Below are 144179 nucleotides of genomic sequence, written 5' to 3'. Positions count from 1 at the left end.
CAAATGCAGCACCAGGGGTATCTTCTGTATGTTGTTAAAGGATATAAACCGCTTTTTCACATGCATGGAGTTTCCTTCCACATAATGATTATAAATTCACACACATGGTCCCTCCTCTACATGCCCTTCATATCTCCTTCCAGGATTGCTCCAGTGATACTTCTTTTGAGAGGTTGGCCCAGGCCTCTAGGTGGAATAGACAGGCCCTCCTCTCTGCTCCCAAGTATCTTATCTAAACCTTATCTATCAGGACCATCTAGCCCATTATGTGTGATTTCGTTGGTACATGTCTCTCTCTTTTTCTCTTTCTTTCTCTCTCTATCTTCTTCTTCTTCTTCTTTCTCTCTCTCTCTCCTTAAATTGTGTTTTTAAGGCTCAGAAGTGAGATCTTTAAATTCCAGGCCGCTCTTGGTCCACTGGGAGGACAGACTCTGTTCAAAACCCAAGGCCAGACTTGCTTACCTTGTTCTGATTAACTTGCCTTCCTCTCTTCTCCCAGCTGAAAACGCTTTCTTCAAGCCTCTGATGCAACTCATTTCACTGGGTCCCTGAGAAACACAGAATGCGGAAGGTTGACTGGCAAAAAATGTAATCAAATTTAACTAAGATGAATGATTTGGGGATGAAGGGAGAATCAACACTTAAATATATAACAAATTGTTGCCCACAATTAAAAATTAATATAGCAATTGTCCATTCTTCAGAAGTCACAAAAGATGTCTCTTGAAATTGGGCAGAAACGTTTAATTATTTGTTTCAAATGAGTCTTTCTAGGCGCAACTATACCCCAATAGTATACAATGAAACATAACTGTCCACATAGAAAATATGTGTGGGTAACATGCCAGGAAATCCTGAAGTTCTGACAAAAGGAGTTTTTGTTGAGTCAGAAATCCAATTAAACAACAAGGGTTTAATGTGTCTTCTTGGCATCGTGGAGGGATGCATCAAGTACTTTTAAAATCCAGTTACAGGCCCTTCATGGAGTGTGTTGTGTGGCATCCTCTCCCCAGCAAAGGCCTAGCCTTTAAAAACCACCCTCATGCAGCGTTGCAGAAAAACCATCCTCTACTGTTCTAGTGCGGTTCTGCAATATTATTGTGTATGGATTTCAATATCTGAAGACGGTAATTGAAGGAGAATTCACCAAAGTTTCCAAAACAGTAAAACTGCATATTAAACAATTGTTTGGGAGAAAGTGTAGCATAGACTTCAGAGCACAAGTTCAAGATAGGTCAGTAACTTAGCTGTGTGACGAGGAACAAAGAACAAAAGAGTTAAAATTCAGAAGTCCCAGTGTTCTCAGCTGTAAAACAGAGGCAGTAAGAGAAACTATCCTTAGAGTGCCATGAGAATTTCATGAGATAATTCATATACAGATTGGGCAGAGGGCACAGGGCACAGGCATATGGTAAGAGCCTGTTGGCTGGACTGTTGTCATCATTAAAATGCAGGATGGCAATGTCTGCTGCAGTGCCAAAACAATGCAGTCCAATGTTCAGGCTGGAGAAATTAGTACCAAGACACATCTCACCAAAACTGAGTCATGACGTTGAAGATCAGGGAAGGGACTGGAGCCATAGGAGGTCAGAAGACAGGCTCAGAGGAGCCTTCAACACAACTGCTGCCACAGTGCTGTCCCTACATCTCACCTACCCCTCCCCAGCCACACTACTGTTCACGTCCCAAGAGTCCTGTTTATACCATCTGCTCACCAAAAGGCATCTCCAGAGCCCATCCCTGAGCCCAGGAATCTGTCTGTCCACTTGCAGCCACATAAGTGCACAGGTTGACTGAGGGAGATTTCCAGCCAACAGGCAGCAATACACACAAGTGTACATGTACACACAGCCCTGAGCAGTACACGCATACAGTCGCTGGCATGAGAGAGTCTACAAGCCACATACACATTCATGCATGAATGTGCACACACACACACACAGGCACATACATACATACACATGCACATGCCTGTGTAACTCCCTAAGTCACCAGCCATATCTGCTCTCCCTTACCCCAGCTTTGATGTCCCTTGTCCCAGCTGAGTTCTATCTCTCTTCTCAGATCATTGCAGCCCTGGTCTAGAATGGCTTAAGGGGCAAAACTGAGCCAAGAAGGTTTGCCAGATTCCTAGTGGAAGTAACCTGTAGACTGAGGTCTGCAAACAGCATCAAGGGGCTGCAGGGTGGAGCACAGAATTCAAAGGTAGAAGAACTCATGCTGAAAGCCCACTTCACCTCATTATGTCTAATCTTGAACAGTTCCTTAGTCTTTCTGAACCTGTTTCCTCATCCTCAAGATGGCAAACATCCTGCCCTATGGGATGTGATGATGATCCAGTTGATGTAAGTAAAAGTATTCTGTAATCCATAAGGAGCTTTGTAACCATTAGCTTTTCTGGTAAACACCAAGAACCCTGAACTACTGGTATAAATTCTATTCTGTGATTTATGACTGCAGGTTCATTCTGGAAACAAGAAAGCTAGATAACATTGGCATCCAACGTGAGGACTAGATGAACTCTAGAGAGAGCAGGGTGTCACATGGTTCAGAGAGTGACAGAGACCACAGGGAAGGGAAAGCCACTGTGGACGCTGTCTTGGGTTCATGTGTTTTCCTTGGAGCAGAGCTGGGATGGGATAGGGGAGTGGAGGGTAAATGTAACTCTCCATAGTTTAGAAACTCGTGATTATTTGCCCCCGAGAAGCCTCTAGCTGCTATGCCAACAGAGCTATCTACCTCTCAGGAGGAGGAGGGGTGAACATGGAAATCATTTTCCTCTGCCCCTCGCAACTCATATCTTAACAGAACTGCAAGGGCAACAGAGACTGTGGGTTGAACAGCAATTGGGCCCATAAGGCCTGTCCTAGGCAGGCTGTAAGCTACCTCCCAATAATCTCACATCTTGGTATTCACATCCTTGTGAAATCTCCTTCTCTGAGTATGAACTGCATCTAATGACTCACTTCCAATAAACAGAATATGGTCAAAGTAATAGAATGTCATTTCTGAGATTAAGTCATAAAAAAGTTGGCTTCCATCTTGAGTACTCTCTTTCTCATTCCTCTTGAGGGAAGCCAGCTCCCATATAACAAGCTGCTCTATGGAGAAGCCCATGTGGCAAGGAATTAAGAGGGGTTTCCAGGCAAGAGGCAGCAAGAAACTGGGGCTTTTAGTTCAACAATGTGTGAGGAGCTTAATCTTGCCAATATCCATGTGAGTGAATTTGAAAATGGATTCTCCTCCTGTTGAGCCTTCAGATGAGACCTCATCCTCAGCCGAAACCATGACTGCAGCCTCATGGAGAGACTCTGAGACAGAGACAGGCAGCTAAGACACACCCAGATTCGTGGCCCACAGAAGCTGTGAGATAACAAATATTTGTTTAAGGCAACTAAGTTTTGGGGTGCTTTGTTACCTACCAAGAGATAACCAATACAAAGCCCCTACCAGACATCCCAAGGAAAAATCCCATTCACAAAACTGAAACAGAGAAGGGCTTCTACTCTGGCAGCAGTGGGAGAAATTTCACTGCATAATTCCTTCTTCCTCATTCCGTCTCTAGGGGACGCCATTTCTACTAAAGTGAGGGAACCTATATGTAAGTAAAGAATTTAGGTCTATAACATACTACAGAAACGAAGCTGCCCTTCTAACAAAGCAGACTTTGACAAGTCCATTTTGACACAGTGGATATTCTAATGTGGCCAGATTGATTCCAGGTGGGGTACGGATGGGGGGCAAGGTACAGGGGGAAGGCTCAGAGATGGAGTTAGGGTGCTTGCCTTGCACATTACTTGAGAGTTATAGAAAGCTGCTGTTTTCATGGTTTCTTTTGAAGGCTAAGTAAAAATGTTCTTGGCACCAAAATGGCTTTGTGCAAGTCACCAGATCAAAATGTCAGGTTCTATCATGGGACTATTTTATCCAAACCTACTGCATAAACACTGTTTGGGCCCCACCTAGGCCCTGGAGCCAGGAAGATTGCCACTAATCTTCCTTTCCTTACACACACACACACACACACGCGCACACAGGCACACACGCACACACAGGCACACGGGGCTCAAGAGTAGGTTTCCAGAATCCAACAGCACAGGGTCTAGAATGGAGTAAGTTTTAAGGCCATCATCCCTCCCATGCCTGTCTTGGATTTGGGCTGTTCTGATCCAGAGGCCGACAGCCGCCTGCCTAGAGGCTGGCACCTCACCAAAGACTCTGTGGAGCCCCAGTGACCATGGGGTCCTCTGGGAGTTTTCCCTGAATTCCTCACCAGCGCAGAACACAAGAATGCAGAAACTATTGTGCATGGTGGACCCAAAGAGCGCCTTTAATTTGGAATTGATCCTGTTTGTTTTCTGAAGCTTTCTGTATCGTTAAAGCCACTGATTTACCAACACTTAATAAAGGGGAGAGTGTTTCCTAGAGCCCTGCATGGTTGTGTGGTCAGAGATGGCAATAGTTACAGTTACCATCATCAGGTTACTCACTGCACAGCACTGAGAGATCGAACCAGGTGCACGGGGGACGGGCCCTTCCAGTCCAGCCTCTCAGCCCGCGCTACTTTGCCTCTCTGTACGTCGGTTTTCTCCTGAGTAAGAACGAGGGTTGAGGTCTGCTTCACCCTGTCTCCCTTCCAGCTCGAACCTCCCGCATGTCTGTGAAACCTCTTGGCACAGCAGTCCCCAGGAAATGGAATGCACTGAAGTTTCCTAACACATCCCACCGAATGAATTCCTTATGAGCCTAACTTCTGGGTTTGTACTCACCGGGAAAAGACTGCAAGCCCTGACCTTCCAAAAACTCGGCTTGTTCTCGTTCCCGGATGCGTTTTCAAAAGAGAAAAGCTAACTTTTGCCCTCTAGGGTGGGAAATGTGAAAGGCACAGGAGCAGAGCTCTGTGAACTGAGACCACAACAAACCCTGCCTGGGCGTGGGGCCCACAGAGCAGGCGCTAACAGCCTTTCCAACCACAGGGTGGAAATTCTACACGCAGAAGGTGCCCAGATGCACCCAGCTTTCGTTCCCTCGCCAAATGCCGTAAACCTGTTTCTGTCCCGTTGGAGCTGCAACGTGGAGCCGGAAATCTGGAAGAATTTAACACCCAGTAGATTCAGACACAGGAAAACATTGTTCAAAGTAAACACTGGAATCCCTCCCTCATCATCCAGGAATGTGGAGCCAGCAGGGTCTGAGCTCAGCGGCTTGTCAGAAAAGCCCCCACTAAGCTGCTCTGCTTTTGGGGCCACAGACTAGGAGGGCCAGGAGGGGCTCCACACGCTGTTTTCTGGCCAAGTCGGGGACGGGGCTAGGAGGTCAGTGTACGGGGCTTCTCTCCCGTGGAAACGAGCAGTGCTGCCCACAGCCTCCAGCTAAAGAACTCTCTGTTCCCCTACAGGACCCGGCCTGTGTGCAAAAGCCCCTGAATTTGTGAAAGCCCGAAGGAAACAGAGAGGGGCTCAGGATGCTGTGAGACTTTTCCATTTCCTTTGCCTCCCAGCAGGCTGTGAAAGAGTCACTTTTCCTCGAGGAAGAAAGAAGGCTCTGTGTGCAGGGCGAGGGTGCAGCCCTTCTAACCAAAAGATGTGTGAGCTGCATGGGATGTGGCCACCAACATTCATTTCGCTTTTGCTGGGACTTAACGAATTCCATCTTTCAGCAGCCATATGCCAGGGTCCACCCTGTTTCCTCTGGCTCTGGAGAGTAGAGAGGAAGGACTTGCTTTACCCAGGGGTCTATAAGGAATCTCGGAAAGACACTTCACCTTAAATCGCCTCTGTGTCACTGCATCACCTTTGTGACACCTTTGTGTCACTGTGTCCCTCTGCCTAAAATTTCACCTAAATTCCATTCGCGAAGATGCAGGCCTGAACCGAATTGTCGGAAGGTTTCTCACAGTCAGAGTAAAGGGGGACACCTTCAGATTAGGAACGTTCAAGGAGAAGAATGCAGAGAGTGCAAAGAAGACCACGGAGCCACGTGAAGCTCTCAGTAGAGTCCTGCTCGGTGGCAGGGCTGCTGGTAGCAGCAGAGGCAAATCTGGTCATTGTGAAGAGGCCAAAGAAACAAACCACTAAATGTCCAGCATGGCAGTCTGTCTCGTCCTGGCCCTCACCCCTGCTGCCCCGACAGCCACGACATTCACCCATTCCTGAGCCCTGAGGGATCTGCCACCGGAGGCTTATTAATCCACTCATTTAATCTGAATTACTGAGGGCCTCCTACTGAGCCACGTGAGCAGGAGGGTTGCTGTCCTTGCTCTGGGGGAGCCTGGATAATCCAGACCAGAGGCTGTCAAGGGGTGGTCCTGGGACCACCATCACCAGCAGCAGCAGCAGCAGCACCAGGGAGTTTGTTGGAAATGCAATTGATTGGATGTCACTTTAGCCCACTGAACCAGAAACTCTGGGGGCTGGGCCCAGCAATCTATTTTCACAAGGGATTCTGCTGCTCATGAAAGTTCAAGTACCATTGAGCACGTCTGCCAATGCCTCACTAGATAATAAAGAAAATCTGAACGTGTCATGATTTGCCTTGGGGAGGTCACAGACTTGGGGTGAGAGTTCCTATGCTCCTAGACTCAGAACAGCTGTGCCAAACTGTGCTGTCATTTAGAAATTTTTGGTTCCAGTTTCTGGAATGCTTTCTCCACCAAATTCATGGTGATTTTTTATTTTGCACAAGAGGCAGGAACCTCCCCTCCACTCATGAACAAAACAAATGGGGCTTCTTTTGACTTGTGGCACCCACCCCGACCGGGGTTCTGCCATCCTTTCTGAAGGTGGATCTGAGAAGGCCATTTCTACTGTTGTCTTCAGGGACCCCCTCTCTGTTCTCTCACTCTTGGTAGGCATCAAGGAATGTATACAGCCAGGCTTTTCTATTGAGTTGATTTCTGAAGAGATGCATCAACCAATGAAGTCGAATTGCCTTCATTCTCTCAGCAGATGACCTCCACGCTGTCAAATGAAATGATCTCCTTTGCATCTTCTGCTTATCCCATCTGACCTGTTGGCAAGGGAGCCCGCAGGCCCCTTTCTCCTGCGTCCCAGCGGCTCACAGGCCTCTCTTCTCAGGCCCGATGCTGGTCCCTGCTCCTCTGCTCCACTTAGGGTAAGGGAACCTCTGTCCCGAGCACCCTTCACGTCTTCATCTGCAAACTCATCACAGTGCCCCAACTCCCACATGTGCGTCTCTAGCCACCGGCTCTTCCCTGAACTGCAGGTCTCCTATCCAATCCCTGCCAGACATCTCCTCACAGATGTTTTACAGGCACCTCAACCTACGTCCTTCAAACAGCTTCCGACACCTCTCGCTCACACCACATCCAAAACCTGCTTCCCTACTGGCCTTCCCCCAGTTATTAACCAGCACCCCTAATGAACCTGTTGCCAAAAAACTAGGAATCTTCTCCTCTTCCCCTCATCTTCGAAATCCAACTTACCAGAAAATCATGTCACCCCAACCTGTAAATGTCCTAAATCCTTCATTCTCTTTATTCTACAATGATGACAGCCACTACTGCTGCTAATACTAATAACATAAAAATAACTCACACCACAGGAGTTCATGTTTTATACATATTCACTCATTGAGCCTTCCCAGCAAACCTGTGCCTTAAGTGCTGGATTATCCTTTCTTACAGAGGGTAAAATTGAGGCACATAAAGAGGGTTCAGTGACTTCCTGAAAGCCATACGTCTAATACAGTGGAAGCAGAATTCCACGTGATCAGACATGTTGCCCCAGTGCTGCCCCCGCATCTGCCTGGTTGCCCCCACAGCCTCCAAACTGGCCACCCTCCTTCCACTCTTGACCCTGCATAATTTGCTTCGTCCACAAAGCAGCCAGAGTGATAATTTTCAAAAATCTGCACCAGTACACAGCACTCCCCAACCTCTTAGGTCTCTCTCTCTCTCTCTCCCTCCCTCGCCTTTCCCACCCCCGACCACCCTCCAGCCACAATGTCATCCTCTCAGTCCTCAAACTCACCAAACTCCAACCATTTCCTCCCTCTGGAATGGCTTTCCCACCATTTTTACATAGCTGGTGTTGGATCATTTAAATCTTAGCTCAATGTTGCCTTCCCAGAAAGGCTTTTCCTAACTTCCTGCTCTAAACTAGCCACTCAGTCCATCGCTATCACTTCACCTTGTTCCGTTTTCCCGACAGCAGTTAGCGCTATCTGAAATTATTTTACATTTGTTTGTTTACGATTTATTTTCTGCCTGCCCTCTTAGAACTTAAATTCCACGAAAGGAAGGAATCGTTCTGTCTTTTTTCTCATGTATATTCCAGGACCTAAAACTATAACACAGAGCCCTGTGCCAGGCAGCACAGAGGGAGCAAGGTGAAGGCAGCAGAATCCAAGGAGGAAGTCGGCGTCTGCATTTCCATTACAGCATGCGGAACGCCACAAGGACAGAGGAGTGATTCCTCCCCCAGCCTAGGAAAGCTGGGAAGACTTCCCGGGGAAGATGACTTGAGTTTATTTTATTTCAACATTTGTTCCGGACCACACCTGCCAGTTACAGTGATGGATGAGACCAGTGGTCTGCTTTGTTAGTACGAATATCATGTAGAGAGCCTTTTAGAATACAGACTGCTGGGTCTCACACCCAGAGTTTCTGATTCTGGAGTAAGACCTGGAGTAAGCACCAGGAGTCTGCATCTCTCACCGATCTCCAGGTGAAGACCAGTGTGATCTAGGGACCACACGTTGAGAACCACCAGATTGGGCCATTTCCTTGCCACAGATCACCATGAGTATGGCTCAGTACAATGCTATGTGCCACGTGCTATGATAGAAATACAGGCTATGGCTAAATATAGGCTATAGATAAAAGGAATCAGTGGGTACTTCTTGGAGGAGCTGGAATCTAGGTTTTGTTTTGAATAATGAGTAGGCATTACTGAAACAAATCAGGGACGAAAAACAGGAAAAACTTGAGGAAAAGGACAAAGTAGTATATAGTCTTAAAAATTCAAATATATTTCAATATTGCTGAAGCATAAAGCATAAAACAAAGACTGGCTGAAGGTAAGACTGAAGTAAACCCCAGATTGGAGTCCCTTAAAAAAATTAGTAGCAGAAGGCCAGGCTATGTAAAAGCCAGGTGAACACAGCACACTCAGGGAACTGCAGAAATGATGACCAACACAGAGGGTGCTCAAGGGTCAGGGGTGAGATCTCTAGCAAGAAAAGATTGTAAAGCAAAGTAGAATTCAAACCATGGAAGGACCCCACCTTGGGGCTGGGTCCTATGGGGAAACGGAGGGTTCCTTAGCTGGAGGCTGCAGACAGAATTGCCCGGATGTATGGGCAGCCATTCAGTAGAACACTATACGCGATGAAAAGGAAAAGGTTGTACCTACGTGCAGCCACATAAATGAATCACACAAACATAATGCTGAGTGAAAGAAGCCAAGCACAAAGGAGTGAACATGAGTCTATTCCCATAAAGTTCAAAAAACAGGCAAAATACAGGGTTTAGAAATACATTTGGTGTAAAACAAGGGTGTGATTTCCATAATCAGGAGAGTAGTGACCTCTGAGGATTAGAGAAAGGGGTTATTGATGGGAAGAGGAAGGAGGGAGGTTTCCAGAAGCTAGCAGTGCTGTATTTCCTGACATGGGTGGTTGTTACTGAGTGTTCACTTTAGACACAACGCCAAGATGTAAGCTGTATGTCTTTGCTTTGATCACTTTATATTTCAAATTTGTTTTTTAAAAAATAAAGATATAAAGATGGTTGAGCATGGGATGGGGTGGGAGAAGGTGGACAGGAACAGAACAGTAACTGCTAGAATGAAGGAAATGAAGATTGTCAAGAGCATGACTGCAGGGCTATGCACGCAGGTGTGGGGGCGTGTGTGCCATTCACATCAGCATCAGTCAGGAGCCCGGGATTGAGGGTGAGGAGAGATCAGGGGTGACGGGAAGCAAGGGGAAAGCAGGTAGGGGAGGGCTAGGGTCTTTATGAGCAGGGCTGAAATCTTGGATCACTGGGCCCGGGTGGAGAACGCAAAGCCTGGAGATGTGCCACCAGGCAGCCGCACCCATCAAAGAAAGACCCCGCCACCAGACACCAACTTTTAGGCTGTAATTAGCAAGTTGGCCTGTATCTCTCTAAGGACATAATTAAGTGTCTAAATCCAAAACAAAATCTCTCATGTTCCTAAAAACTTAAATACAAAGGTAAAATAAACATTTATTTTAGAAATAAACGATGAAAACTGAAAAGCAAAGTAGGCCAACTATTTCCCAGGCAGCAGGCCTGACCTGCTACAAATTCCTGGTGTCTGGTTTCAGCTGGGCACTCACTGTAACTTGGCCAACCTTTCCTCGTTGACTTTCTGGCACATTCCATGCAGCTCCACCCGCTGTGAGCCATGAAGCTGCTCCCAGCCACCCTCTCTGCGGTAGGCTCCCCACCATGCCATGTGCCAGAGGCCATCAGAGGCTATGTTGGCTGATTCCAACCTAAAGTATCTCCTCCTAACCCTCTTCTGAGTATCCTCCCGCCTGCCTACCTGTGTCATCAGAGATGTGGGTGGCCTGAGGAAATCGGGTCTGGGGGAGCCCCAGAAGGTCCTGGGGAAGATACAGTGCTAGGGTCTGGCCAGGGGCCAGTAACTGGTGGGAAAGTCTGAGCTAAGACTCACAAGCTGGCTGAAATCAGCAAGGGTCCAAGTCAGGCAGGCAGAGCCAGCAAAGTGATATTCAAAGGTCATGCAAGTAACAGAGTCAGAAGTCAGACAGAGCACAGGGGCCAGGAACCTAATGCCCTATAGGAGTATGGCATGGAGGTGCAGACCTCGAATGTTGGCATCAGGCAATGCTAGGTTGGAATCCTGGTTCTGACCAGCTGTGTGACTTTGGGCAACTTCTTAACCTCTCTGGCCTCGTTTTTCTCTGGTGACGTGTCAATGAGCTTGGGGATGGGACCGGGGATGGGGATGGAGATGCCGATGGGTAGAGGTGGAGACCCCTGGGCCGGGCAAGCCTTCAACTTTGAGAGCTGATGCAACCATACCCCAAACAGACCTTGAGCCTGTCAAGAGCAGAGACCAGCACCTGGCCTAGGCTTGGTCCCTGGCACAAGTCAAAGAAGGAAATGTGCACGGGTCCATGAGCATTGTTTTATATATCACCCTCATTGGAGCAGCAGCTGCCTTTTCCAAGTTCACTTCTTCCCTCCCGTCCCTTACTAATTGGAGCTGATTCCTGAGTGACAGCACTAGGTGCTGGGCATTAGCAATCTGAGAGCTGGGTGGCAAGTCCTGGGGTGCAGTTTCTGTGTCTTTTCCTGCACCCTCACCCCAGTCCCTGCTGGTGCACCTCCCTGGCAGCCTCCCTCTGGCCCCGTCTCCAGCACTTTTCCAAATGTCCCTCCTCATGCATGCATCCTTCCCCTTCTGCTTTCAAACCTTGCCAAGTCTCCCCTCCTCTAAAAACTTCTTCCGTTGACCCCCAGGCTTCCATTACTTCTATTTTGCTCCTTTTCTCTACCAAAATCCCCCAGGGAACGGCCCATACCAGCGGCTCCTCTTTCCCTCACTCCAGCCTGGTATCCACACTCACAGCTCTGCTGACAGCCAGGGCAGGAAGGAACCAGCAGGGACACTGGAACAGAGGCACAGACATCAAGCGGGCTTCAAGGAAGTGCAAGTGAGTGCAACACACACATCAATACACAGACATACACCAACACACAGACACACACAACACAGACATACACATACACCAACACACAGACACACAACACACAGACACACACCAACACACAGACACAACACACAGATACACACAACACAGACATACAATACAGACACACACCAACACAGACACACACAACACACAGACACACACAACACACAGATACACACCACAGACACACAACACACAGACACACACCAACACAGACACACCAACACAGACACACACAACACACAGACACACACCAACACAGACACACACAACACACAGACACACACCAATGCACAGACACACACAACACACAGACACACACCAACACAGACACACAACACACAACACAAACACACACCAATACCAGACACACCAACACACAGACACACACAACAAAGACAAACACACACCAGCACACAGACACACACACACCAGCATAGAGATACACACACAGACACTCATACAACACACACACACACAGACACACATAACACACAGACACACAAACCCTGACGGAGACACACACACCTATACATGCACAGACACGCACACTAACGCCTTCCAATATGGCAGTCACGGGGCTCTTGCTGTAGTCAGGGAAGAGGGGGAGCCTGGCCATCCACGATGGAAGGACACGCAGTGCTCAGCATGAGGACTCCAGACCCCTAAGGCTGGCAGCAGTAGGAGGGCGAGAGGATCCCAGAGTTGCTGCACCTGGGGGCAGATCCAGGTGTTACAGGGCCTGAGCGTTCTACAGATGGGGGGGAAAGCCCTCTTTGTGCCCAGCACAAGCACTTAGAAGACATCCCAGAAGGATGACAGGAAAGGGAGGGGGAGGGAGAGGAAGGAAGGAAGGGGGAGGGGGAGGGAGGGCAGAGTCTACCAGGAAGCCTGGAGGAAGCCTGTGACTTGGAACCCAGAAGGTCAGCTGCACGTGGAATCAGCTCCCTGACCCAGGCCAGTGGGTGAGCCGACAAGTGGCAGAGTCTGGATTTGAACCAGGGGACTCGGCTGCCCATGTTCTTAACCTGCGTCACCTTTGTGCTTCTCTCATACTGACTCACTGTAGCTCAAACAAGTGCAAAGCAAGAGCTCTGCACAGACAGTGGGCTCGGGGCTCAGGCCTCCAGAAACACTGCCTGGGGTGGGAGCCCGGGCGCTAGGCCAGCCTCCACGCAGTTGGGGAGAAGGGAAGGGCTGCCTCATCTGCAGAAGCTGTTCTCTTCTGTTCTCTTCTCCCCTTCCCTATCTACACCAAGGTGCCTTCATGGATTATAAGATTTATTACTAATTTTTTGTTTCATTCACTGATGTCTTGTATTCCTTGTTCTAAATTACTTTTTTTAATTTTTATTTTTATAGAGGCAGTCTCACTCTGTCACCCAGGCTGAAGTGCAGTGGCACAATCACGGCTCACTGCAGCCTCAAATTCCTGGGCTCAAAGAGTCCTCCTGCCTCAGCCTCCAGAGTAGCTGAGACTACAGGTACACACCAATGCTCAGCTAAATTGTTTTTTTTTTTTGTAGAAACGAGGTCTTGCTATGTTGCCTAGGCTGGTCTTGAGTTCCCAGCCTCAAACAATCCTCCTGCCTCAGCCTCCCTAAGTGCTTGAGGGATTACAAGCATGATTAATTATTTTTAAATAAGTAACTTATTATTCGCTTCGTAAAAAGCCTCTTAGTTATCTTTACCCTGTAGGTTTCTATAGGTGCTTAATACTTTTTTTAAAGGCATTTACCAGTTCTAGCTAAACATTTATTCAGTCCTGAGCTCTGTGGAGAGGTCACGCATCTGTGGGTACATCACCATCTTCGTTCCCAACCTCCATCACCCCCAGGGGAGGGGCCCAACAAGTGTATATTTTTTGTGTGTTTGTTTGGTTTAAGTAGAGTGATCAGTCCTGGCTGCACAGTAGAATCACCTGGCCATTATTATAGACATACCTGAGCTCCAGCCCTCTGCAGATAAAGTAAATCAGAATCCCAGGAACAGGGCGGGCTTGTTGGCAGGAGTTGGGCATCAGTACGTTTTACAGAGTCCAAGGGGATTGGGTGACCGGGATTGGGGTCTGCTGAAGGGAGGTAATGCTGGGGACTCTGGGGACCCCTTAACAAGCAGGATTATCCTTCGGTGAAAGATGTGACCTTCTCCTGGAAGTTGGGTGTGAGCCTTTTCACTTTCACCTCGAAGGTGACACCCACTGTTCACTTTTCACTTTTTCCCTCTCTGGGGACACCCAGTGTTCCCCCGCAGACTATTGCCTGAGAAGTTTCTGTGATTCACCATCCTTCCTTCACTATCTTGGCCGTTTTCCTGCCTGGCGTTTATATTTTTTCCTCCAGCTGTCCCCTATGCTCTCGATCCCACTTTCCCTTGGCCCTCTCTTTGCTGCAGACAACCATCCTCTATCCATTGTCCTAAAGTGACCCCCAAGCCAGAAGTCAGGAGAGAAGAGGGCTTTGTGACATCAGAACTTGCCATACATCCGCTCCTGAAACTTCTGCCCTGTTTTCTCCTTCTTCTGACAGCTCGGCAGTCCTCAAACAAGGACATTGAAGTGATCATTCCCACTCCCAAGAGTGAACACCTACTATGTGCTGGACCCTAGGCCAGACACACAAACATATAGACACACACACACACACACACACACACACACTCCAACATGCATGATCTCATTTGAGGTCTCTGATCATTTCAACAAGCAGCTACTCTAGGCCAGACACGGCCCACTGCAGAGACAGACAAGACCTGTGTTCCCTTCCTTAGTGCCAGAATCTCCTAGAGGGTCTATTAAGACAGATTGCTGGGTCCCACTCCCAGGGTCTCTGATTCAGTAGATGTGGGGTGGGGCCCAAGAACTTGCCTTTCTAACAAGCTCCCAGCCTTCTTCTGAAATAAAATGCTCTTCAGATAAGCTGGAGAGAGAATGGCTGTCGCCAACAGGCTTTTGAGAATCAGCCTCGTTCTCCCCAATTCCATTGACTGGCCCGTGCTTGGCAGTGGAGAGACTGAGCAACTTCTAACCACCCCTAGGGCCCCAAATGTGAAAAAGTGTCCAAGATGCCAGGAGGACACAGTGCAGAGCAGGCTCTAAAGTCTGGCAGTTTAACTGCAGTCGTCAACTCAGGACAGCACCCAGGGGACAGGCTGGACTGGCTCTCCCTGTGTTATCATCAAGCCCTGTTGACAATCCTTTGTAATGCCTCTCCCTGTATCTGTTCCTCTTCACGCACCCACCACCTCTCTAATCCCAGAGCTCTAAAGTCCCCTCACCTCTCTGCAACCACAGCAAGCACTGACCTTCCTCCAAATCATACTGACTCAATCATGTATTTCCCATCATCTCCTTTGCTTCATGGTTCTCTATCATCTTCAGAGAAAGGTGCATTCTAGAAAACGTCAGGCAGAAAATATCTGTGTTTCAGCCTCAGTTTTATCATTTAGTTGTAAGAAAACATACATCAAGTGGTTCCCCAACAAGAATGTACCTCCTCTCACTGCCCACGAGCCAGTACCTACAGCCTCACGCAGAGCCTTCATTGCTGCTGTTCTCAAAAAGCCTTTCTCTATCCTCTCCTCAAGTCGTTCCTCTTCAAGTCCAGCCCGAAACTCTCTGAATTCATCTCTGAAGCTCCCATGTCCTCAGAGCCTTTCCTTCAACCTTTCCATGAGCCCCTATTTTGTGGCTCAGTGTCCGTAAGCCCTGAGTATCTTCATTCAGTTCTTCAAACAAGTTTTAGACAAGGGAAGGATCTGAGTAAAGTCACAGAGGTGCAGGGCAGCCTGAGCATCTGGAAATGTTATGGAAATGCACAGGTGAGGGGGATGAGGAGGGAGTTGGGGCGGGTCAGTCTGACAAGGTTCTGTTCTCTCTCACAGCAAGTCTGGGGAAGACAGTGGACATCTTCAAACCTGCACAGGCAGTCTTCTGCAGCTTGAAGTGACTCTTTGAGCTGCTTATACCTAGCGCTGATGTGCAGTGGACCAGGGTCCCCCAGGGAGCCAGACCCCTGGACTCAAAAAAGAGCCATTTGAGAGAGACATCAGCCCGCCACCTGCTAGTGCACACAGACAGTGTATCAGGAAACCATGATGCTAATCACATCTGATTCTGTGTTGTCCATGGCATGACTCCAAGCCCAGAAAAGAAAATCTGTAGCCCGAGTTATTTTCCTCCCACAGGGCTTGCCTGGCCTTTGATTGTTGGCTTTGGGGAGGTGCATTTTTCCCTCCTCTGTAGGCAGCAAATTCCCCAAGAGTCAGCAGGCCCTGTATCTGGGCTCACCATGGGTTTCTACTGGTACTGAGAAGGGGCAAGCTGAGCAAACATGCAACGTGACCCTGGTGCTGATCAACCCAGAGATGCCCGATGGGACTCAGGGACTTGGCCTCAGTGCTTCTGGAGTCCCTCTGTGTACCTGCTGGGCTCTGCACTGGGCTTCCTGGTGACCTCCCCAGAGGCAGGAACTAAGCATGACCAGCCCCTTCATTCAAGACAGAATGAATTAAAGAGCTGGGTTCCCAGAGCTGGCTCCAGGTCACCTGTGCACATGCCCCATGCCAGATACTGCTCTCAACTCTGCATGCACTAACTTATTCCGGGCTCAAAACTCCCGGGAATACCTACAAGGCAGCTTCCACTACTCCAATCCCCATTTTACAAAGTGATGAAACTGAGGCACACAGAAGTTCAGTAAGTTGCCCACAGATACACAGTTCCTATGTGGAAAAATCCAAGCGTGAACTCCAGAACATACACCACTAAGAAGGGGCCACCAGGCAGTTCTCCCCGCCTGAGAATTCCCCTGAAATCCATGGTGGGCCTGCCCAGAGCCCCCGCCCTTGCCCAACTCACATGCACTGCTCTTCCTCCTGCCCCCCAAACCCCAAATCACTGGCCAGATGGGCTCAGGTGTATCCTTTTGGCCTGCACACTCAAGTTTTATATGAAAAAAAAAAAAACTGCAGAAAAAACTCGATGTGTTAGGTCAGAAGTTTATTAACTCTCCCTCTTGGTCCCCGAGTTGCCTTTCTGGGTATTGAGTGGCCGCACACATCACCCCTTCCTCGTGGGGTTCCCCTTGGCCCTGTACCTCCAGCTAAGTAAAAGGGGGACATATGATCAAATCAGGCAGTCCACCAGGTGATCTCTGACCTACAGCCTAGAACAATCCTAGGACCTGGCTGAGGACCTGGGCTAATCCAGTTCTCTCTCAGGAATGCAGAAGGAGGTAGGAAAAGAACAGGCAAACGGGCAGCAGGAGCCAAAGCCCAGAGGATGCTCTGAGGAGCACAAAGGCCACGAGGGGTCTTGACAAACCAAACTTCAATGCAAATTGTTCTATAAACTTCTTAAGTCTCTTTGCCTGTACAGTTTTCCCCTCCCTCTCTAATATTGTGTCCTTATCTGTAGAAGGAACTGAGTTTCCCATAGTCTGGATTGCACTGATTACATCTTCATAGTGTCCTTTAGTGACTGCCTCTGTCCCCCTATAAAGCAGCTGTCATATCTAGAGCTTGACCAGCTCTAGGTCTGCTTTTCATAAATGATGGTGTAAATATTTGGAGGTACGGAATCCAGGGCTACTCTCCTTTTCTGCTGTTAGCAGCTATTAACGATTTGCTGACTAGAAACACTATTTCATTAACAGTTGCAGGTTGGTAATATTCTCAATCTATCATTTCTTTTTCATTTTTTATTTGGAATACCTCTAAAGGAGACACTTCTCATCAACTGTTTGATTTCGCTGAATTACAGTCTATGAGAAAGGCAAGACAAATGCTGAATATTTTCCCCTTTATTTGCCAGTTTTCAAAAGAATAGATTGGATATTTGCAAGCTCCAAAAGTACCTACAGTTATTAAGGATTTTTGTAGTAAACTTTTGTAACGAACTAGTTTAAGACAGATATTGGATTTTCTGCCACACAACTAAATCTAAGCTTAGCTGATACAACACATGTAAAGCAGGGAGAAAGGCAAAATGCAATGCAGTATTTTCACTCTCACATCTCCAGAGCCTACAGGGATATCCAGCTTATAGTAGATGCTCAATAAACATTTTCTGAATTAAAGACGAGAACACAATCATTTAAACCTATCAAAATGAATGAAAATGAATTATATGAGCCTTTACTAGAACTTGTAGGTATTGGCAAGAAATGCTAATTCTACCAGATGGCTGACAGCCCAGACAGGAGAATGAGCACCTCAAATAGTAATATGATGGTATAAAGCTGAAGGTACCTGATGACATGGCTTATAATGTCAAGAATCTGGAAATAATCTAAATGCTGATCAAAAGGGGAGACTGATTAAAATATGGAATATCAGATTCATCCCGGGGATGCAAGGCTGGTTCAACATATGCAAGTCTATAAATGTAATTCACTACATAAACAGAATCAAGGACAAAAACCATATGATTGTCTCAACTGATGCAGAGAAGGCCTTCGACAAAATTCAACGGCCCTTTATGCTAAAAACCCTCAATAAACTAGGTATTGATGGAATGTATCTCAAAATAATAAAAGCTATTTATGACAAACCAACAGCCAATATCATACTGAATCGGCAAAAACTGGAAGCATTCCCTTTGAAATCTGGCACTACACAAGGATGCCCTCTCTCACCACGCCTATTCAATATAGTACTGGAAGTTCTAGCCAAAGCAATCAGGCAAGAAAAAGAAATAAAGGGTATTCAAATTGTCTCTATTTGCAGATGACATGATTGTATATCTAAAAGACCCCATCATCTCAGCCCAAAATCTCCTGAAACTGATAAGCAACTTCAGCAAAGTCTCAGTATATAAAATCAATGTGCAAAAATCACAAGCATTCCTATACACCGATAACAGACTTAAAGAGAGCCAAATCAAGAACGAATTGCCATTCACAATTGCTACAAAGAGAATAAAATACCTAGGAATACAACTAACAAGGAACGTAAAGGACCTCTTCAAGGAGAACTACAAACCACTGCTCAATGAAATAAGAGAGGACACAAATAGATGGAGAAACATTCCATGTTCATGGTTAGGAAGAATCAACATCGTCAAAATGGACATACTACCCAAAGTAATTTACAGATTCAATGCTATCCCCATCAAGCTACCAAAGACCTTCTTCACAGAACTGGAAAAAACCACCTTAAACTTCATATGGAACCAAAAGAGAGCCCGCATAGCCAAGTCAATTCTAAGCAAAAAGAACAAAGTGGGAGGCATCACACTACCAGACATCAAACTATACTACAAGGCTACAGTAATCAAAACAGCATGGTACTGCTACCAAAACAGAGATATAGACCAATGGAACAGAACAGAGGCCTCGGAGGCAACACAACATATCTACAACCATCCGATCTTTGACAAACCTGACAAAAACAAGCAATGGGGAAAGGATTCCCTGTTTAATAAATGGTGTTAGGAAAACTGACTAGCCATATGCAGAAAGCAGAAACTGGACCCCTTCCTGACACCTTACACTAAAATTAACTCCAGATGGATTAAAGACTTAAACATAAGACCCAACGCCATAAAAACCATAGAAGAAAATCTAGGCAAAACCATTCAGGACATAGGCGTAGGCAAAGACTTCATGACCAAAACACCAAAAGCGTTGGCAACAAAAGCCAAAATAGACTAATGGGACCTAATCAAACTCCACAGCTTCTGCAGGGCAAAAGAAACAGTCATTAGAGTGAATCGGCAACCAACAGAATGGGAAAAAAATTTTGCAGCTTACTCATCTGACAAAGGGCTGATATCCAGAATTTACAAAGAACTAAAACAGATTTACAAGAAAAAAACAAACAAGCCCATTCAAAAGTGGGCGAAGGATATGAACAGATACTTTACAAAAGAAGACATACATGAGGCCAACAAACATATGAAAAAATGCTCATCATCACTGGTCATTAGAGAAATGCAAATCAAAACTACATTGAGATACCATCTTATGCCAGTTAGAATGGCGATCATTAAAAAATCTGGAGACAACAGATGCTGGAGAGGATGTGGAGAAATAGGAACACTTTTACACTGTTAGTGGAAGTGTAAATTAGTTCAACCATTGTGGAAGACAGTGTGGCGATTTCTCAAGGACCTAGAAATAGAAATTCCATTTGACCCAGCAATCCCATTACTGGGTATATATCCAAAGGATTATAAATCGTTCTACTATAAGGACACATGCGCACGAATGTTCATTGCAGCACAGTTTACAATAGCAAAGACCTGGAACCAACCCAAATGCCCATCGATGATAGACTGGACAGGGAAAATGTGGCACATATACACCATGGAATATTATGCAGCCATCAAAAATGATGAGTTTGCGTGTCCTTTGTAGGGACATGGATGAACCTGGAAACCATCATTCTCAGCAAACTGTCACAAGAACACAAAATCAAACACCGCATGTTCTCACTCATAGGTGGGTGTTGAACAATGAGAACACATGGACACAGGGAGGGGAGCACTACACACTGGGGTCTGTTGGGGGGAAATAAGGGAGGGACAGTGGGGGTGGGGAGTTGGGGAGAGATAGCATGGGGAGAAATGCCAGATGTAAGTGAAGGGGAGGAAGGCAGCAAATCACACTGCCACGTATGCACCTATGCAACAATCTTGCCTGTTCTTCACATGTACCCCAAAACCTAAAATGCAATAAAAAAATATGAAAAGTTTAATTGAAGAGGTATGAAAATAAATGAAGATCATAAAAAAAAAAAAAGTTTCTGAAACAGTTAAGGTAAGGGAAAAGAGATACATCTTCCTTACTGAAGGATTCCAAATAATACATGTAGATACTCCTGACTCCAGGAGGTGGAGCATACCCCTCCTATTTGAGTGTGGACTAGAGTTGGTGACTCAACTCCAGTGAAAACGGTATGGAAAGGGAAAAGGCTGCCTTACACTGGAGAAATGGCAAACACCAGCTTACCCAAGGTTAACATCATCAGTGCTGCCATGTGGATGCACAAGCCTCCTAAGATGTAATCAAGGTACACTTCACCTCTGTGGTATTCCTTCCAAATACCCATAATCCAGTCGAATCATGAGAAAACAGGCAAACCCAAACTGAGGGCCAGTCTGTGACATACTTGACCGAGACTCAAAACTTGAAACTATCAGTCATAAAAAGGAAATACTGAGATTTGTCATACATCAGTGGAGGCTAAGGAGACATGACAGCTGAATGTGATGTAATATCCTGGACTGGATTCTGAAACAGAAAAACTTATGGAAAAACTGGTGAATTCTGAATAAAGTCTGGAGTTAATAGTTTTTTTTTAAGCCTAGAAATAAATTCTCACATATGTAGTCAAAAAAATATATATGGAATATCCATAAAATAGAAATTCAGTGTCTCTAAACTAATGAGCAAATCTATACGTGTAATGATCACAATATATATTTAAGTAAAAATGGCAAGATCTTAAAAATACTACAGTACCTCCCCAAAACAAGCAAAGCCAAAGAAAGTCAATAGCAAATTAGATAAGATGGGCAAAATTGGACGACTGTTGGGGTGCTGAGTGATGAGTGTGTTTTTCATTTTGTTTTCATTCTTTATTTGAACTATTTCAAAACTCATCCCTTGTGAAAAGTGAAAGGGAGATTAAATCTACATTTAAATGTTTGGATAGTCATAGAAGACAGGTCTCTGGAATGCTATGAAATTCCAACTGTAACTGTGGTAACTGTGAAATACATATTTGATCTTCAACCTGTTTCCTGACATACAACTCCTAAAACCCTTACAATTTCAAAGGTGTTGTCCTTTTGTACGCCAGTGAACTGACTGAGGGTTAGCATCCTCTAGGTAGCTTCAGGATGAGACTGGTCACAGACCAAGGCAGGATTAAACGGTTGGGACTTTCAGCCCTCAACCTCTGGGAAGGGGAGAGGAGCCCGATCACCACTAGCCAATGGTTTAATCAATTATGCCTAATGTAAGGGTTCTTAGGTTCTTGCCGAGTTTAAAAGGAAGAAACTGAGGCCAGCACAAGAAGATCCAATGTGAATTTATTCAGCTCCAGGGCGAGGTTCTGTGGTCCAACAGGAGGGACCAGAGAAGTCATGCGGACTCCTCTCAGACGTGGGGTTTTATAGGGAGTGGAGGCGTTCGATTGGTTGTGGGAGAGCAGGGTGTGGGAAAGGGAAGCTTGCTATTGGCAGGTAGGCAGAGTTTGAATGCTATTGGGTAGTTTTACAAGACTTGACTGCTATTGGGTAGATTTACAAGACTTGACTGCTATTGGGTAGATACAAGACTCTACTGCTATTGGGTAGATACAAGACTCGACTGCTATTGGGTAGATTTACAAGACTCAATTGCTATTGGGTAGCTAAGACTCGAATGCTATTGGGTAGATTTACAAGACTGTGTTTGCATTTTGGTGGGGTTCTTTAAGGGAGGGCTAGGCTGTGCGAGGGGGTGGGCGTGTCCAAGCTCCCAGAGAGGTAGCGGGGGTGTCCGAGCTCCCGGTGAGGCAACCGGCCTCACACCCAAGTAATGAAGTTTCCATAAAAACCCAAAAGACAGGGTTCAGAGAACTTCCAGACAGACGAATGCATGGAGGTTCTTAGAGGATGCCCCAGGGTGGGTATGGAAGCTCCCCTCCCCTTTCCCTACACCTCGCCCTATGCTTCTGTATTCTTTGTAATACCCTTTGTAATAAACTGCTAAACTTACATGTTTCCCTGAGTCCTGTGAGCTGCTCTAGTAAATTAATCAAACACAAAGAAGAGTTCTTGGGAACCCCAACTTGAAGCCAGTCAGCCAGAAACTCCAGAGGCCCTGACCTGTGACTGGTGTCTGAATGGGGGACAGTCTGGTGGGATCCAGCCCCTCACTCTGTGGGATCTGACTCTGTTTCCAAGTAGACAGTGCTGAAACTGAATTGGAGGGCACACAGCTGTGGCCACGGCAGAACTGCCTGCTTGGTTGGTGTGTGGAGAGAAACTCCCACACATTTGGTGACAGGCGTTTTCGGTGTTGATTGTTGCTATTAAGTGAGGGAATAGGAAAAAGCACTTTGGGTGCTCTTCCGCTCACTGTAACTGACGGGGAAGTAATGGGACACTTGCTCTCAGTAGGAATGTTTTATCACATGTCTATGTGACGTATTCATTATAGAAAAACTAATGTTAAAAAGAAAGTATGAGAAAGAGTGACACCAATCACCTTTTGCTCCCTGTCTGGCTAATTCAAAGCCAACCTTTAAGTTCCAGGTCAAAGGTCACCTTCCACTGTGGGGCACAGAACTCAAGCAACATTAATGTCCCAAACAAACCTGTTTGGTCCATTAAGGAGTGGCAGGGGTGACTGCCTGCCTAAAGGTGTCGAATTTCAAAATGCTTAAAACACAACAGTAGCCCCAAAATATATTTTGTAAACCACATCTGGATCTAGGCTTCAGGTTGCAATCCCACATAAAAAGGGTTGTGCTCCCAACTACCCACCAGTGTAGAACTGATGTTTCTTCTACTGTCCCCATGGCCCTTTGATCATACTTCTTTTGACGCACTTATATTGTATTACAGTCATTCATGTGCCAATCAGATTATAGCTCTTTGAATAATTAATGGCAATCATTGCCAGCCTCTATTGAGGGTTTATCAGTGGGCAGGCAACATGCCATGAGCTTTACATCTATGATTTCACTTGGCCCTCACAGCCACCCTCGAAAGTAGGTACAATTTTTGAATCCCCATTTTTCAAATGAGGAAACCGAGCCACAGAGAGGTTGAATAATTTGCTCAAGGTCATACAACTAGCATCGGGGTGGGTGGACAGAGCTGGGATTGGAACCCAGGCAGTTTGGATCCACAGTCTACCTGCTTGACCAGCATTTTATTTTGAAAGACAGGACTTGTGTCCCAATCCTATTCAGAGATTCAGTGTCTAGCACTTTAGTTTAAATAAAGCAAAATTAATTCAACAATACTTTCTTGGGCAACTACAGAATGCAAAATTTCCTTCTCTACTTCCATTAAGGCAATACAGAGGGTTGTGTTCATTGTGTCTTACCTGATCCACAAGTTCTTTTCAAGAAAATTAGCTATTGTGCAGATAAACCTTGAAAATACTAGGCTAAGTGAAAGTAGCCGATCACAAAAGGCCTCATTTATATGAAATGTCTAGAATAGACAAGTCTATTGAGACAGAAAGTAGCGTTCTTAGTGCTGGAGGAGGATAGAATATTTGGAAAGTGACTGCTAAAGGCTAAGAGATTTCTTTTTAGGGGGATGAAAATGTCCTAAAAATCGGTTGTGATGACGGTTGCACAACTAGTAAAGAAACTAAAAACCATTAAATTGTATGATGTAAATTGCAAAACTGTATAGAATGTGAATATCTCATAAAGCTGTTTAAAAAGAAAAATATCTAATGAACTCTCTTTTTCCAAATAAATGCTGAAAGTAAGATGAGAAAGAAAATAGATGAAAAATACAATTGGAAAGTAACACACAGTGATAGATTATATTGCTAGCTAAGTGGATATCTAGATAGATGATGGATAGTTTTAGACATCAGTTTCCTGTTGATTTTTCTCTTCATGTTCTCCCTTCCAAATCAGCAACCTGAGAGGATGGGAGATCAAGCAACAAATTATTAAAGTTACTAAGTTATTAAGAAGATTTCAAACAACAGAGAGAATTAAACACCAAGCCACATGTACTAAGTGCTCCCTCCATTGGCTCCTTCAGCACTTTCTTACCGGTTCTGGTGGCCCAAATCTTTTCAGTTATCTGCTATTTCTCTTAGAGGTACCTCAAAAACCAGCTCCAAGTTTTGTTTTCATGATGGAGCACAAGACAGATTTTACCCAGTCAACCTTTACCTCTCAACTCAAGAAAGAGAATGTGGCAATATAGTTATCCAGAAGGGCAGGCAATCCCTTAGGAATTTCTTTTATCTTTGGAACACATTACGTAATTTATTTTGCAAGAGTCTCATAGTTAATTCCATTTCTCATTGGCAACTAATAATATGAGTTCACACTCCCCAAAGTAACTCTGGAGTTACACAGCCTGCTGAGAAGGAGGACTCAAGCAGACCATGAAATATTTTCCACACTTTGAGTGCATACGGTGGGTAATGCATATGCAAATGTGTGTACAGATTCACAATCACAAGCACACAGCTTTCTAGATAGACCTATAAGATTTTCCATTCCCTCTGCAAAATCCATAAGCCAGCATTTCTTCCAACCACAGGTCACCCAGTCCTAAAACATGCAAAATTTTAAGGGTTCCCCTGGGTCTTCTATCTTGGATTCTTGTGCAGTGTTTCTCAGTCCTTGCTCTCTTTTTTATTACGATAGCCCAGTGTTCCCAAATGTCACTCCGTGTACTTCTAAATTACTTGGGAGCCATTTACAAATACACATTTTTATAACTCACACCCTGGAATGCAGGTTTAATAGGTCTGAAGTAGGCCGGGCGCGGTGGCTCACGCCTGTAATCCCAGCACTTTGGGAGGCCGAGGCGGGTGGATCACGAGGTCAAGAGATCGAGACCATCCTGGTCAACATGGTGAAACCCCGATTCTACTAAAAATACAAAAAATTAGCTGGGCATGGTGGTGCGTGCCTGTAGTCCCAGCTACTCAGGAGGCTGAGGCAGGAGAATTGCCTGAACCCAGGAGGCGGAGGTTGCAGTGAGCCGAGATCGCACCATTGCACTCCAGCCTGGGTAGCAAGAGTGAAACTCCATCTCAAAAAAAAAAAACCTTGATCTCACTGAAACAGAGTAGAAAGCTGGTATCAGAGGCTGGGCTGGGTGCAGCAGGGGTGGATAGAAGAAAGAGACAGGGAAAGGAGAGATGTTGATGGGGATGCAATTTCAGCTAGACTGAATTAATTAGTCTTAGTGATCTGTTGCACTGCATGGTGACCACAGTTAATAAAAACGTATTGTACATTTCAAATTTGCTGAAAGAAGAGGAAGCTGTACCTTTAACAAGAGTCTGGTAACCATTGGCCTAGATTACCACAACAGCACCAAACTGGTCTTCCTCCTTCTGCTGTAATAGTCTAAATCTATTTTTTTGACTGCTGACTTTTTTTTTTTCTGAGACGAGGTTCTCACTCTATCACCCAGGCTGATGTGCAGTGGTGTGATCACAGCTTACTGCAGCCTCAAACTCCGGGTCTCAGGCAATCCTTCCATTTCACCTTCCCAAACAGCTGGGACTACAGGCTCACGCCATCATGTCTAGCCATTTTTTTATTTTTTTTTTTGTACAGACAGGAGTCTCAATATTTTGCTCAGGTGGGTCTCAAACCTCTGGGCTCAAGTGATCCACCCCACTAGGCTTCCCAAAATGCTGAGATTACAGTATTTTGAGGCACCACACCTAGCCTGCTAACAATTTTTAAGCCTCCCCTTCCCCTCATCCTCTTGTGCCCTATATCTGGGCAAGCTCATGTGAAAATCTGGATGTTCTTTCTTGGTGCAAGCAGGAAATCCAAACCACACAAGCCCCTGCCCATATTGTAACCACTATTAAATATTTCAAACCTGAATTGCTAGAACCCAGGAGGTGGAGACTACAGTGAGCCACGCCACTGCACTCCAGCCTGGGCAACAGAGCAAGACTCTGTCTCAAAAAGAAAAAAGAAAAAAATAATTCCAAGCCTTGGCCAGGCGTGGTGGCTCATGTCTGTAATCCCAGCACTTTGGGAGACCAACGTGGGAGGATCGCTTGAGCCCAGGAGTTCAAGATCAGCCTGGGCGACATAGTGAGACCTCATCTCTATAAATGAAAATAAAATCCCAAGCCAGTCTTTTTTCTTGCTCTCCCAAGCCATTTTGAACTAGCTTAAGATGTCTTCCCTATTATTCCCTAGAAAGCCTCATCATGTAAGTCAGGGGCTTCCAATCTTTTGGATTCCCTGGGCAACATTGGAAGAATTGTCTTGGGTCACACATAAAATACTAACACTAACAATAGCTGATGAACTTTAAAAAAAAAAAAACTAGCAAAAAAAAATCTCAAAATGTTTTGAGGAAGTTTATACATTTGTGTTGAGCTGCACTAAAAGCCATCCTGGGCCACATGCAACCCGCAGGCTGTGGGCTGGACAAGCTTGATGTGAGTAATAAACCTGCACATGCTTTCCTGGTATGTGTGATGGCATCAATCTTGACATCCTAACTAAATTTAGGGTGTGGATCCACCTTGCTTCTGCAAGGTAACCACAGCATCTGGTCTCTTGGCTTTAGACGGAATTCCTCACACCACTGCTGGAGTTATCTTGCAGAAAACTCACTTTGCTCAGGTTCCAATCTGTTTCGTGATGTCCCTCGGTTCCCCCTCCCTACACTCTCAGTAGTAGCAGAGCACTCAGCCCCACTTAACCTTGTCGGCCTCCTCTTCCTCCATCATTCCTCTCACACACCTCAAGTGGCAACCACACCACGGCAGTGATACTTCAAAGCACTGATCAGTTTATTTCCTATATATTCCCACTGCCACCTTCTTTCTCACTGAAAAGCTCAGCAGTGAACACAGACCAGCAGACCTCGTTTTCCTGCCCTCTAAGACCGGACAGTAGTGGGGCTAGGGAAGCGGAAAGGATCTCGTGGAAAGAAAGTGAGGAGAGACAGGAGGAAGGGAAGAGGAGAAAGAGCAGAGCCTCAGTCAAGAGGCGTTTCCCTTCCTCCCAGCCCAGCTTCACCTCTGCCAGACCTTTTCTGATCCTGCCCCTTTGGGGCTCCCGTGACACACCACTCAGACTTACCTCGTTTTGATATTGTTGGCTGCTCACGTGTTTGTTTGCTCCAGTGGGTCAATGGCTTCTAGTTGCTCCACATCCAAGGCACACAGGGCTGGCAGGCCTCCTGCCATACATTATTAAATTATTAATTCTTAGAAATCCTGTCATTAACTTAAGATTGTGTGATTATATGACACTGAATTTTTAGTAGACTGAGAAGCATTATTTTCCAATGTAAGCGTTATGAATATTGCAGTGAGTTTGGAAACTTGTTTTCTTGTTTCTGCTTTTCACAGTTCCAGGAACTCTGAAGTGGCCTGTGGCTCTCTTGATCTCCAACAGTCCCTGTGCATACATAAGAGTCCTATACAGAAAATATTCAGGAAATAACCACTGATCAGTTACTACTTCATTGCAAAATTCCTTGAAGATGGACCAGTGCCAGAAGCCAGTGGTTTTCCTATAGGAAGACAAACTTGATACTTTTCCCTTTCTTTTCCAGCCCAAGATGAAAGGGTACCGTATGCCAGCACTTACCCCATAAGGCAGGTCCCTGCCTCCTGAGTCACACGGCAGTGATTGATTTCAGTTCCAAGCAGCTTAGGGCACAGTAGGAAGTAAGTTCAGTCTCTTACCATGTGTGGGCCCTAGGAAGCTCCCTTTCCTTCTCTAAGAGCTGCATGTCCTCATTATAGAGGGGAAATTACAATAACGTCTGCCCTAGTTACCTTGCAAGAATGCCTTGAGTATTAAACTAAAGAAATAACAGTTGTGGAGAGGTTCATAAACTGTCCAAGGACCATACAAAAGCTTTACTTTTAGCTTCTCCTTTCTAAGTGGATGAGCCTGGCTTGCCAAGGAAAATAGTCCTGTTATGCCAAACGCACTTGACACAGCATACGCTCCCTACAATATGCAGCTAGAATTAGTAATGCACAGAGGTATAGGCAGGCCCAAGCATATTGTCTAGTAGGACAGGCTTTTGCAACCTTTTTTTCATAACCCAATCCATTTTGGGGAAAAAAAGAAAATATATTCTTATTTCTTTTCTCCATATTCTTATTTCTCCCATTTTATAGATGAAGGACCTGATGCCCCCTCAAAAGAGGGAAAGTTATTTGCTCAGACACATGGCTAGAGCGTGGCTTTGAATACCTAACCTCTGACAGGTTTAACCAACTCACATAACACTCATCGTTTCCATTCATTTCAACTTGATGTTCAGCCAGCAGTGGGTAAGCCATTTTGGAGCATCTCCAGATTGAGCTTCTGCGACATGAAGCCCACCTGGGAACCAGATGCAGCAGCACTGAGCAGGATAGCTGCCCTGGAGGACACTGATTCTAGAAGCACCCTGTCTGTGCCCACTCAAACCCCATGTGCTTTCGTGGAGCCCCTCCTGTGTCACCCCTAACAACCCCACAAAGTAGGTATTTATTTATATTTGTTTATTTATTATTTATTTAGAGATGGAGTTTCACTCTTGTTGCCCAGGCTGGAGTGTAGTGGTGTGATCTCAGCTCACCACAGCCTCTGCCTCCCGGGTTCAAGTGATGCTCCTGCCTCAGCCTCCTAAGTAGCTGGGATTACAGGCATGTGCCACCACGCCCGGCTAATTCTGTGGTTTTTTTAGTAGAGACGGGGTTTCTCCATGTTGGTCACACTGGTCTCAAACTCCCAACCTCAGGTGATCCGCTCACCTCGGCCTCCCAAAGTGCTGGTGTTACAGTTGCAAGCCACAGTACCCGGCCCAAAGTAGGTATTTTTTTAAATCGATGTTTCCACATGAGGAAAGTAAGTCCAGTGAGACTGACCTCCCCCCAGGTCTTCCCCAGAACCACAGTCTTTTTCCACCTTACTGCACTCGCATCCCAAACAGAGCCTTTGAGACCCCTGGGGCCATCCGCTCCCACCATGAATAAACTTGCTCAATGCCAGATAAGAAGCCGCTGTCAACTCACATGTCCTGGAACAGACACACATTATTTCTATTTTCCTAATAGCCCGACTCCCTTCTGAGGAATCAACCTCCACCCAGCCTGAAAGCTAAAGAGGTTTTTCCAGAAAACTTCAAAAACATCCCATGTTTGAAGCATGTATTACATTTCCAACTATGTTTGTACTTCATTTAATGACTGAATTCTTTTCTTCAGCCATAGAGCTAGAAGCTGCGGAACATAAAGGAACAGAGACATTCATGGTCTATGCTGGTTCCAGGCATAGAAAGCCCTAGAAATAGGTTAAACCATCAAGAGTAGAGAATCTACAGCAACCGAAAAAGTAAACTAAAAATTAGACTTGTCACTGAGTTTTGTGTCCTTTCGGAAGAGGGTCTAGGTGAAATGAAATCCGGAGAAAACCTGGTAAAAGAGACGCACACCAGGGCAGATCCCCAATCCCTATTTATAACAAGTGGAAACGATAATGGTGTCAGAAAATGCTGCCTCGGCATGGAAAGGATGACATTTGCACCCACAGCCAGGCAGAGGGCATGCAGAACTGGACCCCACAACTTCCCCTAATTTAGAGATATGCAGGCTGGAGGCTTCCTGATGGAGAAAATCGGAATTACCCATACTGGGCTGGGAGCCCAGCCCCATCACCAGAAGCAACATCAAAGCACGGCTTTCTCCACCCCAGATCCTCAAGAAAAATGATGGCATCAGGCATCTTTACAGTATTGGACTGGCTTCCCTGACTGAAATAGGAACTCTGCTAACCCCATTGGAATGTAAGTTCCATAATATCCAAGTCTGTGCATTCCCTGCACACCGTTGTGTCCTCACACCTAGAACAGTGCCTGGCACAAAAGAGATGCTTACCATTCTTTTGTTTACTTGCTAAGAGACAGAGAAGTGAAGACGTAAATGTAACCACCCGACACTGCGGCATCTGTCACAGAGAAGATGCCAGTGGGGACCCCAGCTCCTCATGCTGGGACAGCCTCCAGCTCCAGCCTCTGTCCCTCCCTGAGTAAATCTGAAGCTGCTGGGCTGGGAAACCCTCAGCCTCTGGGGAGGTATTAACAGCATCCAGGTAAACAAGGTGAATCACTTCTTGGGGGACCAGCCGGAAACAGGTTAGATGCAGTTTTTATTTCAGGATAAACAAGTGAGGAAGAAAGCATAAAAACTGTGAGACATTCTATATTATAAATGTAGAGATGATTGAAAGATGATAGGCAGATAGATAGAACTGCATAGATAAAATTCATATATATAAATATATGTATTCATATGTATACATGTACATATGTGAAGATATATATGGTACAGAATGCAAAAAATATACAATGTTGCCTTCTTCCCCTCAGATCATTTGTTTTGTTTCTGGCCAATGAAAAAATGGAAAATTCCTTCTCTTTATTTGAATGGCTTCCTATAAAATGTGGGATTTGCTACATGGGACTGAAACGTTAAGCATGTAAGGCTCTCAGCTGCAAGAGAGTGTTACGAGTTGAATTGTGTCCGCAGAAAAGATGTTAAAACCCAACCCCAGGACTCGCGTATGTGACCTTATCTGCAAACAGGGTCTTTACAGAGGTAGTTCAGTTAAAACGAGGTCATCGGGATGGCTCCTAATCTGGTGTGGAGTCAGGAAAAGGGGAACTTTGGACAAAGAGATGTGCACACAGGGAAAATACCAGGTAAAAACGAAGGCAAAGACTGGGGTGAAGCATCTGCAAGCTAAGGAAGGAATGCCAAAAGTCACCAGCAAACCACCAGAAGCAAGGAGAGAGCCATAGAGCAGGTTCTCCCTCACAGCCTTCAGAAGGAACCCACCCTGCCAACACTTTGATCACAAATCTAGGCTCCAGAACTATGAGGCAATAAACTGCCTCATAGTTTAAGACACCCAGCTTGCAGTACTTGGTGAGAACAGCCCAAGGAGAATAATACAGATAAGCGCTGGCTTAAGTACAGAAAGCAGCAGCATCGGGACTCAGTTCATCTAGATTCTCTAAGTTTGCTTTCCTCAGTCTGGGCTCCACTCCCCAGCGAGCAAGCACTACATGGTGGAAGTGGTCACTGCGTGGTATCCCCTAGAAACCCCTGACTTACAACTTTCCAGTTTCAAGTTCTCTCTGGGGAAGGCTTCTCTTCCCAGGAGTTCCAACTAAAGACCCGGAATCAAGTCTTAGTGGCTTGAATCTTGGGGAAGGGGCCAGCCTCCACCACACCACAGGGTCTGAAAGTGGGATAAAGATTTTTCCCCCTGGAAAATCATGGTTCTGTTACCAAAGAAACATGGAATGGATGCTGAATGCCAAGCATGCAAACGCACGAAGGAATCTGGAATACATTTTAACCCAAGGGATCCGTGCATCCATCCAATCAACAGGTATTTATTGAGTGCAAGACATTGTTCTAGGCACATCAGTGAGAAAAATGGACAAAGACCCTTGCCCTCATGGAGCTTGTTCTCCAGTAGAAAAAAAGTCAGTGATTGAAGGTCAAGAAAATTACTGTGGCCAACATGCTATCTTGTGGGTTCTGAGGTCTGTTGAATGAATATGTGACTGGAAATGAAATCTAGTGGATCTGCCAACTCAAGTCCAGCTACCCTCAAAAACCCACAGCAGTTGGGAGTGGGGAATTGTAGAACTCTCAAATGCTACATAGCATGAGACTGCAGTGAACAAAGAAGCAGGCGCATCTAAGAACCCCAGGAAGGTGACAATAACTTCTCTCACACTGGATAACCTACCTAGTGATGTGACATTCTTTGACAAACACATAAAAAAAACAATTTAAAAACTGGCTGGGCACAGTGGCTCACACCCACACCTGTAATCCCAACACTGTGGGAGGTCAAGATGGGTGGATCATTTGAGCTTAGGTGTTCGAGACCAGCCTGGGCAACATGGCGAAACCCCATATCCACAAAAAATACAAAAAGTAGCCAGGCGCAGTGGTGCATACCTGTGGTCCCAGCTATTCCAGAGGCTGAAGTGGGATGATTGCTTGAGTCTGAAAGGTGGAAGTTGCAATGAATCATGAGCTGCTGCTACACTCCAGCCTGGGTGACAGAGTGAGACCCCATCTCTAAAAATATATAAATGGACTTGTGTGAACCCTATTACAGTCATCCTTTTATAGAATTAAAACTGCATGCTCCTTAAATACTGTTTTCTGTTCCTTCAGGGAACTCCTTGCCAGGCTGCCCCACCATCAAGAGAATTGTGCTTATTCTAAGGAGGAAGGAGATGGACATGAAGTCACCATATTTTGCAATCAAGATTCTTCAACAGCCAAACGTGTTTCAATCCAAACGCTCCCTCCCTGGATGAGATCACGGATGGAGTGAGCACTTGCAGCTGAGCTTTCAGAAAAGAGAGAGTCCTAAAGTAACAGCCTCCTGAATGCAGCTCCCTCTGAAAGTCTGAATCACTTTGCTTCCTGAATAAAGGATACAGTCTCTTTGCTTTAATTCAAGGGTGAAGCTCTTTGGTGAAGGCTTTAGTGCATATTTACCATCTTCAAAATCATCAGTGACTTTTTATTCATTTATTTATTCACTTATCTACAAATACCTTTTTTTAGCATGGCATCAAGGCTTGAAAGGCAAAACCATACCCGGTCCTACCCTCATGGTCACTATGGCCTTACCTAACCTGCAGTTTGCACAGGTGTCAATCAGTCTAACAGATGAACATGTGATTTCGAGTCACATGGGAGCCTAGATGTGGAGATTTGGCCCAATCAGGGGAAGTCAGAGAAGACTTCTCTAAAAAAGTGATGACTGAACTGAAATTTAAAGGATTGAGTGGGAAGTATCAGGTGAAGAGGAGAACATTTCCAGGAGAAAGAACAGAATGTACGAAGGTCTGCAGTGAAAGAGAGCAAGACCAGAAGCCTGAAATGCACAAGGGGAGTGTGGCAGGAAATGAGCCTGGAAAAAGACCAGGAGGAAAAGTCACACAAAGAAGGCTTGTCCTCATCCAAAGGGCATTAGGGAAGCATTAAGGGTTTTGAGCAGTCAGTGATATGCTCAGATTTGTGTTTTGAACCCAGAGTGGATGCAAACAGTGGATACAAGATGGTCAGGAGTGGGAGCAGGTTCTTGCAGCAACCCATGCGATGGCTGATGTTTCTTGGTGGTCTTTAGCCCTGCCTTCAATTTGGTCCTTGAGTTCTTTAACTTTGTTTGAGGCAATACCTGATGGGTTTACAAAGTTCTTCTCCTAAAGAGACAGGTTCCTCCTCTTTCTGCTATTAGCAGATCCAGGGCCCTTCTATTTTGAAGAACCACAGCAGATAAAGAGTTAAGCTGCTTCTGCAGAGTTACGAGAGAATCAGCAACCTTTTCCATGTCTTTATTTAACTCCAGAGATAGCTTATAATAAAACTGAGTAGAGGTAGTAATTCCTCCAATACCAGTACCGAGTCCTCCTATTATTCTGGCCCCACTATGAAAAGAATAATTGGGGCTCAAGTATGGTGTAGCCTTGGCAAGAGAAGACTCTGCACCTGAGAGTCAGTGTAAATCATCATGGGGGGCACTAGGAAGGAGAGGAGGCATATTTCCCCAGGGGTATTGTTTGGGCAGCGGTAAGCTGAGGTGCCACAAACAAAGAATAAGCCTGGTGCTAGGCAGTTGAGGCCTGGGGGTAAGGCAACCCAGCTTTGGCATAGGGAAACATTGAAGTTATTGGTAGAATTCACACAAGTATAGTTTGAGGTAGATGGAATTTGCAGATTGGTGACCAAGGGACCTATAAGCCCCATATGATTTGAGGGAGCGATAACATCAGAGGGAGAAGAGGAGAGCTATTAGGAGTATAAGCAGGCAGTAAGCCACAGATAAGGAGAGTTTATGAGATGTAGGCCAGTCCATAGCGGTGACCGCATAGAGTCCGGTTGCAAATAGTAAAGTTAAGAGTGCTAGTCCTGTTAATGCCAGGATGTAAGTTAGACTCATGAGTAGTTACTTTCCTGGGGATCTTGTCGGAAAAGCAAACGCAGATCCTCTAAAAGCTCACAGATGTACGAAGGGCTGTCTCCTGGAACTTGAGGCTGTGGAGTGGAGGGCCTATGATATTTTTCAGGAGATGTCCAAGGCTTCAGCTGAATGTGATGAATCCACGAGTCAACTCCCATCACCTTAACTGCCATCAGGGTAGACAGAATAACCAAAAATGGTCCTTCCCAAGATGGACCTAGAGAGGGCGAGTCTGAGGGGAGAAACTTAACAAGCACTAAGTCTCCAGGGCAGAACAACCTTTTCCCTTTTCCCCTAGGGCGTCCTTCAGGTAAGGTCCTAAGAGCCTGTAGGTACTTAGCCAAGGAGGTTATATATTTTATTAGATCTGCTGTTTCCTTGTCTAATACGAGATCATTAGTAAGAATAGGTCATCCATAAAGCAACTCATAGGGGCTGACTCCTATTTTCTGAGGAGAGTTTTGAGCCCTTAAGAGTGCTATTGGTAATAGAGAAGGCCACAGGAGGTGGGTTTCCTGTGCCAGTTTCTTTAGGTGTCTCTTAAGAATTCCGTTCATCTTCTCCACTTTCCCTGAGGACTGAGGCCTCCAAGCACTGTGGAAATGATACCGTATTCCTAACACTTTGGAAATTCCTTGAGTCACTGCAGCTTTGAAGGCAGGGCTGTTACCACTTTGAAGACAGTGAGGGAGTCTGAATCTGGGGATTATTTCGTTAATCAGGGCTCTTATTACCTCTTGGGCTTTTTCTGTTCTACAGGGGAAAGCCTTAACCCAGTTTGTGTAGGTATCTACACATACTAACAGATATTGATATCCCTGAGACTTAGGCATATGAGTAAAGTCCACTTGCCAGTCCTCACCTGGGTAACGACTGGTTTGCTGTTCCAGGAGGAACTTTGCAATGTGCCAAAAGATTATTTCTCTGGCATATTTCACATCCTTTGACTATTTGTTGGACAGCCTTGAAGAGATCTTTTTCTGTAAACATAGATTTGGCCATTCGATATGTATTCTCTACACCCACATGGAAGGCTTGATGTAGGGTTTTAAGTACTTTCCTCTGGCTGGCAGCAGGTAGGAGTATGTTTCCCTCTTTAGTAGCTAGCCATCCTGAAGGAAGAAGATTATGTCCCTGGGAGATTGCCCACTCTACCTCTGCTGATGAGTATTGAGGTCTAGTTCCCTGGAGAGAGTTTTCTCACATTAAAGGCCTTTCTATAAACTCTTGTCTAGCTGCCCTTTTTGCCTCTAGGTCAGCTCGGCGATCACCCTCTCCTTCCTTATCTCCTTTCTGGTGACCTCGGCAGTGTAAGACTGCTACCTCTTTGGGTTCTTGGACGGCTTGTAATAAGTCTAACATTTATTTATGATATTTATTGGGAGTTCCTGCCAAGGTTAGGAACTCTCTTTCCTTCCATATGGCTGCAGGAGTGTGGAGAACCAGGTAAGCATGCTTGGAATCGGTGTATATGTTTATTCTCTTTCCTTTTCCTAATTTGAGAGCTCGAGTGAGGGCTACTAGTTTTGCCAGCTGGGCACTGGTTCCTGGAGGAAGGGAATTACTTTCAAGCACTGTTTGATCACTGACTACTGCATATCCTGCCTTCTGAGCTCCATTTTCCATAAATGAACTTTTGTCAGTGTATAGGTTAAGGTCAGGATTAGCTAGAGGAGTTTCTAAGAGATCCTCTCGAGCAGCGTAGTTCTGGGCTATAACCTGCTGACAGTTGTGTTCTCTGTCTGCCCCTTCCTCAAGAAGAAAAGTAGCTGGGTTAAGGGCTGCACATGTGCGCAGCTGAAGTACAGGCCCTTCAAGCATTAGGGCCTGATATTTGAGTAAGTGGTTGTCAGACAACCATAAGCCACCTTTAGAGGCCAGAATTCCAGCTACATCATGTGAAGTCCCTACAGTTAGATCTTTCCCCTGCACTATTTTAGCAGCTTCTGAGACCAATAGAGCCACCGCGGCTATGACCCACAAGCAGTGTGGCCAGTCTTTTGCTACTGCATCAATTTCCTTACTTAGGTATGCCACTGGTTGTGGCATGGTCCCCCAAGTCTGGGTGAGAACCCCCAGGGCCGCTCCTGACTTTTCTGTCACATATAGGGAGAAATCACTCCCTGTAGGAAGGCTTAGAGCTAGAGCCTGCAGTAGTGCCTGCTTCAGGGTCTGAAAGGCTACCCCAGCTATAGGCTCCCATTGTATTCAATGGGTGTTAGCTTTTTGGGTTTCCTTAATCAGAGTATATAGGGGTTTGGCTATTTCACCATATCTGGGAATCCACAGTCGGCAGAAGCCAGTTATTCCTAAGAATCCCTACAACTGTTTTAAGGTTTTTGGTTGGGGGAAGGCCAGTGTGGGTTGGAGATGTTCTCCATCAAGGGCCTGAGTGCCCTTAGACAAGACAAGCCCTAGGTATCTTACCTCTTACCTACAAAGTTGGCCTTTTGATTTGGAAACCTTATATCCACAGGTGTCTAGAAAGTTTAGGAAGTCCTGGGTGGCCTGCTGACACTGGGTTTCTGAGTTAGCAGTTAAAAGTAAGTCATCCATATATTGAAGAACCAGGGTAACTGGATGTGAAAAATGACTAAGGTCCTGAGCTAGAGTCTGTCCAAATAGGTGGGGGCTATCTCAAAAGCCCTGGGGTAACACTGTCCAGGTAAGCTGAGAATTCTGGTCCAAAGGGTCTTCAAAGGTGAACAGAAACTGGGAGTCAGGATGTAATGGAACACAGAAAAAGGCATCCTTAAGGTCTAAGACTGTAAACCATTGTGCCTCTCCTGGTATCTGAGAGAGCAAGGTGTATGGGTTGGGTACAGCTGTGTGTAAAGGGATCACAGCTTCATTAATAAGCCTGAGGTCTTGCACTAGCCTCCATTGTCCATTAGGTTTTGTACTCCTAAAACTGGAGTATTACAAGGGCTGTTACAGGTCATCACTAGACCCTGATCTTTCAAGTTCTTTACAATATCCTGCAGCCCTTTTTGGCTTCCAGTCTTAGGGCATACTGTCTTTGGCAAGGAAAAGAAGTGGGATCCTTTAGCCTTATTCGAATTGGGCATGCATTCCTTGCCCACCCAAATTGTCCCTCCATTGCCCAAACCTCGGGATTAATCCCTTCTTCAAATAATGGGCAGCAGAGAGGGATTTCCTCCCTAACATTCACATAGATAATGGTTCCTGCTCTGGCTAACAGGTCCCGCCCTACTAAGGGAGTGGGACCTTCTAGCATGATGAGGAAGGCATAGGAGAAGAGCACATCTTCCCAGTTACAACTTAGGGGCTAGGAGATATATCAGGAGGTTGCTTGTCCTAGGACTCCTTGGACAGTTACAGACTTGCAGGACAACCGTACAGGACTGGAGAGCAAAACTGAGAAGCCTGTGCCACTGCCCAGGAGAAGATTGACCTCCTGGCCCTCTATTAGCTTTACCCGCAGCTCAGTGAGGGTGATGGCTTGTGCTGGCGCTTGCCCGGGGTGCCTTCAGTTTTGCTGTTGGGTCATCTGGTTAGCCACCTCAGACCTGGGGAACCTTTGTCCCCTTGGACAGTGTGCCTTCCAGTGATCCCCTTGGCACATTGGGCAAGGACGAGGAGTTGGTCCATTCCTCTGGGGTCAATCTAAAGTGTCCTGGTAGGCTGCAGTGGAGGAAAGCTCTGCCAGACTGGCAGCTAACCCAAGCCTTTCCCTTTTCTGAGCACCTTGGGTCTGCTTGCCTGAAGGCCATGACTAGGGCTGTAGTCTTTTTCTTGTCCCTCCTGCCCTTTCAGCCTGTTCCTCCTGGTCTCTATTATAGAACACCAAGGTTGCTAGATTTAGTAATGACTGTGTTCTGGCCCCAGGGCCAGCTTCTTGAGCTTCCTCCTAATGTCCACTGCTGATTTGTCTTTTAGTATTAGCTGACCCTCGATGGAGGCTGGTGACAGGGGGTATACTTTCTTAAGGCCTCCCATAACCATTCAAGGAAGGCTATTGGGTTTTCTTCCTTTTTCTGAGTTATGGTGGATAACACTGCATAGTTCATGGGATTTTTCCTAGTTCTCCTTAATCCCTCAAGTATGCAGGTCAATAGCTGCCTATGACTCCAGTCCCCATGTTTTGAGTCAGGATCCCAGCAAGGGTCCATGCTTGTCTACCTGCAGGGACTTTATCCTTCTCCTCTGATGTCATTTGGTTACATACTTGACTAAGGTACCAGGTGTCCCCAAACTCTTGAGCAGCTGATAGAGCAGCCTCTCTCTCTTGCTGGTTAGGGTCTGACTAAGCAATAACATGATATCTTTCCAATCTAATTCGAAGGACTGACCCAGGCCCTGCAGAACATCTATGTACTTGTTCCAGTCATCTGAAAATTTTCCTAAGTCCGTCTTGATTTGCTTTAAGTCAGAAAATGAAAAGAGAGCATGTACTTTGGTTGGACCAAATTCTCCTCCTGCTGCCTGTAGGGGGCAGAGCTGGGGCATCCTAGTAGCCTGAGGAGCCTTGGCCATTTCAGCCTTCCACAAATCCTCTTGGGTTATAGGAGCTGAGGAGACCTGGTCAGTATTGGTGGAGGGAGGCGCCACAGGGAGTCCTGGATATGGGGGGAGTCCTGAGGAGGGGCCAGTAGAGCCTCCTTTTGTCCCAAATTCTCACCAAAAGCTCTGGGAAGAGGGAGCTCTGTAACTTAGGGTTGTAGAACAAGTAGCCAATCCGGTATCAGAGTCAAAGATCAATCACTCTAGAGGAAGTTTGAAAGAACTCCTCTCATTGGACGAGAACATGAATGGGGAGGGAATAACTCAAGGTTTAAAACTTCAGTGGCTCCTACCTGAATGGATTTCCCAATCTGGGGTTCTCCTCCCACAACAGCTTGGGAGCTGTCTTCTCTCTCTCTCTCTCTCTCTGTCTGTCTGTCTGTCTGTCTGTCTGTCTGTCTGTCTAATAAATCACTCTTCTGCAAAATTCTTTGAGTCCATGATATTATTCGAATCATAAGCTCACTACACCTCTGGGGCCCCTTTCCCCTTTCTTCCGGGTTAGAGGTACCAATAACCTACAAGCTGAGTACAACCTCCGGTTACATCTGTTGGCAAGCCAGACAGGAGATGTGGGACTTCAGAGCGGTGAGTGATATTGGACCCCTTTCTCTTGCTAATCTGTCCTTTCCCTTCCTTTAAATTTGTTAAGGAGGTAAAAACCGGCTGCCTGTCTGCCATCTAAGAGTGACTAACATGGCTGCTGGACTAAAGACATGGGTGTCAGGCTTTTCTGGGAAAGGACTCTCTAACAACCCGTGGCTTTTTGGAACTGGGAGCATTGGTTAGCCCCAAACCAGCTTCTTTCTTACTGTTCTTTCTCTGGGCCAAACCAAGGGTCAGCAGCAGGGAAGTGCAGCAGTCCTGAACTCCTGGTTCAGTCAGGTTGAGGTTGTGGCCTTGCTTAGACCTCTGAAGAAAAAGCCACCTATGTGAGCCATGCCCAGCCTTTCAGACCCCAACCTCCTGGGTACAGATATCCGTGAGACAAACTTCTTCCTGGCTCTCTCCTCTAAGATATTTCCTACACATGAGGCTACTACCCTTTTTGCTAGGACTTTGAGGCTCTAGGGGTGGTAGTCTATGGTCCCTTGCCCGTGGTGCCCCCAGGCTTATGCCTACGAGGACCTCCTACAGTATAAATACACAGGGCCAGTTCCCTTAGCCCACTGTGCTAGGTTGTGTCCTAACAGAGCCAGAGTCTATCAGTGGGTACTGGAGGCTATAGGACATTTTGGTTTTTGTCACCCACAATTTCCCAATCTAACTGAGTGGTGCCAGAATCTGATGATGTACAATTTGTCTTGCTTAGGATTGGCTCTCCATACAGCAGAACTTCTCCATCTAGAATACCACAGTCAGACCTGGTCTGAGGCTCAAGTAGTTAATTACAGGCCCCACAACCTTAGGGCATATTCCTATGATGGAAAGTGGGGTGGGGAGAAGAACAATGTCCCGAGGGCATTGTTCTGGCCTCGGCCACATGGCCAGCCATTACCTTCTTTAAGATTGTTGTGCTTAGAGCCCTTCTCAAGGAGTTTATCCTCCTAGGGCAGTTTTATGGTCAGGCCTATGTTAATTAAACTCTCGCTAGGGAATATTGGCACCCATTGCCCAAGCCTCACTGACCTAGTTCTTCAAGGATGTGCCGGTACAGGGCCACTAAGCCTGCAATCCTGTCCTTAAGGTGGTCAAAAAGGACATTAGACGGTGAGGGTGTGCCCATGACGTTGGTAAGCATGATTAAACCCAGCACATGGCAGGAAGGCCCAGAAGATGATCAAGCATCTAGGGCCCAAGGAAAACTACAAGGTGCTGTAACACGTGGGCCGTGAAAAAGCTGGCCCTCCCACCCTAGCTTTTAATATGCAAATGCAGGGCGCCATGATGTTCTACACACATGGGGATATGTGGGGGGCAGCCTTGTGGCTAGGCACATGTGGGGGCAAGGGCAAGAGGACAAGGTGGGAATCGCCATGTTTGGGTGGACCCAGCTTCTAATGGCTGGCATTTGCCTATCAAAGGTCGCCGGCAGGGTCTCAGAGCCAGGGCTTTTCTGCTAGACAAGAAATATTTCTAGAGCTGCTTTAAAAATGAAAACCTTTCAAGGACCCCTTTTCTTCTTTATCTGCCTAAAATAGTTTTTTTTCTTTTTTTTTTTTCTTTTTTTTTTTTTGTGAGACTCCCGCCCAGGCTGGAGTGGTGCAATCTCTGGTCAGTGAAACCTCTGCCTCCTGGGTTCAAGCAATTCTCCTGCCTCACCCTCCCAAGTAGCTGGGATTACAGGCACATGCTCCTATACCTGGCTAATTTTTTTGTACTTTTAGTAGAGACAGGGTTTCACCATGTTGGCCAGGCTGGTTTCAAACTCCTGACCTCAAGTGATCTGCCCATCACAGCCTCCCAAAGTGCTAGGATTACAGGTGTGAGACCATGCCCAGCCCTAAAAGAGTTTCTTAATAACTAACTCCTACCACACTCACATTCAGTCCATTGCAAGAAGATATTTTAAACTTAGAGACTGGGTGAGCTCACCTAGGAAGTGTATATAGATAGAGAAGAGATCCCAGGTCTGAGTCCTGGGGTGCTCCCATGACACTATTCGCCACCTCCACTGCTATCACCCAGGCCAACACAAACATCCTCAACCACATTCCAGCAGCCTCCTAACCCGCCTCCCTGGTTCCACATGTGCCCATCTCCATTTATCTCCACACAGCAGGCATAGTGGTCCCATCAAAGTCAGACCCCATCACTCCTCTGCTCAAACCCTGCAAGGGGCACACAGATGTGGTACATCCATATAAGATCACATTTGTCAATAAAAAGAACTTGGGTATTCATACAATGTGGATGAACCTTGAAGATATTATCCTGCATAAAATAAGCCAGTCACAAAAGACCCTATATCCTGTGGTCCATTTACATGATATGACTAGCATAAGCAAATCTCCATACAGAAAGTAGATTGATGGTTGTCAAGGGTTAGGGGAGAGAAGAATGTGGTATGACTATTAATAGGGATGAAGTTTCTGAAACTACATAATGTTGATGGTTACACAACTCTATGACTATACTAACAACCACTGCCTGAGTGAATTTATGGTACATGAGTTATATCCCCATATTGTAGTCCTGCCTTGTCCGCAGGGGTTACATTCCAAGACCTCCAGTGGATTCCTGAAACTGTGGATAGCACCAGACCTGACTGCCAGCAGTCAGAACGTGGAACACAGTTCTGTTCGTGTCTTCTGGCCACACATTCAATGCCTTTTCCATCTTAACTAAGCACTTATCATACACCATGGTCATAGCTTTTGCAGTTTGAGTTGCGATAGCAAAACTAGTAGGAATTTATTTTTCCTGATTTATAATTTCACAGATAGAAGATTCATTCTTACTGTGGATCTTAGCAGCCTCCACATCATTTTTTTGTCTCTTTATGAAGTCGAGAACTTTTACCTTTTCACTTGAAGGAAGCACTTTATGGCTTCTCTTGGGCATATCTGAATTGCCAGCACTCCTACTCTTGCACCGTGGGGGCCATTGATAAGTAAAATAAAGGTTCCTTGAACACATGCACTGCAATGCTGCCGCAGTGGATTTGATATCTGAGTCAGCTATTAAGTGACTGAAAGGTGCAATTTAATACATGAGTTGTTTATTTCTGGAATTTTCTATTTTATATTTTTGGATCAGCGTTGAGGGCTGGTAACTCAAATTATGGAAAGCACAATTGCCAATAAGGGGAGGGACCACCGTAGAGCTATTTTAAAACTCTGCCCTGGCTCCCCCTACCATGCAGACAGAAGCCTCGTTATTCAAAGCCCCACATCCTACCAACGCCCTCTCCCCAGTCTCTGATCTTCACTCTTCCTACTCTCTCGCCCGCCCCGCCACCCAGCTCCTCCTGTCCCAGCCACCATAGCCTCCTTGTTGTGCCTCCAACATGCACACTCCAGACCCAAATCTTTGCACCTGCTCCTCCTTCTCCCTCCCATTTATCTGCATATGTCACTACTTCACCGCTCTCAAGTCATCCTCCAAACATTACCTTGTTGCTTGCCAAAGCGGCCCACACCTGCCCATGGTGGTGGTATACAGTCCCCAACCACTTTCTTGCTTCATGTTTCTTCATTATCCTTCTCATTATCTAGACCACTAGATGCTTATTCATTTTGTCTATTTCCTGCAACCCTCACTAGAAGGCAACTTGCACAAGGGTGGGAATTTACATAGGGTGTGTTCATTGTTGAAACCACAGGACCTAGAACAGGGGCTAACACCCGGAAAGCACTCAGTAGATACCTTCAGTGGGCATGTGGTTATTTCTGTGCACTGTCTTATGGGCAAGCAAATTTCTTTTTTGAGGTTGTTTGTTGTTTTGGGGGCGGTGGTTGGCCTTGGAATTTTTCTACATGAATATACGTTACTTAGGCAGTCAGGAAAAAATGTTACATAAGGGGAAAAAGTCCTACTACTGCTCCCACTGCCTACAGGATGAAATCGTAAACTCCTTAGCAGGCCCTGGCTTTTCCAAAGTCAAAGCTCTTCCTCCCCTCCCTCTCCACTACCCTAGCCCAAAATGAATCCGGTGGAGTCCTGGTTCTCCAGGATGAAAGTAGATGTTCTCTGAAACAAAAGAAGAGGATTCCCTGTGCTTAAAAATAATTAAACAGGTTTTGTGGTGTTTGGTTTGGTTTGCTAAGAGCCTGCAGTAAGCTTTGCACATCGTGGAACTCTAAGAAGGGCACACAGTGGGCTACCCTCCCTGACACATTTGACCCCAGAACCTCCTCTTTTAGTGGCTCATCTCCAGGGACTCAAGTTCCAACCAGCAAGTCCCAGGGACGTTGCCCCCGTCAGACAGGACTCTTGGCTGTGCAGCAAGTGTCTCCAGCTCTCTCCAGCCCAAGCTGCTGGAATCCTCTCCTCTCCTCCACCTGCAGAAACCCTACCCGTGCTTCACAGCCCAGTCCTACTTGTGCCCTATCTAGGAAGCCTTCTCTACTCTCAGCTCCTCACGCCCCTGTGTTTCTATAGAACTTCAGGTCTATGATGAAAGTTCTTATCATAGTCATTGCTCCAGTTGTCAACTGCTGAGATGTCTTCACCACCAGACTGCAAGCCCCTCGGGATCTGCAGCAGTGGGATCTCCTCCACGTGGGTTTCCCAAGGGCATGATGTGACGCTGGGCTCTGGGAATGTTTATGCCCCGGAACTGACACTTTGGAAGCAGGTGGGCCTCCCTTCTTGGGGGGAGCAGCCAGCAAGCAGGGTGGCGAGGAGCTTCATGCAGCATCCTTTCAGCTTCCCCTTCTCAGCATCTCTGCCTAGGGATGGAAAGGCCCTGGCAACTTAGGGGTCTGGATGTCTTTTTCTTAGTTGTTCTCTTTCTTTATCTTTGGAATTTCTTTAAAAGGCTGTTTTTAAATTTAATTTAATTTTTTTTTTGAGATGGAGTCTCGCTCTGTGGCCCAGGCCAGACTGCAGTGGCACCATCCTGGCTCACTGCAACCTCCGCCTCCCAGGTTCAAATGATTCCCCTGCCTCAGCCTCCCGATTAGCTTAGACTACATGCTCGAGCCACCATAACCAGCTACTTGTATTTTAGTAGAGACAGGGTTTCACCATGTTGGCCAGGATGGTCTCCATCTCCTGACCTCGTGATCCACCTGCCTTGGTCTCCCAAAGTGCTGGGATTACAGGTGTGAGCCACTGTGCCAGCCTAAGTTTTATTTTTAAAGCCAGGGTCTCATCCTGTTGTCCAGGCTGGAGTGCAGTGGCACTACCATAGCTCACTCTAGCTAATTAGAAAAAAAAAATTTAGAGGAGGGGATCTCACTGTGCTGCCCGAGCTGGTCTCAAAATCCTGGCTTCAAGCAATCCTCCTGCCTCAGTGTCTCGAAGCACTGACATTACAGGAGTGAGCTACGGAACCCAACCAAAAGGCTGTTTTTAAATCAGAGGACCTGGTGTCTGGAATTACCCTTGCCTGGCTATGATGATGTCATATTGAGTCTGGCACCTTCTATTAACTTACTGGTTGGCAAAGGAGCTGTTTAGAAAATAAAAACTGCATTCTCTGTGGGAAGAGGGTTGATCTGCTGCGGGGGTCGGTCACCTTAGAGTGAGAGTCAGGAAGCTTACATTGGAGTTTGAACAATGTCACTAACATTATAAGGGTGTAGGTCAATCACCTAACTCTTCCAAAACTCTATTTCCTCAATTCTAAAGTGGAAGGATCTTAGGGCTCCTTCACAGCTCTAAGACTAAAAATCAACTTACAAAGAACAACCCTTGGGGTATCTATTTGCTGAGAACTGTCTTTCATAATGTTCTAGTGACCATATAGTACTGTCTCACTCAGAAAGGCCCCGTGGTCTCCACCACCAGCCAGCAACGTCAGAGGGGACAGTTCATGCCCTTGCTAGTGTCTTCCAAGATGGTCTTTTGAGAGGTTTGTAGTAAGATTGTAGAATATTGGTGACTCGAGTCAGGGACAGCTGGAGTGTGATTCGCACCACCCCCCCAACCACCTCCCAGTGGACAAACCACATCCACAGAACCCATTCATAAGAGTGATTTAAAATACTTAGTCCTTGTGCCTCATTAGTTACCCTCTTTCTGTCCAGGCCTCTTGTTCTGACTTAGTGGAAAATAAGGTTACAGCGATGGCCCCATTCCTTCTGTGGGCAAGAAGCTCATGGGAAGAATTAGTCAATTCTTCCTGGACATTCGGGAGCTTCTGGGTGGAGGGAGGACAGGGAAGGAGAAACAAACAGAAATCCTAGAGAGGCAGTCATCTGAGCATGCGTCACAGGGGCACTCCTAGGATCCACCCTGGGGAGCCGTGAAAGCCCCATTGATCTGGCTGGGGCCGGGAGTGGCCCTGAGCTGGTGACATCTCAGGCAAGGAAAGGCACAGATGTCTGTGCTGGCTGTGATAAGAGGCTTCTCAGGAAATCTGAGTCACCTTGGGCTCTTCGAAGCATAGAGGCCTCGCAAGCAGCGCGGCCTGGAGGCAAAGCTTCCTGCTAGCCCTGGGACCCTGGGGGTTTGCATTTCCTGTCGGCATCCTTTGACCTGGGCAGCCATCACCCCTGGGAAGTTTTCCAACACCTTCACCCATGCATTTTGAACCTGTTGTTCACAGCTTTTTGTCTCTGCTCATCTCACTTTTGTTTCCTCTGGAATGTTCCAAGCCCCTGCATCACCCCATGCCAGGAATCTGACATCTCAGGGTGGAAGCCGCTTCATGTTACTCACCCCACCCTGTGATTTCCTGAAGGAGGATCCAGAGACCTGAACTCTGTCCAGGTCTACAAACGACTCATAATCACGGTCGAGGCCCCTTTCTAGGCATTACTGTTCTCATATTCCTAATCGGGGATGGGGGTAGGATGGGGCACTTTTGGAAAAAGAGACTTTTTAAAACTGGAATGATGCTAAAATATTTATTTGCTACTACGTGCTGGCTGTTGCCTGTCATTCCATCATTACATAGAAAAGAAATTCTCCAACCTTTTATCATGCATTTACTCTTTTTTTTTTTTTTTTTTTTTTTTTTTTTTTTTTTTGAGATGGAGTTTCGCTCTTGATACCCAGGTTGGAGCGCAATGGCGCGATCTCGGCTCACCGCAATCTCCGCCTCCTGGGTTCAGGCAATTCTCCTGCCTCAGCCTCCTGAGTAGCTGGGATTACAGGCACGCGCCACCGTGCCCAGCTAATTTTTTGTATTAGTAGAGACGGGGTTTCACCATGTTGACCAGGATGGTCTCGATCTCTTGACCTCGTGATCCACCCGCCTCGGCCTCCCAAAGTGCTGGGATTACAGGCTTGAGCCACCGCGCCCGGCCGCATTTACTCTTTAGTATAAGGGAAGGATTCGAGAGATTTCTCATGGAAGCAAAAATAAAAGTAAATTAGGCCGGGCACAGTGACTCACACCTGTAATCCCGGCACTTTGGGAGGCCGAGGCGGGCAGATCACTTGAGATTGGGAGTTCTAGACCAGCCTGACCAACATGGAGAAACCCCATCTCTACTAAAAATACAAATTTAGCCAGGTGTGGTGGCACATGCCTGTAATCCCAGCTTCTCAGGAGGCTGAGGCAGAAGAATCGCTTGAACCCGGGAGGTGGAGGTTGCAGTGAGATGAGATCGCACCATTGCACTCCAGCCTGGGCAACAAGAGTGAAACTCTGTCTCAAAAATAAATAAGTAAATAAAATAAAAGTAAAGGCAGATCACTTGAGATTGGGAGTTCTAGACCAGCCTGACCAACATGGAGAAACCCCATCTCTACTAAAAATACAAACTTAGCCAGGTGTGGTGGCACATGCCTGTAATCCCAGCTTCTCAGGAGGCTGAGGCAGAAGAATCGCTTGAACCCGGGAGGTGGAGGTTGCAGTGAGATGAGATCACGCCATTGCATTCCAGCCTGGGCAACAAGAGTGAAACTCTGTCTCAAAAATAAATAAGTAAATAAAATAAAAGTAAATTATGCAAAGACTGATTCCCTTCAAGGGCTAGAGTAAGACTGGTGAGGGTTGTGGGAAGGTAGAAGCACAGAGAGAAGATTCCACTTCACACATATTTTTAAGGGTTTGGCCTAAATAAAAGGACTTTAGAGATTACAGGAGAATATTTGTCTTTAAAAGAAAACACTCTAGAGAAATTTAATAGAGTTAATTGAACAAAGAATGATTCAAGAATTAGACAGATTCAACCCCCCTCAGTGACTCTGGCTCATGATCAGAGAGGATTTATAAACAGAAAAAGAAAGGGGCTGACAGAAAATGGAAACGTGGTACAGAAACACGGCTGCTTACAGTTCCACATTTGCCTGATTTGAACACAGTTTGAGCAGTTGATCTCCTGTGACTGGCTGGCACTCAGCTGCTCTGATCAGCTGAGGCAGGGCTATTTGCTACAAGCCTCGGTTACAGTCTGTATACACATCCAGTTAGGTTACCATCTGCACAGAGGAACCTTTAGGTGGAACTTAAAATATGTAAGGAGGCAGCTTGGGTTAAACTTTTTAACATTTTCTAGAGCAAAAAGAAAAAAAAAAAATCGACTGGGAGTCGACCAGTCCATCTTTGATTTCTCAACTATGGAAACCACGACCTTGAGCATTGTCACTAAGGTCCTGTGGCCAGGAGTTTAATGCCTGGCATCTTGACTTAATAGCCCATGATGCTGGACAAGGCTTTCAACCTCTCAGGTCTCAGTTTCTTCAGTTGTCAAACAAGGATGATGGTAGGATTGTGGGGAATTAATGAGTACATTTACTAGACTTTGAAACGGTAGGTGTGCAATAGATATTACATCACCATCATCATCATCCTCACCATCATCATCACTACACTATCGCTACAACTGCTGTTCCTGCCACCCAGGTCTCCCAGCAAGGTCGTCCCCTAGAACCACACCCAAACCTCCTAACCAAGGCTCTACACCCTTCAGTAAGACTTCTGGAAAATGGACATAATACAAAATAGTTCTTAAATGAGCCTACTTCTATTTTTCACATCCCCATTTCCCCCAGATCTACCTGTGCTAAAGATGGAAAACCATCCGTTACAATCCTGCCCCTTCTGGGGCAGGTTGATGGGAGGTCATCCAAAGGAGCAGCAATGCTCAAGCCCCCCACAGAAGGACCCCCAAAACTCCCAAAGAGAAAGGGGCGTGAATGTGGGTGAAGGCATGGGCTGATTAGACAGCAAGCAGGGTCAAGGGACATGAAGACAGGTGTGTTCTTGGAGACATGTCACAGGAAGGAGCAGACTACCTGCCCCCTGCCCCCCAATCCAAGCCTGGTTCTGAGTTAGAAGCTAATCGGCTGGAAGAGGAACAGCTGCTGAACAGAAAGCACAGCCTTGTGCCCTCCCAGAGAGCAAGGCATGGTGTGCAGAGCCTGCCCCAGGCTGCTGCCAGGGCCACCGCGGGGGGCCAGCTTCCATTGCTGAGCTGTGCTACACCCCGGGAGCACCAGTCTTTGTCAAAAGAATGGATTTGTGTAGCTAAACCCCACAGGGCCTGGCCATTGTGGACCTGTCTGTCTGCATTTCAACTCTGGCCTTCACTCTTTGGTGAAAGTGAATCTCCAGTGGCGTAGGCAGCCAGAGCAAAACGCCACACAGTCTCATCCTGTCATGCCAAGAGTTTCATCTGCTTTGGGACACAGCCCTGTGCTGGGAGCACTGGGGAGACCCACAGGGATCCCAAAACCTGCTCCTGCCCTCAGGGAGCCTGTTGCGTAGCCTGGAGAAGGAACCCGTAAGGCAGTTGCAGTACCATCTATCTTGGGGTCTGTCATTCTCAACTAAATTAATGTTAATGGCACTAACTGAGCCTTTCTTACACGGGTGTGAAAACCACCAATATTCCTGGTATTAGGAGGTGGGCCTTTGCGATGTCTTTAGGTCATGAGGCTGGAGACTGATGAAGGGGATTAGTGCCCTTATAAGGGCATAAAGAGACCAGAGCAAGTGTGCTTGCTTACTCTCCTTCTCTCCCTTCCTCCCTCCGTCTCTCCCACCCTCCCGCTCTCTCTCTCTCTCCCCTTTCTCCCTCTCCTACCCTGCTTCTTCTTTTCCTTCCTCTCTCCCTCCCTCATTCTCTCTCTCCCCCCTGCCCCATCTTCCTCTCTTCCTCCCTCCCTTCTTCTTTCCCTCCAGCCCTTCCTCTGTCTCTCCCTCATTTCTTCCTTCTTCTTCCTCTCCCTCTCCCTCCTGCCTCTTCCTCCTTTCCTTTCTCTCTCCTCCTTCACTCTCTTTCTCCCTCCTTCCTTTCCTTTCTCACTCCCTCCTCTCTCCCTTCCTCTCTCTCACCTTCTCTTTCCCTCCCTCTCTCACTCCTTCCCCCCTTCCTTTCTCCCTCCCTCCTCTCTCCCTCCCTCTTCTCTCTCTTCTTCTGCAGATGCCTGGCCATCTTCAAGCCAGGCAGAGGGCCTTCACCAGACACAGATCTCTGCCTTCCCATCCTCCAGAACTGCAGGAAACGAAGGTCTGTTGTTGAAGCCACGCAGTCTGTGGCACCCTATTACAGCAGCCCACACTGAGCAAGATAGTGCTAGCCACAGAAAAGGTAACGAGTCCAATTATTCACTACATTTTCACGTATCTGAATGGTGTATGTAAAGCGTGTGTTCCCAGTAGTCGTTACAAGCTAACTTGTTAAATCTAAAGCCTGAGCACAAGTTACATGAACTGCATTAGATTACCCACCTTGGCCGGCATTCATCTGATAAAGTATAGTTCATCTCAACCACCATTTTCTCCTGATTTGCATGTTATTGCTTATATTATTTAAGTTTTCTTTTGTTATTGTTACTTACTGCTGTCTCATGGAATAGCCTCAAATCACAAAACGAATGAGTTTTAAAATCTTTTATTTTAAACATCACTAAAAAATAGTGATGAAAGCAGTGACAGAGCGTATACTCAGAATGCCACAATAAATGTAATAGAAATGTAAACTTCATATTAGAATAACATAACAATCATTACGGTACATATGGCCTCCATGGGAACACAGACTGAGAATTTATATGTCCTGGTATTTCCAACAAATTGCCAAAAATATTTTATAAGATTTATGACAATTTATAGCTTATGATTGAATATCATTGGAACAATGATCCACTCCCATCTGCAATGGATTGTTAGTTAAGAAATTCTATTAAATCACTCCCTGGGAAGTCAATTAATTTTTTTTTTTTTTGAGACGGAGTCTTGCTCTGTCACCAGGTTGGAGCGCAGTGGTGCAGTCTCGGCTCACTGCAACCTCCGCCTCCCGGGTTCAAGCGATTCTTCCGCCTCAGCCTCCTGAGTAGCTGGGACTACAGGTGCATGCCAAACACCCGGCTAATTTTTGTATTTTTAGTAGAGATGGGGTTTCACCATGTTGGCCAGGATGGTCTCGATCTCTTGACCTCGTGATCCACCTGCCTCAGCCTCCCAAAGTGCGGGGATTACAAGTGTGAGCCACCACACCAGACCTGGAAGTCAATTAATTTTCTGTAGAACAAGTGCAAAATCATACTTACCAAGAAAAAAGCTAATAAATTTGGTCACTAAGAGAAGAGACTACAATGTAGACACATCTTCTAAATTATACCCAAGTAGCAAAGACAGTTCACACTGTTTCTAAGATGCTTGAAAAAGAGACTGCACGATAAATGTTGAGCTTAGCATAAAGCAGGTGGCTTTTATTCTAATTCATCAATAGGCAAATTCCTTTATCAGATGATATCATTGAACACTATAATATCAGTAATATCATGTATAAGAGCCGTTACTACTGATAATGACAGCAGATGTTTTTATTTGTAATTTGTCTAAGCCAGCGGTTCTCAACAGGGTTCAATTTTGCCCCCCAGGGGACATTTGGCTAAATCTAGAAATATTTTTGGTTGTTATAGCTGGGGAGGAAGAGGGATGAGAGAGTGCTACCGGTGTCTGTGTGCGAAAGTCAGGACATTGCTAAAATCCTACAGTGAAAAAGCCAACCCCACAAAGAACTTTCTGACCCAAAATGTCAGTGGTGCTGAAGTTGAGAGATTCTGATCTCAACCACTCATGTGCAGAATATGAATCAGCTGTATGAGGAGAGATAGACGAGGGGAGGGGAGGGGAGGGGAGGAGAGATAGAGGAGGGGAGGGGAGGGGAGGGGAGGGGAGGGGAGGGGAGGAGGGGGGAAAGTGACGGATGAAGGTCTTGAAGACTTTTTGTTCTTTTCTTCAAAATCGATGCCATAGAAGAGATGTTGTTATAGCTAAGATAGTGATCACTTTCTGATTCACAAAGCTCAGAAGGCATCTTGCCCTCCATATGATGAAGAGCCATATATTGGTGCAGCCTGCTTGATTAGCAGAGGATAGGCCAACAACTGACTGTCACAATAAATCATGAAAACTGGGAATATGGTCAACTTGTGGTCACTGAAGTTCATCTTTTAAACTTCTCTTGTGAAGAAATTAGCCCAAGTGCACGATTCTTTTTTCCCACTCTGAAGAGCAGAGTCACTCAAAGGGAAAAGTGCTTACTTGGGGTTTAGAAAAGAGAACTCAAGTTAAGTATTTTTCTTGATGTAAGCTTTGTCAGGAAAGACCACTTTTACCATTTCAAGTAGGCTTAATGTGGGTGATATATCCCATTGATATTTTAAAGATGGATTTTTCAAAGCAAAAGCAACATTCCCACTGGGAGGGAATGGAGTTCAAAAGTGGGCTTGCTGCCATTTGGGGGCTCTTTTACCCACCTCCCAGCCTCATGCTTTGGGGTTAACCTTGTGAGAGAGGGCAAGGGGCAGGGGGCCTTCTAACAAAGCTTAACTGTGTTAAAATAATTAATTTAGAGCATATCAAGCTGAGGCAGCTGCAGCATCTTGGGTTCCCACTTAAGCAAATCAGAACCAAACTCAATGCAAGCAGCAAAACAAAACTTAAGCTTAACAAATCAGAAACAGCCAACTAACCTCTATCTAGGGACTCTCCACTTTAACCAATCAAATATTTTCTTTTCTTGCTTTCTTGAACATTTTATGAAAGTTTCCCCTGAAACCCCTGCCATGTAGCACGGAACCACCTGTCATCTGGTACTGCCCAGTTCATGAATTGCTGAATGCTCGAATAAACGGGTTAACATTTCAATGTGCCTGAGGTTATCCTTTAACAATTCTTTTGCTTCCCCTTCATCTTTCTGTCCTCCATAAAAAGTTTCTGATCTCTTCTTAAGTGAGAATATTTCCACCCCACAATGAAAGGAGGCCAGCCACCAGGAGAGTGGAGAAGACAATCCTGCATGGGGTACCCAGGCTTCTGAGCCTGAAGTAACCTCATAGAGTCCCACACCCCCTTCAGGGTTAGGGGAGCAGCCATGTGCTTGTTCTCCCATGTAGCACAGAGGGGAGCAAGGATGGAGCTGAGAACCTGATGTGCGAGGGCCAAGATGCCAAAGTAGATGCAGTGGGGACCACATGACTCGAGGCCAGATAGGGATAAGGACACATCACTGGGTACCAGTGCAGACCTATTACATCCCTGTGACTGACGTCTCTCACCACTCCCCCTCTCCACCCCTGCCCCAATGTTAGATAATGGGTGTCTGAACTCAGATACCTTTCCTGAAGGACACTGGAAGGTGGAAGAATTCTAGACTTAAATTTAAGAAAAAACACAAAAAATTCTTGAAGTGACTGAATTATCAGTTGTTAAGATTGTGCTTTTTGGTATCAGGTGAAATGAACCTTATGATTGAGACTCTTCTCTCTAACAATGATAGTAATAGTATAATGATTATAATAAACAAAGCTTCCTTTCTTGCAAAGACAACTTCCAAGGCTTGAAAATGGGAGCCCACCCCCCACCCACCCTACACACACAAATTTACACAGAAATGTAGAGGCTGAAAAGAAAATATGGACTTTTATTCTATAGATGGGGCAAAGCTGAAGTGAGTAAATACTTAAACTGGAGTCACCAACATCAGACAGTTAAAAACCAAAACCTGAGGATGGCTGTTTTTTGCCTTGGCTTTCATCCTAACTACCATACAAGCACATGCTCAATGACTCTGCAAGAAGTGCTTTGGCCTCAGAGACATTTGGAGAGCACTGAGAACAAACATCAGTAATTTAGAACGTTTCCTTGGAACAGATCACTTGGGCGTTGGGTTCTTCAGAAACACTAGAATTTTCTTTACAGAAACCAGGATGAAGGCAGGAACTGGAAAGAAGAGGTGGTTAAAAGAAGCTAGAGTTCTAAAAAGCCTGTTGATCCTTTTCAATAGAAGAAAATAAGCAGTTTCAAACAAGTTCTATCTTGAAATTTCCATACAGATGCAAGTTCCCAGAAAGCGGCAAGTTAATCCCGACAAGTGATGGCTGTAGTCAAAGCAAGTCCTTTTCTCCTGGCAAGGGGGAAAGGGTGTAACTACACAATTCCAGTCATTTTTAAAGCCATCCTTTAAAGCTTGCTCCAAAATTAAGCATATACCCCACACACATAAATCAACATACTACAGAGCTCATCAAATGTTAGAACTGAGAAGTGCTTCCAAATTATCAAGTCTAGAGACCTCATTCTGCAGATGAGAACTCAGACACCCAAAGACGTGCCCTGCCCACTGTTAACAAGTTAGTTAGAATTGAAAATAAAACTCTTGTCTCCTAGTTCCTAGTGCAGACCAATTTTATCCATTGCTACTATTCAAAAAAAAAAAAAAAAGTGGTAGCACTGTTTGTTTTTCCAGTACTGACTTTCTCCAATATGACAGCAGGACATGGCAAGGAAATAAAACATACCAGTGTGAGGTGGAAGGTGGTAAGTGGACAAGAGGCTGCAGTCAGGTAAGCATTGACCCCTGAGTGAGGAATTAGGTTGGTTCCAATAGTCTGGAGCGATGGTTTCCAAATGTTTTGATCACATGTTATTTAAAAAGTTTGAGCATTAAACAACATGTGATCAAAACATTTGGAAACCACGATATAGATACAGATATAGATATAGATATAGATATGTTGGACTTGAAGATGTTTAACTCTTGACATTAATATTTGTAAACAGGCCAGACATAGTGGCTCACATCTGTAATCCCAGCACTTTGGGAGGCTGAGGTGGGCATATCATTTGAGGTCAGGAATTTGAAACCAACCTGGCCAACATGGTGAAACCCTATCTATACTATATATATGTGTGTGTGTGTGTATATATATATATATATATACACACACACACACACACACACATATATAGAGAGAGAGAGAGAGGGAGAAACATAGCAAAAGATAAGGAATTTTAAAAGATGATATTTTAAAAATAAATTTGAATAGAAGTCTACATCGTACAAGGTGAATCACTATAACAAATATATCTCCCAAATTTCAGTGGTTTGACAGAATAAATTTTCTTTCTTTCTCATGTTGGGGTTGGTAGAAAGGGTGTTGGCCCCTTGCATTCATTTGAAGATGGAGGACCTTTCCATCTCATGGCTCTTCCATCCTCTAAGGCCTTGGAATCTTCTTCGTTTAACCAGAGAATGGAGAAACAGAGGAAGACTTGAGGCCTGCACAGTGCAAGAAAACTTAAGACCTAAACCTGGAAGGGGCAGCATTATGGCATCATGGCTGCCCTGACTCCATTCATCCAAAGACAGTCATGTGGTCCCAGCAGGGGAGGCTGGGAAACGTAGTCTAGCTTGTGCTTGGGAGGAAAAGGCAGTGAGGTTTGGTGAATACCTAGCAAACTCTAACACCGAAATTCAAGTCTCTCCATATCCCAGAAGATTGTTTTGAGCACCCTGCAGGGTTTCCCATTTGGAAACTATCAGCCTGGAAGACTAGGCACAGACTGACCCTGTCAACCCCCATTCCTCTCCCACAGAGCAGAACTCCCTGAGGAGAACAGATTTAGGGTCAGATGAGAAGATGTTAATAATAGCTAGCATTACTGAGCATTTACCCCGTGTCCAGCACCAACTAAGCAGTTCACATGCATTAACTCATTTAATCCAACAAAAACTCAGCGATGTAGATGCTATTATTATCCTCATTTTCCAGATGAAGAAATGAAACGGAAGCCCAGAGAGACTGTAACCTACCCTAAATCACACAGCATCAGCTACGGAATTTGCCATCCATCACTGGCTCCCGAGTCTGTGCTGTGCGTCACTACATCGTGCTGAGCCTAGAGGGAAAGTGGGAGAATAACTCCCAGCTCGGCAGGCTTTCCATGCCAGGCAGAGACAGGGCAGGAGAGCGGCAGGCTGGGGCTGAGGTGGGTGGGTGCCATGAGTGGGGCTGTACAGGGAGAGCAGAGTCAGACGGGAATAGGAGGGTGGGCACAAGGTAAGAGGGGTGAAGAAAAGTGAGCTTGCAGAGTCAAGCTATTGGAGCTCAGCCACGCCATTCAGGAAGCAAGTGCCACGTGGAGGACTCAGAGAGCCCAGGTAGTGCCCGATGCCCAGGGGAGCCCCTTTCACGCTGGTCCCTGTCCTTGATTAAGCTTGGAATGACACCTGGGAAGAAGTTAGCCCAACAGAGGTGGTCATGGCCTGCCCACATCCCAGCTGCTCCCAGAGCTCATGCCTGTTGCACCCCCAGAACAAGCTCAGCTACTCACCTGCCCTGGCAACAGGGTCCGAGTGTCACCAGCACTGCAACAGACCCTGTGGCGTGCTGGGTCCTCCAGACTCACACTGGCCCTTCTGATGCCCTAGCCCCTTGGGCTGCCTTCTAAGGCGTCTACCCTATCCTGGTCTCCACACCAAATGGACCTAATTTACCCAGGTAGAAAAACTCTCAGTGGGTGTTTCCAGGGTACTGTCCCCACTGTCAACCGCATCATATTCTAAGCCAGTGGCTAAACAACCTCGGTTCTGGCTCCCCTTGGAACATGATCAGGGTGGGTCCATGGGTAAAAAAACAGACTCTGTCAGATCATGCGTTCTTGTGTTGCTCCCACCATAACTTTAACCTCCAGCAAATCACTCAGTGCCTCAGTTTCCCCACAGTAAAAGTAGCTCAGAAATCTGACAACTCAAGCCCCCAAGGAAATTCTGGGTAGTTCTGTGTGTCTTCACTTCAACACGGCTGAGTCTTTTTTCCAGGTGGCTGGATGACAAACTTCCTCTAGGATATGTGGGGTTGTAATTTTCACTCAGAGATGCAGGTGGCCCGGGTGTCTCCTTTCACAAATGAGAGGCCTGTCTCTGCCACATGCCAGGCTGCCTGTGAACATCACAGAGGTCACCCTAACCTCGTCACAGAGCTTCCCTGCTGTGGTGGCTGTTAACTCTCCCTCTCTGCTCATCGGAGCCCACATCTTGTTCAGGGATCCAGCCCCAGGAAAGAAGGAGCTGCATGCCTTCTCTGCTTCTATTCTGATTTTTAAAAAATTGTCCTATTTATCAATCCCGCATGTTACCACCTGTTTTAATCAATTTGTATTAGATGTAATGGGCAGAAAGTGCTAAGCCATGCAGTATATCATGGAATATGACTGGCCCACCCTGGAATACTTTGCAAGGCTCTGTCACCCCCACATCCCACTTAACCCTTATAGCTGTCCCTGAAGAGCCCACTACCGCCACCCTTGTATAGACAACAGAACTGCTGCACAAAGAACATAAGAGACTTGGTCAAGATCACTGAAGCAACTGGGATTTGAACCTAGGACTTACCTGACTCCAAATCCCAGCTTTTAACACCTCACTCTGCCTCATCAGAAGGAGAAAAAAATTACATAAGCCAAGGAGTGGTAGGTTACATGGAAAGAAAATAAAGAGCGGAAGTGAGTGGTCTCAGCCATGGAAGGTTTGACAATTCAGGCCATGCACTATACGCTTATTATTATGGTAGACTTACTATTTGACCTCTTCGAACTTGTGAAATAGTTTTTATTCTATAATTTATTTATTCATTCTTTCACTAATAATTTACTGAAAAATTATCATGTGTGAAAATGTCTTATAAACTCTTCCCCCACCTGCCAGCCAAGACGGAATCTTGCTCTGTCGCTCCGAGCTGGAGTACAATGGCATGATCTTGGCTCACTGTAATCTCCGCCTCCTGGGTTCAAGCGATTCTCCTGCCTCAGCCTCCTGAATAGTTGGGATTACAGGTGCATGCCTACCACATCTGGTTAATTTTTATATTTTTAGTAAAGACGGTGTTTCACCATGTTGGCCAGGCTGGTCTCGAACTCCTGATGTGATCCACCCGCCTCAGCCTCCCAAAGTGCTGGGATTACAGGCACGAGCCACCGCACCCAGTCTGTAAACTCTTGAGTACATATGCAATTATTAATTTCTAAACCTTGGGAGAGCTGAAAAAGATTTCTGCCCTTAAGGAATTTGCAACTTGTTGAGCCTAGAATATGTATTTCCCTTATATTTCTTAGAACAAGAATGAAGCATCCTCTAATAACAGTGGGAAGGTACAGGATGTAGCTAAAGCATTTCTGTCCAGATTTTCCCACTGTCCCTTCCTATTCATCATTGTCCCTTCCCGTTGACTCATTTCAACTTGGGATTCACTATGACCACTAGATCCTTTTCTTCTTTATTTCTCTTGAAGTTCATTCTTACTACTTGGACATTATTTAATTCCATATTCACAATGCCCATCTTCCCAATCTTTAACTGACTTGGTGACCTATTAGCAAGAGTTCTGTTTCACCCAATGACTCACCGAGGAGAGAAGGGAACCTCACATTTGTGGAACCGGCCACAGTATGCACTCAGAAGCTGTGGGACTAACAGCCACTCCTCAGAGAGTCCCCGGGGAAAGTGAGGCATAACAGACCCTAACTGCAGTAAGTCACCTGGGCCTGGCCTGGTAGCTCTGAGTCTTTTCTGTCACGTATTTCCATTGAACGACCGCCTTTAGGAGCAAGGGAGTTTAATGAGGCTGTCCACAGTGGGGCAGCCAGCGGTAGTGGGATTGAAGTGGAAATCATGTGATTTCGGCGAAAAAGTATAAACTGACCAGATTTAGGGAGCTGCCACCCAGCTAAAGAACAGATGTGACCTCTCAGTGGGCAGAGCTGCACAAGGCCAGATCCGCTCCTTCCTCAGCCATGAAGGCAGCCACTGGCCCCAAGAGAAGGAGAGAGAACCAGACCTCACTCCCCAAGCCGGAGAGGGATCACCACTGAGGCACAGCCCGGAGGGAGCTCAAGGGCCTCATCCCCCATCTCTCTCCATGTCCTTCCCACTGTGACCTCTTTCAAGGGCGTGATCACCCGGCCTGTTAGGCACTACGTAGTAAAATGGGTCAGCCTTTAAAAGGTCCCCCCTAGGAGGGACCGTGGTGCCAGTAAAAGAAGGACTGCCTGGCCCGGAGCCCTGGGGATCCCCTCCTTTGTCTGGAACCCTCTGGCTCACCGCGTCCTTCCTCCAGGCCGCGTGGCCCTGCCCCGCAGGGCAGCCGTGCTGGGGGCTACTCAGACAACGCAGGGAGGAGAACCTTGCAGGGACCGCGCTGCTGCCTCTCCTCGGCCCTTTTCCCCTTAGTTTTTCAAGCTCCCAAGAAGAGGAGCTTCAGATTTGTGGGTTGTTTTTAATACATTCCAGATGCCGGAAGAAATTTTGGCCCGGCCTCAGCAGTTGCTCTGCCTTTGGGAGTCTCCCCGCCTCCCCTCCAGGCCCCAAAGCCGCAGGGAGAGAAATAGGCGGACGGGCGCCATCTGTTGGCAGCTGCCTGGACCCACACGGAGACGCGGAGGACTAAGGCGGGGCGCAGGTTTCTTGTGAAGAGTCCGATCAAGGATCATCGGGAAAGAATTAGTCATCTGATGAAACGTCCTCGAGGGATGGCCCAAGCTGCAGCTCCCGCCTGTGATCCCAGGGCTTTGGGAGGCAGAAGCGGGAAGATCTCTTGAGCTCAAGAGTTTGAGACCAGCCTGGACAATGCATCGAGACCCTGACTCTACAAAAAATAAAATAAAAATAAATTAGCCGGGTGTGGTGGCGCACGCCTGTGGTCCCACCTACTTGAGAGGCTGAGGTGGGAGGATCGCTTGAGCCCAGGAAGTGGGATAGTGCAGTGAGCTGTGACCACACCATTGCACTCCAGCCTGGACGACAGAGCAAAACCATGTCTCCAAAAAAAAAGTCCTTGAGGCAAAAGGTTGACAGGCTTTAGAACCCCTCAGTCCTTAGACACGAACAGTGAAGCGACTGAACACTGGAAGCACATGCAGGACCCTCTTGGCCTCCTTTTGCTGCTTCATTATGTTCTATTTCAACTTTAAAAAGAGTTGCTGGCATTAGAATGTCAAAAAATTGGTGACATTAGAATGTCAAAGTCTTTGAAGGATGGGGATTTTTGCATTCAGTTATGTGCTCACCAAAATCAGCTAGCAGAAGATTCTGTGCAAGTTAACTTGTAAGTTTATGGTTTGGTGAAATCGAATAGGTAGAGAAGGGGAAATGTAAAGTAAATGAAGCAAGTGGAAATAAACAGTTGTTGTGGTTAGGAAAAGGCCACCGTGAGACTTTTCACGGCTAGCATGCAGACCATCCAAGTTCTATCCCAAACAGAAGGAAGCCCTTGTAGGATGGTGAGTTATGGTAGGGTTCTAGGAGGAGAGGTTCTCAGTCTGTTGGAATGGGGAAGGGAAGGGTTGGGAAGGGTAGGGGGAAGTGAATGAAGTTCCAAAGCTAGGGAGCTAGGCACAACCCCATGAGTAGCACCAAACCTAAGGATGGTTCCTCAGAGACTCTCAGAAAAAAGACCCCCGTGTCCTGAGAGCAAGTGTGCAGCCCTGTCTCCACATTTCCTGTGAACATGGTCCTGTCCACCAAATCAGGCCTGAGGATCCTGAAACACCTCCAGGCCCTGGGCCCTCACCCCCTAGACAGCCCAGGAACCAGGGGCCTAGGGCCGAAAAATGGGAAGCTTCTGGTACTGGGCTTTATATTCCTGTTTTTTTTTTTGAGACGGAATCTCACTCTGTCGCCCAGGCTGGAGTGCAATGGTGTGATCTAGGCTCACTGCAACCTCTGCCTCCCGGGTTCAAGTGATTCTCCTGCCTCAGCCTCCTGAGTAACTGGGATGACAGGTGAGTGCCATCACGCCCAGCTAATTTTTGTATTTTTAGTAGAGACGGGGTTTCATGTTGGCCAGACTGGTCTCAAACTCCTGACCTTGTGATCCACCCGCCTTGGCCTGCCAGAGGGCTGGGATTACAGGCATGAGCCACCGCGCCTGGCCTATTCCTGCATTTTCATCTGGAACAAGACTTTGTGATGTATAGGTTTTCACACCCTTTCTCCCTCCCTCTTCCTCTTAGAGCCACTTTTGTCTTTGCCAATTTGTCCCTTGGGTTTGGCGACACAGAGGCAGTGGCCAGAAAAGAGAGGCAGAATTGGAGTCATGGTCATGGGACTTTGGCTTTGGACAAGGCCAAGATTTACTTGGATAAGAACATAAAAACAAGGAGCTGCTGGAAGAGAAGAACTGCGCTTTGGATGGGTTTACTAAGAGCTGAGAGCACGGAAGATGAGACAGCTTTGGAAATCAGCTGCAGTAGCGTGGAGGATACTGACAATCACTTCAATAAGGACAATTTTTTTTTAAGAGACAGGGTCTCACGCTGTGACCCAGGCTGGAGTGCCATGGTGCGATCACAGCTCACTGAAGGCAAAATCTCCTGGGCTTAAGTGATCTTCCCGCCTCAGCCTCCCAAATAGCTGGGACTACAGGCACACACAACCATGCCCAGCTCATTTTTAACATTTTTTGTAGAGCCAGGTCTCACTGTTTTGTCCAGATTGGTCTTAAACTCCTAGGCTCAAGGGACCCTCTCTCTTCAGCCTCCCAAAGTGCTGAGATTACAGGTGTGAGCCGCTGTGCTCCATGGAGGATGAGGTTTTTAAGGTGATTTCTGGTGCATCAAGAAGATAATTCCTCCCCTCCCTCTGATCTTTAGGGGTTTCTTGAGGGACTAAAAATTGGAAGGTACTTTTCATTGCTCTTCTGGAAGGAGAAGGTCCAAAAAAACTGCCTGTTTCTTTGAGCCCACATGATGCATAGCCCACCAGTTACATACTGATGACGCATTCAATGCATGTGTGTTCTCAGCACTGATGATGGTGATGAAGGCAGACGTGGAGCTATAGTCCTAGACTTTTTTCCCTTTAATATTTAATGCAAACCTGTTCAGCAAAACAAAGGAGGCCAGGGGAAAAAAAAAAAAAAACCTCCATGTCAGTTTTTAGAAAAAATCCGGACTATGTGTCTTTCCAAGATTCACGGAAATCTTTGGTCCAAGGTGCTGCTGATGAGCCGGTGGGTGGGCTGGGAGTTTGTTAATGGACCTACAGTGCACCACAGAGCGCAAGTCAATTCTCCCAGCAGTCTCAGGCAGTGACGCCTAGTGGTTCAGAGCACAGATTCTACATCAAGACATTCCTGGGTTCAGATCTCAGCACTGTCACTTCCTTCCTGTATAACTCAAGAAAGTGCTGGCCTTTGCAGAGACCGCCGCCACCGGGAGCCCGTACTATCTATCAGCCATGGTCAACCCCATCGTGTCCTTCGACATTGCCACCAATCATGAGCCCTTGGGCCGTGGCTCCTTCGAGCTGTTTGCAGACAAGTTTCCTAAGACAGCAGAAAAGTTTCATGCTCTGAGCACTGGAGAGAAAGGATTTGGTTATAAGGGCTCCTGCTTTCAGAGAATTATCCCAGAGTTTATGTCAGGGCAGTGACTTTACATGTCATAATGGCACTCGTGGCAAGTCCATCTACAGGGAGAAATTTGATGATGTGAACTTCATCCTAAAGCATACAGGTCCTGGCATCTTGCCCGTGGCAAATGCTGGACCAGACACAAACAATTCCCCATTTTTCATCTGCACTCCCAAGACTGAGTGGTTGGACGGGAAGCATGTGGTCTCTGGCAAGATGAGAGAAGACATGGCTATTGCGGAGGCTGTGGAGGGCTTTAGGTCCAGGAATGGCAAGATCAGCAAGACAATCACCATTGCTCACTGTGGACAACTCTAATTAAAGTTTGACTTGTGTGTGTTTTTTTGTCGTTGTTGTTTTTTGGGCTTTTTTTGTTTTTGTTTTTGTTTTTTTGAGATGGAGTCTCGCTCTGTTGTGAGGCTGGAGTGCAGTGGCGCAATCTCAGCTCACTGCAACCTCCACCTTCTGGGTTCAAGCAATTCTCCTGCCTCAGCCTCCTGAGTAGCTGGGACTACAGGCATGTGCCACCAAGTCCAGCTAATTTTTTGTATTTTTAGTAGAGACAGGGTCTCACCATGTTGGCCAGGATGGTCTCGATCTCTTGACCTCGTGATCCGCCCACCTCGGCCTCCCAAAGTGCTGGGATTACAGGCGTGAGCCACCGTGCCTGACCCCAACTTGTGTTTTATCTTAATCACCAAATCATTTCTTCCATAGCTCAGGAGAGCGCTGCTCCACCCCATTTGCTCGCAGTATCCTAGAATCTGTGTTCTTGCTCAGTTCCCTTTGGGTTCCTTGTTTTCCTTGCTCCCTTCCGTGCCTAGCTGGATTGCAGAATTAAGTTTATGATTATGATATAAAAACTCAATAACGAAAAAAGAAAGTCTTTATCCTCTTATGCCTCCATCTTCTTATCTGTAAAGTGAGGACAAAAGAAGTACCACTCCTTTAGAGTTCATGTGAGGAGTAAATGAATTAGTGGGTGAAAGTGTTAGCACAGTGGCTGCCATATTACAGAGTTTATTAAATGTTGGTTACCAGCCAGGCAAGGAGAACCATCTCTTGACACAGACAGGCTCAGGACCTTTGGAAATATTTGTGGTCTGACCATTCAGTCAGATCAGCCCAGAGCCCAAGCTGCACATATGTCCCATGGACTGACTGCATCCCTAGGAGGCACTCCTCTGCTGGGTCGAAGGCATCTCTGAGTTGGTGGGGACCGGCTCCAGGCCCACCACCTGACCCTGGGGCACTTTGATTCTCTTGTCCACCTCCCTGTAACAGCCACCCCACTTACCCCTCATTGGAGATGAGAAAGGAAGGAAAAGCAGAGCTGGGCTGCTGTGGTTTTTGTCCTGTCCCCAAAGACCTCCGGAAGGAATGGAGAGACATCACAGGCTGAGGCTCTCCACCCAGACCCCATGTAACTGCCCGGCCAAAATGGGCCAAGGTAGGCAGCATCCCGCTCTGGTCCTGCAGGTGCTCACATGCTCTGCTCCCACGTAGCCAGGAGCGACCCCCTGTTCCTCAGGGGACTGGGGAGTCCCAAGTTCCAATCGCTCTCCCCTTGAGGTTCACATGCCCTCGCTCCCCTCCCTGTGGCTTCCCTGGTGCTTCTCACCATACCCAAAGCTCCACCACCTTACTGAGTCACGCATTCACGTTGTGCATGCAGTGCTGCTCTGGGACCAGGAAAGTGACCCACTAATAGCTTATAAAAGAGCACAGGCCAAGGCATGCTTTTCATGTTCAAAAATCTTTCTGAGTATTTCTGGATCTACTTCTTGGTCTTGTCTCTTATTGCTATTTCCTTCCCTGTGTTCCTCATGCCTCTAACATGAAGGGTAACTTCACGGCAGCCCCAGCTTCTCACAGACAGGCTCAGGACCTTTGTAAATATTTGTGGTCTTTAAATATTTGTCTAGACAGCGCCCTGGTAAGCTGGGGGGCACTTGCCAGGGGAAGAGACCCCAATGAGTCACTGCACTGGAGACAGAAAATGCTCTGACTTCAATTTCTATTTGTTTTTATCTCATTTTTCAACTTCTATTCTGGGATATGTTTTAGATTTACATGATGGCACAGTAATAGCTGTTTACATTAATAAATAAATACACAGTTACTGAGGATGCATGAGCAAATGTGAAAGGGCACAATTTTAAAGATTTGGTGGCCAGGGTCCTGGCCCACAGTGCCTGTATGTCATTCTCTGATCTGGCTTCAGGGAGGTTTTCTTGCTATATCAGCCCCAGGGTTGTTCCCCAACCAGAGTAATAAGCACAACCTCTAGCAGAGGGAAGAGCCTGGCACCAGCCAACCAATCAGAGGGACCTGGAGGCTCTGGGCTCAGCCCACATGAACCACATAGTTGCTGGACCAAGGGGAAGTGCTAAGGGGCAGCCCAGGTGACAGGATGCACTTGGGAGGCCTGAAGCAGCTGCTGGTTACAACAGTCAGGCAATACTTTAGAAAATTAACAGCAAGGAGTGCTGAATATCAGCACTGATTACACCTTCTTTCCAAGTGGTGGTTCCTACCAGCCGCACCTTTGCGAGCTTCTTGGTCTTTGCTTATACAGATCCCTGAGAGTGAAATACCCTTCCACACTTCCTCTGTCTATTAAAATTCCACTCACCTGGCTGGGCACAGTGGCTCACACCTGTAGTCACAGCACTTTGGGAGGCCAAGGTGAGAGGATCACTTGAGCCCAGGAGATGGAGGCTGCAATGAACCATGATCGTGCCACTGCACTCCAGCCTGAGCAACAGAGCAAGGGCAAAAAGAGAAAAATCCACTCATCCTTCAAGCTCTAGTAGTGATCCTCCCCTATCAGAGAGAACCCTCTGATGCTCCGAGTTAGATGGAAGTGCTCCTTCCCTGACTCACAGGGCGTGCTCTGACTTAGCTCTTACTGTGCTCTTGCCTCACCCTGAAGGCAGACTGTTAAGCTCCTTGAGGGGAGAAACTATTATATTCCAACAAGCCTAAGATGCCATAGTTGTAAAATGCATCATTATTTTACGTATCTCTAAGAAAGAAAAGAACCTGCCAATGGACTATCGAGTGGTAAGACATACCCTGATTTCAGAGATGTTGACATTTTTTTAAAAAAAGCAAAAGTGCTACTTAGAATGAATGACATGTGGTGGCCAGCTGGCCTGTGTCTCTGCATCGTCCATGTCTAGCATCGTGTTTGATTTTCAGCAAGTGTTCAGGAAATGTTTCTCTTTGCTGTTTTCAGGGTTCTAGTTAGGAGTTCCAGGGGAGGAAGTAGAGAGGAGAGCTGGGCTGGAGGAAGATGATGACGAGACCCGAGGGACTAAGACTTGAGCTAACAAACAAATCACAAGAAAAACGCAAACGACCACATAAAAAGTGGGCAAAGGATATGAACAAACACTTATCAAGAGAAGATGCACACGTGGCCGATAAACATGAGAAAATACTCAACATCATTAATTATCAGAGAGATGCGAGTCAAAACCAATGGGATACCATCTGCTACCAGTCAGAATGGCTATTATTAAGTCAAAAAATAGCAGATGTTGGCCGGTCCGTGGAGTAAAGGGAATGCTTATACATTGCTAGTGAGAACATAAATTAGTTCAGCCTCTATGGAAAGCAGTTTGCAGATTTCTCTAAGAACCAAAAATAGAATTACCATTCAATCCAATATTACACCCAAAGGAAAAAAATTGTTCTACCAAAAAGACACATGCCCTATTCACAATAGCAAAGACGTGGAATAGACCTGAGTGCCCATCAGTGGTGGATTAGATAAAACAAATGTGGTACACGGGCACCGTGGAATACTATATAGCCATTAAAAAGAACAAAATCATGCTTTTTGCAGCAAGATGGATGCAGCTGGAAGACATAATCCTAAGAAAATTAAGACAGGAACAGAAAACTAAATACCATATGTTATCACATATAAGAAGGAACTAAACTTTGGGTACTCATGGATGGCAAGAGTAGATACTGGGGACTCTAAAAAAGGGACGGGAGAGAAGGAGGGAGGCAAGGGTTGAAAAACTACCTCTAGAGTACTATGCTCGCTATTCAGATGACAGGTTCAGTTGAAGCCCTAACCTCTGCATCAGGCAATATATCCATGTAATAAACATGCACATGTGCCCCCAGATCTAAACTTCTTTTAAAAAGGTTTTTTTAGGCCAAGCACTGTGGCACACACCTGTAATCCCAGCACTTTGGGGGGGCTCAAGCAGGCAGATCACCTGAGGTCAGGAGTTCAAGACTAGCCTGGCCAACATGGCAGAAACCCGTCTCTACTAAATTAGCTGGGCATGGTGGTGCGCGTCTATAATCCCAGTTACTCAGGAGGCTGAGGCAGGAGAATCACTACAACCTGGGAGGCAGAGGCAGCAGTGAGCCGAGATCACGCCCCTGCCTTCCAGCCTGGGCAAAAGAGCAAGACTCCATCTCAAAAAAAAAAAAATTTTTTTTTAAGTCTTGAGCTGAAATTGCTGAAACCTTCCTCAAGTGTCAGATGTGTCTGCTGCCTGCTTCCTAGTGTTTCAGGGAAAGGAGTTTGGAGCTGAGATCCCAGTCATCTTAGTCATAGTTCCAACTCTGCAATGGCCTGTACATCACCAAAAAAGCCCCTAATTCCTCTGAGATTCCCCATATTAAATGAGATAATAGGATAATAAAAACGACTACCATTTACCAAGTTCTAGCAACGTGTCAGTACTTTTATACATATTCATGTATTTTAATGTGTTTTCTGGAAAAAAAAACAAAAACAGAAAAACAGTATCATTGGCCCTTTTGATTTTAAAAAAAGATAATGGGGCCGGGCACGGTGGCTCACGCCTGTAATCCCAGCACTTTGGGAGGCCGAAGTGGGTGGATCATGAGGTCAGCAGTTTGAGACCAGCCTGGCCAACATGATGAAACCCTGTCTCTACTAAAAATATAAAAATTAGCTGGGTGTGGCAGTGGGTGCCTGTAATCCCAGCTACTCAGGAGGCTGAGGCAGGAGAATCATTTGAACCCAGGAGGCAGAGGTTGCAGTGAGCCAAGATCACACCATTGCACTCCAGCCTGGGCAACAGGGCAAGACTCCATCTCAAAAACAAGAAAAAGAAAACAGATAATGGAAGAGGCAGCCACTCACAGGTCATGGGACCTTAGACAAGCCCTTCCTACATTTCATAGCTAAGGAAACAGGATCATAAATGTTAATCACAGGTAACTGGTCTACAATAGAGAGCTTTTATGAAAATAAAATACAAGACCAAATTCAAAGAGCTTTAAACACCACAGAGCCAGACAAATGTGAGAGGTTATTATGAGCAAACAATGACATTACAGAAGTGAAAGTGCTCAGTGCGATCAAGAACAAGGACTCTATTTCACTCCCATGTGTCACCATAATAAAGACAGAGTCCCTGATCTTAAAGGCATCAATCTTGCCCCACTGGAAGCCTTCAGAAAATGTTAAAGTTGTAATTCATTAATAGAATGGCATCCTAAAAGTTCCTGCCGTTTCCAGGAATACAAACAACTGGTTTTAGGTCCTAAGGAATCTGAATCATTAAGAAGTATAAAGTACTAATAGAGTTTCTGGTAGTTCCACAGTTTTAGGTTTCTGCACAGTTAAGAAACTAAAGGATAGATGATTTTTTAATTGGTCCCATTTTCCCAGTTCTTGTTGTTCTAATCAAAGAATTGTTCAGGTCCTTATCCTTCCTGGAATCAGAATGTCCCCAAGTTTATGGAATGGGCTTCCCATGTCCCCACTTAATGGCTCAAGAATACCACTGTTGTATTCTTTTTTCCTTTCAATTGCGTTTAATGACTCTGGGAAAATACTGTGTACATTCAGTATCTAACATGATATGATCTCATAATAGTTTCGTATTATTTTCAATAACTCCTGGGTAACGGTGAGGTTGCTTGTCCTGGGACCACCCTTGAGAACCACTGACTTACACAGTTATTGGAAGGACCAAGAAAGACAAACCACAGAAGCTTTCTCTTGTGTCTTTCTTGGGATGTGGGTTGCTCTGATGTTAATGTGGTGGGGTTAGGAAGAGACCGGGGAAGACACTGTAAGCCAGGATGGCAGGTTTCATTTGTAAAATCTTTGGGAGAGTTTCCTTCTTTAATCCAGGCTTTGTCTCAAGAGCAAGAAATCATGAGATCTAAGGTCCTGACAAGACCAGGCTCTAAACTGTCTCCCAAAAGGACCTTCCATAAGAAGACACAAGGAGGACAAGGCTACAGGGGGAATTCACCAGTACCAGTAACTATGACAACACCCAAATAATCCCTGCAATGTTCGAAGGTTCATAAGAAAGGAGAGTCTGTTGTCCCATCTGGTGGCATCCAGTCCCCAAGTGGAAAGCGATCTCTGTTGCTACAATGCCCAAGCTACTGAAAGCCATGCTCTTTGCTTTGCATATTGCTGACTGCATGAACATCACACACACACAAACACACACACACACACACACACACACATATGTAAATTTAATTATTTATTTATTTAGAGACAGAGTTTCGCTCTTGTTGCCCAAGCTGGAGTGCAATGGTGTGATCTCAGCTCACTGCGACTTCCACCTTCCAGGTTCAAGCAATTTTCCTGCCTCAGCCTCCTGAGTAGCTGGGATTACAGGCATGTGCCACCATGCCTGGCTAAGTCTGTATTTTTAATAGAAACAGAGTTTCTCCATGTTGGTTAGGCTGTCTCAAATTCCCAACCTCAGGTGATCCACCTGCCTCGGCATCCCAATGTGCTGGGATTACAGGCGTGAGCCACCACACCCGGCCATACATGTAAATTTTAAATAGCCCATAGAATAACATTAATATATCTTTATTACAGATATATAGTTCATATCAGGAAATATTAAGTTACCAACTCCTAGCAGCCATTGTATTTCAAGCAAACCAATCCTACTACCATGACTAAACCTAATTGGGCCAAAAAAAGATGCCTGATTAAGGACTATATCAAATCAAAAGGGAGTGACCTAACCACACCCCTGGAGTCCCCTCTGCTTGGGAAGGCTGAGGACATGGCACAAATGGGCTATGTGGGACCTTAGGCAAGTTCCCTCTCCTCTCCTCCCTGGGCTTAATTTCTTCTAGAAAACTAGGATGCTAGATTTCATTTGCTCAGAAGCACTTTTGGTTCTGACAGCCATAAACACAGTAACTTTCTGTTCTTTTGCATGCCACTCCTGGGCCCCTTCTCTTTGTACTATGCGAGGAACTTACCCCATCATCAGATTTGAGTGGGGGAGTATGTGGGGCTCCACAAGGCCGGGAACAGTTCCTAGGAAGCCAAGGCAGACTTCAGAATATACGGTCAGATTCAAATGGCAAGGAACTCAGACAATGTCACATTGTGGAGTTTAAAAACATGCATTTTTAAGAGCCTGGGCTTACTGAGTCAGCGATCTGGAACATTCTCAAGAGACTAAAAATATCCTGAACGCAGACTGAATTTTAAACTATGCTTTAAAAAACTTTCTATGTGAAAACAATGGAATATTTCTTCTTTAAAACAGTTATCCATTTTCTTTATTTAGATTTTCACAACTGGAATTGGTAAGTATAGAGGAGGCTCCAGCCTGAGATGGGAGATTGAGCATCACAGTTCGAGGGCTGTCCTGTCCTAGCGTCAACAGCAAGGGACCAAAATTCATAACTTTAAATCTCTCAAGCAATCTACATTTTCAAAACAAAGAGGTAAAATGCTTTCTCTTTTCTTTCTGACAGTTTGAGGATTATCTTTCACAGCATCAAATAGCAGGACAAAGACTTCTTTTCAACCAGGAGGTTAGTATCTGCCAAATGCTTAGCTCTTGGCATTGCCTGGCTTTTCCCAGCAATACATGAGCAGCAGATCTGTAAATGGACTGAAATGTCCAGCAAAATGGATACCCGAGTACCTACCTATCGCCACCCCACCAGCTCCACGCAACCTTTCCCTAATTGACACTAAAATAATAGGGAGACAGAAAAGGCAGTGAAGGTAAGCTACTGTCTGAGTCTCAGCATTGAGCAGAAGCAGCTGGATGTAGAAAGTGCTTTCCATCATTTTCTCAAGTGTGCTTTAAATGCAGGGCAGACAGTGAGGGAGGCCCAGAGACCCACGGCCTGTCACCAACCAGAAAACCACAGCATTCAGAAGCAGCCTCTGCACACTTCCAAGAGAAGGTTCTTATCACCATTCGTGGGGTGCAGCTATTTACTCTGGGCTACTTGCTTAGGAGCAGAGGCTGGACTCTATGGTTGAAAATGGCCCATCCATCCAGCAGCAAACACACTTTTTAATAAACTAAGAATCCTCTTTCAGGTTGGAGCAGCCTTTTCAACGGTCCTGCCTCGGCTCGGACATAACAAAATACTATAGCCTGGGTGGTTTAAACAAGTCAAACAAGTAAGTAGGGTCACTTAAAAAGAACAGGAAATGTTTCTAAGCAGGCACTCACAGAATCTTAGGATTTCTGTTGTAACATTAAACACATCACCTCTTTTCAACTTAGTACTGCATGTTAAACTGTAAGAACTATGTAGCTTTCTGATTACTTGGTTAAAGAAGTGTGTGCACGCTCTGGCATTTATTTATTACTTTTAAGAATGACAAAAATGCTAAACTGTATGTGATAGAAAACAAGCAGCATGAAAGAAAGAGGAAAAATTGAAAATAAGGAGCACAGAACTCCAAGGTCAGGGAAATAGGCAAGCTGATGTCAGTGTGGCCGAGTATAATGTAGGCAATGTATGGCAAAACTGGCAAAACGGAGAGAGTTCTACAAAGTAAACGATTGGGGTCAAAGGTTAAATACATAAAATAATACAATATTTTGTCACGTCAAAAGGGTTCACGCTACTCAGCACTTGAGACCTCTACTGTTACAAGGACAACTTACAGGAGATACGTACGAAACAAAAAGCCACAGAGGACAACGCAAGTGCGAAACGGAGCAAAGGGATCCCCAACCTGAGCCACTGCTCTGGTGGCTGAAACAACAGGGACTTCCCATGCACGTGGCTGCGGCGGACACTAGGAGCGTGCCACCCAGATCCCCGCCGATCCCTTTTACAGGTTAGAGGCATCTTTCCCCAGCTTCAGTGTGCTTTAGGTTTCCAACAGCCCAGAAGTGCGACTCCTTTTTCGAGGATTGCCTTTGGGGTACCGGAAACACGGCTGCCAGAATACATAAGCCGGAAGTGGCTAGGAGTGCCCATACCCACAGTGGGCGTGGTCCTGAGCCGATGACTGACAGATGTGCGAGCAAGAAAGCCCTGCTCCCTGGGTCCCGGGGACAAAGGAAAAACGTACACTCCAGAGACACCCTGTGCAATCCGACCGAATCTACACCCTGGAACTTAACCTAAAATTACACCCTCCCCCCACCTGATGCTTCCCCAGCTCAACTTTACTCCCGTGGAACCAGAAATAAATCGTTTGAGTAGGAATCCTCATGTAAGCGTCTGCTCCTGAGGGCCTAGCCTAAGACAAGCACTCATGTGAACCAGGCACCGGGCCTGGCACTGTCGCGGCATTAACCCCTCAGAGGGGAATCCTGCCTCCACTGGGGAAGCATATATGCCCAGTTGGGAGCTTGAAACACGAGCAATGAAAAATGAACTACACGAGATACGATTTTCATGCTGAAAAAGTAGTTTGGATTCAGAGGAGAGTGAGAATATGGGTATCCTTTTAAATGGTTTTTATTAGTGGAAAATCAGAATCTAGAAAGGCCAGGTGATAGAGGACAAGTCCCTGAACATCACACCCAAGGAGTAGAGACCCTAACGATCCTAAACCCCAGCTTTTCACCACACCCTTCACTTGCCCTAGGGTCTCCAAATGTCTTCTGGGTGGATTGCTGAACTGAGCAAGATGAATGGCAGGCACAGTGACATAGTTCGGGTCTGTGTCCCTGCCTGTCTCATGCTGAAGTGTAATCCCTAATGCTGGAGATGGGGGCTGGCATCAGGTGATTGGATCATGGGGGTGGCTTCTCATGGATGGTTTAGCACTATGCACCTAGTGCTGTCCTCCTGACAGAGTTATCACGAGATCTGGTTGTTTTAAAAGTGTGTGGCACCTCCACCCCCTCTCTCGGTCCTTCTCCTGCCAGGTAAGACAGCTGCTCCCCCTTTGCCTTCCGCCATGAGTAAAAGCTCCCCAGAAGCAGATGTTGCCATGCTTCTTGTACAGCCTGCAGAACCATGAGCCAGTTAAATTAACCTCTTTTCTTTATAAATTACCCAGTCTCAAATATTTCTTTGGAGCAATGAGAGAATAGTCAAATACACACAGCGAGGCCAAAGGCCACCTGCCACAGTGCACAGCCAGGAGACAACAGCAAGAATGGAAAGGAAATACAGGTGTTGGTTGTGAAGGAAATCTAGGGGACTTGGTAATGGATGTGACAGGAAGAAGGGAGAGATGATTAGTGCATTAGTCAGCCCGGGCTGCTATAACAAACTACCCTAGACTGGGTGGATTGAACAACAGAAACGTGTTACTCACAGTTCTGGAGACTGGAAGCCCAAGACTGAGGTGTCAGCAGGGCTGGTTTCCTCTAAGGCCTTTCTCCTTGGCCTGTGGACGGCATCTTCCCCCTTTGTTTTCACGTGGTCCTTCTTCTGTGTGTGTCGGTGTCCTCATATCCTCTTCTTATGGAACACCAGTCAGACTGAATTAAGGTCTACCCATATGACCTCATTTTATCTTACTCACCTCTTTAAAGGTCCTGTCTCCAAATACAGTCACCTTGAAAAGTAGTGTGGGGTTAGGGCTCCAACATATGAATTTGGGGGTGGAGGTGGACAATTCATCTCTTAAGAGTTAGCAATATTGGGCCAGGTGTGGTGGCTCACGCCTGTAACCCCAGCACTTTGGGAGGCTGAGGCGGGTGGATCACCTGAGGTCAGGAATTCAAGACCAGCCTGGTGAACATGGTGAAACCCCATCTCCACTAAATATATAAAAATTAGCCAGGCATGGTGGCAGACGCCTGTAATCTCAGCTACTCGGGAGGCTGAGGCAAGAGAATCGCTTGAACCCAGGAGGCAGAGGTTGCAGTGAGCCGAGATCACACCACTGCACTCCAGCTTGGGCAACAAGAGCGAAACTTCGTCTCAAAAAAAAAAAAAAAAAAAAACAGTTAGCAATATTATGGTGGAGTTGATTCCAGAAAGACCGTGTTTGAGGTGATGACCACACCTCCCAAGTATGAACATCCAGCAGGTGTATCAGAGATCTGGACATAAACTTCAGGAGAGAGGCCGTGGCTGCAGAAGGCTAGAAGATCCTGCTTGCCTACCCTACTTCAGCGTTGCATCCCACAGTGTGTGCTGTCCGAGAAAAGCACAGGCACGGCATCTCACCCCAGGTGTGCAAGCTAAAAAACTCAACTGTATCTATTCAAGTGCTGAGCAAGCCCCCCATCAGTCAGTTCTCTTGTCGAGCAAACTCAGAAGACGCTGCTTTATAAATGAGTGTCTATTTAATAATATACCCACAGAGATTCCTGGCAGCATAATGCACGCCAGTCATTTCCATGGGACACTTCCTTCTATGGACTACTTGGCTGTCCACGCTTTCCACCTCCCTGTCACCCCCCAACTGATAGGAAGCTTTCTGTGGCCTGGGACTGTGTCCCACTCAATTTCATAGCCCTGTTCATTCATCCTAAATGTACCTTACTAATATGTGTATCCTCCCCAGTGTCTAACACAGCTTCTTTCAGGGAGCAGGTGGTCAATACGTATGCATCAGTAGTCATGCAGAGAAATGGGTACTGATCTCTAACAGGTGCATAGTAGCTAAAAGCACACACTTCCATGGTCTGCATCTTGTCTTTACCAAGTAATAGCTGTGTGGCCCTCCCTGAGTAGAATTATCTACTCTCTGCCTTAGTTTCCTCATCTTATCCAATAAGGGTGATAATCACTTTTATCATCCACCTCATCAAGTTGTTGGGAGCATTAAATGAGTTAATATATGTAGCACATGGTGCACAGTCAACCTATATGGGTACTGGAAATTTTTTATATCCATCACGTGCTTGACACATTAGCTGGATTGTCTCATTAAACCTCCAAACAGTGGTTTCAGGTGGATGTTGCCATCCCACCCTAGAGAGGAGGAAGCCACATCTGGTGAAGGTAAGTAACACCCAGATGACTACACAGGTGGCGGGCAGCAGAGACAGAAGGTGAGCTCGGAGCTGAGTCCCATGGCCATTCTCTTCCGACTGTGCCATAAGAGAATTCTCACTCAAGAATGTTCCCGGCCTCTCACAGAGAACCCCACAGGCACTAAGAGTCAAGAGCTGAAGCCAATACAGCAGTAGGGTCTACTCAGATATAAGGGGGTTCAGAGATGTGATCATGTCCCAAATCCTACCCTATATGGTTGCAATGCTGCACACGGTATCAACAGCACATCCAAGCTAAAAAGCAGCTCATCCAAGCTAAAAAGCCTTTCATGTGCATCATCCAGAAGGCATCCCTAGCATTCAGGGGCTCAAAATGTCCCCCTTGGCACTCAGCTGAACCATCAGCATGCCAGCAATACCCATGTAACTCCTGCATCTGGAAAGCAGATGACAGCTGGGCTCTCAGCAGCTGGTCAACAACACACTGTGATAGGACAGATTGTCACTGTGCCTTAGAGAATCTTAAGCATTCCTTCAGCTCTAGGATGGCAAACAGACAGTGTCCATGCTAACTCTAATTAATTAGAAGTGATTGTCTAGAATCTGTGTTTTCCAAAGAATTCCATGGCTAAGCCTGGGCTCAATAGAGAAGAGCTCCATGGTTGACTAGTGATGTCTGCCCTGGATACAAGAGGGAGAGGAGAACATGAGACAAAGGTTTTCAACCCTTCTTCAGGCCAAATCACCTTGTGATACGGTTTGACTCTGTGACCTCACTCAAATCACATCTTGAATTGTAATCCCCACGTGTCCAGGGAAGGACCTGGTAGGGGTGATTGGATCATGGGAATGGTTTTCCCCATCCTGTTCTTGTAATAATGCATGAGTTCTCATGAGATCTGATGATTTAAAGGTATGTGGCAGTTCCCCACTCTCTCTCACTCTCCTGCTGCCATGTAAAATGTGCCTTGCTTTCCCTTCACCTACTGCCATGATTGTAAGTTTCCTGAGGCCTCCCAAGCTGTGCGGAACTGTCCATTAAACCTCTTCTTTTTATAAATTACCCAGTCTCAGGTGGTTCTTTATAGCAGTGTGAAAATGGACTAATACACCTTGCATTCACTTAGGTATTGAAGAAGAACCTGGTATGCACATACTACCAGTTTATTACTGGAACATGAAAACATGTATATGAAATGGACTCTGCCTTCAAGAAAAGACAAACAGAGGTGAGAAACCAAATAAAAATATAAATACAAGCCAAGCATGGTGGTTGCTTCCTGTAATCCCAGCACTTTGGAAGGCTGAGGGAGGAGAATCACTTGAGCCCAAGAGTTCAAGGCTGTAGTGAGCCATGATCACGCCTCTGCATTCCAGCCTGGGTGTCAGAGTAAGACCCCATCTCAAATATATATATATACACAAATTATGTGTTAAGCGTGGGGGAAACTCTCTTTTAAAACCCTGTCTACTCCATTTTTTAAAGGTTGGGAGGCAAGGGTTGAGAAAAGGACTCACTTTTCTCAACAAGCTTTAAAAGTACTGTCAGTTGGTGACAGCTGCCTTTTATGGAGGCCAAGCTATGCAAACCAAACTATGAAAAACTTTAAGAGTAAAATCTGGAGACAACAGATGCTGGAGAGGATGTGGAGAAATAGGAACACTTTTACACTGTTGGTGGGAGTGTAAATTGGTTCAACCATTGTGGAAGACAGGGTGGCGATTCCTCAAGGACCTAGAAATAGAAATATCATTTGACCCAGCAATCCCATTACTGGGTATATACCTAAAGAATTGTAAATTGTTTTATCATAAAGACACATGCACACGTATGTTCACTAAGGCACTGCTTACAATAGCAAAAACCTGGAACCAACCCAAATGTCTGTCATTGATAGACTGGATAAAGAAAATGTGGCACATATACACCATGGAATACTATGCAGCCATAAAAAATGATGAGTTCATGTCCTTCATAGGGACATGGATGAACCTGGAAACCATCATTCTCGGCAAACTGACACAAGAACAAAAACCAAACACTGCATGTTATCACTCATAGGTGGGTGTTGAACAATTAGAACACGTGGACACAGGGAGAGGAGCATCACACACTGCGGTCAGTAGGTGGGGGCTAGGGGAGGGACAGCAGCAGGTGGGGAGGGTGGGGAGGGATAATGAGGGGAGAAATACGAGATGTAGGTGATGGGGGGGTGAAGGCAGCAAACCACCTTGCCATGTGTGTACCTATGCAACAATCCTGCAGGATCTGCACATGTACCCCAGAACCTAAAGTACAATTTAAAACAAAAGAAGAGTAAAAGGGACCTGGATGCCATTTAGCTCAGTCACTTGGCACTGCAAAAGTGCCTTCAGCAAGAGCCCAGCATGCTCACTCAGTCCCTTCATCCCTCAGCTGAGAAAGGCTGCCCACTCCAGTCTGATCAACCATGATTGCTAGGAAGTTTTTCCTTGGACTTTACCAAAATCCCCTTTCTCTCATTTCCATCCAGCCATCCTAATTCTGTCTTTCAGGGCCATACAGAACACAAACAACCTCTGCTCAACGTGACAGTCTTTCTAATCTCTAAAGACAGTTTTCATATTGCCCCTCAGTCTTCTCTACCACCAGTTAAACAGCCCAAGGCTTCTAACTATTTTCCAGATGACATGGTTTCAGATCACCTAACCTCCCCTGGGCTGGCTTTTTGGGGTCATCTTTGATCCTCTCAACTCAGAGAGGATTCCAGGCTCTGTTTAGATTCCTCCTCCCTTATCCTATTGTCAGAAATTGCCTCCAGGCAAAAAGCCAAGGCAATTATAGGGTTCATTTTACTTATTTCCATTTTCCCAGGGATCACAATCATGCACTTCCTGAAATAAGTTATTTTATGTATCTTGTCCACTTTCTAGTTACTTAACAGTGGGAGGATAAGTCTGGTTCTTGTTATGACATTATGGCTGAAACTGGTCATCTGCACATGTTCAAACAATACTTTCAACATTTTACCATTAAATGTGATATTATAAACGTTCCCCTTAATATTGGGGGCAAGCAAGGGTTCTTGATACCACCATGTCTTTACAAAATTACACTGGAGCTCCTAGTGAAAGCAGTAAGGCATAAAAAAAATAAGATTGGAAATGAATGAAAAAATCAGTCAGCTTTTGCAGTTTGCATGTTTGTCTAGATAAAAATCCCGAAATATCTACACATAAATCCTAAAATATATACATTTAAAATTAACCTTTAAAAATGTGATTGCATAAACTACTACTAATAATGGCAACATAAAAATTTACCCAAAAAATAAAGCTACTCACAAATAGAAAAGACCTCTATAGAGAAAATTATAAGAACTTTACTTAAAGAAATCAAGGACTTAAGAGACATACAACGTTTATGAATCAGAAGATTCAACATTGCAAAGATGGGAATCCCCCCAATTGATATACGGTTTCAATGAAGTTATGATCAAAATTCTAGCAGGGTGTCTTTGGTACTTAACAAGTTGATTACAGCATTATTATAGTCTCCTCTAACTAGGTTGGTATTGGTATAGGGGTATTCAAATAGAGAAATAGAACTGAAAATAGAGGCCAGAAAGAGAATCACATATGAGGAGAAACTCAGTTTATGATAGAGTTGGTACTGGAGATCAATGTGAAAGGGACAGACGTTTCAATAATTGGTTAGCCATATGGGAAATATAAAGAAATGTGATTATGTGTTAGCCATGTTGCTGCAATTATGCTGTGTAGCAAACAACTTCCCGAGTCTCAGTAGCTTATAACAACAAACACATATTTGTCACACAGAGGTCTAGAAGTCAGTTGTGGGATACTGCAGGTCAGACCTGGTCTACTCCACATGTCTCTCATTCTCTGACCCAAGCTGAAGGAGTGTGGTGGCTACCTGGGCATCTGGGGCATGCACTTCTCATATTACAGGTAAGGAATACACGAGAGCAAATCAAACCACACATTTAAAGTTTCTTGTTGGGTGGGGCATACATTATATCTGCTCACATTCTAATCACCAAGAAGAGTCACGTGGTTAAGCTCAAAGACGGTGGGGGACTATATGCTGTGCAGAATGAATCATGGCTCCAGGAGGAAGAAAAGAAAGAATTGTGAGCAAATAATACAATTTACTACAGATTCTACCTCAGACCATACCAAAAAAATAAATAAATAAATTTGAGGAGGCTTAAAGACAAAACTTATGAAACGTTTAAGAGACAATATAGGAGAATATCTTTATGTCCTCAGGGTAAGAAAGAGATTCAAAAATATGAAACATAAAACAGAAACTATAAAAGATTGATTATTTTAATTAAAATTAAGAGCTGCTATTCATGAGAAATTCAAAGTGAGATAAGACATTCACAATATGTATCAGTGGCAAAGAATTAGCATTCAGAAAACACGAAGTGCCCCTGTAAATCAGGAAATTGGTATTTGATAGAATGGCATCATGAATCAGTGAGAAGAATCTGGATTATTCAATACGGGGTGCTGGTACAATTGGCTGTCTACATGAGGAGAGATAAAATGAGATTCCTACTTCACTCTATATGCCAAGATAAATTCTAGATTATTTTAAAAACTAAATGTGTAAAGCAACATTTTATTACTTTAAGAGAAATGCAGAGTATCATTATTACATTGATAAGGAAAGAGCGCTTTAAGTGAATATTGAAAAGACAAGTCATAAAAGTTAGTAAGTCTAGCTACATTTTTTAAAAACTTATATAAGTCAAAAGACTTCTGGCCAAGTGTGGTGGCTCACGCCTGTAATCCCAGCACTTTGGGAGGCCGAGGCAGCCAAATCACCTGAGACCAGGAGTTCTAGACCAGCCTCACCAACTTGATGAAACCCTGTCTCTACAAAAATACAAAAATTAGTAGGCGTGGCAGTGCACACCTGTAATCCCAGCTACTAGGAAGAATCACTTGAACTTGGGAGGTGGAGGTTGCAGTGAGCTGAGATCACACCAGTGCACTCCAGCCTGGGCAACAGAGCAAGATTCCCTCTCAAAAAAAAAAAAAAAAAAAAAAGGACTCCCTAAAAAATGTTAAAAATGAAGTTACAGAGCAGAATTTTTTTTTTTTTTTTTTGAGATGGAGTCTCACTCTGTTGCTCAGGCTGGAGTGCAGTAGCGCGATCTTGGCTCACTGCAGGTTCAAGCAATTCTCCTGCCTCAGTCTCCCAAGTAGCTGGGATTACAGGCACTCACCATCATGCCTGGTTAATTTTTGTGTTTTTGTAGAAGGCGGGGTTTCACCATGCTGGCCAGGCTAGTCTTGAACTCCTGACCTCAGGTGATCCACGGACCTAGGCCTCCCAAAGTGCTGAGCAGGCGTGAGCCACCGCACCCAGCCAGAAGAGATCTTTAACATGCCAAGAAGACAAAGGATAAATATCCAGAATATTTCAAAGCGCTCCTATATGCACTGCAAAACACTACTGAAGAGAGCTTGGTATGTCAGGAGAACAATAAAGTGTTTCTTGTGGTTATAGCACAGAGTGGGGTGTGTGTGTGTGTGTGTGTTACTCTCACATCTTTACACAAGAAATTCCTTTAACTTAGAATGCCCTTTCACCATTGTGTTCCTGGAGTTAGAAAACACTTCATGAAAATTAGTATGACCTTCCTTTATGCATCTCTGGTTTGTTTTATATTCTCTATTAGACAAATTTTAAAATATTATAATTCATTGAGAGTAACATTTTGCCTCCCCCTACTCCCTACTCCAAATATGAGTTTTTCCTGTTTGATTAAACAGCCTTTGAGCATCTGTCACAGATCCAGTTCTGTCCTAGGTACTTCAGAATAAAGATCAGGGCTTGGTTGTTGCCAGGCTAGTCTGTAAATTCTAAGGAAGGGGGTTAAGGATAGGATTCTGGGAGGCAGTATGATGTGATCCTGAAGACGGAAGATAGGAAAAGATAAGCACATGTTCTAGACGTGTTTAAATGCTCAAGTGGGAGTCAACGCCATTCTCTTTGATGAGGAAGGAGATATGAAATCAGACAGCCAAAAAGGCTTTCCAGAGGACATCTTAACTTCTGATGATGTTTCCATCACCTGGGTGGCGTCCTCTTCTCCATCCCTCTGTTTTCTCCGAAGCAGCTGCTGGCGTCTCAGAGAGATGCACACAGTGGCTGTAGGTGTTCATAGATCTACAGTTAAACACTCTTATCTACCCCTGGAAGGTTTTGATGCTTGAAAACCTTTACACCTTCATCCTAAGACCCAAAGTTGCAAATAGCGCCAGGAGCTGAGACCTAAGAACAGACACAGTGCGTGAGCAGTGTCCCAGCAGGACCACCACTTGGCTCTAGGCAGTGGCAGGCCTGCTCATGGCTTCTGGCAATGACCATCAGTTGCTTCATCTTCTGAAAAGGAAAACTACCCAGCTGGCCAAGCCAGATGTCCAAGAAGGAGGTATATCTGTCTCCTGCTTTGAGATCAGTCCTTCCACTGCTCCAGCCAAGGAGCCCCAGAGAAAGTAATGTGTGAGTTCAACACACTGAAAATCTGTACCTAGCCCAGGTCAATAGTTGAAAACAGCAGGTATACCATGGCTTTCACCTACATTGTTAAAAGGTGAGTACATGCCCAGTAAATGTTTATTGAGTGCCGTTAGGTGCCCAGCATTGGGCCATGCACTGACAGTGTGAAGGCAAATGAGAAAAATAGGCTTCCTGCTGTGGTAGCATTTACAGACAACTGGAGGCATGTGATGGTTAATTTTTTGTGTCAACTTAGCTAGTACTGAGTTATTTAACCAATCAACTTAGCTAGTACTAAGTTATTTAATCAAACTAGGTGTTGCTTGCTGTGAAGCTATTTCATAAACACGTACAATCTGTTAACATTAAGTAAAATAGTTTACCCTTTTACTGTGTGGGAATGTCTCATCCAGTCAGTTAAAGGCCTTATGAGCAAAACTAAGATTTCCCTGAGGAAGTAGAAAGTTGACCTCAAGATTGCAACATCAGCTCCTGCTTGAGAGTTCCAGCCTGCCGGCCTGCCCTTGTCAGTTCCCACAACTGCATAAGCCAACTCCTTGAAATCAATCAATCTCTGTGTGTGTGCCTGTGTGTGTGCCTGTGCTCATCTCTGGCACAAGGAGACCCACATACAAAGGTGGTGTCGTAAGGGGTATGATTGGGAAACTGCATGTGGTACTCAGCACTGTAATGCTAAGGCAGACTGTCCGGATATGAATCTTGGTTCCATCATGTACTAGATGCCCCATAACCTTGGGTCAACTCCTACGTTCTCTAACCCTCAGTTTTCTCATCTGTAAAATGGAGATAGTATCTCCCTCATAGGGTTGTTGCAAAGAGTCAAAGAGATTAAGTATCTCATATTTAAGAGGTTAAATGCTATGAACAACACAGCAAGTAAGTATGAAGCCAGGATTTAAACTCAGGTTTGTCTGCACTGTGTGCGCATGCCCTTTACCCTCGCCCTATCACCTTGCTCTCTGGGAATTATGCTTCAGCTATCAGTTCTTTAACTGACACAGTTGCGTAGACCACCCCTACATTGCTGCAGCTTCAACTCCGCTCTACAGAGATGCCTCTGAAACATATACCTTTGGCCCAATCCTAAGCTTGAGCTGCAGTTTTCCACTCACTTTGCTACTTTGATACAACCCATTGGCTTCAAATCTGACATATCTTAAATTCAAGCTCATCATCTTCCCCTCACCATTGACGAGTCCTGGCTTCACCTCTCCTTAGGTATATGACCCCGGGAAAGCCACAGATCCCCTAATCCTCAGTTTCCTCACTTGTTAAATGGCAGGGTTTGTCAAGATCAGGAAGGTAGACACATGTCACACATAGTTCTTCTTATGTCTCACTGTGTCTACAGTACCTGTCTTGATGTCTGGTACACGGTGGGTATTTTATTGTACTTATTTATTCATCTATTCATCCCCTTGCCCTGATTTTGACTAATTTCACAATAAGATACATGAATTTAGTCTTAACTCACCACTCGTAGGAAAACCATCCTTTCTTACTAAACCAAGTAAATCGGGTGCTCCAGTACCCATTTGTTTCATTTACAGCATACGTTAGTATATTGCCATCTAGAGGATTTAGTGCAAGTTACAAGCAAGAAGAAGGAACTGGGCTTGCAGAGAGGCAATATCCTAGAAGAAATGCTTAAAAACCATTAAAACTCATTTGTAGCAGTGTAGGATTTCAACAATTATCCAAAAAATATAAATAACAGGATATGCTTTGACTATAAAATAAATTAGAATGAATGTGAGAGCAAGTTACCGGCTCGTAAACTTACGATCTCTGTTACATAAAATTTATAGGGGATCATTGGTTTGAACTGAGTTCATGCACTAGGCCCCAGTAGACCAAAATGAAGTTACTTATGGTAAAGTTCCAGGTCACCAAGCCAAAACTACGTTGTTTATCTGACCTTCCAAGAAATCTAGAGAGAGAGGGAGATAATAATAGCCAAACCTGCAAACGGCCAGTTTTAGCCTGCCTGATAAGGAAGTCCCCTCTGCTTTAACCTTTACAAGGAAGGTAACTTTGAAACAACCAATTCACTTTGTGTTCTTTGTTTCTGCATTCTTCAGCTTTTTCTGCCTATAAATACTCCCTGCCCATGTTTCAGAGCAAAGCCCAATTCCCATGAATCATTCTTTGCTGCAACTGTTAAATTTATTTTGTTTCAAGTTTTCCTTTTATCTCTAACTTGTTCTAAACAAAATAAAAAATAAAATCAGCATTCTTTCCTATAATTGACTGCTTTGCTGCATTTGGAATATCCAGGCCCTATGCTAGATGAGAACCTAAATTAAAGAGGAGCCACCAAACTAGGGGTTAGGTCTCCTGACTGCCCCGCCATTAACTTAGCAACTCAGTTTTCCATCTGAGCCAAGTTACCATTATCAAGTGCTTACTGTGGGCTTGGGACTATATGAAACGTTTTACATGAGTTATCTCATTTAATCCTCATAAGCTCCTCCCACCTCAATAGGGTAAGTATTTATTTGTGCTTATGACTCTCAGCCTGCTGCCTCATCTGTAAAAATGGGATAAGTGGCCAGGTGCGGTGGCTCACACCTGTAATCCCAGCACTTTAGGAGGCCAAGGTGGGCAGATCACGAGACCATCCTGGCCAAGATGGAGAAACCCCGTCTCTACTAAAAATACAAAAAAAAATTAGCCGGGCATGGTGGCGCATGCCTGTAGTCCCAACTACTCGGGAGGCTGAGGCAGGAGAATCGCTTGAACTCTGGAGGTGGAGGTTGCAGTGAGCTGAGGTAACGCCACTGCATTCCAGCCTGGCGACAGAGCGAGACTCCATCTCAAAAAAAAAAAAAAAAAAAAACTTGGAGAAGTGATTTTCTCAAAGTCTAAACCAGAATGTTGAATTAATCCACAACTCAGATCTGCCTGAATCCAAATTCTTAATGATTACCATTTACTAAATACAACAGCTTCTGCGTTCTAAGAATGTTATGAGGATGAAACAATTGTGGAAAGCACTTTTTGGAGAAGGAACAATGTTTGAATGCTTAACAGAATGTTCACACCAAAAATAGGTGTAAAGTGATGTATGTTCTGTTGGGACAACCCATAACTTTACAAAAGCATTCAGTAAGGATTGCTTTTTCAGTAAACAGTAGTGGGATCTTCTCTTTCAATCTGATTCCGGGTTTGTCAATTTCGTTAATCCTTTTAAAGAACCAACTTCTTGTTTTGTTGATTTTCTCTATTGTTTTTCTAGTCTTTACGTTTTTTTATTTCCTTTCTAATCTATTATTTCCTTCCTCTGCTTACTATGGTTTACTATGGCCATCTTCCAGTTTCTTAAGATGAAAGGTGAGATCGTAGATTTGAGATCTCTTCTTTAAAAAAAAAAAGGGTTTACAGTTATAAATTTCTCTATAAATACTGTTATAGCTGCATCCCATAAGTGTTGGTATGTTGTGTTTGCATTTTCATTAATCTCAAAGTATTTTCTAATTTCCCTTGTGATTTCTTCTTTGACCCATTGGTTATTTAGCAATATGTTGTTTAATTTTCACATCTTTGTGAATTCCCAAATTCACAAATATGTTGTTCATTTCTAATTTAATTCCATTTTGACCAAAGATGATATTATACTTTGTTTGACTTTAATTATTTTAAATGTATTGAAGCCTGTTGTATGGCCTAACATATAGTCTATCGTGGAGAATGTTCCATGCACGTTTGCGTAGAATGTGTAGTCTGCTGTTGCTGGATAGAGTCTCTACGGATACCTGTCTTTTGTTTTTGTTTTTGTTTGTTTGTTTGTTTGTTTTGAGATGGAGTCTCACTCTGTCACCCAGCTGGAGTGCCGTGGCAAGACAGCTCATTGCAGCTTCCGCCTCCAGAGTTCAAGCAAGCAATTCTCCTACCTCAGCCTCCTGAGATGCTGGGATTACAGGCATGCACCACCACACCCGGCTGATTTTGTATTTTTAGTAGAGATGGGGTTTCACCATGTTGACCAGGCTGGTCTCAAACTCCTGACCTCAAGTGACCTGCCCACCCTGCCCTCCCAAAGTGCTGGGATTACAGACATGAGCCACCATGCCCAGCAGATTTAGTTTGTTTATAGTGCTGTGGAATCCTCTTTTTCCTAGTTGATCATCTGCCTTCTATGCGTTATGATGAAGTGTTGATATCTCCAGCCACTATTGTTAGATTTTCTGACTTATTCACCTTTAACTAGCAAAGCAACTCAGTTTTTCCTTCTAAATAAGTTATCATCATCAAGTGCTTACCATGTATCTGGGACTATGCTGACTCTTTTGCATGGATTATCTCATTTAGTTATTAATAATTATTAAGAGTAAATTGTTATGCTGGGCGCAGTGGCTCATGCTTGTAATCCCCGCACTTTGGGAGGCCGAGGCAGGCAGATCACTTGAGGTCAGGTGTTTGAGACCAGCCTGGCCAACATGGTGAAACCAGGCAGGCAGATCACTTGAGGTCAGGAGTCTGAGACCAGCCTGGCCAACATGGTGAAACCTCATCTCTACTAACAATATAAAAATTTGCCTGACTTGGTGGTGCAGGCCTGTAATCCCAGCTACTTGGGAGGCTGAGGCAGGAGAATGGTTTGAACCTGGGAGTCTGGGGTTGTAGTGAGCCGAGATAGCACCACTGCACTCCCGTCTGGGTGAGTGAGACTCTGTCTCAAAAAAAAAAAAAAAAAAAAGGAAATTGTTAATAATTATTAAATTGTTTAATTTTGTCAGCTTTTGCTTCATGTATGGGATTTTTAAAGTGCATATTTGTTTTTAAGTGTTAATGTCTTTCTCATGGATTGGCTCTTTTATCAATATGCGATATCCTTCTTTGTCCCTTGAAACAGTTTTTGTCTTAAAAATCTGCTTTGTTTGACATCAGCATTGTCACTCCAGCTATCTTTTGGTTACTGTTTGCTGGGACTGTAGCTAGGACTACAGGCGCATGCCACCAAGCCCAGCTAATTTTTGTATTTTTAGTAGAGACGGGGTTTCACCATGTTGGCCAGGATGGTCTCGATCTCTTGACCTCGTGATCCACCTGCCTCGGCCTCCCAACATGCTGAGATTACAGGCGTGAGCCACTGCGCCCGGCCTAAAAACTTTAATATAGCTCTATTCCCTCCCTCCTCCTTTGTGCTATTATCATCATACAAGTTGCATCTTTGTAAGTTATAACCCTATCAGCATTACAAGTATTGCTTTATGTAGCTGTCTTTTAGGTCAGACAGGAAAAGGATTACAAACAAAAATACACTTATACTGTATTTCATGTTTACCTAGGTAGTTACCTTTAATGATGCTTTTTATTTCCTCATGTGGATTGGAGTTACTGTCTAGTGTCCTTTCGTTTCAGCCTGAAGGACGACTTTTAGCATTTCTTCTAAGGCAGATCTGCTAGCAGTGAATTCTCTTAGTTGTTATCTGGGTATGTTTTTCTTTTTTTTTTTTTTTTTTTTTGGAGGGGTCTTATTCTGTCACCCAAGCAGGAGTGCAGTAATATGATCAGGACCTCAACCTGCCAGACTCAAGTGATCCTCCTGCCTCAGCCTCCCAAGTAGCTGGGACCATAGGCACATGCCACCACACCCAGCTGTTTGTTGTAGTTTTTGTAGAGATGGCTTTTTACCATGTTACCCAGGCTGGTCTCAAATTCCTGGGCTCAAGCAAACCTCCTGCCTTGGCCTCCTAAAGTACTGGGATTACAGGTGTGAGCCACCATGTTCATCCTTTCCTACAGTTTTGAAGCATAGTTTTGCTGGATCTAAAATTCTATTTTTTTCTTTTAGCACTTGAATATGTCATTCTACAGCCTTCTCACCTCTGTAGTTTCTGATGTAGGCATTTAATCTTATTGAGGATCCCTTATATATAAGTTGTTTTCCTCCTGCTGCTTTAAAGACTCTCTGTCTCTGACTTGTGACAGCTCGACTGTGATGTGTTTAGTAATGGATCTCTTGGAGTTTATCCTACTTATAATTCGTTGACCTTCTTGAATGTGTGGCTCATGTATTTCACTGAATTTGGGAAGTCTCAGCCATTATTTCTTCAGATATTATTTCTGCCCTTTTCTCTTCATCTTCTGGAACTTCTGCAATGCGTATGTTGGTAACTTGATAGCATCCACGGATCCCTCAGGCTCTGTTCACTCTTCATTTTTTCTTTCTGTTCCTCAGACTGGATAAATACATTTGTCCTGTTTTCAAGTTTGCTGATTCTTTTGCCTATTCAAACCTATAAACCTAAGAAATTTTTCATTTATTATAATTTTTTAGCTCCAGAATTTTTCATATTTTCTGTTTACTGATATTTTCACATTTTTATACATTATTTTCCTTTCTCTTAGTTCTTTGTCCATTGTTTCCTTTAGTTTCTAAAGCATATTTGAAGGTTGACAAACTTTTTGTCTAGTAGATCCAGTGTCTGGGTTTTCTTAGGGATGGTTTTTGTTTTCTGAGGTTTCTTCCCCGCTATAGGCGGCCATAATTCCTGTTTCTTCACATCTTTTGTTGTTGTTGAAAACTGGAAAATTTAAATAAGGTGGCAACTCTGGAAATCAGATTTGTCCCATACCTCCCACCTTTGCTGGGTTTGTTACTGTTACTGTTTGTTGTCGTTATTTTTAGTGTGATGGTGATATGTCTAGTACCTTTCCTGGATTAATTAAGTCTGTATTTTTTGTCCTGTGCAGTCACCGAAGTCTCTGCTTGGTTACTTTAGTCTTGAGCATATTGAGATTAGACAGGGATTTCCTCAAGTAGTTGAAGCAATTAGTCTCTCATCTTTACCTGACTTTCTAGCTCCGGAGGATATTTTGGCACTTTTCAAAGCCTCTATAGACATCACACTCCCCTTATTTTTAAGTTTTCTGGCCAGTCTCATTTGTCCCAGCTAGTATATCCCTGTCAGGCAACTGTGCTGTTTAAACAATTGCCACCAATTTTTCTGACAAATAACCTGAGGATGGGGCTTTCCTCATTGAGTGACCTGAATCAGGTTAAATGAAGACAAGCCCTGTGATTGGGTCTATTCCAGGGAGCTACCAGACAGGTCAAAGAGTAACAGATCTCTGGGGATGGGGCTTCTTGGAAAACTCCAAACCTATCTTGGGGGCACTCTGAATTCTTCCAGTGGTTTCTAGGCTACTGGTTTTCACAGCTACTGTGGTCTCCAGGTTGCTGATTTTCAAGGCTACTGTGGAGTTGGGAGAAGATGGGGACGGGACAAGTTAAAACAGAACACAAAGCTTACTGTTCATACAGAGATGCAGACTTTTGCTCAAATATATTTTCTTTGAGTTGTTGTAATCCTTTTGTTAATTTCCAGAGTTTCAAAAAGTTTATTTTGACCATTTCTGCCAGTGTCCTCGTTGATTTTATGCAAAATTAGATATTCAAAGATCCATACTCCACCATTGTGGAAATGCTTCTCTAGGATTTTTCTTTTAATGGGATACATAGGATTTCTCTTAAATTAATATAAGCAGCATCTACTACATTCACTTAGAACACTAGAAATTACCACCTATGATAGACCACCTAAATGAGAAAATTGCTTCACTTCTCAAATTTCATAGAATGTCCATACTGGTTTCCAAAGCATATGGCATCTACCTTCAGTAATCAGCACAGAATATTAGAACATCAGAGCTCAAGTCCATATCTACCCACTCTCCAGCTCCAACTAAGAGGGCCTAAGGAACAAACTGTTCATCAATGACTGTAGACTAATGGCTTTCACCCCTTCAGGCCCACAGCCACTTTTTATCAGAAATATTTTTAAACACGTTTTATTATTCTACAACACAATATAACTTACCTCAGGCATAAATCATCTATCATGATTAACGGTATCTTTAATACTGTAATGTAACAGAGAAATAAAATGAAGCAACCTATGGTAATATGTAATTCAACCTGGAAATGAATGGCCAAAACTCCTGAAGACACAATTGATTAGATACTTGCATATGTACATATAATTACAATTAATGTGGCCACTACAAATTCAGACCACTGCAGTTTTGACTTGGAACTCAAATGCCAGGGGCAATGTTGTCCCTAGTGACAATTTTCAAACTGATGGAAAACTCTTGCTAAAGTACTGAACAAAGACTACAACCTTCCCTCACTTCATTGGTAATTGCATTTTTGGGTAAGTCAAGTATTGCAGATCTGCAACAACAAAAATATAAAATGGAGTTATAATCTAGGCTCAAAAAATCATTGTCAATGTCCGCCAGTCTGGGATCGTGAGGAACAGCTCTGCGGTGGTTGAATCCAGTTGGGTTTATCAGCACACTTTTGCACAACAGAGACCACATACCATGAGGAACCATGGGGTGCCTCAGTATGAGAGTGCTGGGAAGGGCTTTTTATAGGATTTGGGGTTGTGTTGGGTGGTTTGAAGAAGGGCTCCATGAATCATAGTTTTACTCTGGATTTTAGTGCTTTCAGAAAGCACGGGCAATTCTAAGTGAGTATAAATAAAATTTTTCATCTAGGAGGAAGGGGGAGCAGAGTGATCTAATGGGTAATGGAGCAACTATCAGTCATGTAAGCCAAGAGACAGAATGTTTGGTCATTCTTTATGATTTATACAGAATCTTGCTTCTATATTCAAACATGACTATGGAGTGTCCTAATTTTTGTCTTCCTCTACCACACTCAGTGGCCTTGTCAGATGTTGGTCTTCTATAAAATTGTTTATATTCAACAGAGTATAACAGCCTAGCCATTAGGGCCAGGTCAGCTTTCAGCTGCCAGCTGTAGGGTTGCTTTCCCTTTCTCATTATAAGCAGGATTTCCATGTATGTAATTGTTCGGCGAGGTACGAAGAAGTCATGAGTACAGTACAATTCTTTGCTGTCTGTAACTGTCCTATGCAATTCAGGCACCTAGCATCTCTACTCACTTTCACTCACATTTCATTGGCCAGTTAACCACATGGCCTCAAACTAATTAAGGAAACTGGGAAATGTAGAACAAATGGGACATTTAGGTTGTATTACTATCCTTACTACATGCAACCTTCAACAAATTACTTCTGGCCGGGCGCGGTGGCTCAAGCCTGTAATCCCAGCACTTTGGGAGGCCGAGGCGGGTGGATCACGAGGTCAAGAGATCGAGACCATCCTGGTCAACATGGTGAAACCCCGTCTCTACTAAAAATACAAAAAAAAAAAATTAGCTGGACATGGTGGCGCGTGCCTGTAATTCCAGCTACTCAGGAGGCTGAGGCAGGAGAATTGCCTGAACCCAGGAGGCGGAGGTTGCGGTGAGCGGAGATCGCGCCATTGCACTCCAGCCTGGGTAACAAAAGCGAAACTCCGTCTCAAAAAAAAGGAAAAAAAAAAAAACAAACAAATTACTTCTGCCAGTATTAGTTACCTACCTGTAACATGAGGTTACATGGTACATAACGATCATTCTTCCCTCTTGGGGAGAATCACATAATACATAATAACTTTAATAAGCTCTAAGAGTTATACAGATTTAGAAGGCCTACAGTACCTATATGTTGGAATTAATGTGCCGTCACCTCTACACATACACACATCCTTACCTATCTCTTTAGAGGTATGGGTCAAAGAATAGAGATACTCTGGCAGCTGTAGAATTAGAATGTGATGCTACTTTCATTTTAATAGCACCATTCAGTCAATTCACGTGTATCTAAGGCAGACCCAGGGACAATAAAAAGGAAAACCACTGATCCTCAGTCTCTCCCAAGTAATTTCTCCAGTCTTAATGAAATAATTAGTGTCACAGATTTTATTTTCCAAAGAATATCTCCCATCCCACATACTCTTATTATTATGTAATCTTAACACTCCTCTCATCAAATAGTGGGCTCTATGTACCCTTCTATTGAACCCAAATGGACCTTGGTTCCTGCTTCATCCAATAAAGTATGACAGAAGACACATCATGTGAATTCCAAGACTAGTCATTAAAATTAAAATGCCATGCACTTTTCTTGCTCTCAGAAGGGCTCACCGTTAGAACCCAGTGCCAGGCTGTGAAGAAGCCAAATGTGCCCACAGGGAGAAACCACACAGTGTAGGTGTTCCAACCCACAGCCTGGCTGAGGCCACAGCTGATGGCCAGTGTCAACCTCCAGGCCAGTGGCTGAAAAGCTCCCTGCCACTGCCTGGCTCCTTCCCCAGCCATCACTGTGCTCCATCCAAATTCCTGTCCCACAGAATTTGTAAGCATAATAAAATGACTTGTTTTTCACCAGTAATTCTAGGGGTACATTTTTATGTAGCAACAGCATCTGGAACAGTGCAACTTGTTGGCACCTATAACATTTCACTTAATTACTACATAAAGGTCAAATATGTATTTACTAAATTATTACATCTCTAATACTGTACTAATAACTGGAGTTGTTAGTACAATTTAGAAAGTTAGTACAAATTGAAATAATCATAGATAATGCTCAAAGTGAACTGTATTGACAAGAATCCAGTTAGGCTATGAGCAACAGAGAAGCCAGAACAGTAACACTTAAGATAGTTTCCTTCACTTAAAAGTTCAGACAGGTGGCCAGTCACGGTGGCTCACACCTATAATCCCAGTACCTTGGGAGGCCGAGACAGGCGGATCACTTAAGGTCAGAAGTTCGAGACTAGCCTGGCCAATGTGGTGAAACCCTGTCTCTACTAAAAATACAAAAATTAGCCGGGCGTGGTGGTAATCGTAGCTACTAGGGAGGCTAAGGCAGGAGAATTGCTTGAACCCAGGAGGCAGAGGTTGCAGTGAGCTGAGATCACACCACTGCACTCCAGTCTGGGTGACAAGAGCAAAACTCCATCTCGAAATAAAAAATTCGGCCAGGCAGTTCGGGGCTGCTATACTCCAAGATGGGATTCAGACAGTATCTACCTCATTTCTCTGCCATTCACAAAACAAGGCCTTTACCACATAGTCGAAGATGGCTGCTCTAGTTCCAGCTATGCTGTCTACTTTTCAGAAAAAAGGGGAAGGGATGGGCATGCCTCCTTCTTTTAAGGATACTTCCTGGAAGTGTCCCCATTGGCCTAAACTTTGTCATGTAGCCAAACCAAGATATAACAATAAAATCTAGGAAAAGTTATCGCTATTCCAGGATGTCATGCCCTAGCTAATTAAGTGGGAAATCCGTAGGAGAAAAACGATTATTAGGGAATACATGATAGCTCCTGCCATGTGCATATTCTAAAATTCAATTGTTTCATGGTTTAGAATTGCAGTTCAAATAACACAGTTACCTAAAGAACTATGCCAATGTATCCTCTGTTAGACTCTAACCCTAAAGATTTAGATCTTTCAGATTAAATTTTAACATGTCTTTAGTGAAGTATCAACTTTTCTCACCAGACAGAACAGCTGAGTATAAGTAAACTAAACAAGCCCTTAGTAAATAATTCTTAAGAAAGGAAATGGCATTTAGAGCAAATATTTTCTCTAAATACTAATATATCGTGTTTTATAGCCTACAGATACTCCTGTAGTCTGTTTTCCTTGGGAAAGTCATTCAATAACCTGAAGTTCAGCTTCATTATCTAAAGTATTACATATTTGTCATGAGGGTTAAATGAGATTACACATGTTAAATGCCTTGTAAACAGTAGAATTTTATACAAATATAAAGTTTTGCACCTTCAAAGCTATCATTCCAATAAGACACTTATTCAATAAACAAATAATCTTAAAAATATCTTAAAAATGTACAAATATATTCACAACATAATCTGCTGATTAAGACTTCAACAAAGTTTATAGTACCTACAACAGAATTTACAGATGCCTACAATAGTGTGTAGATTGGTTTAGTTTACAGTTACATCTATTGCTTTCAGAAATACCATTAATACAAATGCATAATTTACAATATCCCCATTATAGCAAGAAAAAAATAGGTTCAGAAAATAAAATTTCTTTTAGGCATTTATTATGCCAAGTATGTAAATGATTATTCCCATTATCACATGAGAATAATGCTCTTTAGGTAAAAGATATATTTATTAGCTCAAGGTCCACTGAAGAGTTTTCTATCTAGCTATCCTTTCTGCAAAATAAATAGAACAGCAGCAATCTCTGGGTATTCCTTAAACAAACTATGATGATTCCATTTATTTATTTACTTATTTTTTTTTTTTTTTGAGACAGAGTTTCACTCTTGTTACCCAGGCTGGAGTACAATGGCACGATCTCGGCTCACCGCAACCTCCGCCTCCTGGGTTCAGGCAATTCTCCTGCCTCAGCCTCCTGAGTAGCTGGGATTACAGGCACGCGCCACCATGCCCAGCTAACTTTTTGTATTTTTAGTAGAGACGGGGTTTCACCATGTTGACCAGGATGGTCTCGATCTCTTGACCTCGTGATCCACCCGCCTCGGCCTCCCAAAGTGCTGGGATTACAGGCGTGGGCCACCGCCCGGCCGATGATTCCATTTATATTAACTGGGCCTTAAGTAAATGACTTCTTACAAATAAAAATAAAATTTTAGAAAGTAGTTGATATCATTGGCCCTAATTGTTTTCACTTGCTTGCATATGTCTGAGAAATTTCCCCATGAAGTACATATTAAAAACTAACAATTATTTCTAACTTATACATAAGCCAAAGTGCTCACTCTTAACCATGGAAGCAAAACTTACTTCTGAAAATAATCTAAAGAAATAATATGTAAACACATAGAGCTTTCAGACAGACTAAAAACATCCTTCTGTGTTCTGTGGATCAAAATACAAAGGACTCTATTACCTATGTAAATGAACACTTTCACTAACTTGGGATATACTGATATCACATGGCCATGTGCATACCTATGGAACATGTGCATACCTACACCACAGAACAAATCTTGACAACGTTTCTAGAGCCAACATATACTTTCTAGCCCCAACTGCTAGAAAGGAAATAAAAGCTTAATAAGAAAACTTTTTCTTTTTATAAATAAAGTTTTTAAGTGGAAAAACAAAGCCAACACTCCTTGTTGCAACATGGACTAAGCTCTAAAAGGTTCAGAGTCAAGAATCTCTTCCATTGTTCCCCAATGTAACAAAGCACATAATCTTTCTCTCTTCAGGAAGTCTGATCATCTCCAGTGTTCTGCAAAAGACAAAAAAAAAAAAAAAAACTCCTCAATATCAGTTATTTCACTTCACACACCATGGACTTCAAGGCCTACGCCTAGGAAAACATTCTATATTTCTAAGCAGAGCATTGCCTTACATACATCCAATCACATTAAAAAAGTAGACATGCTACAGAAGTAAATCCATGGATACCATCATCCACCCAGCTGTCCAATTAGTCCCATTTGCGCAGATGCCAGGTACCATGTAAGATACTAACCCTAACCCTATCCATGTTATGTCAGGCTTAAGGTTTAATTTCACCTGTATTCCATGTCCCTCTGCACCTTCAGAAACACTGAAAATTCTAAGGGAAAAAACCTAATAAGCACATACATGCAAGTTACCCTAAGGTGGACCACAGTAAAGATATATTGGGGCCATGCAAAAATCCTTCAGAATGAGATGACATGTCCCTACACAAATACTCATTTTCTCTACTTTTCATCTTCTGTAAGAGAAACTGTATGGTAAAATAAAAAGAACAATACATTTTGAGTACAGAGGGCTGGGTTCAAGATCTAGCTTTGTACCACTTATTAGCTGTATAATCTTAAGTAAATCATTTAATTTCTCAGGGCTTTAGTTATCTAAAATGTAAACCCCGGACCAGCGCCCTCAGTATCACCTGCTGGGAGAAATGCAAATTATGAGACCCCACCCCCAGATCCACTGAAAAAGCAGCCTGGGGGTAGAACCCAGCAATCTTGTGCCCTCTAGGTGATTCTCATGTATGTTCGAGTTTGAGAATCCCTGTCCTATGTAACATATAACATCACTTCCCCAACCTACAGCACTAACCATATGCAAGGTATTACTTATATAAAAACGTACTCATTTTTCCCCAAGAGATTTAACCACTAATCATTTGTCTATGATTACTACTTATCCTCCTGAAAACCCTGACATGGGGGTATTGTAGTAAAACCTTTTATGTTCTAGGGGGAAAGAAAAATCAACTGTTCTCTCTAAAACCATACAACATACATTCTTCAAGGACATTCACTTAAAGCTCCCATAGTTAATGAAAAACAAATGCATCTAAAGTAATTTTTTAAAAATAAGTTACTATCAATGATAGTTTATCTTTCCTGGCTTTAAAATAATTTTAGGATATTGACAATACACTTCCAGAATGTCTTCAACACCTCCAAAGAGTAATTCAAACATATTTATCTTACGTTTAAATAACTATATGCCTTTAAAAAAACTTCTGTTAAGGAGCATTTCATAAAAATTAAACTATAAAAGTTAAAAATCATTGCATTAGTCACTGATAACATCCAGAAAACACTTACTTGTCTTAAAAACTGCTTTCCAAGATACGAAGTAGCCATGCTGGTTAAATTCTTTCTGCTGCCCACCTTACACCTGATGTAACCATACAGGTTGGCACCCTGTAGCACCACACCCATGATAACCACCGCCTGGGACAAGGGAAAAAATAATCAATGATTACTGGCCTGAAATTGACCTTTCTCTGTGCCATAAATGAGACGAGGCAAACTGTCATGAGAAAGAGAGGAAACAGGAAGCTCTGCAAAGTCACGATTGTGCCAGTGACACTCTTCCAGAGACAGCTGCCAGAACAAACCCATCTGATAGATACTCTGTACAAGGCACAAGTCGTTCACCCAGCTAGTATTTACTCAACACAACTGCTCTATGTGCCAGGCACCAGGAGCCTTCTTGTTCTGTTCCCCATTGGTCTGTGAGTAAAGTTAGGAAAAGTAAATGAGACTCAGGAAAGGCTCAAATGTTCATTATTCCTATAAGGATTACAAAAGAACAGTAAAGAGGCAGATCAAGTTCAATAAACTGAGAGCAGGTAGAGGTGAATCTCTGCTCTATGTGACAACTGGCTTCTGGTAAAGTGGACACAATACCTTAAGGCAACAATCAACAGATGCCGGCCTTCAGTGAGGAGGGAGACAGACAGCTCCAAGGGGAACTGTACTTCTGCAGAGCTGTTTGTTCCTTTGAGTTTCTTTTTCTCACCTATGGTGATCTCACTAGGATCAATGAGAAGTGAGAATAAGAAACTCAAAAACCCACCTTTAAAAATTTCTAATTAATCTTAATTAGAAAAATTAATTAAGACAATGTGAGGAATTCCCAAGGTTAAAAATTCTAATACAGTGATCAGCCAAGTTCTTCTGTAAAGGGCCAAATCATAAATATTTTAGACCACATGGTCTCTGTTTACTCAACTCCGCTGTTCTAATCCAAAGGCAGCCATAGACAATATATAAAAAAAAGGGCAAGGCTGTTTTTCAATAAAAATTTACAAAAACAGGTGTCAGGCTGGATTTGGCCTGCAGGCCACAGTTTGCCAACCCTTGTTCTGGAATAAACAGCTCATCAGACCTTCTACTCTTTTATATCTGTGATAAGCAAAACAGCTAAACAAAATGTCTTTTTCCAATCTAGATTTATTATTCTCCTTATCCTTAACAAGATAGATAGTTGATTTAATTGTTTAATTAATGGATTTAAATGTTCAATTAATGAACAGGTTCACATTCCTAGTAAAAGAAGAGGAGGTGGTACTTTCTGTTCTAAACTTATGTTTCATGGAATTAAATGTGTTGGTGTAATAAGAGGTTGCTAGTTACCTAAGTAAACATAAAACTGTGTCTTTATTTGAATACATTTCCTTTTAATTTCCCATGCTTCTCAAACAGGGGCACTACTGGGTATGTATATATCAACATGCCAGGGTGCACCTGAATTCACAGACCAAGGGTCCTGCTAAGGCATCAGTTTACTCAATGGCAACAAATTTTAACATCTGTAAGTTAAACTTCTGGTTTAAGATGGTGCGGTGAAGTCAGACATGAAGATCTCCCTCCCTTAAGGTATACACAGCAAACAGTGTTTTTAAAAATGCAAACAAACTAATACCAACAAACATAAAAAAGGGCTAGTGGCCAAAGAAAGAGCCAGCTTGGAACAATCCTAAACAGTTCCAAATTCTCCAAAGAAGCTCTAAGGAAAATTTCACTAATAATTACCATCCCCAGCAACTTATAGAGAAGTAAAAAAATTCAGAAGTAGTCATGACAGCAGAAACTTCTCCCAACTAACAATGACCCAAAAAGGCAGGGAATATCCCTGCAGCTGGCCACAGTGGTACCACCAGGTGGGAAAAACGCAGGAGAGGAAGCACAGAAGGACCAACAATCATGAGAGCTGATCACCTTAAGAGAAGTGAGGAGGTGGGAGACTCATGGAGAGCCTGAGTGAAGCCCCTTCCTGTCCTATGGTCTTAACCCATTTATGCTATAGGTTGCGTTCCAATAATGGAACCCTAGGCATAAGTAGGTTAACACAGGATCAAACTGGCTTTCACATAACCTCTCCCTGTTTTAAGGAAGTAGAAACACTACTAGAAAAAGACTGGGCTGACTCTCCTGGATGGATGCTAAAGCTCCAAGGTCTCACAAACAATTCAAAGCAGAAGGGGAGAACCAGAAGAGAGTGCACAGCCAACCAGGAGACAAGAGCTCCACTAAGGAAGAGAGAACGCAAAACCCAGGCAGCCCAACAAAGAGCCAGAGCCTGGCCAAGTTCTCCACCTTGCACCTCACACCCATGTCTTCAGGCCACCAATCCCAGCACTGCAACTCCAGCTCAAAGCAGCAGTCACATGCCTCAGACATCAGGGGAAGGTGGTCAAGGAGGATTCACCAACACTAAATCAGCAGAAAGAGAAGGGCTGGACAGGGCTGTCACCATAAGGATGAGCAAAATGGATTAAGGAAAAAGGGAAGTGCATTTATACAAAACTATAGCAAAAAAAGAAAAAAGAAGCATAGTATCCAGAAGACAGGTGAAGAATCTACTCAGAAAGAAAAAAAACCCACCAAAATAAAAGTATTCCTGGGAATATTTCACCCTATAGAGTGAATATTCAAAAAGCTTGAGGGTGAGATAACGGGAGATGAAAATGGAGCTGGCAGAGCTAAGGAAATAGAGAGAGAAGCTTTAGCTTCTCTAAACAGTTCCTAAAATAGTTGTTGTTCTCTCCTCTGCACTCTCTACCCCATTACTTTGTATCATTAACTAACATCCCCTACTGTACTTTTTACTGTCTACCTTCCACTAGAACATAAGCTCTACTGGAGCAGTCATCTTGCTTACCTGTCCCCTAACTTATCCCCCGTGTCCCCAGACTGCTCTGATATAACAGTGAACTCTTAAAAATAATTGCTGAATAAATAAGGAAAAGATGAATGATTAAAGGAACAAGAAAACAGATGAGAACAGATAAAAATGATCCAACATAGACATAACTGGTACCTCAGAATTAAAGGTCAAAAAATAGAACATAAATAAATGCAAAGATTTAACAGAAAACAATTTTCCTGATTCCAAGCAAAACTTTAGTCTACTTGTCAGAAAGGCACACAGGCCTCAGAAAACTTAATACGGAAAGATAAATACAGATACATCCATGTTATATTTTTAAATGTCATAAACTAAAAAACAAAACCTTATGCGGAGAGATTACAAATGTTAAGTAAGCCTGGCTTCAGACTTCTCTAAAATATTTAATATAAGAAAACGATGGAATAGTGTCTTCCACAAAGAAATAAACTGTGACCCAAGAATATTAATCCAGCCAAGTCGTCATTCAGGAACAGTCCATAGGCTCATATGTTTAAACATGAGTCAAAAGAAAATAATGCATACACGTTCTTTTACAAAATATCACCCAACAGTGAAATGTAGCCAACCAATAGGTAAAAGAAGAAGCTGCAGTAAGACTTGCGATAGGCAATGAATCGACTTAAAAAACAGATCAAAGACTGAACAACCAGTAAGAAATATGTTTTCAAAAGATAACTATTATAAACTTGACAACACAAAAATAATATTGGAACAAACAAGAAAGAAATAAATTCATAGGAAGGAATATGAGTGTTTATTTTCTTCCCTTTCTAAACAAAGTCTATTAAGTCATTAAACAGCTTAAGTACAAATGTTACAAAGAAAACCACTAGAAGGACTAAAATAAGAGTATAAGAAGCAAAAATCTAGAGGTAGGAGCAGGAAGAAGTTAAAGAAAGCATAAGAGTGTAAACTTCCCCATTTTCCAGAGCAGGAAATCCATAAATATTGAAATGAATTTCCAAATTCAACGAAGAGGGTAATGATATAAACATATAAAGTATGAACTAGAGGTAACTACTAGAACTGAAAGACAATAAGCTTCCAAATCCAAAAAAGGAAAGTATGAATGTATGAGCACACACAAGAAAAAAAGAACCTATATTGCAAAATAGGACTAAGAAAATACTACAAATTAGGAGGAAAAACATAATTAAGGCCAAAATATATCTGATGTCAATAAGTACTGTGTGATATCAGATATAAAATAAGAAAAAATAATGTAAGCTATAAGAAAGAATAAGACTCACAAATTGGTCAAGTGAAAAACTATTTTCCAAAGATGGCAGCAACAATGTCTCCTATTCTACACAGTCTTCTAGCACCTTCTTACTCCTTAGCAAGAGTAGAGCCTAATTCCCATTTCCTTGAATGTGAGTAGGCAGGAGAAGTGATGCCATGACATCTTAGGTTAGACTGTAAAAGCTTGTGAGCTATAACACCCCCCCAAGTGGAGTCCTGGGCCTCCATGTAAGAAGTCCCACCAACATGAGGCCACCATGCCATGAGGAAGCCCAAACTGAGGCACATGGAAAAACATGTGGAGAGCCATGGAACCTCATGAAGAAAAGATGCCTTACAACCCCCAATCATTCCAACTACTGTCTGACTACAGCTACTCAGACAGTAGTTGTAAGACTACTGAAAAGACCACTAATATCCTAGAAAACTGGTGGGAAGGAGTCTTTCATAGAATCTCTTCTCCAGTAGTACAGACAAAGGTAGAGTTGGGAAGCAAAACTTAGGAATTACATGAAGCTGCCTATTCAAGATAGGTCCCTAATGATAAGGACTAGGCTACTGCTTCCTATGATTACCATCAGACATCTTAATGGATTATTTGAAAGTTCTACATTGATACTCACCAACCACTTTATTCTGAAGGAGAAGAGGGCACTAAAGGCAAATATCACCCACAGCACTGGACAGGCAATAAGTCCCAACCAAAAGATTCTTGATTCAGCCTCTGACACAGTTTTATTCTCTTGAGAGGACTCCTATAAAAGAACAAAAATTCAATTATCATGTTGTGAGATTTATCAATAAAAAGTTGACCATGTTTAACAAAAGACATATTACCCATAAGTTCAAATATTAATACAGACAGCCCAAGTCCTAAGTTAGAACCCAAAAAAAATCACTCTATCACTCTTGTAACTTTAGGAACTGATTTATATTAACTCAAGAATTTTGTATTTTCAGGGCAGGATAGACAGTTTACCACAACTCATGACAGTAAAGAGTGGTCTCTGATAGGCTTCTATTCAATTCTTCTTGCACTTGTACTATTTATTTATAAGGAAGCTCTAAATGATACCTTTCTGACTAAAGATCAAGGAAATCACGGTTACAATCATTCTAGAGACTAAAAGGTCAAATTAGGGTCCAGAGGAAAAAAAATGGAATCAAGGGATACTGAACAATTATCAAAATGTCTTAGCAATACTCAAGAATTTACAAGGTGGTAAGTTGTTTCCAAGGTAGATTCTGTAATATAAAAGAATATAGACTCATTGAACACAGTACCACTTTCTTAGAATTACTTGTCAATGCCCTTGGTGTACTATTGCCAGGAATTTTGTCCTCTGCTTCCAAAACTTATTTCCAAGAGGAAAGTGAATATTCACTATAGTGTAGCAGGCTAATCCAAAGCAGACATGGGACCCCCAAGGCTCCTGAAGGCAGCAGCTTAAAGAATAGAGTGCTCCAACCAGATTTACTATCCCATTGCACTCCTCCTCCTCCTTTTTCTGCCCAGAAATAAAAGACAGCCATAGGAGCAAAGACAGAATAAGATGTTGAAAGCAGTTACCTGCTGAGCATAGAGGGACACATGGAGATACCCACCAAGACAACAAAGAGATCTTTTATCAGCAATCCCTAACAGGCAGCTTAGCACACTGTATAAACTCTGACCCAGTATCTTCCCTCAAAAGATTCTATTCTGTATATTGCTTGTTTCTGAACTAGACGGAAAAATGCATTAAATTCTACAAGGCCATCTCATTTAGTACTGACATGTTAAGTGATTTGGTACAGTGTTTTTAATTCTGAATAATTTATCCTCCAATATTGAAATATAATCTACAAATAATTTAGCTGATAACACTATTTAAAACAAAAAAGCCAGTTTACCTTTCTAGATTCAAACACCCAATGGCTCTTTCCATCTTCATCAATGTGATTCCACCAACGTAGGCCAACCATTAGTCTACCTGTGACATTCTGGTGAAGATTAATATAAACAGGTATATTTTAAAAGCATTATTTAAAAATCTATCATAAGCTCATATCTTAGTCTAACATTTCACAAATAAAAATCTTCAGCTTTCCTCCATAATATCCAGTTAGCAAAGACTACGGATCAGGCCTGGCTAAACGATTTAATAAAATGGTAATGGCAAGACTAGCAGGAGGGTAGAGGTAACAAAGCAAGCAACAAGTCCACCCATAAACATTACCCCTTCTCAATGGCCGGGTGCAGTGGCTCACGCCTGTAATCCCAGGACTTTGGAAGGCTGTGGGAGGTGGATCACAAGGTTAGGAGTTCAAGACCAGCCTGGCTAAGATGGTGAAACATCATTCTCTAGTAAAATACAAAAATTAGCCAGGCATGGTGGCAGGTGCCTGTAATCCCAGCTACTCGGGAGGCTGAGGCAGAGAATCACTGGAACCCAGGAGGCAGAAGTTGCAGTGAGCCGAGATGGCGCCACTGCATTCCAGCTTGGATGAAGAATCAAGACTGTCTTAAAACCAACCAACCAACCAACAAACATACATTACCCCTTCTCTTTTCCCTCATGAACAATTTGCCCTTTCTCCAGTTCCCTAATTTTACCTAAACCCCTTGCTATTTGATTACTGTGACCTACCTTATATCCTGACTATAGCTACATATATTTTGCAACTACATATCCCTAAAAATGGTTATAGACACTGGCCTTCAGTCAGTCTCTCAAGTGTACCAAGCTCTTTTCCTACTTACTAAGGTAACAAATTACTTTGATAGCTTTCCTAATGTTTATTTACTCAACAAATTATTAACTGAGCATCTACTATGTGCTGGTAATAAAACAGTGACTAACAGATACCATCTCTTTCCTCAGGGAAAGAGACGAAGAGAGGCAGACAATCAATGCACAAATGCACCACTACCAACTGAAGTAAGTGCTGCAAGGGAAAAGCGTGGGATGCTTGAGGAGCATAACGGTGAAATTTAGTCTGGGTATCAGAAAATGACTCCATGAAGAGTCAACATTTGGAATGAAATTTAAAGGAAAAATAGGAATCAACAGTACTGGGGATGTTTAATTAATGATGTTCACTAATAGATTCAGTGATTCTGTGAACTTTGATGGGGAAAAAAATGTTATCTTCGTTTTCATTAACCTCTGGCTGAAATTTAGCACACCTTTAAATTATGAATGTAGACAACAAATTATGAATGTAGGCAAAATTAAAAATACCCTGATGCAATTTTTTCATTTTGTACTATACTTGCTGCAGTTATCTCAAAATATTGCTTATGCTCACCACTTCTTTGAAAGTAGTTATTAAACTTGCCACTAGATCTTATCATTAATACATTCACAAAGCATAGCAGTCCTCCCTTATCTGCAGGGGATACATTCCAAGACCCCCAGCCGACGCCTAAAATTGTGCATAATATCAAACCTTATATACGCTGTATTTTTTCCTATACATACATACCTATGATAAAGTTTAATTTACAAATAAGGCACAGTAAGAGATTAATAACAAGAACTAAAAATAGAACAACTGTAACAACATATTTTAATAAAAGTTACATGAATAAAAGTTATGATAGTTCTCTCTCATGATATCTTAGTGTATTTAGTGTAGTGTACTGCAGTAACAAACTGCAGAAAGTGAAACCTCAGATAATGGGGGGACTACCAAACACGTAACTCAATCAGAAATGTACCTTTTTAATAATTTTAAGTTATATTCCAATATAAGTACTTCCTTTGTAATCTTATGTATTTTATGTATGTGAAAACATTATTCATGAGACTATGAAAGGGGCCCATTGCATAAAAAGATTAGGAATACTTGTATTAATGTGATGTGGGAGCAAGAAGAGCATTTCAGATAGAGCAGTAGGCAATGAAGCCCTAATGAAGAAAGAACAATCTATGGATTTATGGGATTTGGTCATTAATTGGATATGGAGTAGGAAAGAGGCAACTGATCCATTTCTGGTTTGCTCAAGTAAAAAAATAGTGATTCCAGGCCCTGTGAAAGGGAACACTTAAAGAAGAGCTTCTGGGAAGTGGAAGATGACAAGCAGTATTTTACACGTTAAGATATGAAATGCCTGGCCAGGTGCGGTGGCTCACTTGGATTTGAGACCAGCCTGGCCAACATAGTGAAACCTGTCTCTACTAAAAATACAAAAATTAGCTGGGCATGGCAGCGCATGTCTGTAGTCTCAGCTACTTGGGAGACTGAGGCAGGAGAATTGCTTGAACCCAGGAGGTGGAGGTTGCAGTGAGCCAAGATCGCGCCATTGCATTCCAGCACGGGCAACAGAGTGAGATTTCATCTCAAAAAAAAAAAAAAAAAAAAAAGGCCAGGCACGGTGGCTTACACCTGTAATCCCAGCACTTTGGGAGGCCCAGGCAGGCAGATTACAAGGTCAAGAGATCAAGACCATCCTGGCCAACATAGTGAAACATCGTCTCTACTAAAAATACAAAATTAGCTGGGCATGGTGGCACTCGCCTGTGGCCCCAGCTACTTGGGAGGCTGAGGCAGAAGAATCACCTGAACCCAGGAGGCAGAGGTGGCAGTGAGCCAAGATTGTGCCACTGCACTCCAGCCTGGCAACAGAGCAAGACTCCGTCTCAAAAAAAAAAAAAAGATTTGAGATGACTTCAAGACAGCCACATAAAAATATCAAGAAGACACATGAAGAGGCCTTGAGTTGTGAGGACAAATCTGGATGGAGATACAGATCTGGGAGGCAACACAGTTTACCGATCAGCAATCGAAACAAGCAGCACAGATGGCACCCCTTAGGAAAGGAATACAGGAGAAGAAAAGGAGGAGTCTTATGAGACCGAGATTCCTGTAAGAGAGATTCTAATTAAAGGCTAAGTAAAAAAGAAAAAAAAAGAGCTGGCAAGGGACCTAAACCAGAGGTCTCTTCTACAGGTATTTTCAAAGAATGCTCTCAGAATACTTTCAAACTCTTCTATGTTCCCATTTCCCAACTCTTTATTTCCTGTTTTTATCTTTATTAGTTTTCCTAATTTCTCAGGCTTATTGCTTGTTTTTGAAACTTCTGGACTAAAGTAGTCCATTACTTTCACTCTTTGTCTAAGATAAAAGCCTTTAGTCTATGATTTTCCCCTGAATTCAGTTTTTGACATATTCAGAAAGCTTGACTGTAAATGATCACCACCACTAAGGTATAAATAACCTATATTTGCAGTTTTTGCTTCCTTTTAAACCCAAGATACATAGCAGTTAGCTTTTTTAAAAGAATTCCAATTTTGACAACCACTTTCTATTAATTTCTAGTTTTGTTTCATTGGACTAGCAAATGTAGACAGACGCTTTGAGAAATTTTATTTGGATTTTCTTCACACTAGTCAATTTTAACAAGAAAGTATTCTCTCTGTACATACACAGTCCTAAATACTGCTATTAAATTTACGTTGCTAATTATTTCATTCAGATTCTTCAGACCTTATTTATTTTTTGGCAATTTGGTTTGTTAAAGATAGTAGTTTGTTAGATTTATCATAATGCTTTTCTATCTTCTAATATTCCTAACTTTTTTTATTACACATAGTTTGATATAGTTTTATTCTGTGAGTGATCTTCACTGTGATTCATAAAATGATCTTTTTTTGTTCCGCTTAGTGCTTTCTTATTCTGATTCCTATCTCAACTGATAATAATATATTGCCAGGTTTCTTTTTGTTTGAATTGATCTGATGTTATCTTTGCCATATTTTATTTTTTCTAATGTCATTAATTTGGTTAGATCTTTTGTTTGGACTTCGATTTCTGGCACAATCTTAGTATTCTCGTCTTTAAAAGGGTAGTTTAATCAAATTATATTTACTATTATTTGCTATTACTTACATCACCTTACATATGTGCTTTCTGATATTTAAGCTTCCTTGACACTTGCTTTGTTTTCCTCTTTTGCTATGTGAACTGTTTTACTTGCTCCATCTTCTCCATTGTTGCAGAAGATACATGACTTGTTTTAAATTTTACTAATAGCTGTCATTAAGTTTTTAAAACCATTATTTAACCTTTTTTACTCAATTTGTCAGAGTGAAGAAAAAAATAAAAACCAATATAAGCTTTAGCATTTAAACATACCTTTAAATAATTTTCCCTTCTCTACCTTTTCTTTATCTTCATTAACACCACCTAGGGTAAGCCTATCCAACCTGCTGTCCACAGACTTCATGCTGCCCAGGACAACTTTCAATGCGGTCCAACAGAAACTCATAAACTTTCTTAAAACATTATGAGATTTTTTTTGTGATTTTGGTTTCGTTGTTGTTGTTTTAGCTCATCAACTAATGTTAGTGTATTTTATGTGTGGCCCAAGACAATTCTTTCTTCCATTGTGGTTTAAGGAAGCCAAAATATTGGACACCTGGGGGTTTAGATGAAGACTGCTTGTTTGTTTTTTTGGTAAGTACACTGAGATTTATGACAATTATGACATATCTCTATTTTAACTGTTTTAGAACCCTTCTTATCCCCTTTCCCAAGTCCACTTAATAATTTCCTTATTCTTGACTTCTTAATTTTGCTTCCTATCTCCATTGTTTGGCTATCTATAAGTAAATTGTGCCAATGATAAAAGGATGTCATTTTTTAAGCCCTTGTTTAAATAAATAAATACCTTATCAAAAAATAAACCATTTTGATCACATTTTTTAAAACTCTAAACCCAGAAAATTTTAAGAGTTTGTAAATTACCAGGAAGAACTGACTAGAAAGCATGTTCTATTTAGCTGAACAGAAATTGTATGAACAACAAAAAGAAACGTCTATCAAAACAAAACTGTGACTAGTATGCACTAAATACTTTAGAGCATAAAGTAACAAAAGAAATTCAAAGAAATGTAAGCCAAAGAAGAGTGGACAAAAGAAAAATGTAATGAAAACAGACCTCTGAAATCTTCCTTCTCAGCATTTTGTGGCCTGTGGAAACTGACCATCACCAAGCCAACCACTTCTGATAACTCTAAGAATTAAAAAATCTAAAAATGGCTACCTTGGTGGGTGTGAATAGACTTGTAACATCTTACTGGTCTTTGAATCAGTATATGCCTCCAAAACTCCAAAATTAGTCTTTATGATTTTTTCCCCACTATTTTACCATGAAAATTTTCAAACACACAAAGTTAAATTTTACAGTGAATACCCAAATATATATCACCTAGAGTCCATATTTAGTATTTTATTATGCTTACTTGCATCTATCCATCCATCCATCTCCGTAATCATTGTTCTTGAATTTGAAACTATTTCTTAGACTCCCTTCTATCCCCTACAGCAGGTGTCTCAACCTTGGTACAACTGACATTTTGGGTCAGATAATTCTTTGTTGCAGGGGGGCTGTCCTGTGTCTTAGGATATTTAGCAGCATTCTGGCCTCTATCCACTAGATGTCAATAGCACACTCCCTGCCTCCAGTCATGACAACCAAAAATGTCTTCAGACATTGACAAATATTCAATGGGTGGCAAACTTGTCTCTGGTTAAGAAATACTGCCCTAAAGCATCCATAGGAGCCTTTGCAAAAGGTAGGTATTTTTCAGGTATTTGTAGACAAACTATCCTGGAGCCTCATCTAGAAATCCTATACAGCAAACCTACAGGTAAGCCTGAAGCAAACCATGGTATGGATTAGAAGCAACATTGTAGGGTCTGTGGTTGCTAGTCACATTTGTTTGTTTATGAGACTTTAAAGCTGATGTAGGTTAGAAGATGGCACAGAAAAATCAGCAGCACAGTAACCTCTATGTCTCATCTTGTGTTGTCAAAGGGAAAAAATGAAAAAAAATAATAATCATCTACATGTGATTTGATATATCTAGCACTTTAACAAAGATGAGGTTTGAAGTAACAAAAGATTAACACTAATGCAACATAATCTAATATTTTTTACTATTTATACATCATTTTCATATTAAATGCAATTTTAAAACAAAAACAAAATTACCTTCACTGCCCAAAAGTCACATGACAGCAACAAGATAATTGTCACCATACAGGCAATAAAGCTGCTGCTGAGAAACTCACAGAGAAGATAGACGACGACTGCACTGACTCGAAAGAATAAGTGGAAAAAGGATGCTACTGGATGTCTGGAAACCAAAACACAATGAAAGAAATGCAATTACATTTTACTACAGGTACTAGTAAATGTAGAGAAAAATGTTTTAGCCATGGTGTAACTGTGAAGAGCTTTGTCAAAATAAAAGGAGCAAGCAAACCTCCTACCTCTCTTTTTCTTAAGTCCCACTATTTGACTATGCCCTAGTGTCACAGAAAATACACTCTGCACACATGACTTTAACACCTCATTGAATATAAACTTTCACAAAATACATAAAAAAGACTTTACCTCGCTTGGAGAAATAAGGAAACTGTATCTTAGAATTTGAATCCTATTTTCAAATCATGCCAATCGGTAGCCCTCAGAAATCACTTCAGACATTAAGACAAAGTTTTCATCAGGTACAGTTTGTTTCTTGTTTTTTAATAACTTTTTGGAGATATAATTCACACATCATACAATTTACTTATTTAAGGTCAACAGTCTAATGGTTTGTAGTACATTCACAGAGTTGTAAAACCATCAGTCCAATCAACTTTACAACTTCCTTACCCCAGAAAGAATATTTGTATCCACTGGCAGTCATTTCCCATTTACCTTCAAATCCCTCAGCTTCTAGCAACAGCTAATCTCTTTTCTGTCTCTACAGATTTGCCTTTCTGGACATTTCATATAAATGAAATCATACAATACATGGTCGGTTGTGACTGGCATGAAAGATTAAAGAAAAGTGACAGACAGTATCTTAGCAAAATTCAGGTACAATTGGCTTTCAATAAGTGAATTTATTTACAGAGAATTAAATTTAGAATAGAAATGTTATATAATCTTGAAATGTGCACAGCAAATCAAAATGTAATATATCTATAGAAACTATATAAAGAAATGGTACATTCTTGGAAAACAGCACAGAATTAAAAACAAAGGTGTTCAAATATTTAGATTTGTTGATTTTAAAACTCAGTATTAAGTAACATTCCATATGCCAATTATTCCCAAGAAAATCTGAAATGTCATCTTTGTCTTACACTAAATGTCAAACTAGCAACATGCAGTATCCAAAAGCACATCGAAACAACTCTGCCTTGACTCCCATCAGTTAGCACTGACATACATACAGAACAGCACTGGACACTAACACAGCTCATGCAACTTCTCCTCCTACCTGATTTTGGATTTTCTTGGTCTATTAGTTGTCTCCTCTTCCGCATCAAACAGTGAAACATCTTCAGTGTCATCATTACTATCCTAGTAGGAAAAGTAAATGTTCAAGAAGCAAAAGGAAATTCAATGTTTACATGGCTACTGCATGCAAAGCTGCATACTCATCAAAACAGAAGAAAAAATAATGACATGGCCACAGCATCAAAAATTCAAAATTTATAAAAAAGACACGTGCAGATCCTCAAAAACCCCAGGGAATAATCCAAGTCTCTGTTGATCCATCCCTGCCCCTGGGCTATACCCTCTGAGAAAACTGTGGGGTGCAGATGATGCACCTACAAACCCTCACGTGTTCTCTCCCAAGTCACAGACCAAGTCAAGGCTACTGGGGATAATCTCAAGGTTCTGGCTCCTTCACAAAATCATCTGACTGCACCCTTAGTTCCATGACCCCTTCTCACAGCTCCTTCTCTTCTTACTCAAGGCTAAACCAATTATTTGTGCTCGGAATCCCTTATTTTCATGCCTCCTCGCTTGGGGACTTGTTTCATCACTTTTCCCTTTATTTACACTTTCTTATCTTCTAGGCTATCTATTGGATCTTTCTTTGTTGTTGTTGTTGAGACAGAGTTTCACTTGTCACCCAGGTTGGAGCTACCCAAGTTGGAGTGCAGTGGCACAATCTCAACTCACTGCAACCTCCACCTCCTGGGTTCAAGTGATTCTCCCGCCTCAGCCTTCCAAGTAGCTGGGATTATAGGCACATGCCACCACACCCAGCTAATTTTTGTATTTTTAGAAGAGACGGGGTTTCACCATGTTGGCCAGGCTGGTCTCGAACTCCTGACCTCAGGTGATCTGCCTGCAGTGGCCTCCCAAAGTGCTGGGATTACAGGCATGAGCCACCGCCCTCTACTGGATCTTTCTAATCAGCATATAAACTTCTTCAAGGCCACTTATTAGGCAAAAAAAAAAAAAATTTTTTTTTAAACTCTGATCCTGGCCAGGTATGGTGGCTCACACCTGTAATCCCAATACTTTGGGAGGCTGAGGCTGGTACATCATGAGGTCAGGAGATCAAAACCATCGTGGCCAACATGGTGAAACCCCATCTCTACTAACTTAGCTGGGCATAGTGGCACATGCCTGTAATCCCAGCTACTCAGGAGGCTGAGGCCAGAGAATCGCTTGAATCCGGAAGGCAGAGGCTGCAGTGAGCCGAGATCGCGCCACTGTTCTCCAGCCTGGGTGACGGAGCAAGACTCCATCTTAAAAAAAAACAAAAAAAACCCTGATTCTGAATCTCCCCTTCAATCCTCTACCTTCCCAAAGCATTGCTTCTTTTTACAACCTTAGGCTTCTAAGAGTGGTTCACACTTCAATTCACTGCAATTCCCCTCAACTACAACAAACCTGCTCCTGTTCCTCTCCTAGTGCCACTCACCAGCCTCCATCCCTTTATCCCTCTCTATTCCAGTCTCTCCTCTACATCACCCAGAGCAATATTGCCAATATGGAAATCACACCATGTCACTCCACTGCTCAAATTTTTCGATGGCATTCCCAAGCATAGGATAAAATTTAATTCCTTCACATAAAACACAGAAGATTACAGAATCTAATGCCCCCTATTTGCCTCTGACGTTGTCTCCATTGAGCACTGTTGAGCACTGTAGCAATACTATTACTACATGATCTCTAAGAAACACGAGGATCCCTCTCCCATCTCCTGCCTTTCACGTTTTCTCAGAAAATTCTTCCCTTCCCCATTCCCTGCTCAACTCCAAATAAATACCAAATCATCCTTCAAGTTTTTTAGCTCATATACTGAAACAGCTGAAAAACTGTCTCTGAAATCCCCATGTTCCCACAGCATTAGGACAAATCTCCATTTGAACAATTATCTCAGAGTATTCTTATTGCAGGTCTACCCTCTCCTACCTCCATATAGATTAAGCTGCTGGAGAACCTAAAGGGCAAGGTCTTTTTTTTTTTCTTTTTTTTTGAGACAGAGTCTTGCTCTTCTTAAACTTCTGACCTCGGGTTATCCACCTGCTTCAGCCTCCCAAAGTGCTGGGATTACAGGTGTAAGCCACCAGGTGCCGACTGTTCCCACTTGATATATTTGTGACGGTGAACCTCAGTTGAGCCCTTAGTGTTGCCAGGCAGTCATTCTACATCTCCATAGCCCTTTCGCCCTCTCAACTTAGGCAACTATTAAAACTCAAATTTTCAACATTTCTTCTCTTATACTCTCTCAGCTGGTAACACTGCTTCTTGTTTCACTAAGAAATGGAACCCATCAGAAGAGAATTTTCACACTGCCTGCCTATTTAATTGTGTGTTTACTCATAGTCTGCCATATATTCTTATATGATAATTGGACTGTCAGTGCTTCATTCTCAGGTCTTCCTGTCTACTTGTGTCCTGGTTTTCATCTCCTCTTGTGTACTGCCAGGTATTGCTCCGGTAATTCTTGCATCATCAATTTTTTAATCCTTTTAAAAACATTTGTTCACATCAACATATAAACGTTTTAATTTCACCTACCTTAAAAAATGAAAACTTGATACCACAAGCCCTTTCACTTGTCACCTCATTCTTTTTCCTTTAAAGACTTGTATTATATAGACTTGTCTCTTAATTCTTCTAGTCTCTCTCGTATTCACTTTAGTCAGCCTTTCTTCCCCTCTCCCAACCATACTGGAACTGCTCTTACTGAGGTCCCTGATGACCTGTTAAAAATACAGTGGTCACAGGCCAGGCGCGGTGGCTCAAGCCTGTAATCCCAGCACTTTGGGAGGCCGAGGCGGGTGGATCACGAGGTCAAGAGATCGAGACCATCCTGGTCAACATGGTGAAACCCCGTCTCTACTAACACAAAAAATTAGCTGGGCATGGTGGCGCATGCCTGTAATCCCAGCTACTCAGGAGGCTGAGGCAGGAGAATTGCCTGAACCCAGGAGGCGGAGGTTGCAGTGAGCCGAGATCGCGCCATTGCACTCCAGCCTGGGTAACGAGCGAAACTCCATCTCAAAAAAAAAAAAAAAAAAAAAAAAAAATACAGTGGTCACTTTTTGGTTTTCATCTTACTTGTGAGCAGGATTTGACACGGATGTTGGATCTTCCTCCTGGAGGCACTTCATTTGGTTTCCAGGACACTACCAACTCCTGGCTCACCTCCCATTTCTTGGCACTTCTTTTGCAGTCCCCACTGTGTATTCCTTCTACCGCTCTGACCTCTAATTATTAGAATGCCAAGAGTCTGTCTTAGCCATCTTCATCTTTTTAGTTGTTCAGGACAAAAACTTTGGAATCTTCCTTTATTCCTTTTATTTACCCTCTATCTCCCCAATCAACCCATCAGCAAATCCTGGCAGCTCTACCTTAAAATGTATTTGGAATCTATTTTTCATCACCTCCACTGCATCCACCCTAGACTAAGCCATTACTTCTTGGCCTCCTGATTGAAGAAGTTTCCTAATCAGCCTCCTAGCTTCATGCCTTTATTCCTCCTTCCTCGCCCCTCCCCCTCCAGATTTTTACTACAGTAGCTAGAATTTTCTTTTTAACAGGTGAGTCAGAACATGCAGTCTAACAAACGCAACACTCCAATGGGTCTCCCTCTCAGTGCTTTTCGGTTTTTAAAATACTAGCATCTTAAAATGTCCAAAATCAAACTGCTGATTTTGCCCTGAAATCTTGTGTCCAGTCTTCCCCATCTTAGTAAATGTAACTCAGGAGTGCAGAGCTATTTGTCTTTTTTTTTTTTTTTTTTAATCTGTACCACTTATAGCAGTACCAGGCACTTGGTAGGCACTCAGTATTTACTGAATAAATGAGAAGAAATCAGTCTTTCAAAGAGCAAGATAAAAGAAGCCTGTTCTAGGTAGTATGAACCATAAGTGCAAAAGAACTGGATGGGGCCCAAGTTTGGCATGTTTAAGGAACTGAAAAGAAGGCCTGCCTGGCCATGGTGGCTCATAATAGCACTTTGGGAGGCCAAGGCAGGAGAACTGCTTGAGCCCAGAAGTTTGAGACTAGTCTGGGCAACATAGTGAGATCCCATTTCTACAAGAAATTAAAATATTAGTCAGGTATGGTGGCTTGTAGTACTCAGGAGGCTGAGATGGGGAGATGGCTCAGACATGAGAGGTAGAGCCTGCAGTTGTGACCTCTGGTTGCTCCGCTGCACTCCAGCCTGGGCGAGAGACAGACCCTGTCTCAAAAAAAAAAAAAAAAAAAAAAGGCCAGTCTAGCAGAAGCTGATGTACTATATAAGTTTCCTATTGCTGCTACAGCAGCAAATTCCTATATACTGTTACAAAGTTCTGGTGGTCAGATGTCCAGATGAGGCTCAAGGGGTTAAACAACAAGATGTGGGTAGGGGTTCTGGAGAATCAGTTTTCTTCCCTGTTTCTGCTTCTAAACGCCCTTAATATCATCAGCATAGCATACTCAAATCTGTCTCTGATCTCTACTTTGCTTGCTTCATCACCTTCTCTGACCGACCTTCCTTTGTTTCTCTTGTAAGGACCATTGTGATCACATTATCTGGCCAGCCTGGATAATCAGGATAATCTCTGGACCTCAAGATCCTTAATAGCAATTAATCACATTTGTGAAATTATTTTTGCCAGGTAAATCTACATATTCACAGGTTCCAGGGATTATAACCTAGACATTTTTGGCAGGGGTAAGGAGGTATTATTCAGCCTACCACAGTTAATGAAAGGTGAGTGGCCTAAGATAAGGTCTTAGAGATTGACAGGGACCAGATCATGATAGTTCATGATAGGTAGTCTGTTGTTTAGTCATAGTGCTGAGGGGCTTCAGTAGGGGAATAATATGATCTGATGTGAAAATGTCTCCCTAACCACTGGATGGCAATTAGACTGTTGGGATCGAGAGGAGAAGGCCTCAGCTTTTTATTCATAACATCATACAGTGGATCTCAATCTTGGACATTATCACACCTCAGAGCACTTATATCTGAACCCCTGGGGGCAGGACCCAAGTATCAGCTTTTCATTCTTTTTCTTTTTTTTTTAAAGAAAAACAGCATTCTAATTATAGCCAAAGTTGAGAACCACTAGTCTCATAGATCTGAATCCATTTTACCTTTTCAGCCTTAGCTCAATAGGAGCTTCTTCCATCAGTCACTTACTGCATGGGCTACTTGGCCATTTCTTAGACCAACTTCCTGTATTCCCACCTGTGCCTTTGAAAATATACCTAATCTAGGGACTAGAGTGAGCAGAGGCCTACATGGACTGGCAGGGCAGTTGATAAACTCTCCTCCAAAAAGCTTCACCGGTACCCTGTAGTAGGGAATGATTTGCTTCTTTCCCTGGCTCCCATTTGCACTTAGATTTCTCAGCCCTGATCACAGTCAGCTGTATATGATAGCCTCCGTTGCTTATTTACTCATGCTTTCAACAAATATACCACTTGATTGAATGCTCTGCTAGACACTAGGATTTATTATAAAGTAAAGTCAGTCCTGGTCGGGGGTGATGGCTCACACCTATAATCCCAGAACTTCAGGAGGGTGAGGCGAGCAGGTCACTTGAGGGTCAGGAGTTTGAAACTAGCCTGGCCAACATGGGGAAACCCTGTCTCTACTAAAAATACAAAAATTAGCCAGGCTAATTAGCCATGGTGGCACACTCCTGTAATCCCAGCTACTCAGAAGGCAGAGGCACTAGAATCACTTGAACCCAGGAGTTGGAGGTTGCAGTGAGCCAAGATCACACCACTGCACTCCAGCCTGGGCAACGAGAGTGAAACGCCATCTCAAAAATAAATAAATAAGTAAACAAACAAATAAAAAGCGGAAACAGTCAGCATGGTCGTGTTTCTCCAGCCTCATCTGGCCTGGATGATGTCAGAAGCACGTGAACCAGAACAACCCCATCTTGAACAGGAGCTGGGTGAAACGAGACTGAAAGGTACTGGGCTGCATTACCAAAGAGTTAAGGCATTCTAAGTCACAGGATGAGACAGGAGGTCGGCATAAGATACAGGTTATAAAGATACTGCTGAAAAAACAGGTTGCAGTAAAGGAGCCAGCCAAAACCCACCAAAACTAAGATGGCCATGAGAATGACCGCTGGTCATCCTTACTACTATACTTCCAACAGCACCATGCCAGTTTACAAATGCTGTGGCAATGTCAGGAAGTTACCCTATATAGTCTAAAAACAGGAGGAATGAATAATCCACCTCTTGTTAACCATAGCACCAAGAAATAACCAGAAAAGTGGGCAATCAGCATTCCTTTACTTTCTTAATAAACTTGCTTTCACTTTGCACTGCGGACACGCCCTCAATTCTTTCTTGCCTGATCCAAGAACTCTCTTTTGGGGTCTAGATCGCGACCACTTTCCTGTAACACAGAGAGCTGAACTTAACCATCACTGGATTTTCTCTACTCAAGGCATCTCCTCCTAAGTGGTCTTTTGTGACCACAAATCCTAGTTGTCCTATCCTCAGACACTTGCTGTTTTAGCACCCTTTCTTTGCAATTATCTGAAAATATCTTTAGTTACATAATTTATCGTGTCTCACTGCCCCACCCCAATCCCCTAGAACCCACTTCCCTAACCTGAAAATACAGGGAAAGAAACTTGTCTGTACTGTTCACAGCCCTATCCCTGGGCCCGTGTCTGAATCACAGTAATCCCTCAGTAAATTATGCGAACAGAAAGAAAAAAACACTTAAGATAATCTAAGTGACAAAACAGTAATGTTTTCTAGAAGTAAGAGATTAATTTTACTAGTCTCTGGCTGCCAGCACGTGAACTACAATTAACATAAAGGAGAGAATCACCAACAACGTTAGTTTGGCAACAGCAACTTGAAAGCGAGGCTCTGGCGGTGTTGTGGATTCCTACAAATTCGCAGCGCACCCCTGGAAGTCAGGAAGCTAAAAGAGGCCCGGAGGCCGCTCCTCCTCACCTAAAGGCTGAGGAAAAAAAGAGACCCCCGCTCGCGCTGGTTAACAATGGGCGTCTTCACAGCCGAAAGCAGTACCTGTTCGGCGGCACACGGGTCACGCCTCCTCCAGAGGCCTCAGAGCGCCCAGCCGCCCTCCTCAGACAACTACCCACAGCCCTCCACTCCCGCTCGCCCCGCTCCTCCTCGAGTTCGAGTAGCGGGCAGGGGGGACACGAACTCCAGTCCCACGGAACCTGCAAAGCCAGTCCCAGGAGCCGCCACCCTCCCCACGCGCCCTCAGCCTCTCACCTGCTGCAACATGGCGGCCCTACGCCAGCCCTACTTCCGGGAGCCACGTCAGCGCAGCAGCTTACAGGTCCGGGTCGGAACTGACGAGACCCGTCTCCGAAGGTCAGGAGGGATCACTGTACCATCCTCAGTCCGGCTTCACTTCCGCTTAGAAGCAGGTAGCCAGAGTAGCGACTCCGGCAGCGGGGCGAGCGGGGGCGGAGCTGCTGCGTGGAGCGAAGCGAAAAGCACGGACTCGGCGGAGGCGGAGCCTGGCAGTAACGAAAACCAGCTGTGAAAGGCACCAGGACCACATCGGGCTCCAAGTGGAAAGCTTCGTGGCCTGTTTCCGGGAAATGTTTGCTCTCCACCCAGTGCAAACTCTAAAGTGGTTGCCGCCAGCGTCGCTGCCGTGAATGCAGGGGGCGGGGTTTTATTCTATAATTAAATTTCTTTGAATGTTTTACAAAGACGTACTCCTGCACATTATTACTTTTGTACTTTAAATTGTAGAAGCAACTTTTTAAAATATGCTCTTGCGAAGAAGTAAAACGTTATTAAGGAAAACAAGGCAGGAGGACTCTAGAGTAAGAAATGGACGGTATTATGGGAGTTATAACCTTAGACTCCAGGAAACTAAGGAGTAGGAGTTCAGACCGTGCGCCCTGGGGCTTGGGCACCTGGGTCCCCTATTGCCAATCATATTACCAATCTTTATATACTTCTTTCATCAATTGTAAAGTGGGGGTAATAATGGTATCCTTACAGTGTAAGTAGTAAATGGGAGACGTTATTCTTATTAAGCCCAGCCGCTCATGCTGTGATTGAAGGCATTCAATTAAGGAAATTTTTACCTGGCTGTTTGCCAGTGCCATTTAAATCCTAATAATGATAGGAGAACACACACACGCACATTTCTCAAAGGGGATAAAGTTCGGCAGCACAATTGCATTCGTGCCCATGAAGTTGAAAAGCTGACGAATTTGGGGCCTGTACGTCCAGCCTGCCCATGGCAGGTTTTCAGTAGCCCACTCAGTGCTGTGAAGTTTTGTGCTGTTTTTTTGTTGTTTTTGGTTTTTTTAAGGCATTTTGTTTAAATTCATTACCATCTTTTAAAATTTAGGACATTTCACAGAAAAATCTGAATATGTGGCTTTTCTTGAAGAGGCAAAAGATCTGACTTTGCTGAGCAAAACTATCCCCTATGTACAAGGCTTGAACTTTCTTCTTTTTTTTTTTTAAGTTGAGACAGAGTTTTGCTCTTGTTGTCCAGGCTGGAGTGCAATGGCGCGATCTCGGCTCACTGCAACCTCCACCTGTCTCAGCTTCCAGAGTAGCTGGAATTTCTGGCACGTGACACCACGATCGGCTATTTTTTGTAGTTTTAGTAGAGACGGGGTTTCACCAGTTTGGTCAGGCTAGCCTTGAGCTTCCGACCTCAGGTGATCTACCCGCCTCGGCTTCCCAAAGTGCTGGGATTACAAGTGTGAGCCACCGTGCCCGGCAATAAGCTCTTTCTTAAAGAGAAGGTATTTCCACCTTTAGCTACAAAACCCGAAAATGTACATCAAGAATTTATTTTTAAAAACTTCTCAAAGATCATTTAGAAGTTTTTAAAAATAAATTACCACAGTAGAAAAAGTATAAAAAAGTGCACAGACCCCTGAAAATATGATTATATACATTTTCTTTTTTGTTTTGTTTTCTTGAGACAGAGTTTCACTCTTGTCGTTCAGGTTGTAGTGCAGTGACGGGATCTCGACTCACTGCAACATCCACCTCCCAGGTCCAAGCAATTCTCCTGCCTCAACCTCCCGAGTAGCTGGGATCACAGGTGCCCATCACCACAGCCGACTAATTTTTTGTATTTTTAGTAGAAATGGGGTTTTGTCATGTTAACCAAGCTGGTCTCTAACTGCTGACCTCAAGTGATCCACTCGCCTTGGCCTCCCAAAGTGCTGGGATTACAAGCATGAGCCACCTCGTCCAGACTGCTTATATACATTTTCAATGAACATATATGAAAATGGTCTCAAGCCTTTTAAGAATTAGAAGATCAAAATAAATAAAAATGAAATAACACTATTCACTATCCAGAATACATAAAAGAAAGACTGAAAAAAATCAGGAGTTGGAAAGGATATCTAATTAGAACTCTCTTAAACGCGTGGTTGGGTTGTATATTAGTGAAAAAATTTTTGAAATTAAAAAAGTTGATAAATTACATGTATTTGTGGTGTTCCACATTATTTACACACAGAGAGAGAGATACATTGCAGAATAGCTAAATCTGTGTATATATATAGCTACAGACATACATTGTAGAGTGGCTAAATCAAGCTACCTAGCGTATCAGTTACCTTAGCTACTTACCTTTTTTTGTGTGGTGAAAACGTTTAAAATCTGCTGTCTTAGAGATTTCAAGCATTACCACATTGTTATTAACTATAGTCAACACGTACAACAGAGCTCTTGAGTTTTTCCTCCTAGCTGAAATTTTTGGTGACATACATTGCATTTGAACATACGCAGTTACTATGACCAAGCTATTTTATTCGTAGGTCTGTACTTAACTAAAATATCTATACATGTGTACCAAAAGAAATTAACAAGAATATTGATAGTGCCTTTATTGCTAATAGCCCCAAACTGGAAACAAACCAGTGTCCATCAGCAGTAGAATTGAGAGATGTGCCATATTCACACAGAGCACCACTGAGCAGGGAAAAGAAATGAACTGCTTCATGAAACCACATAAAGGAGCGTCACAAATGTGATGCTGGGCCAAAGAAGCCACACACACACGCATTCCTACTGAATGGCCCTCCATGAATCCATTTATGAAACAGGCAACACTAATTGGGGCTGCTAAAAACCAGATGATTATTTGCTTTGGCAAGACAGATGGGCGGTGGTTAGGGAGCAGACCTTCAGGAGAGGGATTTCCAGATTGTTATTTTTAGTTCATTTTCTTGGACTGTGTGGTAGGTCCAAGCGTGTGCTCCCTTTGAGATAAATCACTGAGTAGTAGAATAATAGTATTCCTGTGTATATTATACTTTAACGTATTTGAATTCATTTTGCCATTAGGACAAAAAATTATAAATCATAGTAAATCTTTGCAATTTTAGTATTATTTCTAGTTGATGAAAAATAAGTTGCCCAAAGGATTCCAAACTTGGGTATTTCAATATAGAACTTACATGTGCAAATATATATTTCTGGAGATCCACAACTGTCTGATTAATGTCATTTGAGTATTAAAAAAGCATAGTTATGTTTACAATTTGCTGACTCTCTAATCTTTTACTTGAAGTCAATTATCCACATTTATCAATGAAACTGCTTTCATAGAAGAACACAATCCATAGCATAAATGGTAGGAACTTCAGAAAAGTCATTTTTTCCTCATTATTCATGTAAAAATATTAAATTTCCTAGAAACACAGGCCATCAAACTCTCAGTTTACTGTTGCTTTCATTGCTTCCTGTAGTCTTGTTCCCAGAGATTTTTAGTTCCAGAATTGCACAGAGGGAACAGTTGACTATCATGGTTACCGCTGTGGCCATCAAAACAAGGCACATGATTCCTAGGATCCCAGCAGTGACCTCCCTGGAGGTGATGGGAATTAAGAGACCTGTTGTGGAAACTGTGGGGGCTGAGTAAACAGTCTACAAAGTTTTCTCTGTGTCTGCTACTTGAAGTCCACAGGCAGTAAACAAGGGAAGATTACAAAACAGGCAGGGATTCTATGAGCAAGAGCTGGAACCCCAGAAAAATAAAGTGAAACCCATGTTCATAAAGCTAAACACAGGCCAGTAACCCAGCAGTGCACACACACTTGCACACTTGCTACAAAATTCATTTTATTCCAGTGTGTGTGTGCATGTGTGTGTGCGTGTGTGTGTGTGCGTGCACGCGCATGCACTCCTGTTGACCCAGTTTCTGCTCTATGTCAAGGTCCATGACACTAGACGACCCCAGGTTTGCCCTTGAGGACATCTGCAGGGATCGGGCACAGCCCCTGCTGCTGGGTATTACACTGTCTGACCCCATCCTCGGGGCCCTCTGAGTGATGGAACCCAATAGGCTTCCTTAGGCTTTCCTTTCAGATGGAAAGGAAATAGATGATGTTCTATTGTCATTTTGTTTCCTTCAGTGGATTCTGTGAACATCTTCCTCTCCTCATTGACTCTGCAAGAAAGGGATTCCTGGTGGGGGAAGGGTAGCTGGTAAGAAATGAGATATGAAGAAATTAGCAAAGGGTCTTCTGGCCATCTGGGGACAGTCCTCATATGGTCCCTAGCCCAGTCTCAAGGGTTCTGGGCCAGTCACCCTGTGGCCTCTGTGGTGTGTCTCTGGATCCAGCCTCAGCAGGAAGGACCCAGGGAGACTCAGCAGAGTGGGGTATCTGGCCTGACAAACATTCACACTTCCTCTGGGTCTGTGGCTCAGGAATAGGCTCAGACATCATGTCCAGGCAGTGCCAGGCCACCTCATTGCCCCCTTTGAGGTAAGCCCAGAGGGCTTTCAGGGGTGAGCATGAAGCTGGGTACCCAGAACCTGAGGCCAACTGTCCCTTTCTGTGTCCTGGAGGAGGGGCCCTGACCCAACAAGACCCCCAGGGCATGGCCTGTGGGTGCTGATGTGGGGAGGGGAGGGTCTGTGGACTGAGTGGGATCATTGGTAGGGGACGCTGAGCACTGAGGCTCAGGGTTCTGCTCAGTGGGGGCCTGGTCAGTAGGGCCTGGTCAGTGAAGGGCTGGTCAGTGGGGGCCTGGTCACTGGGGGTCTGGCTAGCAGAGGCCTTGCCGGGTGGTCACTAGGTAACCTCAGGTAGGGGTTTGTCATTGGAGCCTCGTTGCCGCCATCTGTAGTGGGAACGAGTCGTGGCACTCTGGAGGGCTACTGGGAGGAGGAGGTGAGCAGGTGTGTGGAATCCAGCCCCGACTCACAGACCTAGCACTTTACAGCCTAGCTGAGTCCCCTGCTAGGGAGGGGCCTGCCCTTTGCCCTTTGCCCCCAGTCCTCAACCTTCTGCCCCCCGCCCCCTTTCTGCAATTCCAGGAGTGCCCTGGATGGGGATGCTCTGATGATGACTATGGGTCCCAAGGTGGGAGACAGTGGCAAGGGTGACCCAGTGTCCTGGGTGCTCATGTGAGTGGGGCAGCCAGGCCCAGCCAGAGCAGTGACACACCCATGCACACATGTTCACCCACATAACACATGCATGCTGACATGCACAAACACTGCACACAAGCATGTTGACACTTGAGGGGATGGAGGGCGCTGACTCTGGGCCCTGCTGACCTAGGCAGGGGCCCATTGTGATGTATGTCGTGACCCAACAATGACACAGTGCTGAGTACTCACCCACCTGCCCACCTCACCTCTCTGTGTCTGGAGCTCTTGAAGACAAGACATAGAGGTGTCTGATTCTGCAAAGACAAAGTTTTCTAAGTGACACAGCTGACTCAGTAGACTCGGGTGAGTGTGACCTGCTCTGTTCCCTCCCTGCTGACCTGGGGACAGTCGCTACCTGGTAAGCAGTCCTGGCCTCTGGGAAGGGTCATCCCTGAGCACTTACCAGGTACCTGTTCTGCACTGACCTGGTAGACTCTGTGGGGATGGTGCTGTCCCCGAACGTACCCATATCACAGGTGAGTGAGATGCCTAGGGTCAGAGAGGCAGTGACTAGCCAAGGGACCCAGTTGTGACTCTCAGCCCTGCCGTGTGCAAGCCCTGACCTCCGTGACCTCCCTACCCTAGATTCCAAATCTGTCTGGGGTTCAGGCCCCCGATGGGGTAGAGTCTGGCCCTGGAAGAGCCACTGGGATGGAGCTCCTGTGGGTGGGGTGGAGGGGCTGGTGCTCAGTCCAAGTCTGTGCCCTAAGCTGGGTCCCCGCAGGAGGAGGTGTCACCAACTCAGACTTCATGTGCAGTCACTGATGGTCATTGTGGGATCCACTGGACACATGGGGTCCCTTGTCTGGGTGCAGGGTTGGGAGCCGTCTGCCTGTGGGCAATTGCGGTAGGGGACGTTGAGCACTGCTGCTCTGGTCCTGGGCAGCAGGGACCTGGGCAGTGGGGACCTGGTCAGGAAGGCCTGGTCGCTGGGGGACTGGTCAGCAAGGACGTGGTCAGTGGGGAATTGGTCATCAGGGGCATGGTCAGCAGAGGCTTGGTCATTGGGGCTTAGTCAGTGAAAACCTGGTCAGTGGGGACATGGTCAATTGGAGCCTGGTCATCAGGGGCCTGATCAGCAAGGACCTAGTCAGAAGGCCTGGTCACTGGGAAAACAGTCAATGAAAGCCAGGCCAGCAGGGGTCTGGTTAGTGGGGGCCTGGCCAGATAGTTGCTGGGTGACCTCAGGCACAGGGTTTGTCCTTAGAACGTCCTTGCCTCCATCCATAGCAGAAATGAGTCATGGCAGCCTAGAAGGCTACCAGGAAGAGGAGGTGAGAAGGTGTGTGGAATCTGACACTGCCACTTACACGTAGCATGTTACAGTCTAGCTGAGTTCCCCCTAATGAGGGGGTCTGCCCTGTGCCCTCTACCCCCTAACCCCCATTTGTATCTTCAGGACTGCCCCGGATGGGGAGGTCTGAGGTTGGGGAAGACCATGGATGCTCTGATGCTGGCCACAGGCCCCAAGGGAAGGTGACACTGATGAGGAATTGATGAGAACTTGGGTGCACATGTAAGTGGGACAGCTAGGCCCGGCCAGAGAAGCTACTCACGCACACGCATGTTCACCCACATAAACTGCATGCTCATCTGCACAAACGCATCACACAAAAACATTTTGGCACCTTGGGGGCTGGAGGCCACTGACTCTGGGCCCTCTTAGCCTGGGCAATGGAGCCATTGTGATGAGTGTCATGACCCCACAATGTCACTGGTGCTGAGGGACCGCCCACCTGCCCACCCACCCACCTGTGTGTTGTGCAGCACTTGGACACAAGACACAGGTGTCTGGTTCTGTGCCTAAATGACTTTTCTAAGTGATAGAGACCACTGCCTCAGTAGACTCAGGTGAGTGACGTCTGGGCAGATGCCAAGGAGAGCCATCCCTGAGCACTCACCAGATGCACATTCTGCACTGACTGGGTGGACCATCCTCTCCTTTGTCCTCATAGCGACTCTGTGGTGTGGGTGCTGTCCCCAGATGTACCCATTCCACAAGGTGAGATGTGAGAGTCAGAGAGGTGGTGACTAGCCCAGAGACCCAGATGTGATCTGGGCCATGCTCTCAGCCCTACCCTTTGCCATGCTGGACTTGAGCTCTGACCTCTGTGGCCCCACTGCCCTAGATTCCAAATCTTCCTGGAGTTCTGGATTCCAGTGGGGCAGAGTCTGGACCTGGAAGAGCCACTGCGACAGAGCCGTGTGGGTGGGGTGGAGGGTGCGATTCTTGCTCCAAGTCTGTGCCCTAAGCTGGGTCCCCACAGGAGGAGGTCTCACCAACTCAGACTTCAGGTGCAGTCACTGATGGTTGCTGTGGGACCCACTGGACACATGGGGTCCTTCTTCTAGGAGTAGGGTGAGGAATGCTCTCCCCTCAGGCAGTTGTGGAAAATGAAGGAGCCCTGGAGGCCTGCCTGGAGGGTGACAATCGTACCTTCTGGTCAAAGGAGCTTGGGGCCTGGAACCCTCCCACCGTGTCCCATTCTCTCTGTCTGTCCCTTTTGTAATGACAGCTAGGAATTGTGGAGTCTGCCATCCCTCCATCTGAGACAGGGTCTTCACGAGCACAGAGGCTGCTCTGGAGTCAATAGATCATCTTTTCCCAAGACCAAAGTGCTTGGCTGGTGGTGTTCCTGAAGCGGCTTCACTGGCCAGAGTGAGTGAGAATTGGAGTAGAACGGAGCAGTCACCAGATGTCTTGCTTCCTACAGAAAACTGAGTATATTCCTGGTCCCTGAACAATCCCCAGAGGATCCCTGACCCCACCTGTCTCCAGGTGCCCAGAATAGCCCATCGTGGGCTTTTCACCCTCAGTAAGTAGACGCCGTTTGTCCTGCCAGGGCCAGTGCGTGTCTGCCTTGGGGTGCTTGGGGACAATGGTCCTCTCTGTTCAGGTCCCCATGTGCTCAAGTCCTCAGGAAGAAGCCCACCACTGGTTGGAGGCAAGAACTCCAGAGACTGAGTCAGGGGTGGGGCCACTCAGTCGGGCCGCCGTCATCAGGGAGGGGTAGTGGAATGGGGCTTACCACACTGGAGTGTGTCTGGGAGTGCAGTGGGAGCGGTTCGGGTGTTCTCTGGAGCTCTCGGCTGTGGCAGAACCTTGGATGACTTTGTCTTGCAGGATGGAGGTGGATGAGGACCCGGATACGCTGCCCAGCCAGGGGCAAGGCAACATCATCTGCCAGGTACAGGTCGGGCCGCTCCCTCGAGGGAGGCAGGGACTCATCTTTCCTTCTGTGCCCTGGTCATAGGGTCCTGGGCTCCCTAAGATCACAGGTCAGGGAGGGACTGCTCACATCCCTGGGCTGAAAAACCCTCCCCTTGCCCCCCTACCCTGCCACCTCTGGATTTCAGGGACACCAAGCTGGCACAGCAGTGGACATGGGGCATGGGCCTGCTGATAGTGAAAAAGACACCAAGCACCTTTGGATTATGCAGTGAGTCCTTTGTCCACCTCACCCCCCCACCTTGCCACTGACCCCAACCACCAGTGTCACCTCAGCGATGGGTTTTGTTTTTAGAAAGGCCCCTCTGAAGCAGGACACGTCTCCCAGGCTCGGGCCAACCTCCTCTCCAGGGTCAGAACTCCTCCCAGGCTCTCCTGCAGGTCCAGCCCGTGGTCAGGGTTAGGGCACAGCCTCATGGCACATCTAGGGAGCTCAGGACAGTGGGTGGGGACAGAGAGGGGACTAGGACAGGTCCTTGGGCTCTCAGCACTGTGGTCTCCAAGCAAGCAGGAGAGGACAGGGCAGCCTGAGGGTCTGGCCCTGTTCCCCTGGGGCCTGCCCTGGTGATATCTGAGGGTTGTGGCCACAGGGCAAGGGGCACATGGCCTGGCCTGTGGGCAGTTGTATAGCAGATCTCTGAGAGCTCAGGGGGCTCAGCCAGAAGAAGGGGCATGGATACAGTGAGGGCCTCGGCCTTGGCCATGGAAGGTTGTGAAGAAGAAAAGCAGGGCCCTGGCCTGGGTTTCTCACTGAGGCCAGGGGGACAACAGAGCGTGCAGCTGAAGGCCCCGGAGTGGTGCTGGGAAGGGCTCTGGGCCTGGGAAGGGGAGCCCAGCCTGGAGCCGACCCCTCAGGACTCAAAGGATCCAGAGAGGGAGGAGCCTGGGGGAGGCCGGCAGAGTGAGCCTGTGAGACCTGCCACTTCTGGGAAGCACCTGAACCAAGCCGGCCCAGCGTGGAGCTGACAGTCTGGGAAGACAACAGATGGGGTGGGCAGGGAACAGCAGCTCACCTGGGACCCGTCAGTCAGGGGACTCAGTCAGTCCCCAAGGCTCTGTGTGGCCCTCCAGAGACCCTGCTTCCTGCTGGCTCAGTCAGCACTGCAGAGGGTGGATGGGGGCACAGAGTTGGGGCAGGCAGGACAGTAGGGAAAGGACAGCCAGGCACCCCATGTCCTTGTTTTCCCAGTGGCTGGGAGGAGGCTGAGGGCTGAACGTCAGTGACCCTGAGAGCCAGCCGAGGCTGGAGGCAGGGTGGTGGGGGCATCCCCACTACCTGCAGGGCCCTTGCTCACCCTTGTTGCCCTGGATATCTCCCCAGCAGTGCTGGGCAGCCCAGTGAGAGAGTGGCCGAGGCATGGGTGTGGACGGATCAGGGAGGCCTCACTCAGAGGTTCTGACAGGACAAGGGTCACAGGAAGGCCAGGCTTGAGTGAGGGTCACAGTCTCTGGGCCGGGCAGGATGGGGGAAGACGGGGAACAGGCAGGGTCAGCAGCCAGGGTGCAGGCAGAGGCAGGTTCATGCTGGGAGATCAGACCCTGCAAGGCCCGTGGGGAGTGTTGGGTGGGACGGGCTCCAGGTGCATCCTCAGGGCCCTGCGCAGCTCTCATGCCAGGCTCCCTGGACTCTGGTGGGTGATGTGGTCACTCCTGAGGCACTGCTGTCCGTCAGGGCTCAGCCACCAACCCTGGGCGGCACCCATCCCGTCTCAGGACTGGACTTGCTCAGCTCCCACAGAGGGTGTTGCCTCCAGCCCAGGAGGGGCAGCCCCATTGTGCAGCCGGAGGCACCCTACGGGCCCCAAGTGGCCCCCGCCAGGCCAGCCTTGAGCTGCCTCTTCTCCAGGCTCCCGGTGTCTCGCGGGCGTCAGCTCTGCAGGGAGGCTCTTGCCTTCCTTCCCTGTGCCTTCTTCTGGGCTGAGACTTAAGGTGGATAGGGATGGGCTGGTCCTTCCCTGGGGCCCTCTCTGGAAGGGGGATGGATCCTGGCCTGGGAAGGTCCTCAGCACTGCCTGGGTTGCCTTACAGTGAGACAGAGCTGCTCCCTGTCCGTATTCTGGAAGTGAAGGTAAGAGCCTGGGCCTGCTATGTGGGAGGCTGGTCCAGGGAGAGGGTGGTCGGTGAGGCAGCAGGGGTGGCCCACAGGCCCAGGCGGTGGTGAGTGGGCCATGGCTATAATGGGAGGGGCAGCCATTCCTGCTGAACTCTGTTCCCATGAGGGTTTCACCAAAACGCAGACTACAGTCCTGGCTCAGAGTCGACTACCTGTTTGCACCAAGTCCCGAGCTGAAGCCTGGGACTGACCAAAACTCAGGCTGTCTGTGGCCTGAAGATGGTGTGTCCTGGCGTCACCAGTCCAGGCTTCTAGCTCCAGTTAGTTCAGAGGGTCTCCGGCCCTGAGGTCTGTCCTTTCCTGGCTCCTTCCCGTTGGGCCCCTTCAGGGCCCTAAAGCCCAGAACCCAGCATCCACGGGCCACTACCAGACGCCTGACAGCTCCACTAACTCCATCATGACTCATTTCACAGCAAAGACATCAGGATACAATACAAATCAAGAAGTGGGTCAAGATGCTTAAAGACTGGCCGAAATATAAAAACACCAAGAAGGTACCATGGGGAGGGAGTGGCCCCCGTGACTGCTCTCTGCAGAGCCAGGAGACAGGTGCCCATGGCTGTAACCTGGCACCACCTGCCTCTCAGTGGGTGGGTGGTACCCCATCCGCACCATAGGACAGCAGGCCTGTTCGCCAGCTTTCCTCACATGGGTCGCTCTGTGTCCTATCTCACTGGAATTTTCTTCTGTCTGTAGCTGTACCACAGAGTGTACAAAGGCATTCCCCAAGCAGTACGAGATCAGGCATGGTCACTCCTGCTTGACGTCGGCCAAATCAAGACTGAAAACCCTGGGAAATATAGGGTAAGGCTCTCCCAGACTCAGCCAGGGCAGGACAAACAGGCCAGGCTGTGGCAGGTGCCCAGGACCCCAGCTGGAGGGATCGTGGAACCCGGGTTGGGAGTGGGGGTGCTGGTCAGATGCACATCCAGGCACAGACGGTGACTCAGGCACCACAGGTGCACTGGGCTCTGCTGACCCTCCCTGGCTTCAGAAACAAGGCAAAAATGAGCTTTCTGCAGGAGGAAACCGTCCTCCTTTCCTTGCAGAAGTGCTGACTGTGGGATGGCTGCTATTTGGGGCAGGGAGTCTTTTGTCCGTTCTGAGGCTCCTCTTGGTCCTTCCCTACAGGTCATGAAGGAGAAGGGTAAGAGTTCCTCCAGGATCATCAGCCGCATCAAGCTAGATGTCAACCACACCCTCCAGAAGCACGAGATGTTCATAGAAAGATTCGGGGTCAAGTAAGACCTGTGGGGGCTGCAGGGGTACCAGAGAAGATGGGGCAATCCTGAGGAATGAGGGCTTCCCCAGGGCAGAGGCCAGGGTCACCCAGGAGGGGTGACAGAGCCATCAAGTGCTCTCCTGCCCCAGGGAGCAACCGGCACCATGGACTGAGCACCTCCGGGGCTCTAAGCCCTGGTCCAGGCTGGGATGTGTGGGGCTAGGACCCAGGTGGTTCCCAAGGAGATGAAAGGCAGCAAAATGGAAAAGAAATATATATATACATATATATATGCAGAACGGTGAAAAGTGCTCTCCATGACCCACAGGTACCCAGGGTAGGGACCCATGGGAAGGTGGCAAGATGCCAGGGCTCAGGAGCCTTCCTGGGCAACAGTAACAGCCCACAGTACCAGGGAGGATGCAGGGCCTGGAAACTCTCATCCATGGCTGGTGGGAATGGGACAGGGCACACCCACTTTAGAAGTCAGATAGGCCACGGCTCACAAAGCTCAGTAGCCTCGTACCACACAACCCCAAAGTGTCACAGATATTGACCACACTGATTTCAAACTGACATCCAAGTAAAACCTGCATGCCACGTTCACTGCTTGATTGATTGTCACTCACACCCGGAGGCTACTGAGATGATCTTCAACACGGGAACTGGGGAGGAAGGGGGTTCCGCTCTTCAGACAGAGACGACTCAGTGAGGAAAAGGAACGAACCCCTGATGCCCGCAGGAACATGGGTGGATTGTAGATGCATCTTGCTGACGGCATGAAGCCAGACCCAACAGGCTACCACCGTAGAATTACAATTCACAGACCATTCAGGAAAAGGGCAAATAATAGAGACAGAGAACAGGTCAGGATGGCCAGGGGCTGATGGAGCCAGGAGAGGTCGGCTGCAAAGGGGACACGCTGGGGACTTGGAGGATGAAGGAGTTGCTCCAGGAGGGGCTGCAGTGGTGGACAGGAGGCCCTGCACATTAGTTCAGAACTGTGGAACTGCACGTCCCAAAGACTGGACTTCCGTGTGTACAAACCGAGAAAGGGGGGAAGAAAAAAATCAACCAGAGTGAAAATGATCACTGATCATTTTCAAACAATTCCTAAAAACTCAGGTGTCCCGAAAAGCTCACTGCTTATTTGGGGGATCATCCGAACCCAGAATTGTGTTTGTTGTCTGGGTTTGTAGACAAAATGAAACTGACAGCATCCGCACAAAACAAACAAAACTCTCTTTTCCCTCTTTTCCAGGCAGCAGGAATTATGTGACATTCTCGTGGCCTACTCTGCATATAACCCTGTGAGTATTCCCGGGCAGCGATATTCCTGGGCCACATTCCCATATTCACAGGCATGAGTTTCTCTCGGGGGTGTCGGCACCTCTTGAAAATTCTGTGTTCATGACCCACCAGAACGTAGTAGACAGAACTCAAGCTCACTGCTGGCAGAAAAGGGTTGAGACCCAGACTTCTGGTGTCATGTGGACCCAACCACCACGTTTCAGATAAAGAAATGACCTTCCCCTCCTGGTGTTGCCCCAAGGCTTGGGAGCTTGGCAGGGTCCCACGCAGGCTGGCCCTCACAGGAGACAGGTTTGACACGTTGCTGAGGTGCCTGATGGGCCAGGCTGTTGTCATGAAATGAGTCTGCATCCTGAGGAAGCCTCTTCTTCACTGGAAACCTGGAAAGGATACAATTTCCCCATTGCCCAAACCCCATAGGAGCACAGCAGATAGGGGAGGGGGTCACCCAGGTGGCTGCTCCTGCTTGGCCCCCACTTTCCAGACCATTCCAGGCAGGGAGAGCTGCTGTGCCGACTCCATGGGCTGCCCACCCGGGGTCTGGACCCAACCACCCTCCTGTGCCTCATGGTGGGTGCAGTTCACAGGTGCTGCCCCAGGCCTGGCACAGTGGCCTCTCCAGCCTGGCCCATGGGAGGGGCAAGAACAATCCCTGCCTGTGCCCTTTTGGGCCACGTGAGCTTGAACACTCACGGCAGGGGTCCCCCCAGGTTCTTTGTCCAGAGTTGTGTTTGATCTGCTCTGTCCTCATGGGCCAGGGGAGGGTGCAGAGGCTGCAACTCAAATCCCCTGGGGCCTGAGGCAGGTGTCCCTGAGGACCTCTGCCATCTCTGGTGACGTGAGCCCTCCCAGGTGACATCCTTCTACAGTGACTCTGGCTCTTGCAGGAGATGTGCTACCACAGGGACCTGAGCCGCATCACCGCAATCCTCCTCCTGTATCTGCCAGAGGAAGATGCGTTCTGGGCGCTGACCCAGCTGCTGGCCAGTGAGAGGCACTTCCTGCAAGGTAGGTGGACATCTGTCCCCAGTGCCTTACACAGCCATGCCAGGGGATGGCCACCCTGGCCGGTGATACCGACTTCCAGGCAAGGTAACTTCCTTGTATCCCAGCTCATTTGGAGACTCCAGGACATCCCTGCTGAGGTCCCACAGCAGCCTGTGTCTGGGCAGGGACCCCCTCATGTCAGGTCAGACGCCTTTCATCCCCAACAGCAGAGGGCATCGATACCTCCCCCTGGTCACCCTCTGTCACCGAAGCCAGCCCTGACTTTGTGCAGGTGCCGCTCACCTCCCTGAGTGTCCTCCTGCCTCCCAGCTGGCTGTGCTCCCAGCCACCTTCCCTCCCTACGGATGGGCCAACAAGGCCAAGATGGAGTGTCTGCCCATCCCGTGTCCCCCAATCTGACCTCACATCCAAGAGATGCTCACATAGCCCCGAGCTCCCACCCTGTTCTCCCTGCTGGCACGTGCCTCATGGTGTCAAACGCAGGCGTGCCCTCCTGGCACCTGAATCCAGGATGCCACTGGGCAGTGCCTCCAACTAGGCCACGCCTACCCAGGTCTGAGGCCGTATGAGGAGTCACCATGATGGGAGGGAGGGAGGCCTCCGGGTCCAGGGTCCCCCACCCTGCCCAGCAATTCCAGCTGATGCCTCCACATCTTGGGAACGGGCTCTGACAGGGTGATGTGTTGGTGGCTTTTCAGTATTCTGCAGCCCAAATACAGACCTACTGCAGAAGCTCCTATCGCACCAGGAGCAGGTGTTGCACAAGTCTTTCCCGAAAATTATGAGACACCTGGTGAGTGAATGACACCGTCAGCTTCTCCCCAGAAGCCCTGGGGCTTCTCATGGGGCTGGCAAGAGGCCAAGTCCCAGCCACTGCCTGACCTGGGATGGGCATTCTCCATGGGTTCGGAGTTGGGTTTTCTTTTTCTGCCCTGGTGGAGGCAGAGGCGCTGGGACCAGGGCCAAGCCACAGCTGAGCAGGGCTGAGGGAAGTGTGTCCACTGGGCGTCCATCCATGGGGCAGGTGTTGGAGCCCTGGACACCCCACTGGGTTCTGTCCCTTGGGGAAGGGTCTGCAGAGGGGCCTGGAAGTGGGAGGATTTCAGGGCAACCCAGGGGGCCCTGAGCACCTCTGCTCCTTTCTTCAGGGCAAGGAAGGGCTGTGCATTGAGGGTTCCATGCTGACGAGGCTCCTCCGGTGTTTCATTGACGGGGTAAGGAGGCACAGGGAGACCCCAGCCCAGGGACCCTCCTGCCCCGCAGTGTCTGGCTCCCTCAGTCCAGGGATCTGGCTTCCCCAGGAGGACCTGGCTTACCCCCAGACTGCAGAAGGCAAAGGCAGGTCCCTGCAGGGCACACAAGCCAGGCCCTGCCTGAGAGGGGGGCATCTGACAGCAGAGACCAGGGCTCATGCCCAGCCTCATGGGCAGACTGGGTCAGGACCCATCTTGGGAAGGAAGCCCCAAGTTCTCAGGAAGCCCCTCCTTCCAGAAGCCACAGCGCTGATGAGTCCCCCATGAGGAGCTGTAGGACTTTGACCCAACCTCATGGGGGGTCTCATCCCATGGAGAGGGCCCCAATGGGCCCTGCTCAGGCCACCGACCCCAGCCTGGAAAGGCCAAGTCCTCTCAAACCTGCTGTCCCTACAGAAATCCTTCGGGCTCACCCTGCGACTGTGGGATGTGCTCATCTTGGAGGGTGAGTGGGTACTGACGGCCATGGCGCATGCATCATTCAAAATACACAGGAGTAAGTCACGTGTGCCCAAGGGTGCCTGGGGGAACACGTGGGACAGACCCCGGCTGGCCTGAGGGAACTGTCCTTACACTGCCTGCTCCATCGGGTGGGGGGGTCTGTCCTGGTAGGCTAGGCAAGGCATGATGACACTGAGTCCACCCCCAACGTGACCCAGACGAAAGTCAGGAGTGTGGTGCACTTCCCTGCACGGCTTTCCCCAGCTGTGGCCTCCCGTGCACAGCTCGACCCCAGGTGGCCAAAAAGGGCCCGGCACTACCCAGTGGGAGGTGGGCCTGGTAGAAACAGGGTGTGGGCACTGACCCCTCCCAGGGAACCCTCCTGGCCTGATGCCCGCCCTGTCCCTAGAGCGCCTCATGAAGCTTTCCTGTAACACCATCTGGGAGTTTCAGGAGCGGCTCTCTCAGAGCTGGACCCTGGAAGACAATGCCGTCCTCAGGAACCTTCAAGCCTCCATGAAGGAACTCACAAGGACACACTGGGACCTGCCACCCCCAGGTGGGCTCCAGCACCAGATCCCCTTTCGAGTCACCCTCTGGGCAGTCAATGGTGGGGAGTGCCCTGGCCCCACCAGTCCTGCTACCTGGCCTTTCTCCTGCACCTAAAATGGGTCTGCTGGTCCTCAGGGCAGGCGCTGAGCACATGTGTGCTGGACATGCTGTGCCGGCAGGGAGGGGCTGCAGGCAGGACCCCCCAACACCCCTCCCACACTTTCCACACTGCTCCCCTCTCCCCCTTGAAGGGCCCTGAGGGACACTGGGGCAGTCAGACCCAGCTGTGGAAGCCCCCACCCCCACCTCCAAGCAGCAGGGACCCCCCATTCTTGAGTGCCCCTCCAAGGATGTCAAGATAACAAGACAGTGGAACAAGAGAATCAGTGTCCCTGACCCAGAGAGGATTTAGGCAGAGGGCACTGGGGAGAAGCCCTGACCCAGAGCCAGAACTAAGAGTTCAGCCAGGCGTGGGATCGGTCCAGCCCTGGCATGCAGTGAGGGCAGAGGGGAACTCGTGCCCAGGGCCTTCTCATGCTCTGTGGAGACAGGCCCCCATGTAAGGTGGCAAGAAGGCTGGGTGACAGTGCAGGTCCCTTCCACCTGTGTTCTAAATCGCGGCTGCTGAGCAGCCCTGAGGTGGGGGCGTGAGGCAGGAAGGCCTGAGCCACCCAGAACGCTGGAGGCCATTCCAGGAGCGACCTGAGGTTCCTCGAAAGGTCCCCCACCACAGACTGCACACAGCCCTCGCCCTGAAATCAGCTGCCTGCAGGGGCGTCCTCAGTGTCAGACCAGGTGGTCGCACATGGACACTGAGGATTCCAGAGACCCAGGCTTGTGGGGTGTAGCCCTGAAGAGAACAGATGGGCTCGGTGAAGATGCCGACCACATCTGTTTCTTTTTTCAGCCAAGCTCAAGGAAGGGTCCTCGGGGGTGTCCCCTGGCGTTGGGCCCCGCTGTGAAGAGGACAGACAGACCCACCCCACCCCACCAGCTCAGCTCCAGGAGCTCATGCCATCAGACCCCCTGCGACAAAGACCTTGTCCTCCCCCAGCCTGGCCTGACAGGGCTGTCCCTAAGGCCCAGATTGAGGCCCATCAGCACAAGGGGGCTCCCCAAGAACCCAGAGCCAGCCCAGAGACTGAAGATAAGGGCCACCTGTCCCCCGGCGAGGTCAGACTTTACATTCCATGGAAACGCACATCCAGGAGCTCTGTGCCACTGCTCCACAGAGATGTGACTATTGGGGACCCCCAATTCCTGCGTTGCCATTTCAAACATGGCTCCAGGGACTCTGCAGTGGCTTCTCCAGGACCCAAGCCCACACACTGCCCTGTGAGGGGCCCAGAGGCTCAAGATGAGGGTCGCCTGTCCCCTGGCGAGGTCAGGCTTTGCATTTCACACAAATACTCATCCAAGGCCACACACTGCCCTGTGGGGGGCCCAGAGGCTCAAGATGAGGGTCGCCTGTCCCCTGGCGAGGTCAGGCTTTGCATTTCACATAAATACTCATCCAAGGCCACACGCTGTCCTGTGGGGGGCCCAGAGGCTCAAGATGAGGGTCGCCTGTCCCCTGGCGAGGTCAGGCTTTGCATTTCACACAAATACCCATCCAGTAGCTCATTCGAGAGCTCTGTGCCATCACTCCATACAGACCTGCCCATCAGGGACCTCCGTTTCCTGCGCTGCCATTTCAAACACGGCTCCAGGGACTCTGCAGGGTCTTCTCCAGGACCCAGGGCCATATGCCACCCTCTGGGGGACCCAGAGGCTCAAGATAATGAGGGCTGCCATTCCCCTGGTGAGGTCAGGCTTTGCATTCCATGGAAATGCTCATTCAGGAGCTCCGTGCCACTGCTCCACATAGACCCTCCCATCAGGGATCCGAGTTTCCTGCGCTGCCATTTTGAACACGGCTCCTGGGACTCTGTCGCTTCTACGTCTTCCATGAACAGCCCTGGAACTACAAGACAGACCCCGCCCAGCAAGCCCAGTGGGACCCTGACACTAGATCCTACCTGGGCTTATGACAGAGAGGAGGCACTTCAAGAGAAACCCCAGCAACAAGGTTTCCCTTGCATGCGACTCCCCTCGGTAGAAGAACAACATGGCATGGAAGGAGCCCAGGGGACCTCTGTCCAGCTGCCTCGAAGACTCAGATGGCTGCTGGCCCTTGTTTTCTACAGCTCTTTTATTTTATGTTTTTGGCTTCTAGGCCTCGGGAAATATGACTCGATGGGGAACTTGGCCCCATCAAGGCCTCTGGAGGGAAGGCTGAGCATGGGGTTCTGGCAGCCCCTGCCATCCAGTAGCATGCCCTGGGACCTCTGACCCCACCTGTGAGTCAGAGCCCCTCCCCCAGGGCCCAAGTCCCAGGCCCAGAGGGACCTGGCTTCAACCGCAGGCCCCCAGGTGACCATGCAGGGGACCAGGGCACTGCGAGCCCTGGGTGCTACGAGGATTCACATCAGAGAACCTGTGCAAGCCAGACCAGAGACGCTGAGCCTGTGCAGTGATGATATGGGTGGCTGGCACAGGGGTCAACGGCTGTGAACACTGCTGCCTGTTCCTGATGTCATCACTGCAGTGTGGGCAGTCAGCACCCTGGAGCCTGGCCCAGCGGCTGACCGAGCGCCCTGGTCTGCTATGCCAACATGCCACCTGGAAGCTTCGAGGCCCTGCCTGCCACAACATTCCCCTCCTGAAAGTCTTGTCCTGCAGCCTAGCCACTGCCGCAGCCACAGGAGGGACCACTGCCAAGCGCCTTCCAGCCGGGCTTCCCAGAGGGTGGGAGTGCCTCAGCAGCTCAGACTGGGAAGGTAGTTTCATCCACATTTCCATTGTTCCCACCAAAGAGATTCCCTACAGAGGATGCTTTTGACGTGGGCAAATTGGCATGTCAAGTGGATGGAGTCAGCTCCTTTCCCTGGCCACCACATTAGGTTGGGGACAAAGTGGCCATCAGGCAGGCTTGGGACATGAGAGGCTCAGCATGCCGCACGTGGCCTGACCAAGGCTGACCAGGCCAACACCACTGCCAAGCGCCCCATCTGCTGATGAGAGACTTGGTGTCGATCCCTGGGCTGGCACTATTTCCCAGGAGGACCAGCTGGCCGCCTGTGGGTAGGATGCTACACTGTGGAGGGGGCTGAGAACGGCCTTCACTGCAGGGAGCCCCTACCTGGATACAGACTTGCCTTGCCCATCCTTCCTGTCACCGTGACAGCAGCCCACATCGAATTGCTTTTGACCAGGTCATTTCATTCACAGCGAGGGACATGCAGCAGTAACCCACAGACTAAGGAACTGACTGTTCTCACTACATCACCCACCGCCTGGAAGCCACTGGGCTTATGATCACTCAGTTATGCTGAATTTTATCCTTTCTGTTGGAAACCAGTAGATGGTGCTGACTCCCTCACAGCCAGAAGGTACAGGTCTGAGAGTCAACGTGTGAAGGCGGACAGTGTTCAGTATTGCACCTCATCTCTCAGTCACAAAGTTTTCTATTCCTGTCCTGGAGAAACGGAGCTTTGCTGGTTGGAAGGTCTTAGGACCCAGGCAGAGTGGAGCTTCCCCCAGGGGAACACAACGATGTTTCTATTTAATGTGAAGAGACTGGACTAAGTCTGAAACCCAGGGCACTCTCTGTTCTTGGTGTTTCCATGTAAAGAAAGTCAAATAACTTGCCACAAAGGTTTGCCACAGAGGCATCTGAAGAAAGAGGGGGCAGAACTATTCAGAACTCAGAGGCTTCAGAGTCAAAGATGAGGCCAAGCAGGAGAACTGTGACCCGCTGAGGGCAGGGGAAGTATGGAGGCCACTGGGAGAAGACATCATAGAGGTCCACCCCGGCCTTGTGATCTGTCACAGAACCGTGCACTAGAATAGCTGTGCACATTTTCTCTCCACTGATTTTGCAACTCTCCAATCACATAAAGAGCTTGCTACAAAACACACATTGCTATATCACAGCCTGGGTCTTGCAATCCAAGCCTGGCAAGGATTCCTTCACGTCAAGGAATAAAGGTTACCTTTAGCCATCCAAAAAGGTTGACAATTTCCAAAATAATGCCCTACTGATTCCCTTTTTTGTCTATGCTGAAACAGTTTTTTCAGCAACTTATCTCTACACTTAGGTTTTATTATAAAAAGCAAGAAGAAACAAGGTAGCACCTTCAGCATATTGCTTAGAAATCTCCTCAGTAGCATATCAAGGTTTCTCACTTTACAAGCTTGCTTTCCACATACTATCAGAAGACAAAACTGCCGAGCAGTTCCCTTTCATCCAGCTTCCTTTAGCATGAGCTTCACATCTCAAACCCTCAGGGGCAGCATCCATACAGTCCTGACATCTACTAAGAGTCTCTTCAAGGCAACTTATACTTTCAATATTACACTTTCAAAATCTTTTGGACTCCCACCATTTTCCAGATGCTAAATTGCTGATACTTTTGAAAGCAATTTATTAAAGCAGTACCCCATAAATATGTGGCTTTTTATTACTGCCTAAGAAATCAGTAGGGTGGCTTTAAAAGCATGCATATTTTACCTCCCAGTTTCCATGGGCTAGGAGTTGACACAGTTGTGCACAGTTGTGCTCTGCTCAGGGTATTACCAAGATAAAAGCGCAGTGTGCTTTCCTAAGCTCACCAGTGGTTGGCACAATTAGGTTCTGTGTGGTTATAGGACCGATGTCTCGGTTTTTGCTGGTTGTCAAGGAGGAGCCCTTCTCAACACCTAGAGACCACTCGCCAGGCTCTGCCATACGGCCCTTTCCACACAGATTGATTTTTGAAGGCCAGCAGGGGAAAATGTCTTGCTTTAAATCTTTCTGACTTCTATATAGGTCATTCCTAAGGTAATCTGTCTTGATTAACTAAAAGTTGACTGACTATAACCTTTGTATATCTGCCAAATCACTTTTGTTAAAAGATCTAACACATAGGAATAATATTCAACCTTGATATTCTGGCTATCGTATGAAGGAACAAAGATAAGAGTAACAGCAAACAAATTATTAAAGCGATGAAGCCAAGAGACAACGCAGTCACATCTTTTAAAGAACTGAGAAGGAAACAAAACTGGCATAGAATTCTATGTCCAGTGAAAATATTTTTCAAAAATTAGGGTAATATTTTTAAATATATAAATATTAATACAATTTATTGCCAAGAGACTTGTGCAATAAGAAATTTTTAAACAGCACATTCAGGAAGAAGACTACAATATCAGATAAAAACGTGGATTATCACAAATAAATGTGCTTTAAATAGTAAAAATGTGATCATTTATAAAATTTTCTTTTTGATATGATGGGACATTCCAAAAAATATATATTTTAATATTTAAACTCTTTAACATATAAAAAACATAAATGGAAGAAGCCTGCTTCAGACCAAGATGGAGTAATGGATTATTCACCCGATACAATGTGATATGACATGTGGAAAATGTATATAGCAATGTTTTCTAAAACCTGAATATCAGGCAGCAAAGCTCGGTCATCCATGACAGACAGGGAACATAAGATATCAGCTCTCTGATTTCCATTGTCATGGCCTTGAGAGAGTATCTATAGTGCAACGTAAGGATTAAGATGCAGCCCATCAGATTCCCTGATTTGATGAGAAGGAGCTGAGAATCTGGTTAGATGAAGACAGCTGGAGTTCACAGGACAGAGTACCACAGTAAGGAGAGTTAAATATAGAGATTGTCAGGAATCTGTAGTGTCCCCACTGTACATTTGGATTTCTGATCAGTAGGAGGTTCACAGGAGGAAAAGAGAACCCCCTGAAGAGAACAGGGGTAGCAGCACCTAATGCCCACACAGGGCTGAGAAAGGTGCCTTTTCCAAAAGTCAGAATGAAAAAAATCTCATAATTCATTGAAGAGTAGTGACTAGATCTAACAAAAATGTTTTGTTTCAGCACTGGGGAATAGAAGAAAAATCACTTTTTTTAAAATTTTCTCATATGGTATTAACTAAAAGCTGTGCTGTGCGTTCCCCAGGCTCAACATTCCAATGAATGGAGGAAGACACTACAATTTGAATTTCCCCTATAAAGTCCACATCAATAACTTCTGTATGAATTCTAACTCCTTGAGCATTAAGACTAGATCTTCCTAGAATTAAGCCCATGGTTGGGGTGGGGGCAAAGGTCCACAAACTCCTGTAGATGTTTTTTTGTGATGGTTCTCCTAGTCAAATGCTTACTCGTTGAGAGCTGCACAAATCTACTGCCATGCTCCCAGTTGGGGCAGGGAACAAGCATTGCATATGGATGAAGGAATAGCTCGCACTGGATAGGCCCCGGTTTGCATCAGGGTCTGAAGCGGGCCCCTCAACCCATTTCCCGAAATTAGATTCCCTTCCTTGTCAAATTTTGAATGACATTGATTTGCCCAACGCCTTTCTTTTCTACATCTGGGACATACTCTGGGCTCAGTAGCACCCTTTTGCTTTAAAGAAGGTAAAGGCCTTATTTTTTGTCCTTTTCTACCTTCCTTTCTTGTATGACCTTTTTCCCCACAATTGTAACATGCTCCAGGAAAAACCACATCCCCTTTATTTATTTTAAGTCCAGCCATAGCTTGTGCCAGCAAAGTAGCTTTATGCAAACTTCCCCCTATTCCATCACACGCCTTGATGTAATCCACCAAGTGAGCTTTCCCTTTAAGTGGCCGTAAAGCAGCCTGGCAGTCAGAATTAGCATCGTCAAACACTAGTAAGCGTAAAACAATACCCTGAGCCTCTGCATCTGATACGGCCTTTCTTATGGCTTCTTGCAGTTGAGCTATAGAGTCGGCATATGGCTCTTTCGGTCCCTGCTTAACAGCTCCAAAAGAAGGTTTTTTTTTTTTTTTTTTCACTTCCTGATGTAATTCTCTACCAAGCTCTTAAAACATACTTTCCTAATTTGCTCTATGACCAAATCGGCCATAGTAGCTTGTGCCTGCCAAGAAGCCCATGCACCTGTTCCTGTAAGCTGTTCATTGGGAATATTAATTGGAGGTTGAACATTAACATTTATATTAGCTTGAATATTGCCTTGTCAGTCCACCAGCTCTCAAGCTGTAAACATTGAGAGGGCGATAAACAAGTTCGGGTTAAAGTATCCCAGTCTATTGGAATCAGCTGGTAAAAAGTGGCTACATTCTTTAATAATCCTAGCACAGAGACCCAGGCCCATATTGGCTAATGGCCTGTTTAAACACCTTCAGCAACTTGAAGGGAAAGTGTTCAAAAGGAACCCATACTGCCCTTGCTGATCTTGAGGGTGTACAACTGGAAACTGCCATGCCTCCAAATCTCTTTTCTTGCTTGTTGAATTCCGGCTTGGATGGAGCCAGTTACCGTATTACACACGGCAACAGGAGCAGCCAATTTGATTTTTGAGGCAGCTTCCAATTCCTTTAATGGAGAAATATTAGGAGAATCTGGCCATCCCTCAACAAGATACTGAGGGGGTGCTGACGGGCACATCTTTTCCTCATTTGACTTCTCTTCCTTTTGCTCTACAATTTCTTTACATACTTCATCACACTCCCTTTCCTCTTCTGAATCCTCTTCCTCATCTTTGTCTGAAACAGCTCCAGGGCAGAACGCACCAAAGCCCAAACGGACCACACTGGAACAGAAGTATCTTCTACTCCTTCTCTATGTACCTTCCTTAAAGTAGTACCCACTTTTTCCCATTCCTCCATGCTCAACGCTCCCTGCTCAGGAAACCAGGGACAAAATTCCTCAACTACATCAAAAAACTGTGTTAAGCTGTCAGTGCTAGCTTTAAGTCCCCCTCTTTCAGGCAGCTGATGAAGCAAACCAAAACAAGCCTCTCGCTTGTTCGATCCTTGTCCCTTGTTACCCCAATATTACCGAGCTCCCCCAGCTCCCCCTGGGAGATTTTTTCAAGCATTCTCAGGCTAATTCCGAGCTCCCCCAACTAACCCTGGGAGATTTTTCCCCCTTTTTTTTCTCTTTTCCTCAAAAGTTCTCAGTCTACTTCTGAGTTCTCCCTAACTCGCATGGGAGATTCATATTTTCCTGGGCCCCTTCCGAGCTCCCTGATTTACCCCAGGGATTTTTTTCCCAAGAGTACTCAGCATACCTTCAGCTTAGCCTCTCCTCTCTCCGTTGCTCAGACAACTCTTCATCCTGGGTTCGAGTCCCCATACTTGGGCACCACTTACTGAGTATCACCTTGGCCAGGAGACCCCCTCCCAGGTGGCACTGAAGGAAGTGAGAGGCAAACATCCAGATAGAACAGCAAAGTGGGTCTATGGTGACAGGCGGAAGGGGGCGGGCAAGCAGTCACTGAGCTGAAAGCCTCAGGGACTGACAGCATTCCAGGCTGAAGTTCCTGAGCAGATGCTGATCCACATATTTATTCTCTCTGAACAGGTGACTATTATTAACAAACACGTGTTCTGTACTTTCCCATAACTCAAAAATATACCAAGTAGGCAGCTCTTACCTGCTTATCACTGATTACAGCCAAACTAAAAGGTATTCTCCATGAGGGAGCCACAGGGCCAGGGTAAACTTAATATTTCTCAACAGAAAAGTGCATTAGCTAGCTGCGAGATAACTCCAAGCCACATGATGTTTATGGAATTTGAATCCCTTAAAGAAGAAAGATGGAGTACAGAAAATAATTTTTAATGGTTTAAAGTTTTCAAATTTGATAAAAACATAAGTCACAGATCCGAATATCTCAAAAATTAAAAAAAAAAAAAAACCCAAGCACAAGAAACATAAAGAAATTGCCACAGGGAATATCAAAGTTAAATTTTTCCAAAATAGTAATAAAAATTCAACCTTAAAATTAGCCAGAGGATAAAAGAGAAACACAAAGAGAATGGCAGATGTCTTAGTGAAAACTTCTTTTCTTTCTTTCTTTTTCTTTTTGAGACCGCGTCTTGCTCTGTTGCCCAGGCTGGAGTGTAGTGGCACAATCTCAGCTCACTGCAGTCTCCGCCTCCCAGGTTCAAGTGATTCCCCTGCCTCAGCCTCCCACGTAGCTGGGACTACAGGCACGCACCACCATGCCCAGCTTATTTTTTGTATTTAGTAGAGACAGGGTTTCACCATGTTGGCCAGGATGGTCTCGATCTCTTGACCTCGTGATCCACCCGCCTTGGCCTCCCAAAGCGCTGGGATTATATGCATGACCCACTGTGCCTGGCCAAACCTCTGAGTTTTTATTTAAAAATCTTTACTGAAAAAAAAAAACTACAGGTATAATTCTATTACTATATGTCAGTAAAAAAGTAATATATCTTCATTTTGGTTTCATTTGGACAAATTTAGACAAAGTTGGGTCTTTAGCCATTTGTTTACCCAATATGATATGTCTGTCTTAACTAAAGTGTGAAAACAATTTAAATTTAATGTCATTATTTACGTGGTTAGATTTAATACAGCATTCCAATTTTTTTCTATTGATACCATCTGTTCTTTTTCCCCTCCCTCTTTTTTGGCACTGTTTTCTTTCAAATTAAAAAACATCAGCCAGGCACAGTGGCTCACACCTGTAATCCCAGCACTTTGGGAGGCCAAGGCAGGCAGATCACAAGATCAGGAGCTTGAGACCAGCTTTGCCAATATGGTGAAACCCCATCGCTACTAAAAATTTTAAAAAAAAATAAAATTAGTCAGGCATGGTGGCAGGTGCCTGTAGTCCCAGCAACTCAGGAGGCTGAGGCAGGAGAATCACTTGAACCTGGGAGGCAGAGGTTTCAGTGAACCAAGATTGTGCCACTGCACTACAGCTTGAGTGACAGAGCAAGACTCCATCTCAAAAAAAAAAAAAAGAGAAGGAAAAGAAATGTTAAGTAATTACATTTATATTGACTTTGGCTTATTAATTACATAATTTTGTCTTATTTTAGAGGTTTCTCTAGGGCTTAAAGATGGAGCTGCAGGCCATTATGTTTAGCAAACTAACACAGGAACAAAAAACCAGATGCTGCATATTCTCACTTACAAGTGGGAGCTATATGATGAGAACACAGATACACAGAGGAGAACAACACACACTGGGGCCTTTCAGGAGGGTGGGAGGAGGGAGAAGATTGGGAAAAATAACTAATGAGTACTAGGCTTAATGCTTGTGTGATGAAATAATCTGTACAACAAACCCCCATGACACAAGTTTACCTGTGTAACGAACCTGCACTTGTACCCCTGAACTTGAAAGTTAAAAAATAAGCAAATAAATAAATGAAATGCAGAACAGTGTGTACAGTCGAAAACAATTGAATAAGACAAAATAAATGGAACAAAATCCCAAGTACAAAGATTAAAATAAATTAATATTGTTAAAACATTCCATACTATTCAAAGTGATCTACAGATTCAATGAAATTCCAATCAAATTTCCAATGGCATCTTGCACAGAAATAGAAAAAAAGTATGAAACCACAAAAGACTCCAAATAGCCAAAGCAATCTTGAGAAAGAACAAAGCTGGAAACATCACATTTCCTGTTTTCAAACAATATTACGAAACTATAGTAATTAAATCAGTATGGTTCTGGTACAAAAACAGACATATAGACTAATTAAACAAAAGAGAGAGCCCAGAAATAAACCCATACATATATGGTCAACTAATGTTTGACAAGGAAACCTAGAATGCATAATGAAGAAAGGAATGTCTTCAATACACGATGCTGGGAAAACTGGGTATCCACATACAAAAGAATAAAATTGTACCCTTGTCTTATATCATGTATAAAAATTAACTGAAAGCACTCTTTAGTTGGATTGACAATGAGTGCATTAGCCTTTCCTAGAAATTTGTAGAAATCACAGGAAAGTCTTTGAAAGTTTCTTAATCCAAGCATAATTTGTATTAAATGGCATGTGACATTTGGGTGACATATTTATATGTTTTTTTAATTATTATATTTTACATACTAATTTTGATTTGTTTTTTTAAGTCAAATATACATTTTTCACTTGTCACTACTCTTGTAGATGATTTTGGTGGAATAAGAGACACTTATGAAGTGATTTATATGATGTAATTGTTTTTGCTGTGGTTATAACTACCCAAAAGAGAAATCTTCATTTTTTGCAGAAAAATAATAGAAGTAAAAATAAATTATAAAGCATATACAATACATTCACAAACTAAAACAGAATGAAAACATAAAAATTAACAGATGAGCCATAAACTGAAAGAGATTAAAAATTAAGGAAGCTATTTCATTGACTATTATACTGGTCATACTGGTCATTATTGATGTTTGCCGAAGTTTAAAGATTTCAGATTGTTGAACATGTATGTTAATAAATTATCGATAAGAATATATGTATTTATAAATATGTTTCAAAAGTTTCACTTCCTCAGAATAGTGTTACTACTCAATTATCAAAGAGGCCAGTTGGGTCATGAACACGTGTAGAAGCATTGACACAATGTTTATAATCTAATCTTCATGGGGAAAAAAATGCTCAAAAATCTAGAGATGTAATACCAATAAAATTTCTACAATTTGTCAAGATTGTCTAAAATGATAAATTCTATTTCTCTGGTCGGCTACTGCTTTTCCGGAAGCCTGAGGAGGGGAAGCTGTCACTGAGGTCCCTGAAGTTACCCAGGCCCAGGAGAGACACAGCATCAGCTGACACCTGCAGTAAATGCCACTGAAGACCCTCACTGGGAAGAGGCTGCCGGGCCGTGTCTGCCATGCTCATGTTTTAAAGGCTTGTCAAAATAAGTCAAAACTCCTTTTCCTTTTTTAAGTAGAAGAATTTTCAGGTACTCAACAAACGTCACAGAAAATTAGTTGATTGTGTTTGCCCTATATTAATTTTTTTTTTTTTTTTTTTTGAGACAGAGTCTCACTATGTCGCCTAGGCTGGGGTGAAGTGGCTATCTTGGCTCACTGCAACCTCCACCCCCCAGGTTCAAGCAGTTCTCCTGCCTCAGCCTCCTGAGTAGCTGAGATTACAGGCATGCGCCACTAGGTCTAGCTAATTTTGTATTTTTAGTGGAAACGAGGTT

General features: G+C 45.2%; 3 protein-coding genes across 6 annotated transcripts in view; 1 reads left to right on the top strand and 2 right to left on the bottom strand.

Moving 5' to 3' along the window:
* The window catches only part of CDRT4 (CMT1A duplicated region transcript 4), a 61888-nt gene extending 18797 nt beyond the window's left edge, over positions 1-43091 (bottom strand). The window contains exons 1-3 of one of the 3 annotated variants that reach the window (XM_012472075.2): positions 42968-43091; positions 27472-27571; positions 463-548 (exon numbers count right to left, since the gene is read on the bottom strand). The gene's annotated coding sequence lies outside the window, so the exon portion shown is untranslated. Of the gene's footprint in view, positions 1-462; positions 549-4769; positions 4846-27471; positions 27572-42967 lie in introns of those variants that run through there. The other 2 variants (XM_012472076.2, XM_012472077.2) reach the window with 2 other exon arrangements.
* A 15929-nt stretch (positions 43092-59020) lies between these two features.
* Positions 59021-116052, bottom strand: TVP23C (trans-golgi network vesicle protein 23 homolog C). 2 transcript variants are annotated; one of them, XM_012472074.3, is made up of 7 exons: positions 115871-116028; positions 108624-108706; positions 107342-107486; positions 101254-101343; positions 99984-100115; positions 95244-95372; positions 92137-93919 (listed from the first exon to the last, which is right to left on the bottom strand). In XM_012472074.3, exons 1-7 carry the CDS (start codon positions 115880-115882, stop codon positions 93893-93895), a joined length of 618 nt encoding a protein of 205 aa, XP_012327497.1. In that variant the 5' UTR covers positions 115883-116028; the 3' UTR covers positions 92137-93892. The 2 variants fall into 2 exon arrangements, with proteins under 2 accessions (XP_012327496.2, XP_012327497.1); XM_012472073.3 differs by lacking the exons at positions 92137-93919; positions 95244-95372 and adding an exon at positions 59021-59343 and having other exon boundaries at positions 99980-100115; positions 115871-116052.
* An 8107-nt stretch (positions 116053-124159) lies between these two features.
* On the top strand, positions 124160-128965 carry LOC105730695 (TBC1 domain family member 28-like). The gene is made up of 7 exons (XM_012472059.2): positions 124160-124222; positions 124392-124474; positions 126292-126331; positions 126790-126870; positions 127073-127180; positions 127508-127617; positions 128860-128965. The coding sequence occupies exons 1-7, from the start codon at positions 124160-124162 to the stop codon at positions 128963-128965; spliced, it is 591 nt and encodes a 196-aa protein (XP_012327482.2).
* Positions 128966-144179: the final 15214 nt, after the last annotated feature.

This window comes from Aotus nancymaae, unplaced genomic scaffold (genome assembly GCF_030222135.1).
Source record: "Aotus nancymaae isolate 86718 unplaced genomic scaffold, 86718_ANA_hifiasm-v0.15.2.pri h1tg000018l, whole genome shotgun sequence".
Lineage (NCBI taxonomy): Eukaryota > Metazoa > Chordata > Mammalia > Primates > Aotidae > Aotus > Aotus nancymaae.
This window is presented reverse-complemented; position numbering and strand designations above follow the sequence as displayed.

Excerpts from the sequence above, each read along its gene's own strand:
- TVP23C (XM_012472073.3), bottom strand. Across the intron at positions 107,487-108,623 it reads CCAAGAAAATCCAAAATCAG|ACATCCAGTAGCATCCTTTT; the intron begins GTAGGAGGAGAA and ends TTTGGTTTCCAG. Across the intron at positions 59,344-99,979 it reads CAGAATAAAGTGGTTGGTGA|GGTCTCGATGCATTGTCCAG; the intron begins GTATCAATGTAG and ends TTGTAGAGTCAG.
- LOC105730695 (XM_012472059.2), top strand. The coding sequence starts at position 124,160 with ATGGAGGTGGATGAGGACCCGGATACGCTGCCCAGCCAGGGGCAAGGC. Across the intron at positions 126,332-126,789 it reads TCCGTATTCTGGAAGTGAAG|CAAAGACATCAGGATACAAT; the intron begins GTAAGAGCCTGG and ends CTCATTTCACAG. Across the intron at positions 127,181-127,507 it reads AAAACCCTGGGAAATATAGG|GTCATGAAGGAGAAGGGTAA; the intron begins GTAAGGCTCTCC and ends CCTTCCCTACAG.